General features: G+C 55.5%; 6 protein-coding genes and 1 long non-coding RNA gene across 11 annotated transcripts; 1 reads left to right on the forward strand and 6 right to left on the reverse strand.

Moving 5' to 3' along the window:
• Positions 1-2,452: 2,452 nt before the first annotated feature.
• Positions 2,453-5,824, reverse strand: LOC147358758 (uncharacterized). The gene is made up of 2 exons (XR_015141709.1): positions 5,704-5,824; positions 2,453-2,645 (listed from the first exon to the last, which is right to left on the reverse strand). It is a non-coding gene; the product is annotated as an uncharacterized LOC147358758 (long non-coding RNA).
• A 1,702-nt stretch (positions 5,825-7,526) lies between these two features.
• CNOT12 (CCR4-NOT transcription complex subunit 12) lies at positions 7,527-31,474 on the reverse strand. 5 transcript variants are annotated; one of them, XM_086338720.1, is made up of 13 exons: positions 31,340-31,474; positions 29,338-29,554; positions 28,231-28,338; positions 26,541-27,171; positions 25,047-25,116; positions 19,211-20,902; positions 15,051-17,068; positions 10,193-10,535; positions 9,864-10,014; positions 9,630-9,757; positions 8,846-9,000; positions 8,553-8,625; positions 7,527-7,928 (listed from the first exon to the last, which is right to left on the reverse strand). In XM_086338720.1, exons 3-12 carry the CDS (start codon positions 28,322-28,324, stop codon positions 8,565-8,567), a joined length of 5,343 nt encoding a protein of 1,780 aa, XP_086194846.1. In that variant the 5' UTR covers positions 28,325-28,338; positions 29,338-29,554; positions 31,340-31,474; the 3' UTR covers positions 7,527-7,928; positions 8,553-8,564. The 5 variants fall into 5 exon arrangements, with proteins under 5 accessions (XP_086194846.1, XP_086194845.1, XP_086194848.1 ...); XM_086338719.1 differs by lacking the exon at positions 29,338-29,554 and having other exon boundaries at positions 31,340-31,435; XM_086338722.1 differs by lacking the exon at positions 31,340-31,474 and having other exon boundaries at positions 29,338-29,700.
• A 1,218-nt stretch (positions 31,475-32,692) lies between these two features.
• On the reverse strand, positions 32,693-42,731 carry SSRP1 (structure specific recognition protein 1). Its single transcript, XM_086338725.1, has 17 exons — positions 42,591-42,731; positions 42,131-42,253; positions 41,516-41,701; positions 40,475-40,580; positions 40,008-40,198; positions 39,691-39,921; positions 39,464-39,567; positions 39,240-39,368; positions 38,814-39,035; positions 37,806-37,878; positions 37,276-37,414; positions 37,122-37,167; positions 35,163-35,292; positions 34,568-34,738; positions 34,318-34,406; positions 33,437-33,623; positions 32,693-33,187 (listed from the first exon to the last, which is right to left on the reverse strand). The coding sequence occupies exons 2-17, from the start codon at positions 42,182-42,184 to the stop codon at positions 33,116-33,118; spliced, it is 2,130 nt and encodes a 709-aa protein (XP_086194851.1). The 5' UTR covers positions 42,185-42,253; positions 42,591-42,731; the 3' UTR covers positions 32,693-33,115.
• Positions 42,732-44,629: 1,898 nt separating this feature from the next.
• P2RX3 (purinergic receptor P2X 3) lies at positions 44,630-78,732 on the forward strand. Its single transcript, XM_086338726.1, has 12 exons — positions 44,630-44,749; positions 52,664-52,799; positions 53,751-53,822; positions 53,983-54,046; positions 55,040-55,133; positions 55,363-55,440; positions 56,203-56,344; positions 57,168-57,304; positions 74,353-74,446; positions 74,710-74,775; positions 75,314-75,391; positions 75,800-78,732. Exons 1-12 carry the CDS (start codon positions 44,631-44,633, stop codon positions 75,911-75,913), a joined length of 1,194 nt encoding a protein of 397 aa, XP_086194852.1. The 5' UTR covers position 44,630; the 3' UTR covers positions 75,914-78,732.
• A 7,050-nt stretch (positions 78,733-85,782) lies between these two features.
• On the reverse strand, positions 85,783-94,316 carry LOC147358762 (proteoglycan 3-like). The gene is made up of 6 exons (XM_086338727.1): positions 94,131-94,316; positions 89,292-89,428; positions 88,563-88,855; positions 87,950-88,081; positions 86,707-86,818; positions 85,783-85,946 (listed from the first exon to the last, which is right to left on the reverse strand). The coding sequence occupies exons 2-6, from the start codon at positions 89,350-89,352 to the stop codon at positions 85,888-85,890; spliced, it is 657 nt and encodes a 218-aa protein (XP_086194853.1). The 5' UTR covers positions 89,353-89,428; positions 94,131-94,316; the 3' UTR covers positions 85,783-85,887.
• Positions 94,317-108,387: 14,071 nt separating this feature from the next.
• On the reverse strand, positions 108,388-116,878 carry LOC147358763 (proteoglycan 3-like). Its single transcript, XM_086338728.1, has 6 exons — positions 116,740-116,878; positions 111,896-112,032; positions 111,168-111,460; positions 110,555-110,686; positions 109,311-109,422; positions 108,388-108,551 (listed from the first exon to the last, which is right to left on the reverse strand). The coding sequence occupies exons 2-6, from the start codon at positions 111,954-111,956 to the stop codon at positions 108,493-108,495; spliced, it is 657 nt and encodes a 218-aa protein (XP_086194854.1). The 5' UTR covers positions 111,957-112,032; positions 116,740-116,878; the 3' UTR covers positions 108,388-108,492.
• Positions 116,879-133,759: 16,881 nt separating this feature from the next.
• On the reverse strand, positions 133,760-137,626 carry LOC147358764 (proteoglycan 3-like). The gene is made up of 6 exons (XM_086342143.1): positions 137,602-137,626; positions 137,250-137,386; positions 136,522-136,814; positions 135,909-136,040; positions 134,665-134,776; positions 133,760-133,903 (listed from the first exon to the last, which is right to left on the reverse strand). Exons 2-6 carry the CDS (start codon positions 137,308-137,310, stop codon positions 133,845-133,847), a joined length of 657 nt encoding a protein of 218 aa, XP_086198269.1. The 5' UTR covers positions 137,311-137,386; positions 137,602-137,626; the 3' UTR covers positions 133,760-133,844.
• Between the last annotated feature and the right edge of the window lie 313 nt (positions 137,627-137,939).

The raw sequence follows: 137,939 nt of genomic DNA on the forward strand, positions 1-137,939 counted from the left end.
CCCGATGAGCAGTCCTGCGGGGAGCAGTAGGCCTGTGAGATCGCACCCCGCCCAGAATTTCCAGGGCGCTGGGAACAGGAACAGATGAGCTACTTTCACTTTCCAGCTTAGGACCACCAAGTCCTGTAAGGTAGAGCTTAACACTGACAGCCAAGGCCTCTGCGGACCCAGGTCTGTCCACGCCCACCCCCAGCGGTCCTCCGAGTTCCACAAACAACTCCTGTTCCCACAGCCTGAACTGTGCCCTCCGCCCCGAAGTCACATGTAGAAACACCTGGGACTGGGACCGTGTTTGCAGACACCATCCTTAGAGAGGGCTTCTATGAAAACGAGGGTGTGTGGGTGGGGCCCCAAGCCAATATGATTAGTGTCCTTATAAGAAGAGGAAGAACTTCCCTGGCGGTCCTGTGGCTAAGACTCTGCACTCCCAACAGCAGGAGGCCCAGGTTCAATCCCCGGTCAGGGAACTAGATCCCGAATGCCACAAGGCTTGGTGCCGCCAAATAAATAAATACATATTTATAAAAAGAAGAAGAAGATTCTAGGACAGAGACACGCACAGAAGGAAGACCGTGTGGAAGACACAGGAGATGGTGGCACCTACGAGCCATGGACAGAGGCCTGCTGCTCACGCTGCCTGGCCGTGGTGTTTTCTTATAGCAGCCGGGGGCAGACTAAGACAGCTCCCATGGTCAGCGTCACAGGCGTTCACCCTGACTCTGCCCAGTCTGACCACCCTCGATCCACCCACCTGGGGTGCTGTTCCTTCGCTCTTCTCCCACTCACCACCTGCCCCCGACAAGCTCCACCTTGCGCACTTTGTTAAGTGGTTAACGATATTTCCCTTCAAGCTCCCCCAGGTCAGCACAGCACTCTGCCCTGTCTTGCACTGTACCTAGTCACCACAGCTATCTCTAAGACACCGGATTTCAGTTTATCTGCTGTAGTCATCTCTCTTGACTGAGATGCGGGCTATTCCTGACTCATCTCCACATCCCCAGCATGAGTAACAGACGGCCCGATAAACGTCTGTGGGATTGCACTGCATGGAGAAGTCTGTGGAGTGTCTCAGCATAGCCTTGGCTGGGTCCCGGGCCCTCGGAGCTCATGACTTCCCATTCTGTGCCTCTGCCCTGCCCCCTGCACAAACACTCAGGGAAGACTTTAAAGTCAGAGGAATTACAGTTCCTGAGGGGCTTCCCGGGAGACACTAGTGGTAAAGAACCCAACCGCCAGTGCAGGAGAGGTAAGAGACGTGGGTTCGATCCCTGGGTCGGGAAGATTCCCTGGAGGAGGGCGTGGCAACCCACTCCAGTATCCTTGCCTGGAGAAAACCGTGGACAGAGGAGCCTGGCAGGCTACAGCCCATGGGGTCGCATAGAGTCAGACACAACTGAAGTGACTAGCATGCACACAGGATCATACAGTGCATGTTCTAAACCAGGAGCCCCAGGGAGGACAGTGCTTGACTCAAAGATACGGATTGCTAGCGACAATCCTGGCTGCCAGCGGCTGGAAACAGCAGACTTGGGGGCGGAGGCTGCCTTCTCATCTTCCTAGAAGCCCAGAGCTCGAGTCAATGACTCTTCCCCTGCTGGGTACAGTCATTCCCAAACTGTGTTAGAGAGCGACAGGAAGGGGTGGCTATGTGTGTATCTTGAAGTTATGAAGACCCCAGACTCACCCGCGTGGCGAAGCATGGCTAAAAGCTTCTGGAACCCCGGAGAGAGCACAGCGTTTGAAGTTCGGGCAGACCCGGGGTCTGAAGTCTCGCTCCTACCCTGCCAGGAGATGAAAGGAGCCGACACTTGGATGAGACGGCCCCGCAGAGCGCCTGGCCTTTGGCGGGTGCATCTCCGATCTTCCCCTTCTCCTGACCTCTCTTGCCCTGGTGCCGGGTCCGGAGCACAGAAGGCATCCTGTTCGGAGCCAGGCCGGCAGGGGTTAACAGGAGAAAGGCAGGTTGCTTCTTGAAAACAAAGGGCTGGGTCAATAGATGCGCTGCAGCAGCCATTCATCAGTGAGGGCAAAGTCTCCGCAGGGAGCTGCCAGCGGCTTCTCTGAAACCTCTAGAACAGCGAGATCGGGAAAGCCAGGTTGAGGCTCCCAAGGCCCTGTGGTGCGCCTGGGCTGGGGTCGATACCCGCGGAACACAGGGCTCCTCCTCTCTCTCCACCCCCTCGATCCCCTGGGGACAGACTCCAATCATTTGTTGGAAGACCTGGATCTCCCCAGCATCCACCAGCTCCTTCTTAAGCTGGGGTCCTTGTTAGGAACTCAGCCATCTGTGAACTTGGAGTGAGGGGAAAAAATGTTCACTAAGCATTTAGTAATGCCAACCGAAGCGCAGCGTTTCTTTCTGCAGTGAACACAGACGTCAAACCACAGTAGAAACAGGAGGACCTAGGACTCTCACTAGGACATAGCAGTTATCAAAAGACTGAAAAACAGATTTGTGCCATGGTAATATATGTGTTTATTTGTTAATGCATTAAACAAGATCTGGAGGTGGGTCCAGGAAGTACCGAAATTTTGAGGCTGTGTATGAACAATGGTTTGAGGATTCTGCCATGACTGTCATGAGCCAAGAAGACACTTGACAGCGGAGAAGTCTTCCCTGGTGGCTCCGACAGTAAAGAATCCACCTGCAATGCGGGAGACGTGGGTTCAGTCCCTGGGTTAGGAAGATCCCCTGGAGAAGGGGGTGGCAACCCACTCCAGTATTCTTGCCAGGAGAATCCCATGGACAGGGGAGCCTGGTGGGCTACAGTCCCTGGGCTCACAGAGTCGGACGCTGTTGAGCAACTGACTTTCAGTTTCATACTGTAGAAATCTGATTAACACTGCCTCAGCTAGATGATCGGTGAATAGAGTGATAACTCATATGGATAGCAGGCACCTTCTTTTTTTTAATTTTCATTATTTATTTTTGACTGCGCTGGGTAGCAGGTATCTTTGATATGATATCATAGGCATGGTGCTTTACTTCTTTTTTCTTTTTTAATGTTTATTTATCTGGCTGCACCAGGCCTTGGTTGCAGCACGTGGGGGTCTAGTTCTCCGACCAGGGATCGAACTTGGGCCCCCTGCATTGGGAGCTCATTGGACCACCAGGGAAGCCCCCTGGCACTTTACCTCTACCTCCTAAAAACCTGTAACTGCTGTCTGATCAGGAGAAAAACATCACACTAACTCAAGTTTAAAGGACATTCTACAAGCACTCCTCAACACTGCCAGGTCATCCAAAATCAGGCAGCTCTCAGAATCAGTCACAGCCAAACAGAGCCTCAAGAAATGACAGCAAAATGTAATGTGGGGTCCTGAGCGCGTTCCTAGAACAGAAAAGGAGTCTCGGGCAAAGACTAAGGTTCATTGGTTATAATCCAAGCACCACGCTAATACCAGATATTAACATCAAGGAAAACTGGGTGTGGCTTGAGAGGAACTCTGTACTCCTTGTGCAATTTTAATCTACTCTAAAATAAAAAGGAGTCTTTTTTAAAAATGGTATAGCTGGGTGGTAAAGGGAAGGGCAATTTCTTCTTAATTGTATGGATACTTCTCTGTGTTTTCTAAGTGGTCTACCATGAATCTGTTTTGCTTTTTCTCGTCAGAAAAATCAAAAACCTTGAGTCTTCAAAAAAAAAAAAATGAATGAATGGGTGTTTGGCCCTTTGGAGACAGAGTGCCATATAAATGAAAGTAAAATTAGAGTCAGTCTTTGGGCAGCGGTTAAAACCCGCTTAATCTTTCTGCATGCGGGAGGCTGCAGCCTCGAGGGCCTGGCCCTGTCCCCGGGGTGGAGTGCTGCGTCTCTCCCCGTCCAAGACAGGCCCCCTCTGGCAGGGGAGGGGCGGGGAGGCAGGGCAGCTGCTCAGGGGCCAAAGGCTTGTCACAGATGACCCCACACGTCGGGCTCGGCGAGGCCCCCAAGGCAAACCAGCCCTTGGGAAACCCTGTCCCCCACCAGCTTCCAGGCCGGGACCAGCCTGCTCCAGGCATCCGAATCGAGATGGATCCAAAAAAGCTCCTCTGTTCCCCTCACCTAAATAAGCAAAAGGAAGAAGACAAAAGCAGCCAGGACCACGTTCTCTGTCTCGGGGACGTTCACTTGCCGCTATTTAGACCTTGAACAGCTCTGTAGGGCAGATCCTCTACTTTACAAAGCTGAGGCTCGGAGTTACTTTAAATACATTTAATTTGAAAGTGAAAGTGAAGTCACTCTTTTCAACCCCGTGGACTGTAGCCCACCAGGCTCCTCCATCCATGGAATTTTCCAGGCAAGGATACTGGAGTGGGTTCCCATTTCCTTCACCAGGGGATCTTCCTGACCCAGGGATCGAACCCAGGTCTCCCGCACTGCAGGCAGACACTTTACCATCTGAGCCACATATAGTAAAACTGAGGCTCAGGAAGGGTGCCTGAGGGTCAAACAGATAAAGTCTGACCTGCTTCACTCCACCACTGAGACTGCCAATCTCTAAGCGTCTCAGGGATGGGCTGTGTCCCCGGCAGACGGCTGGACCACTTTGGGGTGTGGGGGGTGGGGGCGGAAGGATGCAGGTGGAAGGACAGCAGACATCACTAGTGGACAGACGTCCCACAACACCCACCACCACCACCCAAGTACCAAGGGCACCACGGGCAGCCGTCAACTTGTTCTCAGACTCAGCCCAGCACGAATCTCAACCTCGGGCTGCAGGGAACGCGGGATAGTCCCCTACGCGCCACCGTGTTCAGTTCCCAAAGGGTTCTTCCTCCATCCTCTAGGATCCAGCTCGCATGTGGCCCAGGCTCTCGGTGAGGGCCGTGGAAGCAAGGAATCGGGGGAGAGAGTGCTGAGACATTTCTAATCATAACGAGACTGGGACCCGATTCTCTGGGGTTATCAACAAAAATCCCAGGACGGGACAGCTCCACTTTCGAACGTGTAGGAAAGGGTTTGATTCCTTTAGAAACACATTGACTTGTTGCCTTTAAAGGGGAGCCCTCGGGACTTTCCCTGGAGGTCAAGTGGCTAAGACTCAGGGCTCCCAGTGCAGGGGCCCTGGATTTGATCCCCGGTAGAGGAACTAGATCTTGCCTGCCGCAACTAAAAGACCTCGCACGCTCTAAGGAAGATCTCAGATCCTGCATGCCTGGTGGTGGTGGTTTAGTCGCTCAGTCGTGTCTGGCTCTTGCAACACGATGGACTGTAGTCCGCCAGGCTCCTCCGTCCATGGGATTCTCCAGGCAAGAGTACTGGAGTGGGTTGCCATTTCCTTCTCCAGGGGACCTTCCCGACCCAGGGATCGAACCAGCGTCTCTTATGGCTCCTGCATTGGCAGGCAGGTTCTTTACCAACAGAGCTACAAGGGAAACCCCGCATGCCTGGAGCAGCCAGATATAGAAATATTAATATTTTAAGATATCAGAGGACTAGCAATTAAAAAAAAAAAGTGATGCCCTCAAAAGTGATGCCATCTTTATTCTAATAACTCTTCTAAAGTTCACTCAACTCTTCAGAAATTGCCTTCAGGGTCACCTTTAACCAAAAACGATCAGCCTGCCTGACTGCCCAAGGAATTCCCCAATCCAGGCATCCAAGTGACTCTCAGTTTCCAAAACTCAAAGCCAGGTTCCACAGACCTGCCCCTCCGAGGCCCCTCCCAGGAACCCTTGCACGGCGTAGGAACAGTTTTCTGACTGTCCTCAGACACTTGCCGTTAGGCTCAGAGCTTGGGTACGCTGCTCTCCTCTCTCCGACTCCCAACGTGGGCCCGGAACAGGCGGTCCTCGGGTGGAGGGAGGCTGGGCTGCCCCGTCCCCCAGCCGTGGCTCCGCCTTCTCCGGAAGCAGGGCCGGGCGCTGGGGCCGCCCGGCTCCTACTCCCCACTAATGAGTCTTAAGTGTTTGCCCTGGGCCCCTGCCAGTTCTACTCCTGCGAGGAGGCGGGACGAGAGGTGGGAGAGAGGAGGACAGAGCTCGTGCCAACCCGGCTCCGCCGGCTCCCAGGAGAGCTGGCACGGGGCCGCGCGGCACAGACGCACCCCGGGCACGGCCAGGCACCCGCGGAAGGGCCCCTGTCTCTCCCCTCTGCTTCAGGGGGCTTCCCCAAACGTCGATTCCCGGGCACACCTACTAGATCGCAATCCTGGGAAGCGCGTGTTTAGCAAGCACGCTAGGAAGCTAAGGACCACGGCGCTAGGACGCCAGGGATGGGAATTCCGGGCTGGTTTGTGCATTTCTCTAGAGTCCACCGTGTTGGTCAAGACTCTCGAGTTACATTAAGACCCCCCATGCTCCCTAAAAATAAAAAAATAAAAACCAAAAGGCTAAGAAGCTCCGGTGGGTGGGAGGATTTCTAAGTTCAGCTTTATCTACAGTTCAAGTGATTCTGTTTGGTCTCTGTCTTCCCTGGTGGCTCAGCTGGTAAAGAATCCGCCTGCAATACAGGAGACCTGGGTTCGATCCCTGGGTCGGGAAGACCCCTGGAGGAGAGCACGGCAACCCACTCCAGTATTCTTGCCTGGAGAATCCCGTGGACAGAGGAGCCTGGTGACACGACCGAGTGACTAACACTGGCACTTTCAAGGTGAGTTCACACAAGTGTCTCCTTTCCCCAAAGCTCAGGGAGAGACGATCCCAGGCCTGAAACAGGCTGGTACCTCTCAGACAACAGAGAAGGCAGAGAAATAGGCTGAGGGGCAGCTGGATGCCGATGGTCAGGGGTTAAAGTGCGAAAGACCAGGGCCGGGGAGACATTCCTGAACATATGGGTTCAAAGACCCTTCGGGATCACAGGAACCAACACCCTCCTCCCGTGAGGATGAATTTTTACCAGTATCTGGTTCTCTCTCTCCCTCCCTACAAACATCTAGACTACATTTCCCAGTCTCCCTCGTAGGTAGCAGGGGGCGTGACTTGAATTTTGGCCAGCGGACCACGGGTCTCCCAAAGGATCGACCCGTCTCCACTGGATGCTACAGAGACTCTGGGGCCCCTGACCATGGCTGAGCCACAACAGGGAAGGGGCCTGGGTTCTGCATGACTGTGAGGTTCACAGCCCTCCTCCAGGGGATCTTCCCGACCCAGGGATGGAAGGAACCCAGGCCTCCTGCATTGCAGGCGGATTCTTTACCATCTGAGCCTCCAGGGAGGACGGAGGCCAAACAGAATTACCTGAACCAAAGCTGAACTGGGAAATCATCCCATCCACCGGAGGTTCTTAAACCTTTTGGTATTTATCTTTAGGGAGTGTGAGGGCTATTAATGTAATTTGACAGTTAACCCACCCCAGATGGGACTATGATTGGAAAAGAAACCTTTGTGTGTTAAGCTATGTAGATTTGGGGTTTGTCCGAATCAGGAATCAGCCTACGGTAACCAAGACATCCTCCTCCAGGTCCCTGAGCCCAGGGAGTGCTAGGGAAGAGACAGGCTGGGTGTCAGTGCAGGCTCCAAGCTGGGCAGGGCGAGAGCTGGCACCTCCCGGGTTTGGCCTCCAATGGGGACACACCACAACCACACACCACAACCGGGGCAGCACCAATTCCCAAAAAACTTTATTGTTTCAAGTGGCAAAACGTTATTGGTTTCTGTGGGGCCCCTGGCAGGGCGGAGGGAGACGTGGGGTGGGGCTGGGCTCCGCCCGTTACAAAAATCAAAGGCTTTTATAAAAAAGGCTATAAACTGGTATCAAAAGAAAACCCAAGGGGGGCTGCAAGAGGAAGCAGAGAGGGAGGCGGGACGAGGGACCAACGCCGTGGAAGACCGGCGGGGAGGGGCGGTGCAGGGGAGCTGGGACGCTGATACAAAGTGCATATCGGGGCCTCCCCCAACGCCCCAGAGGCGCACGGGCAGGGGCTGTGGCCGGGGAGGCTCAGCCGTCTCCCCGCCAGGGACCCCACAGGGACGGGCACTGCCTGAGACTGCCAGATGGGAAGGACCTGCAACAGAGGGAAGAGAAGAGGTTGGATGGGGACAGGGGGGCAGAGGGGACATTTCACCTCCCTGCCCAGGCGCCCCTCTGCGAGGCCCAGCATGAGGAAGGCCCTGCTGGGGACCTCCAGCCTAGTGAGTGCCCCCCAGGGGTGCCAGACCAGAAGGGCAGGCCAGCATCCTTGAGCCCTAGGAGGAAGGCGGGGTGGACGTCCCCAAGCCAAGGGACCCAGGACTCTGGAGCTTGGCCTTAGTGTCTGCTCCCAGCCTCGGAGTGTTAGTGGCTCAGTTGTATCCGACTCTTTGCGATCCTATGGACTGCAGCCCGCCAGGCTCCTCTGTCCACGGGATTCTCCAGGCAAGAATACTGGAGTGGGTAGCCATTTCCTTCCAGGAGGTCTTCCCAACCCAGGGATGGAACCCAGGTCTCCCAATTGCAGGCAATTCTTTATCAGCTAAGCCACCAGGGAAGCCTAAGAATACTGGAGTGGCTAGCCTATCCCTCCTCCAGCCTCGCAGATGAGGGCCATAAAAGCAGGTCTGGGGCCTCCGGAGGCCTCTGGGGAAGGGGCCCCAGCAGCCCTGAACCAGCCCCCAACCCTAGACAGGCCAAGCCTAGCTCCTGCCCGCACCTCAACGACTTCTTAGACCTTCTTCTTCTTCAATTTCAGGGCTTGCAGCCAGTTGGGTGATGATCCTTCTGACCTACAGGGCAGGGAGCAGAAGTCGGAAGGGAGTCAGAAACGCCCCCCGCCCCTGGCCAAGAGGGGTGGCGTCAGGCTTGGCCGCAGAGACCAGCACCCTGGCACCAGCTGAAGAGTGCCGACCCGCAGCATGATACCCTCTCCAAGCCTCTGTCTCCCTGTAAAGCAGGGTTTTCCTCTTAAGGCCGAGATGGGTAGTTCCTGGCACGTAGATCACCTACCCTGAGGACTTGTCTGGCTTGGGCGGGAGCGCGTGGGGCTTGCCCAGCCCGGGGACCTTGCAGGACTTGGAGCGCTGCATCGACTCCTTCTGGCCCGCCTTGCCCTCTGAGGGCTCCCCCTCGTCAGCCGAGCGGTTCCGCGAGCGCAGCTTGGCCTGAGAGGAAGCCGGAGCACAGACGGACGTCAGCGGGGCCGGCGTGGGCAGGGAGGGCCAGGCCTTCTCCCCAGGGCATGGCGTCCCTGGCCCAGGCCTGAATGCCCTCCACAGCCCTCTTACCCCGGGGAGGGGAAGTTGCTTAGCGATGACCTTCCCCGAGGGCAGGCTGTGCCTGCCACCCCACAGGCCCTCAGGGAGACACTGCTGACCTGAATCTAGCCCGAGTGGGCTGGACGGAGCCAGCAGGGACGCCCCCAGGGTCTGCACTCCCTGCGCCCTCTGCCTGCAACATCTCCCCACCGCAAACACTACACGCCTGCTAGTGCCTCGAAGCTGTGACCGGAGGCCTCCCCGAGTCCCGCACCCAGCCTCCCACCTCCCTCTGTGCGGCTCACCCCTGCCGTACCCCCAGGGACACCTGAACCTCCACCCCGCTGCACCACTGTAGCCCTGCCAGCCCGTGGGGTTCTGGGACCCAGACCCTCTGTGTTCTTCCCTCCATCCCGCCTCGCGCCCACCACGAGCACAGCAGGCACAGAGGACGGACAGGGTTTCGGGGCTTAGACGGACAGACAAACGGACGGAGGGCAGGCTGGACGCCAGGGGGCGGTACGGCCAGAGGGTACCTTCAGGGCCGACGGGCTCAGGCCAGGGAACAGGCTGACTTTCAGGCCCTTGGTCACCCGTGTCCGGCGGTTCTGAGGCTCCTCGACCACCTCCTCGTCCGAGGACGGCGTCTGTGAAGCCCGTGGCTCTGCAAGGGCCCGGGCAGGGGCTCAGCACGGGGCGGCAACCCCAGACCCCCCGCCCACTGCCCACAGGACAGCGACATGGAGGTCGTCAGGACAGCCCGGCCCTACCCGTGGAGTCTTGGAACAGCCTTGCGTCCGACGCTGCAGCCTCCGACAGGCCCAGCGTGCCCCCGGGCCGGATGGCCGGGGCGCGGTGCCCACGCTTGCGCCCCAGGTTGGCACGGCTCCGGTACATGGCGCTGTCGAGGATCTCAGTGTCCTGTGGGGGATGGGGGTACAGACCACTGCCATGACCTTCGCAGAGCTGCCTCATCCCAGCTTCCCGCCCCCTCGGGCTGAGACCGCCCCGCCAAGAGGGAGGTCCTGGGGTGAGACCCGAGCTACAGCACCTACACACCCCCTTCCACCCCCACCCCGACAGGAGCCCACCCACTGACCTCGATGAAGGAGAAATCCTGGCTGGGGGTGCTGGTCGGCGGCCCCTGCGGGGTCTGCTCGCCCTGACTGGCCCCTGTGGCATCCCGGGTGCTGTGGACCGCGTCTGTCCAGCTGGCCTCCCCGTCCGGCTGTGGCCTCCAGGAAGGCAGGGGGTCCTGGCCGGGCTCCCGGGGCTCCACTCGGTCCGCACCTGCTGCGGCCCCTTCCTCCTCCGACGGGGCCCTGGACCCCAGAAATGCCGACTCCCGCGGGGCCGTGGCCTCGGGGCTGTGGGCAGCCAGCCTCTCACCCGGCTGGCCTTGGGAGCCCGTGGGTGGGGAGCGGGCCGGGTGATCACCAGGGCTGCGGGGACAGAGCAGAGACTGAGGTCATGCGGGGCCGCGGGGCCCGCCCACACCCCTCCCCCCACCCCGCCCCCTACCCCCACCCACAGAGCGCCTTTCTCGGCCTGTTTTCCTGCGGCCCGTCCACGCCTCCCCATGGACTGCACGCAGGGAGCGAGCTGGGCCAGCCCGGCGTGTTCAAATGCCAGGCTCCCCGTTTCCTGAGACGATGGGGGAGTCCCTTCACCCCCAAGGGGTCTGCTAACTACGGGGTCACCGGTGGCAGAGAGTGAGGCTCTGAACACCTTGCACAGAGCCGCGCGTGGGGGACCCCAAGAGCCTTAGGGTCTTCTAAGTACAGAGTCTCTGCAGGCGCGGAGACTGAACATCTCGCACAGAGCAGCGCGGTGGGCGTGCCCACCAACGCGATCCTACCGCTGCCAATGCTGTGGATCCTCCCGGGATGCGGTCCGCCTGCCGAGCCGGCCTCTCAGCCCTGGCCCTCCAGCTCAGCCCTCTCTGCGCATGCCTCTGAACACACGGGCCTTGCGGACGGCCGCGTACCCGACGTGTACCCGATGGCGCGCCTGGACAAGCTGCTTCTGCCCGGCAGGCACCCCCGCGCTCTCAGTCAGCCTGGATTCCCCCTGGCGGGCCCCCGGGCCCACTCCCCCGCCCTGCACACCCTGGGCGCGAGCTGCCAGCCCCACTGCAAATCCAGGTGCTCTGTCCCCACAGCCCATCAGCAAGCAACTCGGGGACACAGCCACCTGCATCCCCACGGGGGCCAGGGCCTGGGACAGAGCTGACGTCTGCCGGTGGGCAGGGACGCCACCTTGTCCCTGAACTGCGTCTTCTGCCCGCTGCGCCCTCGAGACAGGACCCGTACCATCCGGCACGCAAGGCATGCTCAGCAGCTCACGCTCTGCACCGGGGAGCGGGTGTGTGGCCCAGCTGCCTGCCTGCCCCTGAGACAGACACACCTGCACACACACACGGCCCGTCTCCTGCGGGAGGTGGGCACCGTTCACCAGTCACTCCTTCCACACACCGGCACAAGCACCACAGAGCCACAGCCAACACACAGACACGCACACACACACACACAAGCACCGCAGAGCCACACCCGAGACACACACACACACACATACCCTGCACACAGTGTACACACACACTGCACACGGCGTGGGAGAGACAGAGAAGCACCACAGAGCCACACCTCAGACACACACAGACACACACAGCTCTCACACACACCCCATGCACATGGGCGTGGGGAAGGCGGGCAGGGCCTGGGAGCTAGGATCCCGGGCTGGAGGGGAAGAGCGTGAAGCAGGTGAGTCAGTGCCAGGCCAGAAGCAGGGAGAGCAGGGGAGCACGTGTCAGTCTGTCCTTCCCCAGGCTGCTGACACAGGAGGCCCCTGGAGGGAGGGAGGGAGGGGTAGCCTCCCCGGGCAGCTGCGCCCACCAGCCTTTCCAGGTGAGGTAGAGGGGAGGCTGGGGGCAGAGGGGAGGCTGGGGGCAGGCCGGGGCCAAGGGGCTGTGGACCCGCAGATGGGTGGGCGAAGACGGCCACGCCAGAGGGGACCCGGCACACCCGCAGCCCATGGGCCTTGGGGGAGGCCCTGCAGAGGGGTGGGGGGGAGCACACATCCCGCCCCACTGTCTGTACCAGGTGCCCGGAGTGAGGGCTCGTCTCAACTGACACCAGCTCTGCCCCTTGCCCGTCAGGACTCTGAGGATCCCGAGGGCCAGGACTTGATCCAACACCATCCCCAGGACCATTCCAGGGACAAACACGGAGGTCCACGTGTAACAGACTCGTTTCCTTGTGCTCAAGGCTCCAAGACCCAAAATGAGAGCGGTCGGGACTGAAGCTGGAAAGATGTGTATATACGAGCAGCAGCTGACCTTGACCCCAGAGAGACAGGAAGAGAATGCCAACCACATGCAGGGGCCCGAGGGAATGCCAAGGAGCAGCGTTCACAAGCTGTGGGCCCTTGAGAAAGCCGCGCTGCCTCTCTGGGGCTGCTTCCCCTGCTCACAGAACGAGGGGGCCAGCCCTCAGAAACCCATGAAGGTCCTCTCCCAGCCCACGAAGACCCCCCCAGGTGGCTGGGAGGCTGCTGTATCCCGGGGCCTGGGGGCTGGGGCAGGAGAGGGGGCAGTGCAGCAGCTCTCGGGGGGCCCAGGAGTGCTTCTCCCCTCAGGACAAGGAGCCCAAGACACGGGAGGGACACGCCGAACGCCCACGCCGCTCTCGCCCAACTGTTCGGACAGCAGTCCAGCCAATGGCCACCAGCCGGGGGGCCTCCGTCCCACGCAGGACGATGGCCAGAAACGTCCCCCAAGGCCCCACAACTGTCTACATCTGCCAAGCAGGTGTCAATACTGGCGGTGAGCACCTGGCCAGGGCTGACCACGCGTCTGCAGCTCTGACACTCCCTGCACACGGACCCCCAGCCCAAAGGCCCCCAGGGGTGCTGGGAGTCAATGATGCCCACTCGTCACAGGCGGGAAGCCAGAGCAGAGACGGGCCCTGCCCAGGCTCATGGAGGTGGTGGCAGAACCAGGCCCCAAACCTGGCGGACGGGCCCAAAGCCAGGGGCTCTGAGCTGTCCTCGAGGACTTTTCGTTACCGGGAGAACCTACAAAGCTTCCTCCAGAGAGCAACTTTCCCGAGTGTAGAATTTCCCCGAGTCAGAAGCTTAGAACGCCAGTCCTGTGGATATTAATCAAATAAGCTCGAGAAACACTGCCCTGGAGAAAGGTAAACAGGTCTCCATTACTGCTGTATTTTTGGTGCTGAGAGCCCTACTTTCTAAGTCCGCCGTATGTCCACTGAGTACACGGTGTTTGCCAAATGTACAACACGGCCCAAAAAGCTGGGCGTTTTCAAGGTGCGACGGAGGCCAGAGGTCACACAGCTGAGCTTCTCTGCCAGAACCCTGCCCCTTCCCCAACCCAGTCCCCCAGCCAGAACTTTTGGAAAGTTCTCTCTCCATCCTTAACAGGGGAGACTCTCTCCCCACTCCCCACCTTCAGAAACACGTGGAGGGCGGTGGGTCCCACTGCCTGCAAGTCCAAAAGCCTTGAAGGCATTTAAGACCCAGAAGTCGGAAAGTGGCACTGCTGACTCAGTGACCTTAAGTGGGTCATACCACTCGGCCTGCAAATTGGAGGTGATAAAAAAAAACCCTTTCCTGCTTCACAGGGCAGGTGTGAAGATCACAGAGGGGAGGTGTGCGGGATGGTGGAGTTCTGAGCATCCTGGGAAGAGGACTCGGGGGCAACCTCGGGCGGCCTACGCTCTCCCCGCACCCAGAAAGTGACAGCTCACAGAGGTCCGGTCACTTACGCCCGTCCCTGCAGGCTTTGCCCCAGCCAGTGCCCCTCCAGCTCCCCGCAGCAGCCGAGCCCAGAATGCCCCCCAGGGCCTCACCCTGGCCCCAGGCTCTGCCCACCTCCCCTTCCCCTCCCCCGCCCTGTCCTCAGCCCCCAATGCCTCTCCCGACACCTCAGACACCCAAGTCCCCTCTAGAGCCTTCCTGGTACCTCCAGCCCCCCAGCTACCAGCACCCCCTCCTCCACTGCGAACACAGCTTCCACCCAGCACCCCCTCCTGTCTCCTCTTCACAACACGTGAGACGCACCCCCCTCCACCCAGATCTGGCAAAGGTCAGACCTGCGACTCAAGTCAAGAGAATTAAACCTGATCTCAACAGAAGTGACGGCAAAATAAACATGCCTTTTAAGCAGCCTTAAGTGGGGTGAGACATCGCCCCAGTTGGTTTTACAACAGAAAAATTTCAGAGTCAGACTACGGTCGACTCATAAAACTGTGTGTTTTTTTTGGAAAGTTCTTTTTCAGCCACCCTGGGTGTGGAGGCCAAAAGGTCACCGGACCAGATACCAGGTCCCAGTGTCCTTCAGGTTCCCTTTTGAACCAGGGTTTATTCTCTGCTGGTGTGGCTGTTTTTTATTTATTGGCCGCGCTGCACGGTCCACGTGCAGGATCTCAGTCCCCCGACTGACCAGGGACTGAACTCGGGCCCACAAGCAGTCAAAGCGCAGAGTCCTAAACACAGGACCACCAGGGAAGCCTTGCCCTTGGGAGCCTTAAGACAGGGCAGGCAAGAAGCACGGAGGTCCTCCCCTCTGGCAGACATGAGCGCCGCCGCCCGCTCCACGCTGGACCTGCCCAGCCCAGGATCATGCCAGGCCTCGCCCCCCAAGCCGGCAGCATCCGAAGCCAGAAACCATCCCGCACAGGGTGCTTCCTCCAGCACACACACAGTCATGCTGCAAAAACCACACCTCAACCACCACAGTCATCGCTTCAAAAAAAGAAACTCACCTGTGTGTGTGTCAGTGCTCAATTTAAGAAGTAAATAAAGAAAAATTCACACTCCGAACCATCGCAGTTCTCTGAATACTAGACATTTTGGTGGAAGAGCAGCTTCCACCCCAGGCAGAAAGGGGGCCGCTTCCAGGGGCTGTCACGCCCTCCGACCCTGGGGTGTGGCTCCCTTACCTGGGTCCGAAGGCCGGGGACTCCTGAAGCCCGGATCCGTCCTCCTCCGGGCAGATGACAACGAGCGGCAGGAAGGGGTCTCCGTCCTCGGCATCCGGCCCACTCATCTCGCCGACCCCGAGCTCCCTGGCCTCCGAGGAGCCTCGGGCCTCCAAGCCGAGAGCTGAGAGGTCATCATTCCCCACACCTGGTTCCAGGGGCTGGCTGACGTCCCCCACGCCACACTCCCTGGCTTCAGCCGGGAGCTCCACGTTCCGGAGCTCCGAGTCCTGGGCCCAGTCCACCTGGTCCAGCCTGCGACCCCGCGGCCCCTGAGAAGTCTCTGAGTCTAGCTCACAGGGCACCTCCAGATGCCTCAGGCCTAGACTGTCGCCCCAGTCCACCCCACCAGGCCCGAGCTCTCGGTCTCTCGGCTCAGGCGTCCAGTCTGCCTGACCCACTCCGCGCTCCCTCGATTTAAGGAACTCTCCCGCCTCCGCGCCTGACCAGTCAGTCTGCCCCACGCCACCCTCTCTGGTCTGGCTGGGGCCTCCAACCTCAGAAGGCCAGTCCTGGTCCCCGACTCCGAGCCTCCCGGGGGCCTCCGCCCCTCCACTCTGCGAACGGCGGACTAGCCCTGCATCGGTCACGCCCGCGTGGTCTGCCCAGCCGGTCTGTCCCACGCCATCCTCCCTGGCTTCGCTCGAGCTGCCAGCACGCACACAGCTGGACACCTCCAGGTTCCAGAGGCCCAGCTGGTCAGTCCAGCCCACGGCCCCCTCAGGGGGCAGGAAGGGGCCGCCTCCCAGCTGGCCACAAGTGCTCAGGCTGGCCCCACCCGCCCTGTCGTCACCGATTATCCCAAACTGGGGGCTCTGCTCCGCGGCCTCCGCGCAGAAGCCACTGCCCCAACCCCGCTGCCCCGGGCCGAAGGCCAACTCTGGCTGGGCGCCCACACCGAGGCCGAAGTCTCCGGCCCAGCCCCGCTCTGCCCCCTCCCTGTCAGCTTCCCCTGGGCTCCGGGCGCCCCCCGCCTGCGGGCCCCCAACCTCCCGGGAGTCAGCGCCGCCTTGCCAGCCGCTGGGGTCCCTCTGCCCCGGATCCCCGTCCTGCAGCTGGGAGCCGCTGGCAGAGAACACGCTCCCCGCCTCAGTGGTCTCGGGCCAGCCCGCGTCCCTGCCAGCCACCCCGGGGCTCACTCGGCCCGGGGTCTTCTTCTCAAACTCCGTGTCCTGCCGCTGGGCCTCCTCGAGGCTGAACCCGGCGCTCAGGGCTCTGGCTCCGAAGTCCCGAGTGAGGCCGCCGCTGTAGTCCGGCACCCAGGCGCTCCTGCCGAAGTCGCTCCTTCTGAACCCCGGGTCCTGCTGCCCTGCGTCCTGGCTGCTGCTGTACCTACCGAGGGGGTCCTTCTGCCCTGATTCTGGACCCTGCCCTTCTTCATCCCGGCTCGCGTAGGCGCCCAAGGCATCTCTCTTCCCAAAGTCCCAGTCCTGAAGGCTTGCGTCCCGACCGCTGTAGGTTCCCAGAGAATCCCTCTTCCCGAACTCCTGGTCCTGGAGCTCTGCATCCCGGCTGGAGTAGGTGCCCTGGGAATCCCTCTTCCCAAACTCCTGGTCCTGGAGCTCTGCGTCCCGGCTGGAGTAGGTGCCCTGGGAATCCCTCTTCCCGAACTCCCAGTGCTGAAGGTCCACCTCGTGGCTTTGCGGAGCGCTAGGCTTCCCGATCGCCCGGTCCTGGGTGCCGAGGCCCCCTGGGGCCCCCGCTCCACGGCCGTCTTGGCCGCCGACCTCGCCCTCCTCGCAGTCGAGGGCACACCTGCCAGCCCATTCCCCAGGGCCCCCCTCCCCAACTCCATGCCCACACTCGCTGGCCCAGTCCCTCTCTCCGAGGCCTGGGTCCCCTCGAGGGCTTGCAACTCCCAGGCTGTAGTCCCGAGAAGCATCCTGGGACCAGGTGGAAGGCCGGAAACCGCCAGGATGTGGGCCTCCTGCAATTCCAAATTCACTCTGCAGGTCTTTCTGGGCCCAGCCGAGGAGTCCCTGGGAATAAGAGAGAGAGAGACACAAACGGGACTTAAAATTAGTCAGGGTGGCAATCGGTCCGGAGCGAGAGTCAGCGCTGCCTAGGGCCCAACTCTGGCTTCGGAGAGCCTGGGTTTGGATGCGGGCTGTGTGACCTTGGGCAAATCACTTAAGCACTCTGGGTCCCTGGGGTCCCCATCGTTCAGTGAGGTCAGTTACTACGGCAGGGGGTAGGACGAGAGAGTTAAATGGAATCACTGAAGCCGAAGGCTCAGCAGAGGTCCCAGCACCCCCTGGGGCCTCGGCGGTAAATCCCGAAGTCCTGTTTACTGCCCTTGGGCAACACCTGGCGAAACGCCAGGAGCAGGGCTGCCTGGCAGAGGGGTCTATCCAGGGTCGTGGGGGCGGGCATGCCCTCAGCGAGGAGCGCTCAAGACCCTGCGCCCCTCCACAGCCGCCCCTTTCCAAGGCAAGCTCCCCAGGACACCCTTCACCCTTCCAGCCCGCGTGAACCCCCAGCCCTGACCCCAAGGGAAGCTCCCTCCTGCCAGGGGCCGCCCTGCGAAGGTCTCTGGGTCCTCACCGCCAGCCCCAAAGGGACGGCCTCCTCTGGTTCAGGGAGAAGACCCAACCAGGGCTCCGGGCTCCCCACCCCGTCCGGAACTCCCTGACTCACTCGTGCGGCCGGGGGAGCCCTGGGCTCGGGGCTGCGGAGCCGGCCGGCCTCGTCCCGCAGCGCGGCGTTGGCCAGCAGCCTCTCCAGGACCGACACGCTGGGCTCCCGGTCCCCAGGCCCGGCCATGGTCCCGGCCTCCAGTCCCCGCCCGCCCCGGAGCCCACTGGGCGCGGCGAGTGCCGGGACGGGGCTGGGCCGCTCCCCTCGCCCGCCCGGACCTGTCCAACAGCCCTGGCCCCCCTCCCTGTACAGCAGCTGCAGTTCTCAGCGGCCCCGCCCGGGAGCCAGTTGAGTCACCGCATCCCGGGACGGACACACCTACCGCGGACGGACACACCTACCGCGCGAGCCCAGCGGCCTTAACTCCTTCCTGCTCGTCCCCCAGGCCCCGCCCAGAGGCCCCCGGCTCCTCCCTCCTCCCAGCCCCGCCCCTAAAAGTACGTTTCTATCGCCACCTGGATCCCATCCCTGAGACTACTGGGCAGCCCGGTAGGAGAAAGGGCACTGGCCCTGGAATCGGTGCTCTGGCCCTAGCCCGGCTGCCAGCTTACTGGGTAACCTTTGCACAAGGCTCCGCCTCCTCTGGGCCTCGACGAAAGCAAATCTGAACTTCACAGTAAGAACACTCGCAAGATCCAACACTCCCAAGCACTTGTGATGGGCGCTAGTCTGAGTAGTTCACAGGCACTGCAGCCATCACCCTGCGAGGTAGAGCCCAGCACCATTCTCCCCATTTTACAGACGCAGAAACTGAGGTGCGGGCAGGAAAGTCACGTGTTCAAGCTCACACTTGGGCCAGGAACAGGGCCAAGACAGCAACTCGGCCGTCTGGGTCCAGGACGCACGTCTAACTGGCTCTGTTGGTGCCCTTCATGAAACCACCAGTCCTCACGGACCGAACGCTCAAGGGTGCCAAGCCCTGCATCCAGCGCTTTCCACTTCTGTCTTGCCCACAACACAAGCCTAAGTGTCCTCGGTCGCTCAGTCCTGTCCGACTCTGCGGCCGCACGGACTGCAGCCTACCAGGCTCCTCCATCCATGGAATTTTCCAGACAAGAGTACTGGAGTGGGTTGCCATGCCCTCCTCCAGGGGATCTTCCCGACCCAGGGATTGAACCTCTGTCTCCCACACTGGCAGGCAGATTTTTAACTAGCAGTGCCACAAGGGAAGCCCCTAAGTCTATGAGGCAAATGTCATCGTTGTGAAAGGGCTCTGAAGCTTGGACGTCTGGGTACGTTACCGAGACCACTCAGCTGGTGGAAGCCGGGGTCAGATGCGGACTCAGACTAGACTCTAAGTAGCAGCCCACACTCTCTGCTCCGCCAGCGGAGCAGACGGTACGGACCTCCAGGGCAGGGGCGGGGGCAGAGGTGCCTGCTCACGGCTGGATCCCAAACTCTCAACACAAGGCATCCGTGTTGAAACAAGAGGCCCCCAAAAGCCCTTGACTTCCGTTCCAAACCCCGCCCAGGGCCCCCCTCACCTCGGAGCAGGCGCTGGGGGGCGGAGCGCCCTTCAGCTCAGACGGGGCGCTGCGCCGTGTGCTGGGCGGGGGCGAGGCCAGCAGGTCATCCAGCCACTGGGAGCCACTCTCGGGCCCCGCGGGCTCGGGGGATGCCCGGCAGGGATCTTGAACAGCTGTCCTGGATCGGGTGGTCTCGGCCAGGGCCAGGGCCACGGGGTCCTCCTCGGCAGACAGCACCTGCCCAGGCTCGGGGGCGTCGACGAACAGGACGCAGGGCTGGTCTGGGGGCGCTGGCTGCTCCTGCCCCAGGACCGGCTCCAGGACGCGCAGGGCGGCCTCCCGGGTGGGCGGAGGGGGCTCCCGTTCCCCGTGTGTCTCCACCTGCGGCAATGCTGGTGCAGGTGGGTGCCCTGCTGTTGGTGAGGACTCCAGAGGATAGTCCGCCCCACTGCCCATCCGGCTCGGGGAAGAGCTCGGGTTGTCCCCCGGCCCCCGAGAAGCAGGTCTTCCTGGTCCCTCTGCAGCCGACGGGGCCCCTGACCCTCGCTGAGACACGCCTTCCTCCCGGGTGGACGAGGGCCAGTCCCCAGCCTCCTCGTGGATGGACGTGGCCCCGCCTCCGGCCTCCTCCCTGGTGGACGCGGCCCTGTCTCTGACCTCCGCAGCCTCCACAGCCCCACTTCCGGCCTCCTCACAGGCTGACGCAGCCCAGTCTCCGGGGTCCTCGCAGGTGAACGCGGCCCCTCCTCCGGCCTCCTCGCGGGCATACGCGGCCCCATCTCCGGGCTCCTCCCTGGTGGATGTGGCCCAGCCTCCGGCCTCCTCCCGGGGGGATGCAGCCCCGCCTCCAGGCTCCTCCCGGGTGGAGGCGGCCCCATCTCTGGCCTCTGCAGCCTCACCTCCGGCCTCCTCGCAGGTGGACGCAGCCCAGTTTCCGGCCTCCTCACGGGCGGACACGGCCCCGTTTCCAGCCTCTGCGGCCTCTGCAGCCTCCGCGGCCTCGGTGATGGGGGAGGGCGGCGGGGAGTCCAGCCGCCACACCCCAAGGCCTGCAGGCCGCGTGGGGAAGGTCCATTCAAAGGACTGAGACAAGCTCCAGCTGGACTCAGTCCCGCTCCCCAAGGGGTGGTCCAGGGCGGACAGGCCCCCCGGGGCCTGGGGCAGGGTGGCCAGCGAGCCCCCCAGCTGCTCTCGGTCTGGGCCGGGAGGCCGCAGCACGCCTTCAGAAAACCGCCGCTGGGCCAGGCCGCCGGCAGGGCAGTCCTCATCCCCCGGGGCCGCCCCGTCCCCGGATGCAAACGTCCGAGGCACGTCTGGCAGCTCACCCGCTGCCATCAGGGGCTGGGGTGCTGTGGCTGGGGACCGCTCGGGGCTGGGGTGCACCGCGAGCTCCCGCACCGGGGGGCTGCCGGGTCTGGGGGCCTCCGAGGCTGCCACGGCTGAGCTCGCGGGTGGGTGGTGGGAGCCTTCCTCGGGGGGGCCCGCAGCCGGGGAGCCCAGAGTCTCAGCGGGCAGGGAGGGAGGCCCAGGAGCAGCAGTGCTCTGGGCCTCTGGACGGTGGGGTCGGGGGGGAGAGCCCCGCTCGAGGGAGTCAGAGCGAGGAGACTCGGGGCCCGAACCCAAGGCTTCAGCAGGGAGACCCGGGCCAGGGGCGCCTCCATTCTCCAAGGTGGGGCCTGGACCGGGGGTCACCCAGGGAACCTTGAGAACCTGCAAGACAAAGTCAGTAGCTGTCACTGCTCCGCCGGCTTGGGGAGGCCCCTGCCTACCCCCAAGAGACCCCAGGTCAGCGGCGGGCTGCCTGACACTCTCACTCCACGGGGGGAACCGGGGCTCTGGGGGACAGCCCCCCAGGACAACCGATAGAAGCTCCAGAATGACCTCAGGCGTCCGAGACTGCTAGGGTCCCAGACCCCTCCCGTGTGGCCCTCCCCCCACGAAATGCACAGCGCTCTATTCCCAGGGGATCACTCAGACCACGCCCACCCACATCCCCCAAGCCCAAAGCTCATGTGAGGAGTTCCTAAGGGTCCAAGGGTCACGAGTCAAGAACACTGGCTTTGTGCGCTTCCCTGGTGGCCCAGGGGCTAAGATTCCACGCTCCCAGTGTGGGGGGTCCCGGGTTCGATCCCTGGCCAGGGAACTAGATCCCAAGTGTGGAAACTAAAAGTGTGCATGCCACAACTGGAGATCACGTGAGCTACAGTAAAGATCAAAGATCCCGTGTGACCCAGTGCAACCGAATACATAAACAAATAAAATACACGTTTTTAAAACTGGCTTTGTAAAGGAAAGGCAAAAGGAAAACTAGAGAGTCTGGCTGTCTGGGTGTGCGGCCTCAGGGTGGGACTCCACCAGGCCCAGCGCAGCTTCAGACCAGTTTCCGGGAGCAACTCACACCCCCTGCTCTGAGCATCCATGGTCCCAGCTCCGCCTGAGGGGCAGCGGGATCCGGGATTCAGGCCAGAAGCCCCGGGGGCCATGAAAGCGCTGGTCGGAGACACTGGCACCTCCCCCGTCAGCTGGACACCTTCCCACGCAGGGTCTCCCCGACCCCCCGCGTCCCCACCTGCACCCCAGGGCCAGGTCAACAATGTCCACCTGGCGGTCAGGAGAAGATTGAGCAAGATCTGCACACCCGGCTGCTGTGAACAGCACAGGGGAAGAACGGACACTCTGGGGCCCTGGGACCCCCAGCATTTGGCCCCCCTTCACCCCTGCACTGGCCTGCCCCAGGCCGTGACCTGAGTCTTGCTCTATCTGACCTCTGCCCTCCCCAGAGGTCACGCCCCCCGCCTTCTCCCATGGGGGGTCGTCTGCCCCATCACCACCTGACCCCTGGGCCTGGGCAGGGGGGCGTCCTGCTTCCGCATCAAGGCCACCCTCCGATCCTTCCAGCCTGCACAGTCTCTGCAAACCAGGTTAATTTAGAGCCTGTGCCCTTAAACCACGCCCCCCAGGAACCCTCCTCCAAGAGCCCAGGACAGACCCCTCAAGACCCCTCTGCCCCCAGAGCAGAGCTCCAGGACCACCACCACTCTCCAGAGCGCTGCCCCTGGTAAAGAGCTCACAGGGGTTCCCGAAGCCCCACGACTGACCCATCCAGCGTCCTGGCTCCGCTCCCTGACCACCTCTCCTCGACTTCCCTGGAAGCCACCTCTCTGAGGGTCCACCCTAGACCTGGTCCTCAGCCAGAGCCTCCCAGAGCGTCACGTCTAGGTGACCTGCTGACCCGTGTCCATCCCCGTCCATCCAGTGCCCCCTCTCCCTCCCCTCTGCCCGTCTGAGAAGCGCGGTCACTCAGTCTCCTCCCTTCTCCCCATCCCGACTCGACTCCCCTCTCTCCTCCACCCCTGTGTTCACACAGCTCCCTGTATTCCCTCCCTCACCCCAGTTTAACCTGATACAATACAGCTCTGCCCCAGCTCCAGGCTGCACCGGGGCAGCTGGAGACAAGCCCGCCGCTGAGACGGTAGGTGCTGGGATGGTGGGTTCCCTGCAGCCGCAGCTGCCCTGGGCTCAGCTGGGCCCCGAACACCTAGCAATCCGACGACATCCCCCTTCCACGCACCCCCACCTCCCAGCTTTCCCACCCGGTCCAGTCCGTCCTCAAACCTCCCCGCCTCACCCAGGCTCTCCAGGCTGAGGGCCTTGCTATCCCTCCCCGAGGACTCAGAGACCCCCACCCAGGCACCCCACGGCCCGCCGCCAGCACGAGAGCCGTCCCTGCTCAGAGCTCAGGCCAAGCCTCCTTTCTGTGTCCAGCATCACAGATTTTCTTCCTTCTCCACTGGACCGTTTCCATCAGCACACAAACTGCTCTCATTTCTTCTGGCTTAAAAAACACACACACATGCTGCTGTCCACCCCTCCCATCCCTCCAGCTACACCCCTTCCTTAAACCCGGGCTCTGCGTTCAGCACCTCTTACCTCAACGCCTTGGGCCCAGCCTCCGCTGAGCCCCCCCAAAACGGGCTCCCTTCTTCACTTTGCCACCCTGCCACTCTAGCCAAGTGCAGCCAAGAACCCCCTTGCAACCCCCAATTCTCAGGGGCGCCCCTTGACCACCCGCTCCAGTGCCTCCCCCAGCCCGGGCAGCTCCTGTGCTCCACACCAGCAGGGTTCCCTCCCTCACCTCCGCTCCTTCCTGCGTCTCCTGGGCTCCTCTGCCAGGCCTCCGTCTCCCTCCCACACCTCACGTCCCTGCAGCTCCGGACTCAAACACCCCACTGACCCCCTCAGACCCCGTTGGACGAGGCATCTCCAACTCAACAGATCCAGAAGCAAGCTCCTCTGGTCCCCTTCTCTGTAAAGGGTAACCTCCCGACCACTTGGGCCACAGACCCCCAGCGGCGCCCTTCACTCTCCACTCACTCCCGGCAGATCAGCCTGCCTGCAAGTCCCGTTCCCTCCACCTTCACACCAGAGGCCCCCCCCCCCCCCGCCCACCGTCTCCCCCAGGGACTGCCTCCAGGATCCAAAGCACCATCGTCTCTCACCGGGGTGACCCCAAGAGCCCCGACTGGCCCCTGCCGCTGCCCTTGGCCCCTGGCCAAGATCTTGGGCAGGGAGACTCCTTGCAAATGGAGCAAGGTCATGCCTCTCCTCCAGCCCCTCAATAGCCTCTTTCCCTCCTGCAAGCCAGCGCTCCCCCGAGTGGCCCATCGCCACCCAGCTCTGCTGTCTCTGTGACCCAGACACCCCAGTCTCCTCGCTGGGTGGAGCCCACGTCCTTTGTAGCTGCAGCTCCCTCTGCCAAAAAGGCTGTTCCCCAAACATCCTAGAGCTCACCCCATCCCCCGTTTCCTGGCAAGAAATGCCCGTCACCCTCGCCCCAGGACCCGTGCAGGTAGGTATCCCGGGGGCCTGTCTGACGCTCTACCTGTCTGCCGGTTCACAGGGCTCCCGGTGTTGGAGTCTGCCTTCCTGCATTAGAAGGCGCGTTCAGCGGGAGCAAGGGCTTCCCTCCTGGCTCAGACAGTAAAGAATCTGCCTACAAGGCAGAAGACCTGGGTTCGATCCCTGGGTCAGGAAGCTCCCCGAGAGACGGGAACGGCTACCCGCTCCGATATGCCTGCCCAGAGAACTCCATGGACAGAAGAGCCTGGTGGGCTACAGTCCACGGGGTCGCAAAGAGTCAGACACGACTGAGCAACGGACACACGCTTCCCTGGGAGCAGGGGGACTGTGGATACTTTGCTCGTGGCTGTCTCCGCAGCACCGGGATCACAGTGGATGCTCGATAAATACGTTTGGACAAATGCACACACTCATGTCTCTCTCCCTGCCGGACGGGACAGCCTCCAGCTAGCAGGGGCTCTTGGAGCAAGACAGACCACCCTTCGCGTCATTTACTCAGGAACACAGACTGTCCGCCCCAAGCACACCGTGAGCAGAGGGGCTGTAACAGGAGACCCCTGTGAAACGTTACTTCCCCTCTTCTGCGAGAGAGCAGACCTGGCCAGGGACCGTGCTGGACTCAAATCCTGCCTTTAGCCCCTGGGCAAGTTATTTGGCACCTCAAGCCCTGGCATGCGCACCTCTTGCGTGGGACCTGAGGGGCCTACTGGGCCAGAGTTATGACCGGGGTTACGTCAGTCAATCCCCCCGCCCCCCCGAGGTTGCCCAGCAGACAATAGGCCGTCCAGGGCAGTCATCCTGGACACTGTAGGAGCCTCAGGGCCTCAGCCACACTTAGCCAGGGTGGCCTGGAAGTTGAGAAATATAAGTCCTGGGGCAAGTCACGTAAACCTCCTCCACAGCCTCTGTTTCCCCAGCTAAACTGAGGGCGGTGGGAGAGGCACAAACGAGACCCTTCCAGCTCAGAGACTGCGTCATCGGGTGGGGAACTCACGTCGGTCGTGGGCTCAGACACGGCCGGCTGGGCCAGGTCCCCGTTGAAGGTTAGGTCCGAGGGGGATTTCCTGTGAGGGAGAAAGAAGGGAGACGGAGGCACAGATCAGAGAAGCCTGAGGCTGGTGGAGAAGGAAGGTGATCAGGGGTCTACCCGATGACCAGAACAGAACCCGACATGCACCCCGCCAGGGCACGTCCTCCCAGGGGACAAAGACCCTGGTGGCTCCCAGAGAGAGCACCCCAGAGGCAGCGGGTGTGTCCCACCTGCATGTCACGGGGTAAGCTCCCCCCAACCCCTCTGGGAAGAGCCTGCGGGGCCCCAGAGCCCTCAGGGCTCCTAGTAAGACCACCAAGCCCCAGAGCCCTTGAGGGGTTAAGGTTCTCCGGGCCAGGGCAGCTGGCCCCTCCCCAGCCAACGCTTCTGGAGAACTGCAGGGGGAGGAAGACAACCAGAGGGATTTTGCAAGGTCGAGGTTGCTCCTTTCAAGCCAGGCTGGGAGCAAAAGAGAAGGCGAGCGGAACCCAGCCTGGACAGGGCGGGCCCCCTGGGAGCCCAGGGGGGACAGGAGGCCTCAGACGCCCACACTCCCAGGAGAGGCTGGCAGGCAACGCGAGCGAGGCTCTGGGCCTCCAGCTCGGCTCAGACCTCAGCAGGGCCTTCTCCGCAACAGGAGCGGTGTCAGCGGGGCCAGAGAGCTACGGGGCCTGGGGGGCAACCGGCCCAAGCTGGCACTCCCTGCCCTGAGGGTATTCCAGGCAGCTGGGACCCTCAAGCCTCCTCCCCAGGGCCCAGGGACACGTCCAGGTCAGGAGCCCCCAGGACACGCTGGCACCGGCTCTGGGAAAGGGGATGCCACACGCAACGGTCTCCAACCCAGCTGTGCGGCCTTTGCGCTCACACCCACTGGCCTGGCGTCAAGGGGCGTTCACTGCTTTCCTCTCCCGTCAGACTTCTCTTCACAGCCAGGCTGTGCCACACACATACACACACACCCACACACCCCCCAGCACCTGGCACACCGCTGCACCCACAGGACGGGCCAGCAGTTAAGAGCACACACTGGAATCAGAGAGACCCTAATTCTAACCCCAGCTCTGTCTGTCACTTGCTAAGGGACCAGGGGAAGTCACTTTTGAGCCTCAGTTTCCTCATCTCTAAAATGGGCCTAATATTCCCTTCACTACACAGGATGGCTGTGGATTAAGTGAGGCAGCGTTTGGCTCTCAGTATGAAAAAAGCACTGAAAATAAACTTCCACGCTATACATCTGAGTTCTCCTACAAACACATGGACTCTGTACAGAGGACGACGACAGAATAAAGCACATACTAACTCGGTCTGCGGGGGGGGATGGTCCGTGACTCTGTCCAGGGTTGGCCCGCACGCACGCAACACAGCTAACCTCCAAGGGAAGACCACCATCTCACAGGAGACCACCCACCCTGTCCTCCAGGCTGGCTGCAACCAGACACACAGCCCCCCACCCCTCACCTCTGCTCGGGGGTCTTGCTGGGCTCCTCAGGGCAGTCGGCAGGAGACCCCGCGGGCCCCTCCTGGGACCATTCCTTGGAGAGGGTCCCAGCGTCGTCCCTGGGGCCTGGGGCCACGCCGTAGCTCCTGGGACCGTATCTGGAGCTGCCGTCGTGGTTGAAGGTGAGGCGGGAGCCCCAGAGGCGGTCGGGGCTAGCCAGGCCCTCCTTCCTGGGCTGGTCCATCTTGGCCAGGATCTCCTCCACGGTGGGCGCAGCGAAGCGCTCCGAGGCTGGGCGGAAGGGAAGGGGTGCCTTGCGCACGCCCCCGGGGGCGGCGCATCGGGCCGGAGGGGTCAAGGGGGGCGTCTCTTCTTTCCCAGGCTCCTCTCTCCCAGGCTCCCGGGTGGCTTCTCCGCCAGCCAGGGCCTCGGCCGCAGACCTTGGCGCAAACGGAAGGGGCCGCTTGTTGCCGCCGTAGGGCTGGGGTCCCGCCAGCATGTTCATCTTCCGGGCAGAAGGCAATTCAGCCAGAGGACCCCGGGGAGGCCGAGGCCCAATGGGCACCAGCAGGCTGGGCTTGGCAGGCAGGGCTGGCTTGGCAGGCAGGGCTCGGGGTTTGGGCTTGACAGGGGGTTTGGCCCGAGGGTCACCTACCAAAAGGAAAGGGCTGGTTGAGCCAATGTCAGAAGAACAGGAGGCAGAACTTCACCTCCCACCCTATGGACTCAGAATGTTCCTACACCCTTCCAGGTACAAGTCAAATGTCACCACTTCCATGAAGGCTTCCTGGATTTTCCAAACACATCCCAGAAACATTTTCCCTCATCTCCAAATTCCCAAAATGTCTAGCCAGTCACCCTTACAAGTGAAAAGCCATTTAAGGGCCCAGCTGGCAGCTATTTCTCACTGTACCCACTTTACACCTAACACACATTCTTACCAAGTGAATGACCAGATGAGCAAACAAGCTAATAAATGAACACCTGCCTGCCCACACCAGGCAGTCAGCCCACCATCTCCCCCAGTCTGGTCCTTCCCTCGAGCATGCCACTCTGCTAAACTACATCCACAGCAAACTCGTTCTCCCAGCTCAGCTTCCCTACCCTGCCACCCTGCTGCCCCCCTCCTCCGGGGCACACCCAGGCCACCTCCCCACCACCATCCGCTGTGTGACCAGGAACGCAAACTCACTATTGACCTAAGCCAAACAGAAGGAAATCTGCTACAGAAGGGAAAAAAAAGACCAGAAACATACCTTCTATATAAGGCATTTCAATGCCAAATAAAAGACCTTGAATTACTCATGGCCACAGCCCTGCTAATAGGATATTTTATCACCCACTCATTCCACTCAGTGCAAGAAAGGCGTCTAAACAGGGAGCCAGGAGGCCTGGGTTCAAGCCCATAGGTGCACACCCTTCCCCATCCCCCACCCCCAGGCCTCAGTTTCCTCCTCTGTCAAACAAGTTGGTTGATCTACATCCTCTCCAAGGTTAGCATGTTCTCTGCTGGAGAGCTGTGATCTCAGACAGTTCCGAAGGGTCTCCACCAGAGTGCAGGACCTCTCAGGCTCATCCCGCTTGTCCTCAGACTCCTCCCTCCCTCCCCAACAGGGTCAGCCTTCACCCACTGGCCCCCAACACCGAACGGGGGTTCGGGCCTCTGGCCCCCTTTCCAGCCAGCCCGCTCCACCTCGCACCCACAGGTACCTCGCTCGGACCCAGTGGATACCAGCTCCTCGTCCGGCCCGCGGGGCGCTGGGGAGGCCATGGCTGCGCCTTCCCTGGGAGCAGACACTTGCATCACATGCGGCAGACCTGGGAGTGGGGGGCAGAGGGGTGAGCTGGGGGCGGCGGAAGACCCAGGAAAAGAGGGAGAGCAGAGAGATGGCCAGAGAGCTGGGCGCTGGCAGCGCGCTTGGAGAGGGAGTCTCCGACTTCTGGCGGCCGACGTCTGGCGGCCGGTGGGGGACAGGAAGCGGGCGCTTCAGGAGGGGGGCTGGGGGAGGTCACGGGAGGTCCCCGGCGGCCACGTCCTCCCCTCTGCCACCCCCCCACCCCGCGTCGGCTCTCCAAGTCCGTCTCCTAACCCTAAAGTCCTGCAGGTCCGAGGAGCCGCCCCCTGCTCCCTCCTCCAGCCAGCTGTCCAGGGCACCCCACTTACCACTCCCAAGGCACTCCCCCCGACACACACACTCCTTGGGTCAGGGGGCCCCCGCTCGCGGGATCGACTGAGGGCCGGGGAAAGAAGGCTGCCAAGCCTGAAGTCTCCCGGTGAATCACCTCGCGGGAGACGGGAAAAACCCGCTCCTCCCCAACCTGGGCCCCGCCCCGCCACCCGCCTGCCCCGCGGGCCTCCCCTTCCCGCTCCCCGGCCTGCCGCTGGGAGTGGTTCCCTCCCGGCTCCCCCCCCCCACCCAGTCCTCCTCCTCCCTGCACGTCCCTGCCCCGACTCCCGCCTCCTCCAGAGCCGTCTCATCCAAACACGGAAAAATAAGGAATAAAAAGTAAACATCTGGAATACATTTTTTTTTCCTTTAATTTCTCAATCGCTTTGGCTTCGGCTCGGAATTTGATGAGGTAAAGTCAGGGCCTAGTCCTGTTGCCATAGCAATGGCCTCCCACTGGATTTCCAGAGCCTCGCCAAGAGGAAGGAGGAGCCGGCCCAGGCCCGGGGCTGGGAGAATGAGACCAGGCTAGAGAACATCCGGGGGGCGGGGTGGCTTGGGGGGAAAACTCCCTAGGGCTCCCCTCCTGGGCCCATCACCATGGGAGGGTCCACAGCCCACCAGAAGCAGCTACCTGGGCATCACTCACCAGCCTGGGCCTGACCCGAGGGCTTTCGAGGGAGGCTGCGGAAGAGATTTTAACCCAGGTGACAGAAGCCTATGGCCGAGAGCAAACGGGTGCCCCTCCTCTCGGCCTGTAACTGGAGCTCCGGGTCTGCTCCACCAGGATTCAAATGCTGGGTGGATCTCCTGCCTTCCAGCTCTGTGACCTTAGGCACTTTCCTCACTGGTCTAAACCTGTTTCCCTGTATGAAGAACACAATGAGACTCAACACAGCGGTTAAGGCTCCTCGCTTCCACCGCACACTGCAGGCGGCACCCGTTCAATCCCTGGTCAGGGAACTGAGGTCCCACACGCTGGGAGGTGTGGCCAAAACTGAAAAAAAAAAGAGGCTCACATGAGATGATCCATGCAGCTGCTGACCTCAGTGCCCAGCACCCACTAAGTGGCCATTAAAGGATAGCTCCTATTAGGAGGCTTCCCTTGGAAACCATCTCGTCCTCTCCCCCAACCACAGGCTACCGCAGACCATGCCTTGTCTCCGGAAGAACCCAGTCTTGTCACCTGTTCTTCAGACACTTCACCACCTCCTCAGGTCCTATCCTGGATCCTGAAGCGCCATCCCACCCTCAAGAGCCCCCCGGAATGACCACTGCCCTGCCTCCTTGATAGACCCCGCGGCCCTCTGTTCCAAAGGAAAAGCGATGTTTCCTATCACCTGGCATGCATGGGGTCCCTGAGGACAACCCAACCCTCTCCAACCTGCAAGGAGCCCTGCCTTGCCCAGAGTCACCTACTCCAGCTGGTCTGGCAAGACAGCATCAGATCCAAAGAAGGGACCTCAGGTGCCCAACTTCCGGGAAAACCTCTCACTTCTGACCCTGCCCCAGCTTGTTCCCAGGATAGGAGGGACTAGGCAGGAGGGAAAGAGACATCCAGGCCCGTGCAAGTCCGGTCAGCCAAGTCCGGTGCAGCAGGCGCACTGTGGGTGGGTGAGTAACATTCACAGCCGGCCCGAGTGTGCGTGGAGGAGGGGCACGCGGCAGAAAACATAAAATTTAAAAAAAAAAACGCAAGACTGTTTCCTTGTCCTTGAACGTTATTACCAGGGATACGTGGTGTGGGTGGTTAGAAATGGAGACCAGCTGGTCCAGAACCGAAAAACCCTTTCACCTGGAGGCTCAGCCGGGCGGGGAGCTGTAGCACACAAGAGGGAGAGCTCGCCCTCCCCCGCCAACTGAGGACGGGGTCTCAGCAGCTCAGACGCCCAGCGGGAAACCCGGGTGACCAGGGCCGGAGAGCAGAGCTGTGAAAATCTCAGCGGCTCCGAGCATCCCCCATGCGTTAAGAGTCCAGAGACCGGCTGGACCCTGAGGGCACAGGGGAGACATCAGGCGGCTCCTGCCCCGGGGCGGAGGCCCAAAGAAGCCTCGCCGCAGGCAGGGCCGCCTCCGCCGACCCTGAGATCTCCCGCCAGCCGGGGCCGGGGCCGGAGAGGACACTGCAGCAGGAGGGAGGGCCAACTGCGAGACGAGAGAGCCCGGGGCGAGGGGCCGTCTGGAGGGGCCCGGCGGGGAGCTCCGGGCACAGGGGGCCGCGGCTGCCGGGGGGAGGGGACGGCAGGCTGGAGGAGGGGGCGGCGAAGGCCCCGCGCGCGGGATGGGGCGCAGCCGGCGGACGGACAGACGGGGGCCCGGGGACGCGCGCCGGGCGGGGGCGGGCTGCGGCGGCCGGGGGCGTGCCGGGGGCGGGGGCCCAGTCGGGGAGAAGGGGGCTAGGGTCCCTCCGCCGGCTCCGCCCGCCGCGGGCTCCGCCTGCAGCTTCGGCCCCCCTCCCGGGCTCGGCCGGCACGCGCTTCAGGCCCTGCGCCCTGCGCCCCCGCGCGCACGCCCCAGCCCCCCGGCCCCCGGGCCGTGCAAACTTTCCTCGTGACCGCCCCCCGCCCCCAATCTCGGCAGCGGTCTCGACGCAAGAGCGCCCACCGCCCCCGTACCTCGCCCCCGCCCTGGAGCCGCCCCCGCGCACTCACGCTCTCCTCCAAGGTCCGGCTCCGCCAGGCCCGCGCTCCGCACCCCGTCGTGAGTCTCAGCCGCCGCCGCCGCCGCCGCCGCCGCCGCCGCCGCCGCAGCCGCGGGACCGAGCCTGGAGGAGTCCGGGCGGGGCCGCCCTGGGCCCGCCCACGGCCCCGCCCACAGCCCGGCGGGCCCTGCCCTTATCCCCGCCCCTAGCCCGCCTCTATCCCCGCCCCAGGGGCGCTTGGCCCCGCCCCCGCCCCGCCCCGGGGGCCGCCGGGCCCCGCCCCTGCCCGCCCACATCCCGCCGGGCCCCGCCCCCGGGCGCCTCGAGAGTTTTGGGGCGCCTCGCCAGTGTCCGCGCGCCGCCTAGTTCGCCGGGGCGCATGCAAATAAAGCCGTCCCCGGCCCACGAGGGCCCGCCCCGGTTCGGACCCCCGCGAAGCTGACGCAACTCGGCGCTGGGGCGGAAGGCCACCGAGACGGCGGCCTAGAGAGGAGGCGGCCCGGGCCCGGGCGGTGGGCGGGCTGCCGCCCTGCGGGGCCCGCGCGGGAGAGGTTTCCCCACGGCCAGAGCCACAGGCCGGCCCCTGGGCTCTCCGCGCGCGCCGGCTCAGTCTGCAGCCCGCGGGGATGACCGCTGACCCTCGCGCGTCTCCTGTGGCGCCTGCCCCCGCGCTTCCCAGGTGGCACATCCCTGGTCAGGGAGGGCCCCTGGAGCGGGGCACGGCAGCCCTCTCCAGCATCCCTGCCTGGAGAGTCCCATGGACAGAGGAGCCTGGCGGGCTGCAGTCCACACAGGGTCGCAGAGGGTCGGACTCGACTGCAGCGGCTTAGCAGGCATGCCTGCCCCGCCCAACATAAATTCCTCCCCGCCTAACAATGCCGCATACCCCTTTTCTCCACAAGAAAGGCTTCACACATACTCCACCCCTTTCCCGAACCCCTATCAGGCTACACCCCCACCCCCACCCCAACACACAGCACTCTTCCCCCCCAATTCTGCGGGCTCAAGTTTCCATTCCTCCCCCCATTTGCGGGGAAGATTGGTCAATCCTGATTCCATTATCGAAAGACTTCCAAGACCCTGGACTCGCAGGTGATTAAGGCTGGAGCCGGAGCTGCCCTCTCAGCTTTGCTAATGGAGTGCCGCTGTGAGAGAGACTGCCTAATCAGATCAGCTGTCATTTCTAGACTCTCAGGTGGCCCATCCCACCAGAAGAGACTGAAAACCAATGCTTGTCCAGCCGGGAACAGAACAGGCTGTACCTGGAGACTCGTTTCCCAGCTGAAGGGTCAGATGAGTGCAGTAAACACCAAGAAGAGTGAGAGCCATACAGCGGGGTGAGAGAGGAGGCCTAAGGACGTGATTTCCAAAGTCAGTTCCCTTTATTAAATGTTCATTTTTCACAGACCGGAAATACAAAATAAAAGTAGAAATAGGCCCCAGTTAGGAGCTACAGACCTGCCCTCACAGGACCCCTGCCTGCGGCAACTTGTACAGGACAAGCAGCAGCTATACCCCAAAGGGCGGGAAGGCAGGGCGCGCGGTGGGATCCAGCCCTGCCCTGGCCCCCACCAGATGTCTCCCCGGATTATAAACAGCCATCTTCTGAAGCCGCAGGGTGAGACGCCTCCCCTGCGGCCCCAGGGAAGTGCAGACTAGCGGGAAAGCTTGTTCAGATGGCACAGAACCCAAGGACTGCATTTCATAGGAGAAAACAGGTACCAAAACACGGGTGGGGAGACTGGGGCTGGGACGGGGCAAGCCCCAGGAGACAAAATCTTCTTCTCTATTCATCAGATCCTGATGCTGAGTCTTCTGAGCTAGGGGGAGTACTGGCTAGTTCCTCTTCTTCGGAGTCCTGAAAGCCAAAGGTCTCTTACAGGGGAGAGGTACAGAGTCCAGGCCACCCTCCCCCCCAGCCACTTTTCAGAGAAGGACCCCCACTTGGCTACCCGCTCCCTGCACCCCAGTGTTAGCCTTCGAAGCACAGATTCCACCCACCCGCTCCCCTTCATTACCCCTCCGTCCAGGAGCGTCTGTCTGTCCCGCCACCAGCCCAGCGGCCCCCACCCTTCCATGCCCCGCAGCCCCCCAAGCCCCGCCACACCTCACTCCGCCTTCTCTTCTTTTTGCCCTTGTTTTCTCCGGAAGAGCTCTCGTCACTGGACACAAACTCTTTGCTCTTGAAGCTCTCGCTCAGCTGCCTTGATGAAGACTTCGATGATGAGCCCCGGGAGGGTGTGGATTTCTTCTCCATCTTCACTTTGACTTTCTTCTTCTTCTTGGACTTGTCCCTAGGTGAGCAAGAGGGAAGGGGGTGCTGGGCCCTCAGGTTCCCCACATCATCAGGGCCGAACCTCTCCTGGCTTTCACAGGGCCTTTCCCAATCCCAGCCACATTGCCCAGCTCACGCTAAACGTACACAGCCAGGCGTGTCAGCCCTGAGTGCCCCAGAGGAGCTCATCATAACTGAATCACAGGAAGGATCAGGGGCTACAGCCTGAAGCAGCCCCATATGCAAAACTTGCTCAACGTCTGTTGTTGGTGAGTCACTAAGTCGTGTCCCACTCTTTTGAGAGACCGCTGACTAGCCCGCCAGGCTCCTCTGTCCATGGCACTTTCCAGGCAAGAATACTGGAGCGCGCTGCCCTTTCCTTCTCTAAGGGATCTTCCTAACATCTGTTACTTTACCTTTAAAATTCATGTGACTTACGCTCCGTAATAGTAATTATTTTTAATCTCCCCCACCCCTTGAAATAAAATTGAAGGAAAATATGGCTCTTAGGAAAATGAGCCATATTTATCCAAGTTACTTTCAGAAATCCTCTAGCCCATTCCCCGTACCTGGGCAACTGCCTACCCCGATCTGAGCAGCACTGCCCTACTGCAGTCAGAAGCGTGTCTGTTAACACTCCAATTCTCAACCTGGAACTGCAAAAATATCTGCCAGAAAAGCAGCTCCTGGGTCATTTTGTTCCCAACTCTCACCTCTTGGAAGACTCTCCACGGCCGCCTTCGTATTCCTTCATGGCTTTTTCATATTCCCTCCTGGCATCCTCAGCCTTGCGATCCCACTCCTGAGTCACGCACACACAGGGAATGAAAAAATCAGGAAAATATATATATATATTAGACCCCTGCCCCGATGCAGGCAAAACCAGCACAGAACCATAGCCCTGGGCCCACCCGCCTCCATCAGATCCCAGGGTCCCGACGCTGCCTGTCCGCGGCTTCTCACCTCCTTCTTCTCCTTGGACATTCCCTTCCAGATCTCACCCGCCTTCTTGGAGAGGTCCGTGACGCTGATGCCCGGATGGTCTGACTTGATCTTCTCCCGGCTGGCATTCAGCCACAGCATGTAGGCAGACATGGGCCTCTTGGGGGCGTTGGGGTCCTTGCCCTTCTTCACCTGTGTAGGAACCCAGAGGCCGTCAGCCACCTACTGCCCACAAAGCTCCACATTCTCCCCAAGAGATGACCTGGAGCTCCTTCTTAGAGGGACACAATGGAGAAAAGACTGCGCAGCATCAGGCTAGACGGAGAGCCCCCCAGGGATGGAGACCATGACCTCCGCCGCTCTGCACCCCAGCCTAAGCTCACGCGGAACCCTCTCCTTGGGCTCCAGGACAGAAGCCTGCTCCCAATTTGGATCTCCCAGAAGCTAACTGTCTCAAGGGCCAGACTGAAAATTCTCCAGGCTCCTCCTCAAGGCCAGCGCCGGTGGTTACAAAACTCGACCAAGCAGCACCAGTCGGCAGGCCTTACCGGAGTGGGGGGAGCTGCAGAGAGACTGAAAGAGGACGGCCACCCCCACCACCCAGCAGAGTCTGCACCTCCAGGGGCTTCTTGCGGCTCTTGCGGTCCTTGGCCATCTTGGCCTTTTTAAGTTGCTTCCGTTTCTTCTCTTCCCGGTCGCTATCGCCCTCATTACTGGAGGAGCTGGCGGAGGCATTGCTGTCAAACCTGTCGAGGACAGCAGGGCTCAGAGAGAGAGGAGAGCCCCCCACCAGCTTAGGACAGGAGGATGAGCCCGAAGATCCCCGCCCAGGGAGCAGAGACAGAGCAGGGCTGCGGCGCGCGTCCTCCTCTCGCTGACGTGCCTTCGACCACCCGGTCCCCACCCAGCCGTGGAAGCGGCTTCCTCGTCAAATCCATCAGCAAGACGCAAATGACGCAGGGGGGCCTCTGCGGCTTTCTTGGGTCACGGCCTAACCCAGACCCCACGCCCCTGGAGACGAAGCCACGGTCTCATCTTGCCCAGAAAATGCCCCAGGTCCACTTCACCGCTTCCTCTGAGCTAACTGTTTTAACCCTGCAGTTTTCTCTGTTGAAGAGATAATCAGCTACCATGTAAAAAGTGGGGGGACCACCTTCAGTCCAACCCAGTACCCCTAAGCAGTCCCCTCCATCACATGTGCTCAGCTCCTCAGAAGGTGGAGCCCCCTTACACCTGCATCACGGTGAGGAGCCATTTCCAAGGCATTTTCACAAGCATTTGCTCACTGACCTTCCCAAGTATGTAGCAAGTAGAACTAGTGGACTCCAGCAGATTTTCCTTTTCTTTTTGCTGCCCAACCTTTGTTAATTCTTTTGGAACAAGAGAACCACCCAGCCCCATTCAGGGGGAGCACACCCCAACCACAGGCTCTAAGCAGGGTGTGGGGCGGCGGGGGGGTCCATGGCTTAATTCTGACCCATCAGAGCACATCTCAGAACTCAGACTCGGGAAGGGGAGGCAACCACACTATTCACCACTACTCTGAAAAAAGCAGCGCTTCTGAGAGTTAAACTGTAGGACTGAGCCTGCCCCATGCTGCTCAGGGTCATTTAGCAATGCATGCACCTATCTAAAAATAAGGAAATCAGAAGGAACAATTAATATTCCGCTCAACTTTTGAGCACCTGGATTCAGTCGTGGTGGTGGTGGTGGTTTAGTCGCTAAGTTGTGGCTCCTCTGTCCATGGGATTTTTCCAGGCAAGGATACTGGAGTGGGTTGCCATCCCCTTCTCCAGGAAATCGTCCCCACCCAGGGATGGAGCCCGTATCTCCCGCATTGCAGGTGCATTCTTCACTGTCTGAGCCACCAGGGAAGCCTCTGGATTCAGGTGCCTGAGCCCAATCCTATCACCAGACTCTCTGGTTACATGACCTAATAAAACTCACTCTTATGCGAAAGTCAGTTTGAGTCACATTTCTGAAACTGGCAATCAAGAAGTCTCCATAGAGAACTTCCCAGTGGGACACAGGTTTGATCCCTGCTCTGGGAAGATTCCAACACGCTGCAGAGCAGCTAAGCCCCATGAGTCACAATTCCTGAAGGCCCTTGCACCCTAGAGCCTGTGCTCCAAAACAAGACAGGCCACTGCAGTGAAAAGCCCGCACCCTGAGAGCGGAGAGCAGCCCCTGCTCCCCGCAACCAGAGAAAGCCTGCACCCAGCAACGAACACCCAGCCCAGCCAAAACTAATTTTTTTTTAAAAAGTCGTGATAGACACTACCATCTCATAGGGGAAGACAGAGATGCACCGCCTGACCCGAGGACCGCAGCTGGGAAGCGGGCAAGCTCTGCCCCTACCCCCGTTCTCTCCATTGTCCTTTTCTGGTTTCAGGAGGTGCTTCGCACTTACAAAGCATCTTGACAACTTTAAAACGTGTCCCTGTATCACTTCAGTAGCGGTCACTTTTCTACTCTCGGTCAGTAGGTAACTCCGGGACTTGGGAACACCCAGAGGTATTCCGGTTCCTGAAGCTTAAGGGCCACCCTCACCCCGCGGGGTAGACCCACGACTCACTCCTCTGCCACATCCTCCTCCTCTTCACCCGGGTTGAAGGACTCATCTGAAAAAGAGCACAGGCCCGTGAGCTCCGTCCCCAGGACCCCCGTCCCCCGGGGACCCCGTCCCCCGGAAGACCCCGCCCCGCTCCCCGACAGGCTGCCCAGCCCACCGGTCTCCTCTCCCGAGTCATCGCTGCTGTCGTTGGCGTTCTCCTCGCGGATCTTGCCCTCCTCCTTCATCCGTTCCAGGTAGGCGTCGTGCTGGTCTTCGTCCGAGTCGGCGTATTCATCGTAGCTGGGGTTCATGCCCTGCAGGGCGGGCATGGGGCTCAGGGCCAGCCCCCCGCCCCGTGCCCGCGGAAGCCGTCCCCATGCCTGTGAGCAGCTGGGAGCAACCACGCCTGGAGCCCCAGGACCGCGTGTCCACACACAGCTCAGCGCAGAGCGTCTGCCCGACTCCCTGGCGACCCGGTTAGTCCAAGCCCCTCCCGCGCCCGGCCCCCGGGGGGCCCCTGGGGGGCTGCGGAGCCTGCTCTAAGGTCATGCCAGGAAACCTGTACCCGGAGGGGGAGGGTCTCACGCACCTCTTTTTTCTACAAGGGCGAGAAGAGAAGAAAGAGTGAAAAAGAAGCCGCGCCAACCCCAGCCCCTTCCCCGACAGAGAGAGCAGGCGAGGTTCCTCCCGAGCATGCCCAGGTACCTCTTTCAGCCCTCGGTTTTTGATGTTGAGCTTCTTAGCGTTGACGAAGTCGAACAGCTTGCCATACTCCTCCCTGAGAGGAGAGGGGCCCGTTACCCAATGAGCAGGTCCGACGCGGGGTGGGCTGCGGGCTGTCCTGACACCCCCCAGGGGCCGCACGACAGCTTGATCACGCCCGGGATCTCAGAGACCCCTGGCGGACAGCAGGCAGAGAAGAGTCAGGTGCTGGTCTTGAAGAAAACTTACAGGATCTTAAGATTTCAGAGGAATAAAAGGCAGGAAGGAGTGTGTGCCTGTCCACCAACATGCACAAGCAGCGGGGAGGCAGGCTGGGCGTTTTGCTAGTCTGTAACCCAGCCTTCTGGAGAAGGCAATGGCACCCCACTCCAGTACTCTTGCCTGGAGAATCCCATGGGCGAAGGAGCCTGGTGGGCTGCAGTCCATGGGGTCGTTAGGAGTCGGACACGACTGAGCGACTTCACTTTCATGCACTGGGGAAGGAAATGGCACCCCACTCCAGTGTTCTTGCCTGGAGAATCCCAGGGACGGGGGAGCCTAGTGGGCTGCCGTCTATGGGGTCGCACAAAATCGGACACGACTGAAGTGACTTAGCAGCAGCAGCAACCCAGCCTTCTCAGGCTGTTATGAAGGCTGACTGTGAACGTGTCTGTGAAACATGTAGCCCCCAGCCAGCATTCAATGAACAGCTGCTGTGTTCTCAGGCACAGAGATCATTCAAGCAAAGAAGGAGACAGCATTTCCATCGTGCGGGAAGAGGAGGAGGACTAGTACCAAACACGTACGGCACTCGGATTTTTTTAAGTACAGAAAGCAAGCAATGCAGCGGCTGCCAAAGACTAAGCACCCCAAGGGAGAGGACCAAATTCCAGGCAGCAGAAGAGAAACTCTGCTCAGAGAAGAGTCACCGGCCTGGAGAGGCTGGGCCGCCCAGTGGAGGAGGCTGGGTCAGGGCCAGGGTGCCCGGGAGGGCTGGGCAGAGGCACTCACCTCTCAATGCTGCTGAAGGTATACTGGGTGCCCTGCTTGGTCTCAATTTCAAAGTCAAAGGAACGCGTGGTGGTGGTCCCGCGGGCGAAGTTGACAAAGGAGATCTCGTCGAAGCGGATGTGCACGGGCGGCTTGTGGACGTAGATGAAGCCCCGCTCCAGGGGGTACAGCAGCCCTGAGCTGGCCTTGTAGGAGCAGGTGATGCACTGGGCCCCCGAGTGCCTGGGGGGGGGGCACGGTCAGTGCCACCTGGGCAGCAGGCGCACAGCATGCCCCAGGCCCCCCAATGTGTAAGCCTCAAGGGGCTGCCCCCTCCAGCGACCGCCCACCCAGGGCCCCGCGGGGGCGGTGTTCCCAGCAGGGGGTCACCTGGGAGTGCACCCCCCGCCCCCCACAGCAGGCAGCAGCCCAGGCCGGCGTGCTCACCCTTGGAAATTGCCCGGGACCGTGATCTTGCGGTTCACCAGCGCTTTCATGACCCGGCTGACCATCTCGTAGAGGGATCCTGACATGTTCTTGGTGAGCCGCCCCTCAAAGCGCTTCTCCACCTCCTCCCTGAGGACAGCAAGAAGCAGGCGGGGGCACTGCAGCCTTCCGCCCGCCCACCCACGCACCCGCCCCCTGCCCAGGCCGGGGACAGCCTCACTCACTCGTTCATGTTGAGCGTCAGGGAGATGTCCTCGTCCTTGGAGAAGAGCAGGATGAGGAAGTGGTAGCGAGTCTGACCCTGCTTGATGGGGGGGTCCAGGCTGATCTGTGGGGGAAGGACCGACGGGGTTCAGCGCCAGCCAGGGCTTGGAGGACCAGTGGGTGAACTAGACAGACACGGGCGACGCCTTCCTCCCAGAGACCTGGCAGCCCTGGGGCTGCAGCTTACCACAAAGAACATCTGGCGCTGGTCCTTGTGGGGCAGCAGGAAGAGCCGCAGCACCGTGGTGTAGGGGATCTTGTAGTCGAAGGTCTTCCCGTGCAGGTGCAGGAAGGTGGGGTAGATGCGGATGTCGTAGCGGCCTCGGGGCGTCAGACACTGCAGCTCCCGGAAGATGCAGATGGCGTCTCCGGTGGCCTGGATCACGTCCGCCTTCGACAGCACGTTCTGGGCAAAGGCCTGACGAAGCACACGCGGGTCATCGAGCCGCTGGGACCCAGCCGCGGGGCTATCCAGGGCCCGCTCAGCACCGAAGAAAGCCTCACCTCGACGGGGTCCACGCCGTCCTCCTGGGTGGGCGGCACGTAGAAGCGCACCTCCATGAGGGAGACCTCTGCATCATCGTTCTGGTGGAATTCCAGCGTCACCTCATTCTTGCCCGTGGTGCACTGGGACACATTGCTGAGAGGGATCTCGAAGACCGGCTGGTCGCCAATGTCGAAGGAAAGCAGCTGCCCTGTGGGGAAAAGGCGGACGATCCATCCACAGGCCCTTCCCCTGGCTCAGCATAAACTGCGCTCCCACCCGACTGTAGGCTCCCTACGGAGAGGGCCGAGGGGCTGTCTGTTTATCCCAGACCCCCTAATACACCGTTGGTCCTCGATAAACACACGATCGTTTACAAACGGACAAGAGATCAGAGGCAGTAGCAGAGAGAGAGCAAGACAAGTTAAAGGGGGAAATCTTTCATCTTTCCTCCTCCCCCGAAACCTCAATCTCCCGCAGGACTCACCACCAAACTTCACGGTTCCCCAGTTCCAGCCCTTCACACACAAGTCCTTCTCCATTAGCTCCAGGCGATAGTGAGTTTTGAAGAAATCAGAGAGTTTCTCAAACTCCTGTAGGGAAAGGAAAGAGAACCAGGCCAGTAAACTCCTGATGGCCTGAACACAAACTTGAATGTTCTGGGATTATCTGTTTCTGAGAAGCTGTCCCAGTATACCTTGTATCAGAAATCCTTGCTGACTTAAGAGTCACAGCTATAAAACTGTTTAAAAGACTGTGGGAAGAAGTTATTTCTGGGTTATTTCTCAGCTTGGGGGAGGAATCAATAAGGGGCTGACATTCCCAGTCAGGGGTCTCGCAATGTTTTTTTCTGAGTTTGTACAGGTATGGCTTTAGCGAAAATGGAAACGAAAATGAAGTAAAGTCTTGAATGCACGCAGGTCACAATGGAAAAACAAAACCCAAACTAAAGCATCAGGTTAAGACCCAGAACCTGGATAAAGACAACAAGCAGAAGACACCAAAAAAAAAAACAAAATCAAAACAGTAGAAAAACTTCTGGAGTCAGGGCACAAAGAAACTCCTGCTACTGCTAAGTCGCTTCAGTCATGTCCGACTCTGTGTGACCCATAGACGGCAGCCCACCAGGCCCTGCCATCCCTGGGATTCTCCAGGTAAGAACACTGGAGTGGGCTGCCATTTCCTCCCCCAATGCATGAAAGTGAAAGTGAAGTCGCTCAGTCGTGTCCGACTCTTAGCACCCCATGGACTGCAGCCTACCAGGCTCCTCCGTCCATGGGATTTTCCAGGCAAGAATACTGGAGTGGGTTGCCATTGCCTTCTCCAGAAACTCCTGAGACTGACTCAAAACTGAACCTTGATTGCTTAACAGCTTCACTGGTCCTACTGTAAGGAGCCCAAACCAGCGATCGCACAGTTACCAGAAGAAGGGGTAACTGTCTGTCTAGAGGATTAAAACTAAAGGAGATACATAGTCAAGAGGGGGTGATGGCAGTCAAGAGGGGGCGATGGCAACAGCGTGTCTCACCGATTCCCGGAAGCCGTCATACTTATAGACATGGCCGTTCTTCGTGAGCAGTTTAAGCCCGTGGCCCAGAGCCACCCGGCGCCAGATGCCTTCGGTCAGCTCCCCGGCCTGGATGTTGTCCACCTTGCCCGTCTTACTGTTCTTAAAGATGATGCCCTGGCGGCTCAGCCTCAGCCGACCATCATTCTGTGGGGGAAACAGGCCCAAATGTGTGGGGACGCCGCAGCGCAGCAGACCAGGGTCAGTCCCACCTGGCGCCCCGTCTGGGCCCGCCTGACATCCACAGACTGGAGCAGCAGCAGCCGTGAGGAGCCCTGAGGGCCGGTAAAGGGAGACAAGCTCGCTAGGACCCTTGGGCTCTAATCCTGGCTCAAGCATCCACAACCCTTGCAGGGTCTCACTTTCCAGGCTCCAGGACTCGGTATAGCAGCTGTGAGGCCCTTCAAGCGGACCTAATTCTGGTCCTTTCCCTGGGCACCGCTTCTCAGTGGCCGGGAACCCTAAGCACACACGGGTACTCTGACTCCTTTTCCAAACCAGCATGCCCATGCAGAGCACGGGCATGATCAGTGGCCCTGCAGGTCCGCTCCCCTCCCTCCGCGGGGCCCTTCTCACCATGGAGCCCTTCACCTCCTGATACACGTCGTTGAACTCCAGGGTTTCTGCCATGCTGACCTAGCCCTGTTGGTACCCCCGAAACTCCTGGGTGGGCGCGCAGACGGAGGGCGCGCTGGGGATCTGGATTCGAGAGGGAGAGAGGTGGATAGGAAGGAGAGCCGCTCACGGTGCCCCCGGATGGGCCCGCTGCACCGGGCATGCGTCCTATCTCCTCCGCCCGGGGGCCCGGGCCCAGTCCTGGGGTGCCGCGGCACCGAGCAGCGCAGCCCCCCGGGCCCGGCCGACTCAGCGCGCAGGGCGTCCCCCCAGGCCTCCCAGCGCCCCCAGACCCGCAGGTCCCCCCGCCCCCCAAAATGGACTAGCCCGCAGCCGGCCGCCTCCAACGCGGGCCGGCCCACCGCGCGCACCCCGCGGGGGAGCCGGGGCCGCGCCCTGCACGCGGCCGGCGACCACCCACCTCCTCGGGCCGGAGCCTCGCGGCCGCCGGCGCCCAGGCCGTAAGCGCGCCGGGGCGGGGGGACGGCGCGGGCGGGGGCCGGGCAGGGGCGCTGAGCAGGCTCTTCCCGCGTGCGCGGCCCCGCGTCCCGCCACCGGAAGCGCTGGCCACAGAGACGGCGGCCGGCTAGAGGGGCGCCGCCCGCGAGGCGCCCGGCTAGAGCGCCGGCAGCGCCGGAGGACCCGCGGGGCGTACCCGGCCCCGCCCGCCCGCGCGACCGCTGACCCCGGCTCCGCCCGCCCGCCCGCGCTGCCCCCGACCCTCGGGCCCGGAAATCGGGAGCCCCTTAAACGCTAAAGATGCCTAGGCTTTTTAGAAGAGAATTTGCGTAGTGTTTTTTTTATCAGACTGGGCCCCGAAGCGCGTGGCCCTTGCAATGAGGGCGTGTATCTCCTGTACAATAGTGGTTTCCGTAAAGCCGAAAGGAGTCTGACCCCAGAAGGAAAAGATTGGAAGAGTTGTGCAGAGAAGTGCCCCCTCCTACTGGCTTCCAGGAGAATGCAGGCGTTGATGTCGCTGTGACTGCACCACACTCCCCTGTCCAGAGAGGACTGGGTCCTTTTGCAAATGAGCTCGCTGCACCCCCGAAACTTCCAGCAGCCCCTACAAGTTGTGAATTGCCTGGAAGGGGCTGGCCAGCGGCCATGCCAAGTTCAAGCGCTGGTGTCAGGTTCATCACGGAGCCACAACTGCTTTGAAAGCCTATCACCCTGGGACTGCGGAAGCCAGCCACCCCCACACCCCCACCTTCTAGAGTCCTGGGGTGCATCTTGCAAAATCAGAGGCGGCCGGACTTGGGAGAGATGTCTGGGTTTCTATGCTCCAACCTCTTTTTGCAGATGGGGAAAGCTGAGGCCCTTAGGGGAGGAGCCCTGGGGTCTCAGTTGGCGACAGAGCTGAAGACAGATCTACCTACCACGGTCGAGCTCTCCTCTGTCATCCTCACCGTGACTCTATTTCAGAATGACTGACGATATGTGTCGTGCATGGAGACATTAGGGCAGAATGTTGAAACTTGAACATTTCTCTGACAGTCTGACCTGTGGTTACACCAGTAGCTTTGATCCTGGGACAAGAGACAAAGTAAACGCACCGTTGTTCCCAAAACTCATGGCTTTACCCTCTGGGTGATGGCTGTTCCCACACTCTCTAGCAACATAAATTCAACTAAATTCAATAAATACGCATTGAGCTCCGACACAGTGGTAGGATTTGAGGAAACTAGCAAGCAAGATGGAAACAGCTCCAAGCTTCCAGGAGCATGTAATCAAACAGATGATTCAGATAAATACATTGACAGTAAAACAACCCCCCCCCCAAAAAAAAACACCCAGTGTTATAATGCAATGCTGGAAGTAGAACTTCAGCCACTGCCAGGATGAATAGGAAATAGAAACTAAGTGACTCTTTAGTTACCCTCTCCCCTGAGACCAGGAGAAAGGTTCAGGAGACCACCCCTCCCCCAACCCACGCTGTTGATGGCAGCTCTTGAAAAGAGCGGGGTGTCTGTAGAACTGAGCGCTATAGGAAGACAGGAATAAACTCAGCCCAAGCAGGCTGCTAGGTGGGTGGGGTGGGGTATTGCAAGGGGCTTTCAGGAGAGCGTGGAGCAGCTGGTGAGCTGGGATGGAGACGCAGCACAAGAGAACAGAACCGAAGCGGTAGACAGAGTGCAGATAAAGCATAAGTCCCAGAGGGCCCCAGCCAGCTGCATCCCAGGCAATCAGGAGCCTGGGATTGGAGACCCCACCCCTGCCGTGACATCATAGGGGAGTGGGGTGGAGACCAACAAAAAGGGGGTCCCCCACCCTGGCCTTGGACTCTTGGCAGCCCACAGGGTTGAGAGCAGAGAGAAGCTGAGCCCTGAGCTAGGGTTGCCTGACTTAAAGGAACAGGCTCCTCAAGCCCCCTCTAAGCCGCCCCCCCTCCCAGCCTCCATCCGGATGACCCCTCCCTCCTGAGTCCACCATCGGGTCTCTCCTGAGGGGTCATTCTCTCAGCATGAACTGCATCTCAGATTTCTTCACCTACGAGACCACCAAGTCGGTGGTCGTGAAGAGCTGGACCATTGGGATCATCAACCGAGCGGTTCAGCTTCTCATCATCTCCTACTTCGTGGGGTGAGTCTCTGGCCCCCAGGACCTAGAAACCTGAGGTCCTAGTGACCCCGAGGGCCACTCCCGGGTCCCATCCTCCCCCGCCTCCCTTCAGTGTTGCTGCCCAGCTGCCTAAGTGTCTCCCCTTTTGGGGGGCAGCAGCCTCATCTGTGGGGACCTGTCCCAGGCGCTGTCCTCCACTGCCGTCATCGGGGAGTTCTTTTCCCACTAAACCCTCCCGAGTTGGACCGTGGCCATCACCCCGAGGAGGGAAGCTCTTGCCCTTCCACCATCTCCCCTTCCCTCTCTCCTCTCCCCAGCCCCAGCCCCAGCCAGAGAACAGACCCCCCACACACACACACACACATCTTCCCATTGCCTTCAATCAACTCTTCAGGGGTCTCAGAAAGATGAGGGAGCCAGGGGAAGGGAGGGGAAGGCAATGAGACAAGGGAATCCGCGACAGGTTGACCAGGTGGATGGCAGAGAGGACACAGAGAAGGGGCGGGCTGGGCAAGATGCTGCGAGAATGCGGAAGGGGAGCCCTCGTTCTCTGAGCGCAGGACAGGGAGGGAGGGCGTTAGAGTTGGGGACCCTGCCCCTGTGGGGGGACTGGCGGCAGGCAGAAACGAGTGCAAACACCCCTCCAGGGAAGATATACTGCAGAGAAAGGAGGCTTTCCTGAGCATGACATAGGGGACCGCCCCCCTCAAGGACCAGAAATACTCCCCTTTGTCAGAGAGCATCAGTGCCCTACGTCTGCCTGAATTCATGCCCCAGAATCCATCCTGGGAGTTGCTTAAGAGCCAGGGAGGTCCAAACACCCGCTCTTGGCCCCCCACTCTTGCAGATGCACAATGTACACACGTACACACACGTATACATGTGTACACACAAAGTACACACAAAGGTTCATGAAACAGACAATGGCCGGAGGGAAACACAGGTTCTGTCCTTCTCATGGTCGTTCAAATTAGGAAAGCGGGACAGAAACCTCGGAGGTCTGTTTCTTTTTCCCTGTCATGTGGGTCTCTAGCCTCGTGCTGTTCCTTGAGACAACGGGTCTGTGTGTGGGAGACAGAAAGCCGCCGATGACCATCAGGAGTTTGTGCCGGGAGGTCAAAGGAGACCCGTGTGCGTGCGGGCTGGGGCTGCTGGAGGGGACCTGCTGGCCCGCCAGGCTGGAGTAGCGCGTGGAAAGACGGGTGGCCGTGGATGAAGAAAATTTTTAACAGCTCCACACGCGTGCTGAGAACCAGTGGGTTTCATTCATGCGGTGTGTAGACGAGGCTGCACATGCAGTCTCCTCGCGGAGACATGAGAGGAGGGATTCAAGCTTTGGGATGAGATTAAATGGCTTTAAATGAAGTTCTGTTCCCACACGGGGGTTTCACGAGATAGGATGTTTGCACGTGCTCTCCGTCGGCATCTCCAGTGCCTGGCTCAAAGTTGGTTCTTAAGGCTCCACGTTCGCCTGTGTGTGCACGGCTGTGGTTCGTTGCCGCTGAATGGTCTGTTGGTCCAGGTGAGCACAGAGCTACTTCAGCACCTTCCAGCCTGGCCTGGCTCCGTGGGCTCCAGGCCGGAGGCTGATGGAGGAGAGACCCAGCGGGCTCCATCGCCCACGCCCCCCACCGCCCTTGTCTCTCCCCCTCCCTGATCCAGTCCAGCGCCCCATTCTCAGTGCTGCAGGCCGGCCTGCTGGGCGGGTAGGAGAGGCACTTTGGCGTCTTGACATCCAGCCCCATCCGTCTCCCAGTCTGACAGCTCCCCACGGAGCAGCGCCTGGCAGTTCCATCAGCGCTCTCTTCAGCCCAGCCCCTGGTCTCAGCCGCATCTCTGTGCACCTGAGCCCGGACGCCCGTCTGTGGTCAGGAGGGTAGCAGGAGTGTATCGAGCGTGTTCTCCTGACACGGAGACGGGAACAGTGGGCCCAAGCGGGACGGGTCCTCACCCCCATGGAGCTGACCCGGCCAGAGATGGATGCTAATCAGACCGTCTCCACGAGCAGATGTAAAATGGCAGCTGTGGCTCGGGGTTGAAGAAGGGGCACCCAGTGCCCCAAGGGTCGCGGGTACCGAGAGGTTTGCCTTTGACCCAGCTGGGGAAGTAAGGGAAGGCTTTCTGGAGATGAGACTTTGAAGCCAAGAGCTGAAGGATGAGTCAGAGCCACCAGATGCGAGAAGGGGAGGAAGGAGGTTCAAGACAGAGAAGGCCGGCTCTGCCAGGTGGAAGAGCCTGGTGAATGTGGGACGAGAAGGGGTCTTGGTGGCTGGAGCAGAGGGAGCCAAGGAGAGGATGGTGGAGGACGGGGCTGCAGCCACAGGCGGAGGCTGGACCTCCGATCCTTCACTGCTGCAGAGGGGTGATGGACAGTGATGGAAGCTCCTGGTGCGTTTCAACCTGTGTGTGTGTGTGTGTGTGTGTGTAGGGGGAGAGGTGGGAAGCCCTGGCTGACACCCCAGGGATTGGCGTGGGCAGAAGTGGACACAGGAGAAACCGTTAAGAGGCCAGGCAGTCAGGCAAAGAAAGGTGACCGTGGCTCCAACTCAGGAGGATTTGAAAGGATTTTTAGTGCTTTGAGGTTAATGCTTGACTTGAATCGCTTCCATATTAGCCCTGCCAGGTAGACCAGATGCACAGCTTTACCTAGGGCGTGAGTGACAGGAGTCAATTACTCCTCTTGTGTACGTACAGCAACGCGCCGCCTGATCACCTGATCGACTCCACACACACCCGCGCACACACACACACATGCACGCACACACGTATTGGCCTGAGCCTCAGCTGCTTGCCTGTGGCTCCCGCCCCTCCATCCCTGGCTTCCTGACCCGCCCCAGGTGCACGGAGGTGTCTCAGTGAGGACTACTGGGCCTTTCTCGGGCCTTTTCTGGGCCCAGCTCGTAATGCGCAGTCTCCTCTGCGGTGGTGGGGGGGGGGAGGACTTCCTAAAAGCCGACCCCTTTTCTGGATCCCGCGGGCACCTAAGAAGGAAGGAGACAATCCCTGAGGCTTGAGTGCCCAGACGCACCAGCCAGTGCCCGGCCTGGGGTTGGTTCCCGGGGCCTTCGTGCAGGAAGCCCACAGCCTGGAAAGCAGGGGTGAGGGCCTCCCGCCTCTGGGGTGCCCCTTCCGCCCCGGGAAGGGCCTGCTGGGGTTGCAGGCGCCCCCAGCCCATCGCAGCCCTGCACTGGCTCTCCCACACCAAGACCCCCATCTGCACGGCCTCTCACTTTGGTTCATGACGTTCAGCCTCAGGTCAAAGCTTCCAAAGACGTCCATCATGTAAAGCCGTTAAAAGGGCGCGTGGGGTCAGAGGGGGGAATTGATCCAGTTTACAGAGAGGGGCGTGGGATCCCATGGCTTGCTTTCTGCCTGCCCCGCGCCCATCTCCCCAGATGGGGAGACCTGGTCAGAAGCCTGGCTCTGACCCCAACAGGAGTGGGGTTCAGACAGGTCAGTTTCCGTCTCCACATCTCAGCCCCCGTATCAGGACGATGCCACCTCTGAGGTTTCTGGAGGGAGGAGGTGACACATGGCAGTGCCTGGGCTGGGTGACTCGGGAAGCTGGTGACTGTTGCCATTTCTCAGGCTCCCGGCGTGCCCCCCTTTCCCTAGGCCCAGCTCACACCTTCCTGAGAGACTCATCTGATGCCTGCGGGCACGCGCGCGCACACACACACACACACCCTCATACCCTCCCGATCTCCTCCATGACTCCCGGGAGGTGGACAGGACAGGACACTGCCCGGACTTCCAACCTGCACATCCCACCTGCCAGGGAGCTGCCGCCCGCCTCCCGCTCTATAAATAATGAACCAGGAACGCGAGGGAAGAAGTCAGAGCAGCAGAGTCAGTGCCAAGAACTGGAGGCTCAGTGCCATCCCGTCTCCTCAGCCCTGGCCTCTGGAGACAGACTCGGCCCCTCTGTTCCGGAAATGAACACCCCCCCTTCTCCAGCTGCCTGCATGCCCCGAGGGGGCACTGGAATGCTTCCGCTTGTTCAACTCGGAGGGGGCACCCTGCCTGGGCATAGAAAGGAGCCGTGAGGCAGGAGGAGGAGAAGGAGAGAGGCCGGACAGTTGTCCCTTGGGCCCTGGGCTCTTCCTCCTGAGACGTCCCTGAGCCGAGGGCCACTCTCCCGGCTGATGGGGCGAGGCCAGCAGGACAAGGACCAGGGCCCCGGGGGGGCGGGACCCTGCCGGGGACTCCGCAGGGGTGATCCAGGGTCAGAGCATGCGCGCAGCTCAGCGAGTCGGTGCCCCACCCCTGGCCTGGGCTCCTCTGTGTGTAACGTGAGGATGATACCACAGCAGTCCCCTTGGGTGGTGAGTAAGGATTCTTGCCTCCTCAGCATGCTGTGCTGATCCTGCAGTGATGGTGACCATCTGAACTCCGCTTCTCACCCAAAGGTTCCCAGACTTTAAGGACAGGAGAGGCCGGTCATCTCACTGCTGGACACACAGAGGCGTGTCCGTTCCACGTCCAGGCACACGGAGGTCCAGGGGGTGTGTGGCCCCCGTGGCCCCAACCCGGGTGAGGGCACCACAGGCGCAGAGGTGCCCTGTCGGACCTCCCTCCCTACCTTGGCTCCAAGGGCCGCAGCCCGCTGATAAAGCTCTTCTGGACGATGTCCCCGCTCTTCTGGATGACGTCCCTGTTTTCCATAATCATTCCCTTCCCTTCTGCTGGGATACGAGATGGCAGGTGGGACGTCTCCATGAGCCGCCTTCTCTCCTGAGACCTCGATGATACCCCTCCCATTGCAAAACACAGAAGGCAGGGCGAGGGAAGTAAAGCTCACCCCGCTGCAGACTTCCACAGAGGCATGGTGTTCCAGGGAGCGGTTCGGAAGCACAGAGAGAACTCTTAATGGCTCGTTACTCAGGGCGCTGCCCGGAACAAGGCAGGAAGAGCAAGGTAGGTGAGGCGCCCTCAGCCAGCGCTGGTGGGCACCACCCTTTCCCTCCCACTCAAGACAGCGTTCAGAACTCGGGCGCCGGCGACGTCCCCGGTGGTCCAGTGGTTAAGAGCCTGCCTTCGAATGCAGAGGACCGTGGTTCACTGGTTCGATCCCTGGTCAGGGAACTAATATCCCAGGTGTCTTGAGGCAGCTACGGTGGAACACCGTAGCTAGAACCCCGTGTGCTGCAACTGGGGCCCTGCGTGTGTGCGTGCTCAGTCGCTTCGGTCGTGTCCGATTCTCTGCGACCCTAGGGACTGTAGCCCACCAGGCTCCTCTGCCCACGGGATTCTCCAGACAAGAATACTGGAGTCGGTTGCCATGCCCTCTTCCAGGGGATCTTCCCAACCCAGGGATCGAACCTACGTCTCCTGCATTGCAGGCGGATTCTTTACCCCCTGAGCCACCTGGGAAACCCAACTGAGACCCTATGCAGCCAAATAATTAATAGCATTTTTTAAAAAGAATTCAGGGGCCATAGGGAAGCCCCACTAGGGGATGACTGCAAACCCTCTCACTGAAAACTGAACGAGGAGCCGCTTGTAAAGTTCAGTCCCATAGGCAGGGCCCCACGAGTGACTACAACCCCAGCACGACCCATGAGCTGCTCCCCTCTGTGTCTCCCAACATCAGGGGACCCCAGAGGTTAGAAAGCTCCCAAGCTTGCAGTCCCAGCCCCTGCTTCTAAGCCCCTTGGCTCGGGCTGCAGCCGCCTCCCAGCCCTCAGCCTCCCCTGCCCAGCCTTGTCTTCTCTGCTCCACGGCTTCCATTCCTCCTGCCCGTCTTCATCTCACAGGGCTCCCCCGCCAGCCATCGCCCTGGTGAGCATCAGAGGCGACCCCAACACTATATTCCCCACGTGCGCCCCTAGATTCCCTGAGGGGTCACACTGTGTCTCCAGAGCGGGGCACACGCAGCGTTTTGCAAACATGTTGAAGGAAGTTCTATCATCTGCACAGCGGGAACAGTGAAGACGCCTCCTCGCATGCCATCAGGAGCAGATGTAACTTTCACGAGTGGCCTTGAGGCTGAGAGTGGCCTGAGGCCCGAGGGCAGGGCATTGACTCCCCGAAACCCAGGGGAAAGCAAGGGACCAGGGGCAGCCCCTCCTTGCTGCTGGAGAAGGCTGGGAGGCCCGTGAGGGAGGCAGGAAGGGAAGAAGCCCAGGGCATCCTCCCCGACCCACGTGGTCCCTGTCTGCCCTGACGCTGCGGTGGTGGGGGGCGGGGGGGAGCCGCGTGACTGACAGCAGCCTCAGCTGCTTGCCTCTCCGAAGCTGGTAAAGAGGCCAGGTCAGTGGAAGGGAAAGTTTGCTTTTGGGGGGATGCCAGATGCTCTCCAAAGGCAGACGCCCCACACCACCACCCCCACCCCGACAATCAGGGAGCTTCAGCTTTTATCGCCTGAAGCGGGCAAAGCTGCAGGCAGAAACAGCGCTGTCAGCTCTGACCGTCGTCTTGAGATTGGTCATCAGTGGTCTGACCGGCAGCATCTCGATTGCTTTCAGTTCATCTTCAGTTCCAGGGTTGGTTTGTTTTGATTTTTTTTTTTTTTTTTTTTTGAGGCCAGTTCTCAGAATTTTTGCAGCTCATGTCACGGCTATAGTCTGCTCACCACCTAATCAAATTCTTCCACCTGGTGGGGGGTTTCCATATCCACAAGACAGCTCGAAGATTAGGGCTCAGAGGGTTTTCTCTAGCCCCTGCGCAGGAACTGAAGCTCCTGGGCTTTGCTAAATTATTACTTGGTCTCCTTTGAGTATTTCCCCTTCGTGTCTGCGTTTTCTCACTTCTCTATTAAACTTACTCTTTGGCTCAGGTCTGGGGGACAAGGACCGTAGTTTCTTACTCCATCTCGACCGTACCGGTAAATGTCCACTGGGTGGCAGCACAACCCAAGAAATAAGCGGCCCCGCCTCCCTCCCCAGCCACCCCCGTCACGGGCCAGGCGCGAGCTGGCAGGTCCCTGCCGTCCTGCCCGGTCCTTCTCATCCAGCGCCCAGGGCCTGCGTTGGCTTGTCCGCTGAATCCCTGACGTGTGCCAGCTCTTAAGATATAGCCGTTAGCAAAGCCTGGGAGGCACCGGGGTCAGAGGCCCATGACCCTCTGCGTCCTCTCTCCGGAAGCCGCCAGAGAGAGAAAGACAGCACAGCTGAAAACTGGTTCTTGGAAAACTTAAAAAAAAAAAAATTACTCTTTTAAAAATGCTTTTTAAAAAAAATTGATTACTGTTTGTCCGCGCTTGGTCTTTGCTGCTGCACACGGGCTTCCTCTAGTTACGGAGAGCAGGGGCCCCTCTAGAGCTGCAAGGACTTCTCGTCGCTGGGTCTTCCTGTGCAGCGACAGGCCCCAGACCACCCAGGCTGCAGTAGTTGTGGTGCTCGGCTCAGCCGCCCCAGGGCCCGTGGGATCTTCCCGGACCGGGGATTGAACCCGCGTCCCCGGCACTGGCAGGCCGACGCTTAACCACTGGACCACGAGGGAAGTCCAAACAGCTCACTCTTTTTATGTAAAAGGCAGAAAACAACACACAGTGTACAAATGGCATCTGTAGTATTAAAATTTCAAGGAGGGGTTCCCTGAGGGGGAGAAAAGAAGTCTAAAAGGGCTCTTTAGTCGCAAAGAGTCGGACACGACTGCACGGCTTCCCTTTCACATTTCACTTTCATGCTTTGGAGAAGGAAATGGCAACCCACTCCAGTGCTCTTGCCTGGAGAATCCCAGGGACGGGGGAGCCTGGTGGGCTGCCGTCCCTGGGGTCGCACAGAGTCGGACACGACTGAAGTGACAGCAGTAGCAGTAGGGGGAAGTGCAGAAAGGGGGAGAACGTGACTCTAAGCCAACCCTGGGCTGGCGCAGGCCTGCAGCCCAGGCGCCCCATGCCCTCTGGAGGCGGACAGGAAGCGGCCTTTCCCGGCCTCCGTCTGAGGGCCTCGCCCCTCCTCTGTTGCTCTCCGCCCCCGCGCCCCCCACCAGGTGGGTTTTCCTGCACGAGAAGGCATACCAGGTGCGGGACACGGCCATCGAGTCCTCGGTGGTGACCAAGGTCAAGGGCTTCGGACGCTATGCCAACCGAGTCATGGACGTGTCTGACTACGTGACCCCACCCCAGGTGCGTCCCTCTGCCCAGCCCAGGACCCTGTGGGCGCCCCCATGCTGGGGAGGTTGGCGAGGAGGGGCCAAGGCGAGGAGTGCCAGTGGGATTCCCAGACCAGACGCGGTGGCATCAGGGATCTGGGGGACCCCTTCCCAGCAGCTGGGAGGTGCTGGGGGCTTGGGCCTGCCTTCCGACTTTGCTAGGCAGCACTGGGCATCAGGGAGCCGGGTTTCTCCCTAGCTCTGCAACAACCTGTCCTGAAATCAAGGACAGCACCCTGGGGGGAGCAAGAAGGGTCGGGAGGATGTCTGGAAAGAGCTTGGCGTGGACCCCACCTTTGCCTTTAGCCCCGTGACCTTGGCCAGATCTCCGGGTCCAAGCCTCAGTCTCCCCATCTGTACAGTGGGGATAACAGCCTCAGTCTCCCCATCTGTACAGTGGGGATAACAGCCTCAGTCTCCCCATCTCTACAGTGGGGATAACAGCCTCAGTCTCCCCATCTGTACAGTGGGGATAACAGCCTCAGTCTCCCCATCTGTACAGTGGGGATAACAGCCTCAGTCTCCCCATCTCTACAGTGGGGATAACAGCCTCAGTCTCCCCATCTCTACAGTGGGGATAACAGCCTCAGTCTCCCCATCTGTACAGTGGGGGTAACAGCCTCAGTTTCCCCATCTGTACAGTGGGGATAACAGCCTCGGAGTTCTCATCTGTACAGTGGGGGTAACAGCCTTGGAGTTCTCATCTGTACAGTGGGGATAACAGCCTCAGTCTCCCCATCTGTACAGTGGGGATAACAGCCTCGGAGTTCTCATCTGTACAATGGGGGTAACAGCCTCAGAGTTCTCATCTGTACAGTGGGGATAACAGCCTCAGTCTCCCCATCTGTACAGTGGGGGTAACAGCCGTACTCACCTCTCAAACTGGCACTGTTGCATCTTCCCTCTCCCTCCTCCTCCTCCCAAGGGCACCTCTGTCTTTGTCATCATCACCAAGATGATCGTCACGGAAAACCAGATGCAAGGCTTCTGCCCAGAGGTGAGGGCAGGGCAGTGTGGTTGAGGGAGGCGTGGGGTTGAGGATGCAAGCAGAGGCCCAGGGTCCAGCCCCTGGAGCTGCGTGGGACCCCTCCACCCTCCAGCGCCCCCCGCACTGCCCCCTGGGGTAATGGATCCTCCCCACACCTGTCTCCCCACAGAGCGAGGAGAAGTTCCGCTGTGTGTCGGACAGCCAGTGCGGACCAGAGCGCTTCCCGGGGGGAGGTGAGTGCGGCCCCCTACCCATCCGCTCCCAACCCCATGGAGTCAGCGGGACCCGGAGGGCAGCATGTCCCCGCCAGGGGAGAGGGTGGGAATCAGGGGTCTCGGGGGCTGCTGCCCACTCTGACGGAAGCCCACCATGTGCCAGCCCAGCGGGGGCTGCCCCCAGAGCTCCCAGTCCAGCGATGGGGTGCACACAGGTGCGCCCAAGGTGGGCAGGGCCGTCATGGACGCACAGTGGGACGCGGGGGCTGGGGGTAGAGAGATTGGCTCCTGGCGTGTGCGTGCTAAGTTGCTTCAGTCGTGTCCAGCTCTGCGACCCCACAAACTGTAGCCCACCATGCTCCTCTGTCCTTGGGATTCTCTAGGCAAGAACACTGGGGTGGGCCGCCGTGCCCTCTTCCAGGGGATCTTCCCATCCCAGGGATGGAACCCAGGTTTCCTGTGGCTCCTGCATCACAGGCAGATGCTTTACCGCTGAGCCACCAGGGGAGGCCCTGGTTCCTGGTGGGTACCCCAAGTGGCTTCCTAGAGGCAGGGACATTTGAGATGGGCCCTGAAGAACAGGCAGGATTTGGCAGGCGGCTTCGAGAAGGGCATTCTAGGCAAGAGGAGCAGAAGCAGCCAAGGCTCGGAGGCAGGAAAGAGCCTGCAGCGAAGGGGTCTCCACGTGAAGGGGTCTCTGCGGTGAAGGGGTCTCCGGGTGAAGGGGTCTCCACGTGAAGGGGTCTCCGCCGTGAAGGGGTCTCCACCGTGAAGGGGCCGGAACTCGGGAGGGATAGGTCGTCCCCTCCGTTCCGCCCGGTCCAGGGCTGGGGAGGCGAGGCAGGAGGAGCTCTGAGGAGCACGGGGCCCCCAGTCCACCTCCCTGGCCCAGCCTGCCCTTTCCCTCCACCTGCGGGATCCCTGTGTGTGTTGGGGGGCGTCCCCGACGGGGAGAGGGGAAGGGGTGAAGGGCTGGGCATGCACCCAGCGATCGCGGCTCCACTCTCACAGGGATCCTCACCGGCCGCTGCGTCAACTACAGCTCTGAGCTCCGGACCTGCGAGATCCAGGGCTGGTGCCCGGCAGAGGTGGACACAGTGGAGACGTAAGGATCCGGGCACAACCCGCGCCTCTGGGCCCCCCGGACCCGTCTTCCCCTGGGGCAGGGAAGGGGCCCTTGACAGAGTCTCCCCCAGCCCCGCTCTCCCTCAGACCTCGAGATACCACGGCTATGTGGCCGTCAGGAGGTGCTCCCAGGGAGGTAGGTGGTCCCTCCTCCTGGTTCCGCCTCCTTCCTCCCCAGCTCAGGGCTCCTGCTCTCGCCCCGCCCGCAGGCCTGTCATGATGGAAGCCGAGAACTTCACTATTTTCATCAAGAACAGCATCCGTTTCCCCCTCTTCAACTTCGAGAAGTGAGTCCTCAGTCCCGTTCGGTTCAGTCGCTCAGTCGTGTCGGACTCTGCGACCCCTTGGACTGCTGCACGCCAGGCCTCCCTGTCCATCACCAACTCCCAGAGTTCACCCAAACTCATGTCCACTGAGTCGGTGATGCTATCCAGCCATCTCATCCTCTGTCATCCCCTTCTCCTCCTGCCCTCAATCTTTCCCAGAATCAGGAGTCAGCGCTTCACATCAGGGGGCCAAAGGATTGAGTCCTAGTTCCTTCCTGAAGCCAAAAAGCATTGCAGCCACCTCCCCACCCCCGGGAAGGGGACACCCCTTCTTCCCCGCTCCCCAGGGGGAGACCTCCCCAGGGTGGACTCTGGGACCAGTTTCTCCACCAGCCTCCTGCACTGGGGCTGAGGACCCACACGGGGGCTTTGCTGGGCAGGGGGGCTGGGGGCAGGGACAGCGGACTCTGGGCCTGGAACGGAGGATGCCTCCGAAGAAGGCGGGGTCCTTTCCTCCCCACCTCAAGCCCACGTGTGGGTGGGGTGTCCCTTTTCCCTTGGGGCAGCCCCTCTCCAGTGGTGCCCCAGTTCAGCCCCTCCTGGGTGGGTGTCCACGTGCAGAGCACAGCAGAGGAGCCAAGGATAAGGCCACCCACCCTCATGTAGGAGGGCGGCGGTGTGGGCCATCGGGAAGGCGCCAGGGCGGAGGTGAGGGGGGCGGCGAGCATCCAGAGGGCTGACGCTGGAAGGAAACCCACACTTCAACCCCCCTCCACTCCCCAGGGGGAACCTCCTCCCTGACCTGACAGCCGCCGACGTGAAGACCTGCCGCTTCCACCCCGACAGAGCCCCCTTCTGCCCTATCCTGCGGGTGGGCGACGTGGTCAAGTTCGCGGGGCAGGATTTTGCCAAGCTGGCCCAAACGGTGAGGAGCCAGCCGCTCTTGCCTTGGGGGCCCAGGGGGCCCTTTGGCCGGTGGAGGGAGTCCTGGGGGCTGGGGAGGAGCTGCCGGGTGGCCGCACCCTGGGTGGGGGCACCCCAGACCTGTGCCCACCATGCTCCTGCCTCCCTAGCTCCTGCCCACCCCCAGCCCCCCTCCCCTGCCCCTGGCTTCATGCTCCACGTGCAGGCAGAGGCCTCCGATCTCCCAGGAGCACCCACACCACAGGAAGATGGATCAGTGGTCACTTCTCTGCATGGGAACTAAGGGACTAAAGATAACCAAAAGAAAAAACCCAGGGACGTCCCTGGTGGTCCGGCGGTTCAGAGGCCGCCTCGGAATGCCGGGACAGCAGGTCAATCCCTGCTCCGGGAACTCAGATCCCACCTGCTGTGGGGCAGCTAGGACCACATGCCGCAGCTAAAGGGCAGGGCTCGACAAGAGCCAGCGCCACGGGGAGAAAAAAGACACTGAAAGCAGGAATCAGAGAGGCTCAGGGGCTGTGACCCTCAGCTACAGCCCTTCTTTACTAAGCAACGCGTGACAAAGCCCTCTTCTTTCTCCCGACCTCTGCCCTCCACTTGGAGAATGGCAGGAAATCCCCCATCCGTTTGTCACCCCCCCCCCCACCCCGCTGGGACCCACCCCACTGCACCGGAGGGCACAGTCCGCCCCTTGCCCCCCCCCCCCACCCCGCTGGGACCCACCCCACTGCACCGGAGGGCTCAGTCCGCCCCTTGCCCCACCCCACCCCGCTGGGACCCACCCCACTGCACCGGAGGGCTCAGTCCGCCCCCTGTCCTTCCAGGGCGGCGTCCTGGGCATTAAGATCGGCTGGGCGTGCGACCTGGACAAGGCCTGGGACGAGTGCGTCCCCAGATACTCCTTTACCCGGCTGGACGGCGTTTCCGAGAAGAGCAGTGTCTCCCCGGGCTACAACTTCAGGTAACCCCGCCCCGTCCCCGGGACGTTGCGAGAAGGAGGCGGGCACCCTGACACGTCAGGCCGCAGTGCACCCCAGGAAGAGAAGGCACCACGTTACCCCCTCGGGGTTCAGCTCAAAATCAGGGAGGACTTTCCAGCCGTCAGCCCCTCGGAGACCCTGTGCCGTCCTCCGAGCTCACCGCCACGAGCAGGGACCCTGCGGAGGGGTCACACTGCCAGCTGGCGGTTAGGCCCCAAGATCAGGGCCTCCTGAAACGTTCCGTGATTCTGAACCCATTCTGAGCTCCTCCGGCTCGGAAGCTGTGGTCGTCCCATTTGTCTACTGCACCAGAATTTTCTGAGGTTTCTTGCTTCACCAAGCAATGGTGATAGCTGGTATCCTCTTCTCAAAAGGTGGAAATTTTGTATCTCTGTCCGTAACCAAGAGATTTCATCTGAGTGACAAGTAATGATTATACTGTTCCTGTTAGCTCTTCAGTGACTTTCCAAACAAGAACTCAGTCTTTAAATACCATCTCATTTACATTCCCAATGGCTTTGAAACATAAGGGATCCCTCTCCCCATTTTGAAGAAAGGGAGAAAAGAGAACTCTGGGCGAACTATTGGGAACCAGCTGAAAGCCCTTGAAAAGCCCGTGACCTTCCATCCCAATTTCCTTATCTATGAACCTTATTATCTTGAGGAGCTGATCAGACAATGTGTGGAAGACTTCAGCTCTCTGGGGGAGTTTTCCCTTAATTTTTTAAGGTCCTGAAGTTTCTGGCAGGGCCCGGGTTAAGCACACAGTGTTATATACTGTAAACAGGCTAAATTAGGTAAATAGGCAGGAATCAGGGGAAATATGATTAAGAATGTATTTCTATTATATTATATATATATTCAAATTTTCTCTATTATAATGGTATTATCCAACATAATGGCATCCATAAGCAAAAAAAAAATCATTTTGCCTTTTAAAATTTTTGTTTGTAGTTTAAAAAAAATAGTTATCCACTCCATTATGGACAGAGGAGCCTGGCAGGCTACAGTCCATGGGGTCGCAAAAAGTTGGACATGACTTAGAGGCTAAACACAACAACAAGCTTTACAATTAATAGTTTAAAATATGTGTGTATTCTCTGGAAAGAAGAATTTTTTTAAATTGAAAGTGCTTTTATAATCAACTCTAAACTTAAAAAAAAAAAAAAAAACCATAGGAAACAACACATAATTTAAAGTAGTTTAAAAATACTGTTTGGCTCCCTGGCAGAAATTGTCATATTTATTCAGTCAGTACATCACACTGAAATCAATACAAAGGATATTTGTATGGTGGCTTAAAATAGTAACATATTAATAAAAATTCTTGTGATCTAAAATGCAAGTCTTCATCTTCATAAATTCCCTCTGGCCACTGGATATTCCTCAGCCCTCCAGCTAATTCATCTGGCAGGAGAGCTTATGAAGAGTAGAACTAGGAAGAAGACCCCGACTATCGGTCTCATACAGCTTTAGAAGAAAGTCTTTCATTCAAAGAAGAACTGGTTTGGAGTTCTCATCTTCAGTTGGTCGTGGTGGGCTCACCCACACATACACTGCACCCCTACCCTCTGTCACCCTAGGCACAGCAGGACATGAGTTAGACCTGTTTCTAAATGAGTGAAGTGAAAGTCTCTCAGTCGTGTCCGACTCTTTGTGACCCCATGGACTATACTGGAGTAGATAGCCTTTCCCTTCTCCAAGGAATCTTCCCAATCCAGGGGTCGCACCCAGGTCTCCCGATTTCAGGCAGATTCTTTACCAGCTGAGCCACAAGGGAAGGCCAGTCCTAAATAAGCCTGGGTTAAATGTGGGGAGACAGGTCAGAGGGTCTTTAAGGACCCTGCGAGCATAATCCCTGAGAGCCTAAGGGAAACTAAGATGTGGGGGTCCCAGATAGCTGACCCCACCAAAGACCTCCAGGCTAGAGTGCTGTTTTTGTTCAGTCGCTCAGTCGTGTTCAACTCTTTGTGATCCCATGGACGGCAGCACGCCAGGCTTCCCTGTCCATCACCAACTCCTAGAGCTTACTCAAACTCGTGTCCATTGAATCGGTGATGTCATCCAACCATCTCATCCTCTGTCGTCCCCTTCTCCTCCCACCTTCCATCTTTTCCAGCATCAGGGTCTTTTCCAAGGAGTCAGTTCTTTGCATAAGGTGGCCAAAGTATTGGAGTTTCAGCTTCAGCATCAGTCCTTCCAAAGAATATTCAGGACTGATTTCCTTTAGGGTGGACTGGTTGGATCTCCTTGCAGTCCAAGGGACTCTCAAGAGTCTTCTCCAACACCACAGTTCAAAAGCATCAATTCTTCATTGCTCAGCCTTCTTTATGGTCCAATTCTCACATCTGTACATGACTTCTGGAAAAACCATAGCTTTGATGATATGGACCTTTGTCAGCCAATTAATGTCTCTGCCTTTTAACACACTGTCTAGGCTTGTCATAGCTTTTCTACCAAGGAGTAAGCGCCTTTTAATTTCACGGTTGCAGTCACTGTCCATGGTGATTTTGGCTCGAGTGTGAAGAGGCAAAGGTGCTCTATTTGACCCTTATGGTTTAAGAGTTTCTAGAGAGCCCAAAGAGTCGGACACGACTGAGTGACTTCACTTTCACTTTTCACTTTCATGCACTGGAGAAGGAAATGGCAACCCACTCCAGTGTTCTTGCCTGGAGAGTCCCAGGGATGGCGGAGCCTGGTGGGCTGCCGTCTATGGGGTCGCACAGAGTCAGCCACGACTGAAGCGACGCAGCAGCAGCAGCATCGAGCCCAAAAGGGTAAAGGCACAGGGAGCATCTCTGTGGCCCTGGCTCTGCCCCCTCAGAGCACCCCCCAACTTCACTCCCCACCCCGGGGGAGCCAGCCACTGCCCTCGTGTTGCCGAAAACTGCAGGCGCCACACGAACACCCAATGCTAAGCTGAGGTCACCTGTCGGGGAGGCTCCTGGCCACCGATCCAAAACCTCGGAGAAGAGAACAAGGGTTAGGCCAGCCGCGGTGCGGATCCTGTGTGTCTGCTCCATAGAGTCTCACCAGGCTCCTTGCCAGTGTGTGAAGGGTCCCATGTGCGTTTGCTCAAAGTTCCTCACCCCCTGCCTGGAGGACCTTCCCTCCCCCCACTTCACAGCTGAGAAAGCAGAGGCCTGCGAGTGAAATACTTCTCTCGAGGTCACAGAGCCGGTAAGCGTGGGCGCCTGGATGCAAACCTGTTTTCTTGGCTGCTTTCCAACCCAACCAGGAAGGTTAGACACGTTCTCCTTTAGGACGGTCAGGATGAATGCATTCATCCCCACTTTAAAGACAAGGAATCTGAGGTCCAGGGAGGCTGAAAGACTAGTTGCTGCTGCTGGAGGCACCATTCCTAGCCCAGTCTTTTGTCTCCCAGTCAAATTCATCGGCTTCCTCATCTCCAAAAGAGGCTAGATTTTTTTTTTTTCCCAACGTCCTGCTGTTGCCGTTTGCTCTGGAGGGAATGAAATCATTCAGGCAAGATTCAGCTTTCTCTTAATCTGCAAACTCAGACGTTCAGAGGCAGCTAGAGACTCGAGTTTCCATCCTTAATTACTTCTGCAGCTCCTTTCCAAATGCCAGCCCCCACCCCAAGGATCTTGAGGATCTTTGCCTGCAGAAGTCAGAGACTTAGAGAATTTATAGCTGTCCAAGGCACCTCGACTAACTCGGCCATTTAACGGATAAGGAAGTAGACCCTCCGAAGGGGGAGGTGATGAGGCCAAGGTCACAGGTGCATGTTAGAGGAGCCTTAGAGGTCATTAGCTCCCAGTTCCTATGGCAGTCTCTGGATGCAGCCCCAGACGGGATGTGTCCGTCACTGATGGCTCCAGTCATTGGAAAGGTGACCTCGTATTGAGCTAACACGCGTTTCCCTTCCACTCCCACCCAAAGCACCTGGTGCGGTCCATCTAAATTAATCTTTCTTTGTGTGATCTCCTGAAGGTTCCCATCTGTCCCTACCTGAAAGTGAGTGGAAAGATTTTATTTTTACTCCCAGGTCTCGTCAGCGTGGTGTAAGGTTCCAAAGGCCATTTTAACTTAGTGTTTTCGTGAAGCTCCTTTCCAAGTACCTTGAGAACGTGCAGTGGGTGGGTTCGTCCACATCAGTCCCAGACAGAGCTCAGCATTTCTGAAAATAGGAACTGGCACGACTTCCCTGGAGGTCTAGAGGTTAAGACTCCCCGCTGCCAATGCAGCCGACATGGATTTGATCCCTGGCTGGGGAACTAAGAGCCCACAGACCATGCAGCGTGGCCAAAGGATTTAAAAAATTTAAGAAATAAGAACTGGCGAGAGTTACCAATTCCAGGGTGCACAAGGTGACAGCCACCCCAGCAGAAGGGCTTCTGCGTGTTGGGCGCCCCCACAGCTTAGCGGGGCAGGATTTTAACCAGAGAACTGACTGCATCCCCCAGAGGGCTGGGGCAGGCAGTGTTGTGGGGGCACTGACTGTCCTGCTGCCCGGAACAGGTGTGTGCGTGCATTTGGGGATGAGTGCGTGAGAGTGAGTGCGTGCATCAGTTGTGTGAGTCGGTGAGGCTGAGTGAAAGTGTGTCAGGGAACACGTGTGAGTCTTTGAGTGGCTAGGCAGAGACAGTACAAAGATGAATTGAAAATCCTGTATCAGTCAGGGTCTCAGCAGGAAACGGATGGCACATGCCCACTGGGTAACTGGAGGAGAGCTGGGTAAAGGGAGAGGAGAGCCTCAATGGACAGTACATTGTCCACAAAGGGGGCAGCAACATAACGCTGGTGACGGTCCAGGTCTGAAGATAAGAGGGCAGGAAGTGGTTCCTGGCCCACAGAGCAGCCAGCAAGAGAAGCAAAGGCCGGGGCAGCCCAGGGCGGGGCCGGGCAAGGAGGAGGGGCGGGGCCAGGCCAGCAGAAGAGGCGGGGCCAGGCAGGGAGGTGGGGCGGGGCCAGGCAGGGAGGTGGGGCGGGGCCAGGCAGGGAGGTGGGGCGGGGCCAGGCAGGGAGGTGGGGCGGGGCCAGGCAGGGAGGTGGGGCGGGGCCAGGCAGGGAGGAGGGGCGGGGTCAGGCTGGGAGGAGCAGGTCAGTAGAGACACTCAGCACAAGCCTGACAGCTTTCCTCTGTGAGGTCCCAGCTCTGCCCTACCTCATGGAGGCCTCTGAGCCTTCCATGCCCGTAAGAAAACCTTGATTGCCCCAGAAAAATGCACGTATTCACACGTGTGAGCAACTTGGCAGGCGATTTCTTTCTGGACAGGATCCTCGATTTCTACGAATAAGGTGAAGTCCGCTCTCTGAATAGCAAATGCAAGCCAGAGGACTGCCAGGGAAGCACCCTCCCCTCCCCCAGTTCTGCTCCTTTTACGGGAAGTTAACCTCCTGGGCAGTTTGGCCATCTTTTTTCTTTCTTTCTTTCTTTCTCTGCATTTATATTCGTACAGCATAGAATTCCAGGGCTTTGAAGACCTTGAAAAGCTTATTCCTGGACCTCAGATTGGGAGCCCCTAGAGTTAAGTAGGAAGAGCCCTCTCAGACCTCTTTTTGAGAGGATTTAGAGCTCATCCTCTGCCTCTTACCCTCAAGGAAGGCTCAGGAAGATTTTGAGACTTGCCCAAGGTTACACGGCCCAGTGAAGAGAACATGAGTCTTCAAACCCAGGGGCCTGATCTGCGGCCACTCAGCAGCTGTCAGGGATATAGTCACCCACCCCCACCCTGATTGCTGGAACGACAGAATCAGAACCATGCATTTAGCACAATCGGATTTCTCGTTCCTCCCCTGAGAGCTCCCAAGACAGCTCTGCTATACTAAAAGGCAACGCAGTTTTGGATTTCCTCTCTCAGAGTCTGGGACAGAAAACACTTGTTCAGCTACGAGATGTTCCTCGTGCCGTAGGTGTTTCTAGCGATCGTTTGGTGTTGGAAACGTCCCCACCGCAGCTTTCATAAAACTCGGAAATCTGGCGTGTATTCCGCCTCCATGTTTCAGCTCAGCGAGCTCTCGGGCCGATTGACAGAGACAGAATCGAACGGCACCCTTGGCTTTGAGCGCGCTTTCTGCAATCTGGATTTTTTCTCCTTCCAAAAGCCGTAGAAAGTGTGATAAAATCAGTCATTTCCATCATTTCTGCAGAAACACGTGCAGGTCCTCTCGGCTCCGGGCTACGGGTTGGAATTCTCTGTCCTCCGATTTCGTCTCTGCTTCCTTTAGCTTACCGTGAGAGGCAAGGCAGTTAGAGGGACCCTGAATTCATCCAGCCCTTTCTCACTCCCGTGTCTATCCACCCGCGCAACAGCCAACAGGATGGGTAGAGGCTACTGGCTGGCACTCCTGGGTGCTCACTCATGAGCCTGGGACTTGGCAAGTGCCCTTTGGGGATTACCCCGTCGACTCTGAAGAGGGAGGATTTTATAACTGGAAATCTGAGGCTCAGAGGTTGCGTCTATCTGCCCCCCGACTACACAGCAAACAGTGCTGGAGCTGGAATCCGAACTCTGGCAGGCTGACCCCAGAGCTCATGTTCACGGCCCCAAGTACGCTGGCAGGACTGGTGTGGTCACCCCCATTTTACAGATGAGGAAACTGAGGCCAAAAAAAAAAAGATCACTCCCAGTATCAAACAGCTAGTAACTTGGCTGTCTGGTGTATTTTCCAGCTCTGTGTCCATTGACCTTTCCCTGCCTTGTTGAAGATAAATTAATAATAGTATTTTTTTAAAAAGAGATCCAATACACCATATTTTAAATGTCTGCCTTTGCTGTTGATTAGGTTCCTAGAACGTGAATCAATCGATGTAACCTGGGACTCTTCTCGCAGGGGAGGAGTCCCTGCCTGCTGGAAGGATGTTGCCTCAGCCCCATGCAAGGAGTCTGCCAGGAGATATTTTCCCGTCAGTATAAAAAATCAACTGTAAAAGTATATTTTGGCTGGCAAAATTACTTCCCACCAGGCAGAAGCTTTGCTGAGAATGCCACCTCCCTCACTCAGACACCCAAATTCCAGGCCCAGGTTTTCCCTCGCAGGTTCAACCGGATCCTGCACGTTCGTTGCTGTTTTTCCTGCTGTTGTAACAGTTACGAGTCCCTGCTTTGGGAAGGAGTTTCCACCACTCCTTGGGAGATGGATCATTTCTAAACAGATGTCTGAGAGCTTCCAAGGGATTTGTACATGATGATAAAAACCCTTCTCCATTCAGTTTAGTGACTGCAAATATCAGCTCAGCGTGGGAAAGCACCACTCAGGGTTGAAGTGAAGGGAAGTGAACGAAAGTTGCTCAGACATGTCCGACTCTTTGCGACTCTGTGGACTATACAGTCCATGGAATGCTCCAAGTCAGAACACTGGAGTGGGGAGCCTTTCCCTTCTCCAGGGGATCTTCCCAACATAGGGATCGAACCCAGGTCTCCCGCATTGTAGGCGGATTCTTTCCCATCTGAGCCACAAGGGAACCCATTCAGGGCTGGAGCTGTCCAAAGGTGAGCTGGGCAGCTCCCACCCGTGGGGCCTCCCCCTCACTGGAGGTGTTCAGGCAGCGGCAGGAGACCCGTCCAGGCTAAAGTGGGGAGGGCTTTGAGGCTTTCTTTTAACCTGCAGTTACAGCGTGTGCTGGGCTTTGTGGCTGACCTGGAGAGAGCAGGACCAGTTCCTAGGATCAAGGAACTTTTTTTTTAACTTTTTAAAAATTTTATTTATTTTTAATTGAAGGATAATTGCTTTACAGTATTAGGTTGGTTTCTGCCAAACATCAGCATGAATCAGCCATAGGTATACATACGTTCCCTCCCTCTTGAACCCCCCTCCCGCCTCCCTCCCCATCCAGCCCCTCTAGGTTGTCACAGAGCCCCGGTTTAAGATAACTTTATCTGTTTATTATTCTTGGCTGCACTGGTTCTTTGCTGCGGTGAGTGGGCTGCTTGCTGCAGTGGTCTCACGGGATGCAGGGCAGGTGGGCTCAGGGGTCGTGGAGCACAGGTTTACTGCCACGTGGGTTGTGTGATCCTCCCAGACCAGAGATCTGGTCTGGTCTGGTCTGCCCACACGTTCCCTGTGTGGGCAGGACAACTCCCAACCATGGGACGCCCAGGGAAGACCCAGTCAAGGAATCTTTAATCTAGTAGAGACAATAAACCTGCATTCAAATAACGAGAATGTTTACACACACACACACACACACACACACACACACACAGATCTGGTGCTGGGGCGAGCCAAGAATAGTAAAGGCAAAATAGAGGGCAAGCAGAAGGAAGGTCCAGGCGGTGGTTCAGGCCTTGCCACAAAAACTCAGTGTGATTTCTTGGCAAGCCCTCGTTCCCTCTGCGGGCCTCAGTGTCCCCCTCTGTAAAATGGGCTGGATACAGGTGACTGTCTCTAAGCCCGATTCAGTCTGTGTGGGGGTCTGGGGAAGGGCTTTGGAGACTCAGGCCGCTGAAGCATGCGCTCTTTATTTGTAGACCTGTGATGTGTACCCTCCCCACCCCGAGAATGAAGCTTCCACACTGCCCTGCAGCAGCACCTCTGACAAGTGATTTATTACGGTAGCTGACGCTCATAACTTACTCATTGTTGCTGCTGGAGAGGCAGGAGGAAGTACGCGTGTGCACATGTGTGCGTGCACACACACCCACACACACGCAAGCTTCTCAGTACTGTCAGGCCTCAGAAGTGTCTGATTCAGTCCTGTGCTGAGGGCATCCTATCTGGCCACAGAACAGGTGTCTCTGCGAGGGGCCTGGCGGGAAAGGCCCCTCTGAGCCCCCAGCTCAGCTGGGGTTTGTGAAGCACACGCAGGGCTCCCACCCCTGGCCCCCAAGTCAGTGCAGAGGATGGAGCCTGGAACGGGCCACAGCCGCACAGCGACCCAGCTCCAGGCGGGACCCCAGCGAAGCGGCAGCAGCGGGTGGAACTCACACCCCACCTTCTGCTTCCCGCCCGCCGGTCCCCCGCCGGTGCCTCCCACCCACCAGCCCCCCACTAGAACCCAGGGAGGAGTCGGGGCAGGAAGGCAGCCTGTGGAGGTCGGAGAGCAGAGACTGGGTGCTGGGGGGCTTCCCTGAAGTTCCAGTGATTAAGACTCCAAGCTCCCAGTGCAGTGGGCGTGGGTTGAATCCCACTTAGGGAACTAAGATCCCTCCTGCCTCACGGCGCAGTCATAACAGCAGAGAGAGAGGCTGGGTGTTAAGACAGGTGACCCTTCAAACAGCTGGGCTCCGGGGGCCCCCTGTACCCCGAGGCCCAGCCCTGCCAGTCGGTGCCCCTCTCCCAGGCTTCCCCCGGCTTCCCAGCTCAGCACAGGCAGGTGTTCGGGGTCTCTTCTCCCCCCGATAGTCCTGGCATCATCGTGTCGGAGCCGCACCGTGCTTTCCTCCTCGGCCGCCGTGTTTTTGCAGGCACCAGCTGAACGAGCTGCTGGCCTGCTCCGAGGCTGCAGCCAACCCTCCCTTCAAAGCCTCTTCTCGCAGGGAAGCGGCAGCGGGTGGGCAGGGAGCTGTGGATTCCAGAGGCACCATTTGGATCCCAGCTGTGTCCCCTTGCTGTATTTCCATGGTGCATCTGGGGAAACTGAGACCCAAGCCCTGAGCCCCAGGTTTTGTAGCTCATCCAAGTGGCAAAGCCAGAATCCCAGCCCAGGACAGTCTCATTCCAGGGTCCCTAAGCCACCAGCTGCTCCATGGAGCTGCTGTTGTGAGAGGCCTCGATGAAATGACGGGTGTGGAAGCCGCAGGCCTGGTGCTTAGCGGGAGAAAGTGCTGCACGTATATTACTTCCTACACTGTTCCCACCAATAGCATCTACTTCCCCACCCAGCCAGCTGTCAGATCTAAATGTTTCTGCTGGGGAGAGAAAGCCTTTGTTCCTGCCTTGTCCTAGCTCCACCTGACGAATGGGGAGAAGTCGGTAGGAGGAAACTCAGAGGCCAACCTTGCGAAGCTCCACTGTGAGATGTCAGGAATCTCAGAAATCCATTTACCCCTCTAGCAAGCTTTTTCCCGACTCCTTGCTGAACGGGGCAGCCCCTTGGGCAAAGAGACGGGGAGATCCGGCTTGTAGTTAATAGTCCCCGGTTAGTGTTTTAGAAACTATTTCTGTGTTATCTGGCCACAGTGGGTCTTTGTCACCACACGCGGGATCTTCATTGCGGCCCACGGGCTCTCTAGGTGTGACGTACGGGCCCAGGAGTTGCAATGTGGGCTTAGTGGCTCTGACCGGAGATCAGACCTACGTTCCCTGCATTGCAAAGCGGCTTCTTACCCACTGGACCACCAGGCAAGTCCCGATAGTCCTAATTATTGGCTACAGTCTGGGGTGGCAGGTACTGGAGCAGAGGCCTGGATCCCAGCAGAGACAGGAAAGGCAGCCCAAAGGGTGTTACAGCTTCAGTGCTGCACTTGTAAGCCAGCGTGTGCGCGTGCTAAGTTGCTTCTGTCGTGTCGGACTCTTTGCGACCGCGTGGACTGTAGCCCACCAGGCTCCTCTGTGCCTGGGATCTTCCAGGCAAGAATACTGGAGTGGGTTGCCATGCCCTCCTCCAGTGGATTGTCCCGACCCAGGGATCAAACCTGCATCTCTTAGGTCTCCTGCATCGGCAGGCGGGTTCTTTACCACTAGAGCCACCTGTGGAAGCCAGGGAAGCCAGCACGCTGGGCAGGGCGGGGGGAACAGAGCACTGATTTGTACTGCTTGCCGATTTCCGTGGTGTAAACACACCACCGTGGTCAATTTCGAGCCAAGGCACGCAGCCCCTGACCTCGGCAGTGGGAAGAGAGACACAGGCGGGCTCCCGGGGCGAGGTGCACCAGCCAGGGCTGCTTCCTCTCTGTCCTCCACCTGCCAAGTCGCTGAGCTTTTCAGGACGCAGCATCCTGCCCTCAAGAGGGCCTGCAGACCCCTCAACCAGGAAAGCTGCCCAGCTCCGGCCATCTTACCTCTCAGCCCCCCGCGCTTCAAGTCTCAGCATCCCCGTCGCTTTCGCAGGGCGCCTTCCTTGACCCGCCAGCCTCCATGCCGTGTGCTCGTGCGTCCAGCTTTCCCTGAGTGTGGGTCTGCGCGGCTCGTTCCTGTTTCCCTTCCTCACCTGAGAGCAGAGCTTGTCGTGCGTCAGCGGTGCCCAGCACCACGGCTGGCGCGGAGCAGGGTGCTGTGAAGAGCTGTGGGGAGTAGAAGTGCCGGCCGTGCAGCTGGGCCCCGCGGGATGAATAGGGGTCTGCGCGGTGGGGAACGGGAGGAGAAGGGGCATCAGGGACAGACGCACAGAAGTCGGCGTCCACGGAGCGTGTTCAGGGGGTCCAGAAAGCAGGCAGCGTGCTGTGCAGGCGATGAGGGGCCTCTGGGGGTGAGGCTGGGACGGCAGACCTGGGGCTTGGCGTTCCAGGCCGAGGAGTTGAATGCAGATACCGTCCTCACTGACTTCATTTCCTAGCCAAGAAGGCCGGAGCCAGAGAGGCAGGAATCAGAGGACTTGGGGAAAATCAGGGCTCAGCCATGGAGTGGGGTTTCCTGGGTGGCACTAGTGGTAAGGAATCTGCCTGCAATGCAGGAGACATGAGACGAAGGTTTGATCCCTGGGTTGGGGAAGATTCCCCGGGAGGAGGGCATGGCAACCCACTCCAGTATCCTTGTCTGGAGGATCCCATGGACAGAGGAGCCTGGCGGGCTACAGTCCGTAAGGTCACAGAGAGTCGGACACGACTGAAGTGACTAGGCCTGCACGCAGGTATGGGGTAGCTCAGCCCTTTCGTTTACTTCTCTGTTTATTTTTTTATCTGTTGGCCACATCACATGGCTTGTGGGGTCCTGATTGCCAAGCAGGAGTCAAACCCCAGGCCCGTGGCAATGAAAGCACCTAGTCTGAACCTCTGGACCGCCAGGGAATCCCATGCCCTTCTCCTTTTTCGGTGAGGTGGCTGGGGTCCTTCTTTGGACGCCTCATGGCTCACCAATGCTCTTTTTAAATGTTTGTTTTATTCGTTATTTACTCATTCAGCCGCTCCGAGTCTCAGCTGTGGCACGTGGGATCCTAGGGTGTGGCATGTGACCTCTTCGTTCGGCATGTGGGACCTAGTTCTCCCTCACCAGGGGTTGAATCCGGGCCCCCCGCAGTGGGGGCACGAAATCTTAGCCACTGGCGCACCAGGGAGTCCCCTCGATTCTGTGGTTTCACTTTGCCTCGTTCTCAGGATGAGGAAACAGACGTGCCTTGAGCACTCACGATGTCCATCTGGGCACCATCCCGTCTCCGCCCTTCCTGCGGCTCTTTTCAGTCTCACTTATCGACCAAAGCAAAAAGCTCAGAGAGGTTGAGAGACTTGCCCGGGGTCCAAAAGCTGGTTAACGACAGCCGTGGACCCACACGCCCATCTCCTGGACTTCCTAAGAGGGTTTGTTTCTGGCAATGTGGTGTCCTTGGAATTCGCCCTCTGTAATCTTGAATGACTCCCCAGTGTTAGCTCATTCTTTGTTCTTCTACAAATACTTCTTCCCTCTGAGCCTCAGTCTTCTGAGCTGTGACGTGATGGTGGTGGTTTAGTCGCTAAGTCGTGACCTACTCTTTCGACCCCGTGAACTGTCGCCCACCAGGCTCCTCTGTCCATGGGGTTCTCCAGGCAAGAATACTGGAGTGGGTTGCCATTTCCTTCTCCAGGGGACCTTCCCAAGCCAGGAACTGAACCCGGGTCTCCTGCACTGCAGGCAGATTCTTTCCCAGTGACTGAGCTATGAGGGAGGAGTTTGTAGTAGTCAGGGTAAGTACTGCTAGCTGCCTTAATAGGCCCTGCAGCTCAGTGGCTCAGCAGAGGCTTATGCCTTGCTCAAGGCCCCGTGCCCTGTGGGTCAGGGTGGGTGGAGAGCTGTGTCAAGTCCTCTGGGGGTCCTGCCACCCATGGGTCAGCCTCCTCTGGGGCCTGAGCTCTCCCCTGGCTCCTAAGCACCAGGCCATGAGGCTGGGAAGGATAAGGAAGGCACACGGCTCTCACAAACCCCAGCCCAGTGGTAACAGCCATCACTTCCCTTCACTTGTCTGTTGACAAGAACTGGTCCTGGGGGCCCAGGTAAAGGCGAGGGGGCTGGGAAACCCGGTCCAGCTGGATGCCAAGACAGAAGATAACCCCTAGCCTGGTGCGCAGGGAGCCTGTCTCTGCCGCAGGGTGGGGCCAGATTCCGTGATTTCCCCCCACAACTGCAGCCACACGGAGTGCAGAAGTCAGGACGCCTGGGTCGCTCCCACGTCTGCAGCTGGGGCCTCCCGTCTCCCCCCGGCCGAAAGCCGTTCCTCCTCCCGCCCTCCCGGGAGGAGAACCCATCCCTGCCAAGCCTCCTCCGAGGGCGTGTGGGCGGCGAGATAATGATCTGAGCGTGCTTATTGCCTCTTGGAAGGCAGGTGCTGGAGGGGAACCAAGTCCGCTTTGGTTCTTCTCTCTGTTCTCTTCACATTCCTTCCCAAGATAAATTTAGCCAGCCCCGCTCTGAGCGGCGGTACCCAGGATACCGACTTCTTGTTCTCCGAGCCCATGTCAGAGCGTTCCCCACGACTGCGGCCGTGAGCCAGGGACGCAGACCTCAGGAGCGCGGTCCCGGTTCCGGCCCTGAGCCCGCCCGCCCGCCCCATCCCCAGCCCTCAGCTGCCGCTCAGACAAGGGCCCTGAGTGCTCCAGTGACCTGAGACAGAACTCAGAGCACAGAAGGGCTTTCAGATCTGGTGCTCTGTCCTTCCCAAAGAAAGAAGGCAAGAACAAAAGAGTAATTACCGCCACTTAGCGCCCAGAGGCAAGATAGCTCCGGCTGAAAGCACAGACTGAGGAGTTGTAGACGTGCATCGGAATTCCAGTTCAGGCAAGCGACCTTGTCAACTGTCTCTCCATCTGCAAAATGGGCCAACACTGCCTTCTTCTTGAAATTTCCCTAGTAGCTCGAGAGACGTGTATTTTTCTGCTGCTCTGTGAATGTGGGTGGGGAGATGGAGCTGGTTCATACGTTGCCTTGGGCCAACCTGAGAAAGCCACAGCAAGGACTTTCTGGAGCCTTCTGCCCACGCCAGACCCTTCTTCTGCAAACTTCCTGAACTCTCCTGCGAGGTCTGCTGGCAGAATTAGGTTCTGGGGCCTCTTCATTTTTACATAGATGATTTCCTTTCTGGTGTTTGTCCTATTTTCTTACAGCTGGTGTGGTTCGAGTTTGGTGCTTTTTGCCTTGCTCTGTAAAGCTCTCTACCACCTCCACCCAGACCACACTGACCCTAATTTTCTTTTACATATTTCTTTATCTGACTGCACCAGGTCTAGTGGCAGCAGGCAGGATATAGTTCCCTGTCCAAGAATGGAGCCCCAGACCCCCTGCACTGGGAGCGCGGACTCATAGCCTCAGGACCACCAGGGAGGTTCTGATACTTACCATACTTTTGAGGATGAGGTAGCTGCTGCCATATTTCCTTGTCCTTGTCCTTTTCCTCCAAATCTTTTTTTTTTTTTTTTCCTTTTCGGCCACACTGCACATTTTGCAGGACCTTAGTTCCCTGACCAGGGATTGAACCTGGGTCCCAGCAGTGAAAGCACCAAGTCCTAACCACTGGCCAGCCAGGGAACGCCCCCACCAAGGCTTTGCCCTTGGGGTTAAGTGGCTGCCCTTCTCACAGCCTCCTTCCCAGGCCTGGGTTTGTTCTCCCTCTGGGTCTCAGTGTCAGGAGGACCCTTTTGTCTCCCCAGCCTCTCCCTCCAGCTGCAGAGCCCCTGCGGGAAACACACACCTGGCTAAGCCTCCCCAGAGGCTGTTTTCTCCCCGAACCCCTTCCAGCCTTTCCAAGGCCTCCGTCAGCAGACAGGTGCTTCCCTCGGGCACAGGCAGAAACCGAAGGTGGGTCCCCTCCAGCCACGTGCCCTCCTGACCCAGACAGAGCTCTCCAGGCCCGAGCTTCCTGCTTGTAAAGTGGGGAAGGGGAGGGCCGGAGTCCCAGGAGGGAGCAGTCAGGGCTCTCAAAAGGGGCGACTGCATGGAGGCACTCTTTGCAGAGGTAGGCAGGCTGCCCTGCGGGCTCTGGGCCTCAGGGGGGAGGCCAGCCTGGTTAGAGGCCCCGCAGAGGAGCTGGGAGACAAAAAGCACCCTGCCTGTCTTCCCTTCACCCTCTGGCCACGCGAGGGCACCTCCCACTGGCTGGACCAGCCTGACCCGAGGGCAGGGGGCTGGGCGGGAGTGGTCTCTGCAGAGAAGGACAGAGAGGACATCTGACACGGAGGTCAGGTCAGGAGCGCGCCCACCTCAGAGGGTGGGCTCAGGGTCACCACTCTCACTGACTGACCTGCAGAGGAGGCCTCAGCACACCCGGGTTATAGACGCCAGAAGTGAAACCTCAGGGGCTGAGTCCCAGGAAAGAGCCCACACCTGCAGCCTGTGGTGGTGGAACCAGGATTTAAGCTCCTTTCTGTCTGACCCCGGAGTTCCCAGAGCTGACGTGCGTGCTGGCTGCGTCCTTCAGTGGTGTCTGACTCTTTGCAATCATACAGACTGTACCCCGCCAGGCTCCTCTGTCCATGGAATTTCCCAGGCAAGAATACTGGAGCGGGTTGCTAGCTCTTCCTCCAGGGGATCTTCCCGACCCAGGGACTGAAGTCTCCTGCACTGGCAGGCGGATTCTTTACTGATGGGCCACAGGGGAAGCCACCCAGCCAGCAGTGGCAGTAGCCGGCATTTACAATTTAAAGTGGCTCTTCCCCACCCCACCCCCGCCACACGTGACCTTCTCCCCCGCCACCCCCACCCCCGCCCCACCCCATGATCCTTCCGTTATCTGTCCCCTTGGGCTCAGCACTTCATCCCCCGCCTCGCTGGACAGTTTGGAAAGCAAACATCCCTGGGAGGGGCGTCGTGTCAGTCGCTGGACACTTCCAGGGACTGAGCTTCTCAGCTGTCCTCTGTTCTGGGAGAGGCCCGGGAAACGCACTGGCTTTAGAAACCAAAAGATAAATGCAATTCAAGTCCTTGCTGACAGTGAGACGGCAAGTAGACCCCTTCACCACCACAGGTATCCCTAAATGGTATGATACCCACCTCACTGTGTTCAGTGAGAATGAAATGTGATCACTCTGATCAGTCTTCCGCGTGGTTCCGGGCACACAGCAGAGAAAGCTCAGAGAGCGAGTTCTTGAAAAGGAGTGGAGGAGGGGCAAATCCAGCATTAGGTCTCGGCCAGGTGAGTCACCCTGGACCAGTCATTTAACCCCTAGAGCCAGTCACACCCTTATCCCACTGGCTTATGAGATTCAGTGTCTAAAAGCATTTATTATCATCATCATCTCAGCCACCCCTGTGTCATGAGGGATCTTAGTTCCCTGACTAGGGTTCAAACCTGCATCCCCTGTATTGGAAGCACAAAGTCCCAACCAGTGGACCGCCAGAAAATTCCTAAAAGCACTTTTTTAAAGCCGCTCTACAGAGCACTTTCGGAATCAGTGTATTCCTTCACAGTGTCGGCACCAGGGAGCCTCTCCCCAGGCTTTCTTTGTTCCAGACCCTGTTCTCAGCCCCTGACAAGTGTGACTTCATTGTTTTCATAGAAGGACTTCTGTATTATGCTTACTCACAGATGAAGGAATCGACTCTCAGAGAGGTTAGTGACTGTCCCAAGTTGGGCGGCTGGCAAGTCGCAGAAGCAGGCTTTGAATCCAAGCGGGCCGAGACGCCCACGGCAAGGGGCACACCCGCCTGGGAGAGGACTCCCAGAGAAAGAGAACCGCGGAAGCCTGGAGTCCAGCGGGGCTCATTGGCCTCCACGTCACACTCACTTAGAGGAGTCTTTCAGAAGGCAGCTTCCCGGGACCTAGTCCTGAGCTGCTGGTTCTCTGGGTTCAGGGCCGGGCCTGGAATCTGCCTCCTTAACAAACCCTCCAGGTGATGGCTGTGCAGGCGGCCAGCTGACCACACGGGGAGGACCGCGGCCCGCCCCACCGTCGGGCAGGGCTGGGCTGTGAACGAGGGCTGCAGGGCTCCAGGGGACCCTGAGGGTTCAAGCAGGAGAGACGGGAGCCCGCAGCGAGCCTGCGCCTTCCCCTCTGGCCTCCAGGTTCGCCAAGTACTACAAGATGGACAACGGCAGTGAGTACCGCACCCTCCTCAAGGCTTTCGGCATCCGCTTCGACGTGCTGGTGTACGGAGACGTGAGTTCCGGGCCGGGGGCGGGGCGAGACCAAGGCCCTTTCCGGGCCCGCCGTCGGGGGCGGGTGCTGCGGCTGACCCGCCCAGCGACCCTCGCTGGTCACATTTCTGCGGCGGGGTGGGGGTGGGGGCGCCCGGGCGCTCACTGGTCCCCCTAGAGCATTCTGGCTCCACGGCCGCCCTGGCTGGGAGTCCAAGTTTAGCCTCAGGCCTCACCCGGCCCTGCCGGGCGCCCTGCGCGCTCACCTTGGTATTTGTGCACCAGGCTGGCAAGTTCAACATCATCCCCACCATCATCAGCTCCGTGGCGGCCTTCACCTCGGTGGGAGTGGTGAGTGCGGGCCCTCCAGGCTCGGTCTCGCCCGGGGCGCGGGGTGGGTGGGAAGCAGGCCAGCCTGGAGAAGGAGGGGGACGCCCTTTGCTGCCTGGAGCCATCCCCTCCGCGCTGGGCCAGCATCTCCTGTCCTGACCCCCACGTGGCCAGCGTCCCCCCTGTTACCAACTCCGAGTTCCCCATCACCGTGAAGGTGGCGGGGTTTGGGGTGGTTGGGGGAGACCCCAGGGTTCCCAGACCTGAGAGCCGAGCAGGCGCAGAGCCCGCTCCCCGGAGTCGGGAACAATGCCCCCGCCCCGCCCGTCCCCCGCATTCTCTCGGCTTCTCCCGGCGCATTTCAGGGTGGGCCCACCCCCCGGAGCTGTGGAGGTGGGTCCCAGAGACAGAGCAAAGCCCTCGGGCGTTTTCCTAAAGGATGGTCAGCCGGGCAGCTCTGGAGGTCGCGCCCCACCCCCAGGGCAGTCCTGCCCCCGCCCCAGCTTCCCCCCACCCTGCCCCCGCCCGCAGTGCTCAGGGCCGCCCGCTGTTCCACCAGGGCACCGTCCTCTGCGACATCATTCTGCTGAACTTCCTCAAGGGGGCCGACCAGTACAAGGCCAGGAAGTTCGAGGAGGTGAGTGGTGGGGGGGTGGGGGGGGGAGGGAGGTGTCCTCTAGAGGGAGAGGGAATGGGGCAGGGAGGGAGCTGGACCCTGGACTGTCCTGGGTCCACGAAGGGGAGTTCACTGGGCCTCAGTGCATGTCGAGTGTCCGACGGGCGTACCTTGGCCGAGCGCGGGGCGTAGTCATCGCTCTCAGCATCCCCACTCACTCGTCGTCCCTCGGGGGTGGGCAGACCCTGCTTGCCTTGGGATTCGCTTTGCCCTTTAGCTGCATGGGAAGAATCTTGGGGTCACATCCATCTGCCCTCGCTCCCCTCGGACCCGGCCGTGACCCGCGACGGCTGAGTCCGCCACACGGGGGCCCACGGGAGGACCCCACTCGCGGTCGGAACCCACTCACGCCAGCCTTTCTGCCTGCAGGTGAGCGAGACCACGCTGAGGGTCCCAGCCTCTGCCCATCCCGGGGACACCAGCGACCAGACCACGGAGGAGAAGCAGTCCACAGACTCAGGCGCTTACTCTATCGGCCACTAGGGCCTCTCCGTGGCCTCTCCCACCGGGCCGCACGCTCAGCCTGGGGCGCCCAGCCTCCAGCCGGGAGACCCAGCGGGGCGCGGTGGGGATGGGAGGGGAAACAGCTCTCATTTCTGCTGCCCACCCACAGGGGCCACAGCCGAGGCCTGGGTCTGACCGCCCCGCCACCCTGCAGACAGGTCCTGTTCCCACGAAAACCCCCGTCTCACCTGCACCCCCTGCCTCACCCCGCTCTGCTTCCCCAGACCCCCGAGGCGGTGGTACCTGGCCGTCCCCCTTCCAAAGAGTAAGAGATAAAAATAGGAATAACCATAGCCCACAGGAGCCCAAGTGCCAGGCACCTTCACACGTGTTAGCTCATTTACTCCTTAGAATAGTCCTGCGAGGTAGGTATTAGGTTCCCTTTTCTGAAGATAAGTGGAGGCTCAGAGAAGCTGAGTCGTTTGCCCCGGACACACAGCCAGAAACAGCCAGGAATCGAGAGAGCTGGGATTTGGACCCGGGTCTGACTCACTTCATCACTCCCACCCCACCAGGAGACAGGGCACACCAGAGGCATCTGTCTGCCCTTCCCCTTCAGCCTCCCGGACCTTGACCACGATCCCGTTTCCGCTTCCTCACGAGGGCGGCCCTTGCAGTCCCCAGCAACTCAGGCAGGCCCCGTGTCAGACGGGGGTGCAGGGTCCCTTTCTCTGACTTAGGTGGATCCCAGACGCAGAAGGAAACAGGAGACGTAACCGTCGGTGAATTTTTCCTTCCCTCACCTCAAGCCGGAGAAGGGAACCTTCTTGTTTTCTCTGGGACCCCCACAGGGTCATACACATGCAGGCCCCTCACTCAGGAGCCCAACTAGGCACCTACTCCCCTGCCCGGTGCAGAGTGGGCTTCCCCACCTGGCGCCCTGTGCCAGGAGGTCAGCGGGTCTTCTCCACATGGATGAAAAGGTCGGGTGAGACCCAGCACCCCGTGAGCAGCCAGTCAGCGGGCCTATCCCCGCGGGGCCCGAACGAGGTGGTCGGCCTTGTGACATCAGAAACTAAAGGGGCTTTAGGGACCCTCTTGTCTGATTCTCTTCCTTACAGATGAGCAAACCGAGGCCATGGGAATGGCTCGTCCGTGGTCCTGCAGTTAGCAAACCAGAGGTGTCCTGCCGCTCGGGGCCGGGCAGGGGGGAACCAGGAGCGGACTCGGGCAGCCTGGCTGCCTCCCTGTGCCCAGTCGCCCCCTTCCTTCTGTGTTAGGGGCCTAGAAAGGTCACCAGGGGCAGGTCCAGCTAAGCATTACGAAGCCTGTGCTAAGTTACTCAGTCGTGTCCGATTCTTTGAGACCCTGTGGACTGTATGTAGCCCACCAGGCTCCTCTGTCCACAGGATTCTCCAGGCAAGAATCCTGGAGTGGGTTGCCATGCCCTCCTCCATGGCATCTTCCCGACCCAGGGGTCGAACCACGGTCTCTTACTTCTCCCCCTTTGCTGAGTGGGTTCTTCACCACTAGCGCCCCCTGGGAAGCCCTTATGAAGCCTGAGGCATACGCTCTGTGAGTCATCTTTTGGAAAAGACTACAACATGAGGCATGGGAAGGGGCTCGTGCCACTGAACAGCTCTGGAGTGGGAGCGCCACCAGTTTCACAGGAGATGCTGCAGAAAGATGGGCACCCAGGCCAGACCATGAGGTCTTAGCAGAGCTTGATTATACGGGGAGGGCTGGTCCCTCCAGAGAAGGTGCAGGGAAATGGGGGTCAGGGCACCTGAGGGAGTCGTTTAGGAAGGCCCGACCCCTGTGATCCCCACCGCATGGGGAGAAGGGGTGAGATTTCCCCGCAGGGGGCCCGTCGCCCCTTCTCCTGCTCTGCCTCAGTCCAGCCCCTGTCCTCAGGATGCTGGGGTGACACTTCCCCAGGTACCAGCCAGAGGAGGAGGCAGCGTCCGGAGACCTGAACAGTAGAGGGATCAGTGAAGGCAGAGCTGACCTCCCCAGCCAGGAGCCCCACCCGCGTTCCCGGTGAACCCAGCTGGGCCAAGCCTGGGGTTACAGCGGTGTTTGTTCTCTGATGAGGGGATGGAGGTGGCTCCGTCCTGGGGGCACCCTCTCCTGCAGCCCCTCCCTTCCCTCCAGACTGCGACAGTCCTACAGCGCCTCTGCCCATCCCAGGCCAGCACGTGTGGACGTGTGACCCTGATGTTGTCTTCCCCACGGCCGATTAGGTCAGGATTCCCTGTGCAAGACTCAGGGCTGGCATCAAGAGCAGTCCCAGTACTGACTCACCTCGGCCTCATCACGTGTGCTCAGCACGGGGTCACTGACTCCGCCCCTAACCCGGATAAGCTTGCTGCCCCACCCACCCCTGCGCTGTGCTCATTCGTGTCCAACTCTCTGCGACCTCATGGACTGCAGCCCACCCACTTCCTCTGTCCACTGGAGTGGGTTGCCATTTCCTTCTCCAGGGGATCTTCCTGACCCAGGGATCAAACCCCCGTCTCCTGCATCTCCGACATTGGCAGGCAGATTCTTTACCACCAGTGCCACCTGGGAAGCCCAGGCTTGCTGTGAAGCAGTGAAGTTGCTCAGTCGTGTCCAGCTCTTTGCAACGCCATGGACTGTAGCCCACCAGGCTCCTCCATCCATGGGATTTTCCAGGCAAGAGTACCGGAGTGGGTCGCCATTTCCTTCTCCAGGGGATCTTCCTGACCTGGGGGTCGAACCCAGGTCTCTTGCATTGTGGGCAGACACTTTACCATCTGAGCTACCAGGGAAGAGCTTGCTGTGGTTTGTCATTAGCCCTGATAGAAAAATAAATTTGCAATATGTGGGCATTTGAACCAGAACCCATGCTCATTCCTAACAGCTCAGCAGCAAAGTTTACATTCCGTGATAACCGGCCATCGCCAAGCAGTGGGTTAAATGAGCAGTAGCCTTTGTCTAATTCAACTTTCATTCTGTTGAGGAAATTGAGGCTAAGATTTAGACTAAAATGGTAGATCTGGGACTCAAACCCAGACCTTTGTGAACCTGGAGTCTGGGGTCGCGACTTGCGTGCCACATCCATCTGGGGAAAGTGAAGAAATTTGTTGGCCCCTTCTTTTCTATATGTTAGGCAAAAACAGTTGCTGTTGCTGCAGGAACAAATCGTGAAATCTCAGAATGTTGTGCAATGAAGTAGGTCAGACAGCCCTTCCACTTGGTAGCTATGCCGTCTGAGACATGTGAACCCCCAGATCACTACAGCAAGGGAAGTAGAACTGGAAGGTCATGGGTGACCATAGAGGGTCATTTAAAGGCCAGGCCTGGGACGTCCCTGGTGGTCCAGTGGCTACGACTCCACGTCACCCAATGCAGGGGGGCTGGGTTCAATCCCCGGTCAGGGAACTACATCCCACACGCTACAACTAAGAGTTCGCGTGAGCAATGAAGACCGAACATCCAGCGTGCCACAACTGAGACCCAGTGCAGCCAAATAAATAAATGAATATTTAATAAGCAAACAAATAAATGCCAGGTCTGGCCTTTGTATCACTTCCAACGGCCTCTCACTGGTCAGACTCAGTGCTGTGCTGCAGAACCCAGCTTTACTTCAAAGAATACCGGGGAAATATAGGCTTCCCAGGTCCCCAGGAAAAGAAAACTGTGAACACAGTACTCTTGGCTTCGCTGGCTCCTTCTTAATAGCTCTTCTTCTCCACAACCCCTCCCCCCAACATGTGTTCTAACGGTTACACACATTTTTCCCTTCTGTGTTCCTTCTCACAAAACCTTTTTCTTGGCAAGTTATCAATCAATCTCCTGGAGGTATTAACAGACAACACACTCAGGAGTTTCTTCTCCTAAGAATATTTGCTTTTTAGTCAAGGATTTCAAAGGTGAAAGGCCTTAAACAGCCAAAGGAAAGAATATATAATGGTTGAACTTGAGGGTGAATAAGAGACAGGACTGGATACTTGAAGCACATCTTATCTACTACCCTGGCCTGCCTCAAGCAAGCTTCAGTCTGGAAGGATCTGAGCCCTCCTACCATCCCTTTCTCCTCCCCTCCTCCTTCTCTGACCTTGGCTGGTCATATATTGGGACACTGGGATTAGCTAGAGCCCATTCCCAGTCAAGGAGATAAGTGAAGGCTGAGAGGAGGGAATCTGGGTTCCCTGGTGGTTCAGACAGTAAAGCATCTTCCTGCAATGTGGGAGATCTGGGTTCAGTCTCTGTGTCAGGAAGATTCCCTGGAGAAGGGAATGGCAACCCACCCCAGTATTCTTGCCTGAGAATTCCCATGGAGAGAGCGGCCTGGTGGGCTACAGTCCATGGGGTCGCACAGAGTCGGACACGACTGGGCGAGTAGCACTTTCCCTTTCACTGCCATTCAGCAAGACCCAGGAATACCAGTCCCAGAGCCTCCTGTGCAGAGATTAGCCTTCCCTCCCTGCCATCCCGCCCCAGTGCTTCCGCTTCTTTTAGAAGGACAGTCTCAAGAACCAGCTTGTTGGACTTCCCTGACAAAGAATCAGGACCTCGCTGATAAAGATTCCCTGGTGGCACAGCAGATAAAGAATCTGCCTGCCAGTGCAGGGGACACAGGTTCAACCCCTGTGCCGGGAAGATGCCACATGCGGCGGAGCAACTCAAGCCCATGCGCCTAGATCCTGTGCTCTGCAGCAGGAGGAGCCCCCGCAGTGAGCAGCCCAAGCACCACAGTGAGGAGTGGCCCCTGCTCACTACAACCAGAGAAAGCCCGTGCACGGCAATGAGGCCCAGCGCAGCCAAAATGAGGTAAATCAATCCTAAAAAACAGAATGAGGCTGTTGCAGTTTGCAAAGCAGGGACATGGGTGTGACCTGACCCCAAAGCAGCTCCCCTTCCCTGCCCTTGGAGAGACTGAGATGCTGGATTAGGAGCCTCCTGACTCAATCTCCATGCAAGGCAGATGGACAGACCCCTCCGCTGAGGACAGGCCTCTTCACCCCGAGGCAGTCCCCAGGACCCAGCCCTGGTGCGGTTAAGGCAACACCAAGGCCCATTCTCCTACTTCCAGAGGCCTGCTCACGTCTGAAAGCCTCAACCCTGCAGCTTCAACACCAACCACTTCCCCTGCAGGTCTCCCATCCTGTCTCCTCCATCAACTCCAGCACCTTTGCAGGCAGGCACAGCCTGCAAAACTGGATTCTCTTAAACATTTGTCTTCTTTGTTTCTTTTGGCGGCCCTGGGTCTTAGTCGTGGCTCGTGGGGTATTCATCGCGGCACGCGAGCTCTAAGTTGCGGCAGGCGTGTGGGGTCAAGTTCCCCAGCCAGGGATGGAACCTGGGCTTCCTGAATTAGAGAGCATAGTCTTGCCCTCCGGACCACCAGGGAAGTCCCCAGACCGTGCAGTCCTAAGACTCCACGTCTCATCCGAGGCCTGTACAGATAGATACACACACAGATACTCACACAAGTAGACCTGTATGCAGATCTGTTCAGACACACACTGACGCGTACACACACTCCCAAACATGCTGCCCAAAGACACAGTGGTGCACATGGAGGTGTGCGACACGGATCAGGTGTCTAAGGTACAAAGTGACACAGATACACACACTCAGGGATGTACACGGACATACGAGCGTCTCCATAGAGATGTAGAAAATGTGCACACAAGCAACACACAAATACACGCTGACTCACACAGATTTGTGCATATTTACAAGCACAGATTCACATATACACAGACATATACAGGTGTCTAAAGACTACTCATGCACACACCAAGACACCCACACACCCGTGTAAACAGGTGCCCCAGACATCCTTGAGCACGCTCCCTGGGCCCCACGGAGATCCACACCCCCAGGAAGTCTCTCTCACTCTCTCTCTCACGACCCAGGGCTCTCTGCCCTCTGAACCCAGATTGCAGTCTCAGCTTCCCGCTTCTTCAAGCTCTGATCCTTCCTGGAGCCCAGCCTGGGATGAAGCTAAGAGCAGGAACACTGTTCTGTCTCAGTGATCCCCGGACCGAGAAGATGGAAGAAGCCGGGAGACCCGGGGCTGGAGAGCCAGCCCGGAAGCCACCTGGCTGCACACGGCCTGACTTGGGCCCCATGCCCCTCAGGGAGCGAGGCAGCTCCCTGCTGAGACCATGGCCCCTCCAGGGAGGGGAGGGAGGCTGGGGACAAGAGAGGGGATGCAGGATGGAGGGGAGCGAGGAGGACAGCCTCCCATGAGGATGTGGTCGGGGAGCCGTCTCGCAGAGAGCTGGGCCTTGGACTCAACTCCAGGTGGCTGAATTAAAATCTGAATCAAAGCCACCCATTCCAGTCCATTTTAGTTCAGGGATTCCTAAAATGTCAGTGTTCACTCTTAGCATCTCCTGCTTGACCACATCCAATTTACCTTGCTTCGTGGACCTAACATCCCAGGTTCCTGTGCAATATTGTCCTTTACGGCATCGGACTTTACCTCCACTACCAGGCTCATCCACAACTGAGCCGTGTTTCCATGTGGGCCCAGCCTCTTCATTCTTTCTGAACTATTCCCCAGTAACATATGGGGCACCTTCCAACCTGGGGGTCTGTTCTTCTGGTGTCCTATCCTTTTGCCTTTTCATACTGTTCATGGGGTTCTCAAGGCAGTAATACCGGAGTGGCTTGCCATCCCTTCTCCAGTGGACCACGTTTTGTCAGAACTCTCTGCCATGGCCCGTCCGTGTTGGGTGGCCCTACATGGCATGGCTCAGAGCTTCATTGAGTTAGACAAGGCTGTGGTCCATGTGATCATTTTGCTTAGCATTCTGTGATTGGAGTTTTCATTCTGGAATCTTTGGGTTTGTAGTTCTCCCTTCTTCTGTCTGCCTTCTGTCAGATAAGGATAAAAGGCTTGTGCAACCATCCTGACGGGAGAGACCGGCTGTGGCAAACACTTGGTCTTGCTCTGGAGGGCAGGGCCATGCTCAGTATATTTTTAATCCAATTGTTTTCTATGAAGTCCTACAAGAATTTCTAGGACTAACACGCAAAAAAAGACATCCTTTTTGTCATAAGGGATTGGAACGCAAAAGTAGGAAGTCAAGAGATACCTGGAGTAACAGGTAAATTTGGCCTTGGTGTACAGAATGAAGCAGGGCAAAGGCTAACAGAGTTTGCCAAGAGAACGCACTGGTCGTAGCAAACACCCTCTTCCAACAACACAAGAGAAGACTCTACACATGGACATCACCAGATGGTCAATACCAAAATCAGATTGATTGTATTCTCTGCAGCTGAAGATGGAGAAGCTCTATACAGTCAGCAAAAAGCAAGACTTGGAACTGACTGTGGCTCAGATCACGAGCTCCTTATTGCTAAATTCAGACTTAAATTGAGGAAAGTAGGGAAAGCAACTAGGCCATTCAGGTATGACCTAAATCAAATCCCTTATGATTATACAGTGGAGGTGACAAATAGATTCAAGGGATTCTGTCTGGCACACAGAGTGCCTGAAGAACTACAAACAGAAGTTTGTAACGTTGGACAGGAGGCAGTGACCAAAACCATCACAAGGAAACAGACGTTCACGACGGCAAAGTGGTTGCCTGAAGAGGCTTTACAAATAGCTATGGGAAGAAGAGAGCAGGAGGGAAAGGAGAAAGGGGAAGATCTCCCCCAATGAATGCAGAGTTCCAGAGAACAGCAAGGGGAGAGAAGAAGGCCTTCATCAAGGATGAGTGCAAAGAAAGAGAGGAAGACAACAGCATGGGAAAGACTAGAGTTCTCCTCAAGAAAATTGGAGATACCAGGCATCATTTCATGTAAAGATGGGCACAATAAAGGACAGAAACAGCAAGGACCTAGCAGAAGAGGATTATTAAGAGGTGGCAAGAATACACAGAACTGTACAAAAAGATCTTAATGGGCCGAATAATCACAACACTAGAGCCAGACATCCTGGAGTGTGAACTCAGGTGGGCCTTAGGAAGCATCACTACAGAGTTAGTGGAGGTGATAGAATTCCAGCTGAGCTGCGTAAAATTCTAAACGATGATGCTGTTAAAGTGCTTCACTCAATACACCAGCAAATTTGGAAAACTCAGCAGTGCCCACAGGACTGGAACAGGTCAGTTTTCATTCCAGTCCCAAAGGAAGGCAATGCCAAAGAATGTTCAAACCATACAATTACACTCATTTCATATACTGGCAAGGTAATGCACAAAAGCCTTCGAGATATGCTTCAGCAGTATGTGAACCGAGAACTTCCAGATGTATAAGCTGGACTCAGAAAAGGCAGAGGAACCAGAGATCACATTGCCAACATCCTTGGATCAGAGAGAAAGAAAGGGAATTTCAGGAAAATGTCTGCTTTATTGCTAAAGCCTTTGACTGCATGGATCACAATAAACTGTGAAATTCTTAAAGAGATGGGAATACCAGACCACCTGACCTGCCTCCTAAGAAATCTGTATGCAGGTCAGGAAGCAACAGTTAGAACTGGACATGGAACAATGGATTGGTTCAAAATAGGAAAAGCATTATGTCAAGGCTATATATTGTCACCCTGCTTATTTAACTTATATGCAGAGTACATCGTGAGAAATGCCAGGCTGGATGAATCACAAGCTGGAATAAAGATTGCCGGGAAAAATATCAATAGCCTCAGATATGCAGATGACACTACCCGTATGGCAGAAATTGAAGAAGAACTAAAGAGCCCCTTGATAAAAGTGAAAGAGGATAGAGAAAAGAGAGAGAAAAAAGTTGGCTTAAAGCTCAACATTCAGAAAACTAAGATCATGGCATCCAGTCCCATCACTTCCTGCAAAATAGAAGGGGAAAAGTGGAAACAGTGACAGATTTTCTTTTCCTGGGCTCCAAAATCACTGCAGATGGTGACTGCCGCCTCGAAATTAAAACACGCTTACTCCTTGGAAGAAAAGCTATGACCAACCTAGACAGCATAATAAAAAGCACTTTGTCACTTTGCTGACAAAGATTGGTATAATCAAAGCTATGGTTTTTCCTTTAGCCATGTTCAAATGTGAGCATTGGACTCTAAAGAAAGCTGAGCGCCAAAGCATTGATGCTTTTGAACTGTGGTGTTGGAGAAGACTCTTGAGAGTCCCTTGGACTGCAAGGAGATCCAACCAGTCCATTCTGAAGGAGATAGCCCTGGGATTTCTTTGGAAGGAATGATGCTAAAGCTGAAACTCCAGTACTTTGGCCACCTCATGTGAAGAGTTGACTCATTGGAAAAGACTCTGATGCTGGGAGGGGTTGGGGGCAGGAGGAGAAGGGGATGACAGAGGATGAGATGTTTGGATGGCATCACCGGCTCAATGGACATGGGTTTGGGTGGACTCCGGGACTTAGTAAAGGACAGAAAGTCTGGTGTGCTGCTGTCCATGGGGTCGCAAAGATGGGACATGACTGAGCACCTGAACAGCAGCAGGCAGGTGGGAGAATAGAAAACGGGCCAGTCTCCGAGGTGAAAACAGCTCAGGGCTGGAAGAGCCAGGCGCCCTGAGAGACCCTTTCTCCTTGCCCCATCATATGGGGGCCCCAGGCACGACCTCATGGCTCCTCCCAGTTCTCAAATCTGACACAACCCCTGCATTTTGGAAAGCCGCCACTCTGCCCCTAAACCACAGGCCTTATTGAATCCAAACAAATAGGGCTCCTCAACAGGGGCATCCTCCCCCAGACCCTGGGGGGGCCTTCAGGAGCAGGACCCCCGCCCAGTCGCTGCTGCCACCAGGGGCCACTGCAGAGAAACCCCCCAGTGCCACCCGCTCCCGCCCCACCGGCAGGAGTCCCGCTCCAGCTGTTACTTCTCAAAGTCCCCCTGCCCTGCCCGCAAAGCCAGAACAAGGGCTTCCAGGATTCTCCAACCAGAGGACTCCTCCAAAGTGCGCAGCAAAGAGACAACAGTCAGGAGATGCTGTGAGAATGTGGCTTTATGAACCGGGGAGGCTTTGGGGCAAGAGGGCCGAGGGTGAAGCGGGCAGGCAAGGGGGTGGGGGGCAGGGTCTCCCACCTCCAGCTTAGTAGGAGCAGACGAAGGGCAGCCGCCTTTTGCATGAAGCTCGTCGCCAGTGACCCCCTGCAGGCAGAGAGCACAGTGCTGTCAGTCCACGTGAGTGAGGCCTGTGTCCCCCAGTGCCCGGCCAGGCACCTCTCAGCTGACCTTTGCCGGCCAAGCCGAGGGCTGTGTGTCTCCCCATGTCCCAGCTAGCCACGATCACTGATCTCTTCTCTTGCAGAGACAGTGTGCTAAGGGCTTTCTATGGACTGTCCTTCCATCCTCACAGTGATGCCAGGAGGTCAGGGCTGCCAGCACTCCCACTTCACAGATGGGAAAACTGAGGCTCAGGGGAGTGATAACCTGCCCTGATCTCAGCAGACAAGCAGTGAATGGAGCCAGATGTGGACCTCGGCCATCTGAGCAGCCCGTGTGGTCTTCGCCCCTGTTCTAAACTCCCGCACGTCGGGCAGCCGTGCTGTTGGGAGCTGGGGAATCATCTGTCAGCTGGCCCTAGTTCCCACATCTTTCCCGTGTCCCTCGGCCACACTTCACATTATCGAGTGCCCCTCCTGTTTGTCCCACACTCTCTCCTTGTCACCGACCCATCAGAGGAAGGGAGGGAGCCTCGCTGAGTCTGGAGGACACAGAGCCCCCAGCCCGTCCAGGACCCCTCACTGTGGCTCTGAGGATCCCTGCACCTCAGCCCGGCTCACACACAGGGCGGGGTTCTCCAGTGGGGGAGGCTGTGTGAGGGGAGGCGTGTCTGTGCAGCTCACAGGGGCCTGTGTGTGGGTCCACCCCCCCACCACCACCTTGCCCAGGCGCCTGGCCCCCTCACCTCTGGTGCACAGGGCCACACAACAGCCTCTCCCAAACCTAGGTTGTCCTGCAGCCCAGAATGCAAAATTCCAGTAACTCCCATCAGTCCAGAAAAATCTCCTGCACCGTAACTACAGAAGAGAGAGGCTGGGTCAGAGGGCGGAGGTCCAGGAAGACAGGTGCTGGGGCTCCTGAAAGTCCCCTGAGCATCCCTCCTGGACGTCTATAATCTCCTCTCACTGTGTCACCTGGATAGGACCCCACCGTACAGACCCACCCCTGAGCATTTTCAGGCAGTGACACGGAAGAGCAAACATCGCTTCCAGCTCTCACGCAGAGCAGGCTTCTCAAACTTCACTGAGCAGACACATCTCCTGGCGATCTGGTGGAAATGTGGATTCTGATCCAGGACGTCTGGGGTGCGGCCCAGGATCCTGTATTTCAACAAGCTACCGGGTGATGCTGATACTCTGGTCCCGGGACCACAGCTGAGAGCACTTACTCAGGCACAGCCCCCAGGGTCACTCTGAGAGAAGGACCCCCTCAGAGATGAGGACACCGAAATACGGAGGCAGGCATTCAGCCACTAAGGGACTAAGCTGGGTGTGAACTCTTGTCTCCTGACTCCAGTGACGGACTGGTAGACATTTCACAGCCAGCTCTGGTAGAGAGTGTGAGGCAGACGAAAGAAAGAACCCTGTTTATGATAACTGTCCATTTCTCTGTGCAAACGCACCCACCAGGGCAGATTTCAAGCTGCAAGCGTGAAGCCACTGAACACGGGTGAGGAGGAGAAGCGCTCAGTCATCACGTCTCCTACGTCAGCACAAGCCGGCTTCTGGGGCCAGGATGAGGCTCGGTGGGGCAGGTGGTGCCTTGAGGCACTCAGAAACGCCCGAGCCCCGGGCCTTCCCTGGTGGTCCAGTGGTGAAGAAGCTGCCTGCCCTTGCAGGGGCCGTGGGTTCGATCCCTGGTCCTGGAAGACCCCACGTGCCGCAGAGCACCCACTTGCGCTCCCACTGCTGAGTGGGGCTCTCGATTCTGTGCGCCCCAACAAGCAAAGCCACCTCAATAAGAAACCCATGCCCCACAGCCAGAGGGTGCCCCAACCACACCTAGAGAAAGCCCGTGTGCGGGCAAATATGAATACAAGAAAAAGGCTTTTAAAAGATAGGGGATTGACTTCCCAGTATTAAACCAACCTTTTTATAAAGGACAGAAAGAAAGAGCTTTCTCTCCCTGGACACGGGCCCCTCACTTACCCGACCTCTGATGAAGCCTCCGATCCAGACCTGTCCGTAGTTGGTCGTTGTGCTCAAGCGATGGATGATAAGGTTGACATTAAAGTTGTGGATGGAGGCGAGGTTGCCTCGGTAGCACTTCCTGCAGACTCTCTGCAGAGAGAACAGGCGGGAGAGAAAATTCACTGTTTTCATGTTAAGTTCCTGAGTCTCCAGGACAGACCCCACATCCATTTGCAAATCAGAAATCAGGTATCTACTGCTCCCCCTGAATCCCATCTCTTGTGCCTTTCTTTGGGCTTCCCTGGCGGCTCAGCTGGTAAAGAATCCGCCTGCAATGCGGGAGACTTGGGTTTGATCCCTGGGTTGGGAAGATCCCCTGCAGAAGGAAATGGCAACCCACTCCAGTACTCTTGCCTGGAAAATTCCATGCACAGAAGACCCTGGTTGGCTACAGTCCATCGGGTCGCAAGTGTCAGACACAACTGAGCAACTTTACTTTCTTTCTTTCACTTTCTTTTCTGATGCATATTAGGCTAAGAGAACCACTAGTCTAAAGAACAAGAAACAGAACATTGAATCCAATCCCGTCTCTCCATCCCAGGTCCCCCGTAGCAGCCTCGCTGCCATATACCTGAGCTTTCTTAAACCTCCTTGGGGTCCCCACCAGCCTGTAGCGGCAGGTCTTGCACTCAGGACTGCCCGGAAGTTGCACTGTCTCCTCTTCCTTGGGGCACTGCACGTCCTCATCTAAGTCATCTGGGTCTGAGGCCCCCTCATCATCGTGGGTGTCCTCGGCCTCCTCTCTTCCCAACTCAAGCACCTCACCACTCAGGGCCAGCTCTCCTTCCTGCCCCCCTGAGCCTTCAGAGTCCTGGCTCAGGTCTGCCTGTGTCTCCAGATCACCCAGATGGGGGACATCCTTCTCTGGAAAAAAGAAATACCCCAGCATCAGACCAGGTACCACCTTCCTCCAGGACCACGGACAGCTCTGATAGCTCCACCCAGTCTTACTACGGACGCCATCTGGAACCAAAGACGGGAAGGATCCCTTGGGGGTTGGATGAGCCAGAATTCTTGCATCACACACACAGTTGCATGAGAACCTGATCCCAGCTGACACCACGTGCGGGTAATTTGGGAGTGAGAGATGTGGGAAGCCCTCATCTTCACAGAGGGGTGTTTTTCCTTGCAAAGGAGCCCTGGGGGAATGTTCAGGTCACAGCTCTGGGTCCAGGAGAAATCTAACTAGAGAGGGGCTGGGGCAACTGAACAGTGGGCTGTGGCCCTGGACCTACCAGAACAAAAAATGATGCAAGAAAGATGAGCGGAAGATGGATGAGAAGGGAAGGGGAGCACTCACCCAGATAGAGAGCAGAAACTGTCCCCAGCAGCAGAAGGAGCAGGAGCAGGCAGCCTTTCATGTTCCTACAGTCGTCTTATGACAGACACACAGCTCCACGATCCCTCCTGGGGTCTTCCCTTGTGTCTGCACGGCCCCTGGAACACAGTGGAGAGGCAGGGTCTGCTCAACTGGTAGATTAAAGGGCAAAGTAGAGAGCTTCCTTGTCTCCCAGCGAACAGACCCCGAGCTGGAGAATCAGGGGAAGAGCAGGGGGTTGTCAGCCCAAGTCCCTTTTCCTGAGAGAACATCACTGCTCCCTGGGACAGAGCTCAGCTCAGACCAGCATTCCTGCAAGAACAAGCGTGCTCACCTTCAGGGCCAGAGTCAGACACACTGGGGAAGAAGGGGGAGGACAGGGGTCATTATGGTGCACAGGACCGGAGTCCCCGCTGGTTCCCATACAGAGCACGGGTTCTTCCCAGCCCTGGACCTGTCCTCCCGGGGAAGCCGAGGGAGTCTTACCTCCTGAGAGTCTGAAGCCTCTGCTCTCAGCCTCTGGCTGTTGGCACACAGAAGCTGCCCTTATACCAGGCTTTGGGGAAGTGGGAAGAGGCCAGGAGGATTGCCCCAGGCTCGGGGGTTGGACAGTGGGGCTGATAAGAGGTTGGCTCAGTCCTCCCACCCTTGGGCCCTGCACTCTGTTGGGACGTCAGGGACCTGCCTCCTGTTTGGCCATAGATGCCCCAACACCCTAGTAGGCTCCAGAAGCCCCCGTGACTACTGTCCAGACTGAATTTTTATCAGTGCCCCTAAAGGGTGCAGGTCTGTAGAATCCTCCTCAGTCCCAGAAGCAGCCTTCCCTGGGTCAGTTTTCCAGCAAATGCCATGGAGGATCCGGGGGCAGGGAGACCAGGGGGAGGAGGGGGAGGTAAGGGAGGCTCGGCCCTCCTGAGCTCTTGTTAGGCCGTGTGTGCACGCTTCCTGTGCGTCACATCCCTGGATCCTCACCTTCCTCACCTCAGTCCCACGAGGACGTGTGATCAGCCCGACTTCACTGATGTGAAGAGTGAGATTCAGAGAGGGCAGGTGACTTGCCAAGGTTGTGTGGGAAGTGGGGGAGCTGGGATTACTAAGCCTTTGAGGCTCAAAACCTTCTCTCCCTCTCTGTGTCTGTCTCTCCCCCTCTTTCCCTTCTTCACTCTCTTCCTGTTTCTCCCTCTCCTCTCTCTCCATCTCTTTCTCATCTTTAAGATGAAAAACGCATGCTCTTTCCTTTATACCGTGGCTCTCGATCAAGGCTCTCAGCCTTTGCACAATTATTGTTGGGAGTCAAATCATTCTTTGATGGGGGTCGGTGGAGGGGTTCTCCTATGTTTTGTAGAAAGTTCAGCACCGTTAAGTCACTCTGATACGTCTCCACACATTTCCAAATGTCCTCAAGAAAGCAAAACTGCCTCTCTCAAGTTCACTGACCTAGTTCAGGCCTTGTTGTCCAGCCTAGAGGCAGATCTTCTCATAAGGAAGCAACAGCTGGAGTGGAGACCTTCATACTGAGTCTTCCCATTCTCTGTGGGCCAGGCTTCCCTTCCAATCCACCAGCCCCCACGGTCTGCACAAGAGGCAGCAAATGAGGCACTCAGCTCAGTTGCAGAGTTCAAGGGGACACTAAAGAATTCAGTAGTCAAGATAAGTAAACATTTCATGCAATCTTTCTTAAAAGTCAGAATCACTGCGAAAGTACCGTGATGAACAAACGTCAAGATATTCATCAGTCAAGTTCCAGCCACATCCACTGCAATCCAAGGAGAGGCCAGCAAGGGCTGAGGCTGGATTTTGCCGGACATCATGGCCCAGAGCCCATGGACCTGTCAGGGTGTTGCCTCCACTCTGGGGTAGCCTAGCTGGGCAGTATTTTTGTACCTTGGATTCCAGCCCAGCGCTCAGGGCACCAGTGACAGGTCACCTAGGCTTTCTTGCCTGGCCTCTGCTCTCCCCCGGGCCCTGCAAATGAAGAAGTGTCTGAGAGGCCACTTCTGGGCTGATTACAGAGTAACGGTCTCAGCCGTTATCTCCCGGGGCCAACGGACACGACCCTCAGCTTATCTACCTGACTTGCAGCTTGGGGGGAATTGGTCAATTCCAGAGAGGGAAAACCTGGTCTTCAGATGTCAAGCTGGAGACTTCCCTTGGAGGAGGAGTGGAGGCCTAGGCACCCCTCCATTATTCTCCCAGTCCTGGGCCCAGGCCAGGGACACCATTCCACACAGCAGCTGGGATGACCAATAACATCGGCTGGTGTTGCAGACCAACGCCATGATACGCTTCTCAAGCGCTGTTTCGTGTAAACGTCCCCATTTCACACATTAGGAAACAGCCTCTCAGAGAGCTGAAATAAGTTGCCCAAGACCACACGACAAGTCAGAGACAGGCCTTCTGGCTCCTTATCCGCCTGCCTACCCTTGGCCTCCTGTCCCTGGAATCCCATCCCTCTCGCCGGCCTCTCCCCTAGGCTGACCGTGGGCAAAGACATCCCAGTGACTTCAGGGGCCCCCTCGACATCATGATGATGTGGCCCAGTGTGAAACTGGAAACAGCTCTCTAGGCCTTGCCACGAGGCAGGCGGAGTCTTACTTCCCAACCAAGGATCGGTCCCACACACCCTGCAGGGGAAGCTCAGAGTCTTAACCATGGGGCTGGAAGTCTGGACATAACATTTCTGGAGCTCCACACCATCCCAACGCTGTGCTTCAGTAAGGCTTTTGTATCCTTATCCTACCCTCTTAGTCTTTACGTTCACCTGAGGGCCTTAGGCACCGCCGTTCTAGTCGACAGATCCATCAGAGAGGGGAAGTGACTTGCCCAAGGCCACACGGCGAGGTCGAAGACGCATGTCTGAGCCTAGTGAGTGACTCCCATGACCTTGCTGTCTTTGATTCGCTCAACTGTTACCCATTAGGTGATGGCGCCTACCTTTTCAGCATCCGTGAAACCCCACCTCTCTAGCTTACCGCGTGCATCTCTGTTCGTAGGGGTTTCAGCTCTGCCCCTTGTGTGAGGTCCGTCAGCCCCACATCTCGCAGAGGGCAGTGTGCTGTGTTGTAAAATGCAATCGCCACTCCAGAGTCAGCCACTCGGGTCTCAATATTCCCATCCACAAACTAAGGCTGATGACAGCGCCTACCTCTAACGAGATCCGCTCCAGTAACGCTCTGAGGATAGTGCCAGGCATGTGGGCTCGGGGTAGCCTTTGTAAGGAAACCAGGACCCAACTGTCCCCCTGGTCAACTACTACGCATCGAGAGTTGGCTGAGTGCTGGGGTCCAGCCCCAGTGGATCCAGGGAATTCGAAGCAGGGACGGGGTCAGCGAACTGGATACAATAGCTTTAATTAAATATTAATTAGAGATATAAAGAGTAATAGAATAAGGAATGCTCAGTAGGAAAATTCAGCGGAGAAAAGAGGCTGAATAACTTGGTTTACATGGAAAGCTAATAAAGTTCCAAGACAAGGAATTTCATCACCTACATAGGCCGCAGGCATCCTCCCATTCTCCCGAAGGAGAGGAGACACTAAGGCCTCCCCGGTCAGATCTTAGAAGCCCAGGCACAATTAGTAGGCTTGACGAGCCTCCACGGTCCAGATGGGAATTCAGCCAGAAGGTGAGAGAAAGAACGACATGGGGAGACCAAGCTTCGGTGAACAAGGCCTGCACTTTATATTCCAAAGTAGTTTTTATACCTTAAGTTGTGCATAGAGGATAATGGGGGAAGGGGTAGAGTCATGCAAGGACAGCAGTCCTTGATCCTAATCGAAGCCAGGCTTTCAAACTTATCATATGCAAAAGTTTAGGTGATTTACATCATCTTCTGGCCAGGAGGCCTGTTAACATTTTATGACCCTTTCTTCAGAAAACTTATTTTTCTCAAAAGGTGATTATTCTAAAGTCAGGCGCACCCTCCGAAAGCATTAGATAAAGTTGCATTCCTATAGGGCAAAGGTGTGGTGGGCTATAACAAGAAGAGAATTAACTCAAGGGTCCAAGGTTACAAACATTAAAGCTCCTCCTTACATTCCTATACACCAATTATATTAATCAATACACTCCCAGGGACACAGTAGGTAAGGCATATGGAAACTTAGCAGCAAACATTGGCCCAACAAGTGAAAAACCCTTCACCAATACAATTTCTAATCAATCTTTTAACTGCTCAAAGGAATCTGTATTTAGATAGTTTAGAACATCTCATGCCTCTCATGGTTGGGAGGCTGTGAACAATCAAATGTGGCTAGAAGAACCTGTTCAGGCAGGCTAGAGGACTTCCAAAGGAGTCTGTAGGTTGAAACACTCTTGTCACGCCCAGGAACATTACCAACTGGAGCTGTAAGTTAACTCTTTTTCAGAGAGAGGTGGTGGGGGACAGCCCCCTGTAAAGTCAGAGGTGTAGGTGAGAGCACAAAGCAGTAAAGTAGGCAGACTCTGGTTTTGGGGGTGGGTGCTTGAGAATTTCCAAGGGGACTCCTAAGGCTCGATACCACCTTTGCGTGTGCCGAGCCTCCTTCCTCATGACCTTTGCCACAGGCAGAGTTCCTCACTCTGGCTCGTGGCAGCTGAGGGCCCGCTCTGTGTTCAGGATGATGTAAGGAACTCCAGGGACTCTGCTGTAAAGACGCCAGCTGAACTGCCCAGGGCTTAGTTAGTATCGTTTTGCAGGGGAAGGTGACAGGAAGCCCACATGTGGGGATATCAGTCCAGGGCTCCTACTGTATTTAAAATGTATCTAAGGATGTGTAAGATGCGGCCTGTCGCCTGCACTGTATCGTAGACTGCGCGCGGAATTGTCCCAGAGGAGACTCACCCTGTGATGGAGCCACGTCAAGACACAGACTCTTTCCAGGAGCCCAAATGCCTCCTTGTTGATTTAACCCCCAAAGATAGAAGTCACACCTCTGCCTCTAACACACCGCCAACAGAAGAGATTTGTGAGGAACGAGATGAAGTCTCCCTGAGCACAAAGTCAGAGCCCAGCACATATTTAATGCTTCATAAACGAGGGACTTTGTTGCTCTTTATGATTAATTCTGGAACAAAGAGAAGCAACGCCTCCCCGCACCAGAGCACAAAATCCCCGAGGACAGGAGCGAAAGCTCTGCACCGGCACAGGCCTGAACCCGTAAGTTGTGTCGGAAAACCGCCGTCATGGAAATCTAGACAACAGCAGGTACAGCGGACCTCGGTTTGATTTCTTTCTTTTTCACCTCACTCTGCAAACTTGCGTAAGTAGCCTCTCCTATCGGGGCCACACTCAAAACATTAAGCTTCTTGATTTGCTTAAGGCCCTGAGGTGGGACTTCCCTGGTGATCCATTGGCTGAGACTCCAAGCTCCCAAATCAGGGCCCGGGGTTCCATCCCTGGTCAGGGAATTAGATCCCACTTGCTGCCACGAACAGAGCCTGTGAGACAGAGCTCCTGAGCGCCTGAGTTCTACAGTTCAGGGCCACAGCTAGAGAAGCCTTTGAGCTCCAAGGAAGACCCAACACAGCCAAATCAAATACATAAAAAATGAAATTATTTTTAAGTGAGGTTTTTCCTTTGCCTCTAAGACCGTTGGACCTTCTATACTTCTGTGAATTTCAGCAATTCTGGAGAAAAGGGCTTCACGGCATTGACGCCTTACTTTCTCACCACACCCCCAGCAGAGGGTTCAGGACGCCCTCCTTCCTCACCTCGGGCTGGGACTCCCTCGGCCTCAGCGACGTTGGAATCCTGTGCCCCAAGGGGAACACAAGAGTAGAGGACTCCAGGCTTCCCTGATGGTCCAGTGGTTACGAGTCCACCTTGCAAGGCAAGGAACACTGGTTCAGTCCCTGGTCTGGGAGGATGTCAGGTGTCTCGGGGCAACTGACCCCTGAGCTGCAACTAGAGGGTAGTCCTCACTGTTGCAACCAGAGAGAGCCTGCGCGCAGTGATGAAGACCAGCACAGCCACACGCAAATGACTCTTTTAAAAGGTAGTGCACGGTCTCCTGCCTCCCCTCCATGTGTATCCCATGTGATCATGTCCAGGAAGCAGCCAACACTTCCAGCCATGAAATCCTGCTGACTGAAAGGCCACGCTCTGGAGATCCTTGCATCCCTCCATGGGTCACATTCTGATGGTCAGCCTGGGGCACAAACCAGGTCACCACTTCTCTAAGCCTGGTTCTGTCAAAGGGACAATAGTTACTGATCACACAAGGCCATCCTCGAAGGTGCCTGCCACAGCTAGGGGCTTCCCAGGGAGCACGAGTGGTAACTAAGCCGCCTGAAAAGGCAGGTGACATAAGAGACATGAGTTCAATCACTGGGTTGGGAAGATCCCCTGGAGAAGCGCACGTCAACCCAGACCAGTATTCCTGCCTAGAGAATCCCATGGATGGAGGAGCCTGACCGGCTGCAGTCCATGGGGTCACAGAGAGTTGGGTATGACGGAAGTGCCTTAGCACACGTGCCTGCACTCGCAACGGCTGGGGTGCTTTACAGATGCACAATAAGCAGAAACAAGTAGCAGATTCTTTTGTGTTCCCTGGAGAAGGAATGACAACCCGCTCCAGTATTCGTGCCTGGAGAATTCTATGGACAGAAGAGCCTGGCAGGCTTCAGTCCATAGGCTCGAAAATAGTTGAACACAACTGAGCAAATTTCACTTGGTGCTTGTATGGCAATCATCCTTATGTTCCTGAAGCTGTGTCTTATCATATTCTGAGATCTCACACAGAGTTGTACATATTTTAATAGCAGTTTGACTTATGCTAAGTCCCCAGATACAGACCCTGAAACAGAATTTGAGCAAGTAGAGTATTTGGGAGGTGCTGGAACTCAGAGGAGGGTTCACACGGGGAAGAGAAGTCAGCCAATACACTGTGTGTGATAAAGCCAGCTTCCTCAGTGGATAACTGCAAGTTGATCCTGCTGGGAAACCCTGGGAAGTGGTGCCCAATACACGCCCCAGAATTATTCCACTCGAGGGGGCAAAGGACTGCAATTCTCACACACTCACTCCTGGGAGCTGTGGACTGTTCCCAGGGACTTGTTACTATCCAGGCACACTAAGGCAATAGCCGTTTGTGGGAGAAAACGCCCTCAGACATGGAGATGCAAGTACAGTGCGTTGAGAGTCCAACTTGAAGACCGGAGACGGGACCAGGGAAGTCCTGCCAAACATTTAGGATCAGGATATGTGTGTGGAAGTCCCGCTCGGTCTCCGACTGTCCAACCTGGGCAGGAAGACGAGCCTGACTCCTCATCCATAGGATGGGGTGGCCACGCCTGCCTTCCTCTTGTTAGAGCCTGAGGGATGCATATGTCCCTGGGACACAGAGAATGTGAGGGTGACCATCGATGTGGGTCTCCATTTGAGCTGGCCAGCCGGTGTCCAGCATGGTCCAGCCCCCCTTTAAGGGGGATGCCGGGCAGGCAGCAGCAGCAGCAGGCACAGACAGGCCAGCGCTGCCCACCTGCTTCCCTTCCCAGGCCGCAGCCCCTCTCCTTCCCTCTCGCCTCCTCAGGGGTCGTTGGATACCCTTCACTAGCTTGCCATCAGTGCCTGGAATTTGCGTCCCGGGCAGCCGGCCATCCCTGGGGCAGCGGCTGCATGTGTGACCCTGGGCACCTGAGGGGAGGTGGGAGAGGGGTGACCAACAGCAAGCCTAGAGGGGAGAGGCTAGGAAGAGCCAGACCTCCGGAGAGGGGCCTCCTGGGTCTCTAGACTCATCTCCACCTCGGTGTGGGGTGGGGAGGGAAAGACCCTCCTGGGGCTGAGTCAGGGGAACAAGAGGCTGAGAGCCCTTCCTGCTGTGTCTTCACAGGACACCCTGCAGTCACTCACTGAGGCTCAGCCCCCTGTTCCACTCTTTCTACTGAGGTGGATCATATGGGCAGCCTCCACCTGGGCCCTCCCACCCCCAGCAATAAAAGTGCTTTCCTGAAACGGATTTCTTTTCCTTCCAGACACTGATCTTCTCTGCTTAGCCCCACCCAAGAGCTTTCTGCCTTGTAAAGATCATGTCTCCCCACCCTACTGTGTTCCATAAAAAGGACTAGAAGTTATCACTCTGAAGGAGACTGTAGTGTGGGGTCCATGGAGCCTTCTTAGAGAGAGAGGAAGGGGCCCACATATTGTTTCCATAGGACACCCCATTACTGGGCATGTGCTTTGCAGGTGCTACCAGTGGCAGATGTGACTGCTGATGGAAGGAAGGTCCGATGCTATAAAGAGCAATATTGCATAGGAACCTGGAATGTTAGGTCCATGAATCAAGGCAAATTGGAAGTGGTCAAACAGAAGATGGCAAGAGTGAACATTGACATTTTAGGAATCAGTGAACTAAAATGGACTGGAATGGGTGAATTTACTCAGATGACCATTATATCTGCTACTGTGGGCGAGAATCCATTAGAAGAAATGGAGTACCCATCATAGTCAACAAAAGAGTCCCAAATGCAGTACTTGGATGCAATCTCAAAAACGACAGAATGATCTCTGTTCCTTTCCAAGTCAAACCATTCAATATCACGGTGATCCAAGCCTATGTCCCGATCAGTAATGCTGAAGAAGCTGAAGTTGAATGGTTCTATGAACACCTTCAAGACCTTCTAGAACTAACACCCCAAACACATGTCGTTTTCATTATAGGCGACTGGAATGCAAAAGTAAGAAGTCAAGAAACACCTGGAGTAACAGGCAAATTTGGCCTTGGAGTACAGAATGAAGCAGGACAAAGGCTAATAGAGTTTTGCCAAAAACTATGTTCTTTGCAGCCAAAGATGGAGAAGCTCTGTACACTCAGCAAAAACAAGACTGGGAGCTGACTGTGGTTCAGTTCATGAACTCCTTATTGCCAAATTCAGATTTAAATTGAAGAAAGTAGGGAAAACCACTACACCATTCAGGTATGACCTAAATCAAATCCCTAACGATTATACAGTGGAAGTGGGAAATAGAATCAAAGGATTGGATCTGATAAATAGAGTGCCTGAAGAACTATGGACGGAGGTTTGTGACATTGTACAGGAGACAGGGATCAAGACCACCTCCAAGAAAAAGAAATGCAAAAAGGCAAAATGTCTGTCTGAGGAGGCCTTACAAATAGCTGTGAAAAGAAGGGAAGTGAAAAGCAAAGGAGAAAAGGAAAGATATACTTATTTGAATGCAGAGTTCCAGTGAATAGCAACTAGAGCTAAGAAGGCTTTCCTCAGTGATCATTGCAAAGAAATAGAGGAAAACAACAGAATGGGAAAGACTAGAGATCTCTTCAAGAAAATTGGAGATACCGAGGGAACATTTCATGCAAAGATGGGCTCGATAAAGAACAGAAATGGTATGGACCTAACAGAGGCAGAAGATATTAAGAAGAGATGGCAAGAATACACAGAAGAACTGTACAAAAAAGTTCTTCATGACCCAGATAATCACGATGGTGCGATCACTCACCTAGAGCCAGACATCCTGGAATGTGAAGTCAAGTGGGCCTTAGAAAACATCACTACGAACAAAGCTAGTGGAGGTGATAGAATTCCAGTTGAGCTCTTAAAAATCCTAAAAAATGATGCTGGGAAAGTGCTTCACTCAATATTCCAGCAAGTTTGGAAAACTCAGCAGGGGCCACAGGACCAGAAAAGGTCAGTTTTCATTCCAATCCCAAAGACAGGCAATGCCAAAGAATGCTCAAACTACCGCACAATTGCACTCATGTCACACGCTAGTAAAGTAATGCTCAAAATTCTCCAAGAACCGTGAACTTCCAAATGTTCAAGCTGGATCTAGAAAAGGCAGAGGAACCAGAGATCACATTGCCAACATCCTCTGGATCATCAAAAAAGCAAGAGAGTTCCAGAAAAACATCTACTTCTGCTTTATTAACTATGCCAAAGCCTTTGACTGTGTGGGTCACAACAAACTGTGGAAGATTCTTCAAGAGATGGGAATACCAGACCACCTGACCTGCCTCTTGAGAAATTTGTATGCAGGTCAGGAAGCAACAGTTAGAACTGGACATGGAACAACAGACGTGTTCCAAATAGGAAAAGGAGTACGTCAAGGCTGTATATTGTCACCCTGCTTACTTAACTTATATGCAGAGTACATCATGAGAAACGGTGGGCTGGAAGAAACACAAGCTGGAATCAAGATTGCCAGGAGAAATATCAATAATCTCAGATATGAGTTGACACCATCTTTATGGCAGAAAACGAAGAAGAACTAAATAGCCTCTTGATGAAAGTGAAAGAGGAGAGTGAAAAAGTTGGCTTAAAGCTCAACATTCAGAAAATGAAGATCATGGCATCTGGTCCCATCACGTCATGGCAAATAGATGGGGAAACAGTGACAGACTTTATTTGGGGGGGGCTCCAAAATCACTGCTTTGTCTAACTCAGTAAAACTAAGCCATGCCCGTGGGTCAACCCAAGATGGGTGGGTCATGGTGGAGAGATCTGACAGAATGTGGTCCGCTGGAGAAGGGAATGGCAAACCACTTCAGTATTCTTGCCTTGAGAACCCCATGAACAGTATGAAAAGGCAAAATAATAGGATACTGAAAGAGGAACTCCCCAGGTCAGTAGGTGCCCAATATGCTACTGGAGATCAGTGGAGAAATAACTCCAGAAAGAATGAAGGGATGGAGCCAAAGCAAAAAGAATACCCAGCTGTGGATGTGACTGGTGATAGAAGCAAGGTCCGATGCTGTAAAGAGCAATATTGCATAGGAACCTGGAATGTCAGGTCCATGAATCAAGGCAAATTGGAAGTGGTCAAACAAGAGATGGCAAGAGTGAGTGTTGACATTCTAGGAATCAGCGAACTGAAATGGACTGGAATGGGTGAATTTAACTCAGATGACCATTATATCTACTGCTGCAGGCAGGAATCCCTTAGAAGAAATGGAGTAGCCATCATGGTCAACAAAAGAGTCTGAAATGCAGTACTTGGATGCAATCTCAAAAACGACAGAATGATCTCTGTTCATTTCCAAGGCAAACCATTCAATATCACAGTAATCCAAGTCTATGCCCCAACCAGTAACGCTGAAGAAGCTGAAGTTGAACGGTTCTATGAAGACCTACAAGACCTTTTAGAACTAACACCCAAAAAAGATGTCCTTTTCATTATAGGGGACTGGAATGCAAAAGTAAGAAGTCAAGAAACACCTGGAGTAACAGGCAAATTTGGCCTTGGAGTACAGAATGAAGCAGGGCAAAGACTAATAGAGTTTTGCCAAGAAAATGCACTGATCATAACAAACACCCTCTTCCAACAACACAAGAGAAGACTCTACACATGGACATCACCAGATGGTCAACACCGAAGTCAGACTGATTAAATTCTTTGCAGCCAAAGATGGAGAAGCTCTATACAGTCAGCAAAAACAAGACCAGGAGCTGACTGTGGCTCAGATCATGAACTCCTTATTGCCAAATTCAGACTTAAATTTAAGAAAGTAGGGAAAACCACTAGACCATTCAGGTATGACCTAAATCAAATCCCTTATGATTATACAGTGGAAGTGAGAAATAGATTTAAGGGCCTAGATCTGATAGAGTGCCTGATGAACTATGGAATGAGGTTTGTGACATTGTACAGGAGACAGGGATCAAGACCATCCCTGTGGAAAAGAAATGCAAAAAAGCAAAATGGCTGTCTGGGGAGGCCTTACAAATAGCTGTGAAAAGAAGAGAAGCGAAAAGCAAAGGAGAAAAGGAAAGATATAAACATCTGAATGCAGAGTTCCAAAGAATAGCAAGAAGAGATAAGAAAGCCTTCTTAAGCGATCAATGCAAAGAAATAGAGGAAAACAACAGAATGGGAAAGACTAGAGATCTCTTCAAGAAAATTAGAGATACCAAGGGAACATTTCATGCAAAAATGGGCACAATAAAGGACAGAAATGGTATGGACCTAACAGAGGCAGAAGATATTAAGAAGAGATGGCAAGAATACACAGAAGAACTGTACAAAAAAGTTCTTCATGACCCAGATAATCACGATGGTGCGATCACTCACCTAGAGCCAGACATCCTGGAATGTGAAGTCAAGTGGGCCTTAGAAAGCATCACTACGAACAAAGCTAGTGGAGGTGATAGAATTCCAGTTGAGCTATTTCAAATCCTGAAAGATGTTGCTGTGAAAGTGCTGCACTCAATATGCCATCAAATTTGGAAAACTCAGCAGTGGCCACAGGACTGGAAAAGGTCAGTTTTCATTCCAATCCCAAAGACAGGCAATGCCAAAGAATGCTCAAACTACCACACAATTGCACTCATCTCACATACTAGTAAAGTAATGCTCAAAATTCTCCAAGCCAGGCTTCAGCAATATGTGAACCGTGAACTTCCTGATGTTCAAGCTGGTTTTAGAAAAGGCAGAGGAACCAGAGATCAAATTGCCAACATCTGCTGGATCATGGAAAAAGCAAGAGGGTTCCAGAAAAACATCTATTTCTGCTTTATGGACTATGCCAAAGCCTTTGACTGTGTGGATCACAATAAACTGTGGAAAATTCTGAAAGAGATGGGAATACCAGGCCACCTGATCTGCCTCTTGAGAAATCTGTATGCAGGTCAGGAAGCAACAGTTAGAACTAGACATGGAACAACAGACTGGTTCCAAATAGGAAAAGGAGTATGTCAAGGCTGTATATTGTCACCCTGTTTATTTAACTTATATGCAGAGTACATCATGAGAAACGGTGGACTGGAAGAAACACAAGCTGGAATCAAGATTGCTGGGGGAAATATCAATGACCTCAGATATGCAGATGACACCACCCTTATGGCAGAAAGTGAAGAGGAACTCAAAAGCCTCTTGATGAAAGTGAAAGTGGAGAGTGAAAAAGTTGGCTTAAAGCTCAACATTCAGAAAATGAAGATCATGGCATCTGGTCCCATCACTTCATGGGAAATAGATGGGGAAACAATGGAAACAGTGTCAGACTTTATTTTTTGGGGCTCCAAAATCACTTCAGATGGTGACTGCAGCCATGAAATTAAAAGACGCTTACTCCTTGGAAGGAAAGTTATGACCAACCTAGATAGCATATTCAAAAGCAGAGACATTACTTAGCCAACAAAGGTTCATCTAGTCAAGGCTATGGCTTTTCCTGTGGTCATGTATGGATGTGAGAGTTGGACTGTGAAGAAGGCTGAGCGCCGAAGAATTGATGCTTTTGAAGTGTGGTGTTGGAGAAGACTCTTGAGAGTCCCTTGGACTGCAAGGAGATCCAACCAGTCCATTCTAAAGGAGATCAGCCCTGGGATTTCTTTGGAAGGAATGATGCTAAAGCTGAAACTCCAGTACTTTGGCCACCTCATGCGAAGAGTTGACTCACTGGAAAAGACTCTGATGCTGGGAGGGATTGGGGGCAGGAGGAGAAGGGGACGACAGAGGATGAGATGGCTGGATGGCATCACTGACTTGATGGATGTGAGTCTGGGTGAACTCTGGGAGTTGGTGCTGGACAGGGAGGCCTGGCGTGGTGTGATTCATGGGGTCGCAAAGAGTCAGACACGACTGAGCGACTGAACTGAACTGAAAAATCACTGCAGATGGTGACTGCAGCCATGAAATTAAAAGATGCTTGCTCCTTGGAAGAAAAGTTATGACCAACCTAGACAGCTTATTAAAAAGCAGAGACATTACTTTTCCAACAAAGGTCCATCTAGTCAAGACTATGTTTTTTCCAATAGTCATGTATGGATGCGCGAGTTGGACTATAAAGAAAGCTGAATGCCGAAGAATTGATGCCTTTGAACTGTGTTGTTGGAGAAGACTCTTCAGAGTCTTTTGGACTGCAAGGAGATCCAACCAGTCCATCCGAAAGGAGATCAGCCCTGGGTGTTCATTGGAAGGACTGATGATGAAGCTGAAACTCCAATACTTTGGCCACCTGATGCGAAGAGATGACTCACTTGAAAAGATCCTGATGCTGGGAAAGATTGAGGCAGGAAGAGAAGGGGACTAGAGGATGAGATGGTTGGATGGCGTCATCGACTCAATGGGCATGAGTTTGAGCAAGCTCTGGGAGTTGGTGATGGACAGGGAAGCGTAGTGTGCTGCAGTCCAGGAGGTTGCAAAGTGTCAGACACGACTGAGCGACTGATCTGACTGAATGGAGCTCACCACCCCCACTGCACACACTCAGCCTAGAGGAACCCAGGCTCCCGCATGAGGTCCTGGTGGTTAAGAGCATGAACTTAGGGTCAGGCAGTTGAGGGGTTGGTACTGGTTCCATCATCTACTAACTTTCTTCATTTGAGATACAGATGCACCACACACATAACTCATGGGGTCGTTATGAGGATTAAAGGACATAATGCACAGAAAATGCCTAGCCCAGAACACTCAGTGAGCTCACGGCAAAAGAAGCAACCCTTCGATCATCATTTGCATCTTGCAGAAAGGACAGCATTGAGAATGTCACAGTAGGGCACGACTGCAGGCTCGCAGGAGCCTGAGGCGTCCATGCAAGTCCCGCTCTAGAGTCCCTGCTCCTTTACGAGCAGAGATCCTGAAATGGGGTGGCCAGGGAGGAAGGTGGCTCTGCGACTCTGATCCCAGAAACTGTAGAAAGGAGTCAAGACAGAAAGGCTAAAGGCCAAGGAGACTGACTCAGATGAAAAGCTGAAGTTGTCCCAAGTAGAAGACCCAGAAGTAGAGAGAATTTCACCTGGGATTTGCCCTGCAATGGAGAACGCAGCTGGACACACACACACACGAGCCACACCATTCGGTGACCTTGAGAGTGAGGTGGAGAAAGAGAAAGCATGAGTAGATACACACACTCAGGGATGTACACGGACATACGAGCGTCTCCATAGAGATGTAGAAAATGTGCACACAAGCAACACACAAATACACGCTGACTCACACAGATTTGTGCATATTACAAGCACAGATTCACATATACACAGACATATACAGGTGTATGAAGACTACTCATGCACACACCAAGACACCCACACATCCGTGTAAACAGGTGCCCCAGACATCCTTGAGCACGCTCCCTGGCCCCCACGGAGAGCCACACCCCCAGGAAGTCTCTCTCTCTCTCTCACGACCCAGGGCTCTCTGCCCTCTGAACCCAGTTTGCAGTCTTAGCTTCCCGCTTCTTCAAGCTCGGATCCTTCCTGGAGCCCAGCCAGGGATGAATTAAGAGCAGGAACACTGTTCTGTCTCAGTGATCCCCGGACCGAGAAGATGGAAGAAGCCAGGAGACCCGGGGCTGGAGAGCCAGTCCTGGAGCCACCTGGCTGCACACGGCCTGACTTGGGCCCCGAGCCCCTCGGGGAACGAGGCAGCTCCCTGCTGAGACCATGGCCCCTCCAGGGAGGGGAGGGAGGCTGGGGACAAGAGAGGGGACGCAGGATGGAGGGCAGCGAGGAGGACAGCCTCCCATGAGGATGTGGTCGGGGAGCCGTCTCGCAGAGAGCTGGGCCTTGGACTCAACTCCAGGTGGCTGAATTAAAATCTGAATCAAAGCCACCCATTCCAGTCCATTTTAGTTCAGGGATTCCTAAAATGTCAGTGTTCACTCTTAGCATCTCCTCTTGACCACATCCAATTTACCTTGCTTCGTGGACCTAACATCCCAGGTTCCTGTGCAATATTGTCCTTTACGGCACCGGACTTTACCTCCACTGCCAGGCTCATCCACAACTGAGCCGTGTTTCCATGTGGGCCCAGCCTCTTCATTCTTTCTGAACTATTCCCCAGTAACATATGGGGCACCTTCCAACCTGGGGGTCTGTTCTTCTGGTGTCCTATCCTTTTGCCTTTTCATACTGTTCATGGGGTTCTCAAGGCAGTAATACCGGAGTGGCTTGCCATCCCTTCTCCAGTGGACCACGTTTTGTCAGAACTCTCCGCCATAGCCTGTCCATGTTGGGTGGCCCTACACGGCATGGCTCAGAGCTTCATTGAGTTAGACAAGGCTATGGTCCATGTGATCATTTTGCTTAGCATTCTGTTTTTGGAGTTTTCATTCTGGAGTCCTTGGGTTTGTAGTTCTCCCTTCTTTTGTCTGCCTTCTGTCAGATAAGGATAAGAGGCTTGTGCAACCATCCTGACGGGAGAGACCGGCCGTGGCAAACACTCGGTCTTGCTCTGGAGGGCAGGGCCATGCTCAGTATATTTTTAATCCAATTGTTTTCTATGAAGTCCTACAAGAATTTCTAGGACTAACACACAAAAAAAGACATCCTTTTGGCATAAGGGATAGGAACGCAAAAGTCGGAAGTCAAGAGATACCTGGAGTAACAGGTAAATTTGGCCTTGGTGTACAGAATGAAGCAGGGCAAAGGCTAACAGAGTTTGCCAAGAGAACGCACTGGTCGTAGCAAACACCCTCTTCCAACAACACAAGAGAAGACTCTACACATGGACATCACCAGATGGTCAATACCGAAATCAGATTGATTGTATTCTCTGCAGCTGAAGATGGAGAAGCTCTATACAGTCAGCAAAAAGCAAGACTTGGAACTGACTGTGGCTCAGATCACGAGCTCCTTATTGCTAAATTCAGACTTAAATTGAGGAAAGTAGGGAAAGCAACTAGGCCATTCAGGTATGACCTAAATCAAATCCCTTATGATTATACAGTGGAGGTGACAAATAGATTCAAGGGATTCTGTCTGGCACACAGAGTGCCTGAAGAACTACAAACAGAAGTTTGTAACGTTGGACAGGAGGCAGTGACCAAAACCATCACAAGGAAACAGACGTTCACGACAGCAAAGTGGTTGCCTGAAGAGGCTTTACAAATAGCTGTGGGAAGAAGAGAGCAGGAGGGAAAGGAGAAAGGGGAAGATCTCCCCAATGAATGCAGAGTTCCAGAGAACAGCAAGGGGAGAGAAGAAGGCCTTCCTCGAGGATGAGTGCAAAGAAAGAGAGGAAGACAACAGCATGGGAAAGACTAGAGTTCTCCTCAAGAAAATTGGAGATACCAGGCATCATTTCATGTAAAGATGGGCACAATAAAGGACAGAAACAGCAAGGACCTAGCAGAAGAGGATTATTAAGAGGTGGCAAGAATACACAGAACTGTACAAAAAGATCTTAATGGGCCGAATAATCACAACAGTAGAGCCAGACATCCTGGAGTGTGAAGTCAAGTGGGCCTTAGGAAGCATCACTACAGAGTTAGTGGAGGTGATAGAATTCCAGCTGAGCTGCGTAAAATTCTAAACGATGATGCTGTTAAAGTGCTTCACTCAATACACCAGCAAATTTGGAAAACTCAGCAGTGCCCACAGGACTGGAAAAGGTCAGTTTTCATTCCAGTCCCAAAGGAAGGCAATGCCAAAGAATGTTCAAACCATACAATTACACTCATTTCATATACTGGCAAGGTAATGCACAAAAGCCTTCGAGATATGCTTCAGCAGTATGTGAACCGAGAACTTCCAGATGTATAAGCTGGACTCAGAAAAGGCAGAGGAACCAGAGATCACATTGCCAACATCCTTGGATCAGAGAGAAAGAAAGGGAATTCCAGGAAAATGTCTGCTTTATTGCTAAAGCCTTTGACTGCATGGATCACAATAAACTGTGAAATTCTTAAAGAGATGGGAATACCAGACCACCTGACCTGCCTCCTAAGAAATCTGTATGCAGGTCAGGAAGCAACAGTTAGAACTGGTCATGGAACAATGGATTGGTTCAAAATAGGAAAAGCATTATGTCAAGGCTATATATTGTCACCCTGCTTATTTAACTTATATGCAGAGTACATCGTGAGAAATGCCAGGCTGGATGAATCACAAGCTGGAATAAAGATTGCCGGGAAAAATATCAATAGCCTCAGATATGCAGATGACACTACCCGTATGGCAGAAATTGAAGAAGAACTAAAGAGCCTCTTGATAAAAGTGAAAGAGGATAGAGAAAGGAGAGAGAAAAAAGTTGGCTTAAAGCTCAACATTCAGAAAACTAAGATCATGGCATCCAGTCCCATCACTTCCTGCAAAATAGAAGGGGAAAAGTGGAAACAGTGACAGATTTTCTTTTCCTGGGCTCCAAAATCACTGCAGATGGTGACTGCCGCCTCGAAATTAAAACACGCTTACTCCTTGGAAGAAAAGCTATGACCAACCTAGACAGCATAACAAAAAGCACTTTGTCACTTTGCTGACAAAGATTGGTATAATCAAAGCTATGGTTTTTCCTTTAGCCATGTTCAAATGTGAGCATTGGACTCTAAAGAAAGCTGAGCGCCAAAGCATTGATGCTTTTGAACTGTGGTGTTGGAGAAGACTCTTGGGAGAATCCCTGGGACTGCAAGCAGATCCAACCAGTCCATCCTAAAGGAACTCAGTCCTGAATATCCATTGGAAGGACTGATGTTGAAGCTGAAACTGCAATACTTTGGCCACCTGATGCAAAGAGCTGACTCATTTGAAAAGACCCTGATGCTGGGAAAGATGGAAGGTGGGAGGAGAAGGGGACGACAGAGGATGAGATGGTTGGATGGCATCACCGGCTCAATGGACATGGGTTTGGGTGGACTCCGGGACTTAGTAAAGGACAGAAAGTCTGGTGTGCTGCTGTCCATGGGGTCGCAAAGATGGGACATGACTGAGCACCTGAACAGCAGCAGGCAGGTGGGAGAATAGAAAACGGGCCAGTCTCCGAGGTGAAAACAGCTCAGGGCTGGAAGAGCCAGGCCCCTGAGAGACCCTTTCTTCTTGCCCCATCATATGGGGGCCCCAGGCACGACCTCATGGCTCCTCCCAGTTCTCAAATCTGACACAACCCCTGCATTTTGGAAAGCCGCCACTCTGCCCCTAAACCACAGGCCTTATTGAATCCAAACAAATAGGGCTCCTCAACAGGGGCATCCTCCCCCAGACCCTGGGGGGTCCTTCAGGAGCAGGACCCCCGCCCAGTCGCTGCTGCCACCAGGGGCCACTGCAGTGAAACCCCCCAGTGCCACCCGCTCCCGCCCCGCCGGCAGGAGTCCCGCTCCAGCTGTTACTTCTCAAAGTCCCCCTGCCCTGCCCACAAAGCCAGAACAAGGGCTTCCAGGATTCTCCAACCAGAGGACTCCTCCAAAGTGCGCAGCAAAGAGACAACAGTCAGGAGATGCTGTGAGAATGTGGCTTTATGAACCGGGGAGGCTTCGGGGCAAGAGGGCCGAGGGTGAAGCAGGCAGGCAAGGGGGTGGGGGGCAGGGTCTCCCACCTCCAGCTTAGTAGGAGCAGACGAAGGGCAGCCTCCTTTTGCATGAAGCTCGTCGCCAGTGACCCCCTGCAGGCAGAGAGCACAGTGCTGTCACCACCTGAGTGTGGCCTGTGTCCCCCAGTGCCCGGCCAGGCACCTCTCAGCTGATCTTTGCCGGCCAAGCCGAGGGCCGTGTGTCTCCCCATGTCCCAGCTAGCCACGATCACTGATCTCTTCTCTTGCAGAGACAGTGTGCTAAGGGCTTCCTATGGACTGTCCTTCCATCCTCACAGTGATGCCAGGAGGTCAGGGCTGCCAGCACTCCCACTTCACAGATGGGGAAAACTGAGGCTCAGGGGAGTGATAACCTGCCCTGATCTCAGCAGACAAGCAGTGAATGGAGCCAGATGTGGACCTCGGCCATCTGAGCAGCCCGTGTGGTCTTCGCCCCTGTTCTAAACTCCCGCACGTCGGGCAGCCGTGCTGTTGGGAGCTGGGGAATCATCTGTCAGCTGGCCCTAGTTCCCACATCTTTCCCGTGTCCCTCGGCCACACTTCACATTATCGAGTGCCCCTCCTGTTTGTCCCACACTCTCTCCTTGTCACCATCCCGTCGGAGGAAGGGAGGGAGCCTCGCTGAGTCTGGAGGACACAGAGCCCCCAGCCCGTCCAGGACCCCTCACTGTGGCTCTGAGGATCCCTGCACCTCAGCCCGGCTCACACACAGGGCGGGGTTCTCCAGTGGGGGAGGCTGTGTGAGGGGAGGCATGTCTGTGCAGCTCACAGGGGCCTGTGTGTGGGTCCACCCCCCCACCACCACCTTGCCCAGGCGCCTGGCCCCCTCACCTCTGGTGCACAGGGCCACACAACAGCCTCTCCCAAACCTAGGTTGTCCTGCAGCCCAGAATGCAAAATTCCAGTAACTCCCATCAGTCCAGAAAAATCTCCTGCACCGTAACTACAGAAGAGAGAGGCTGGGTCAGAGGGCGGAGGTCCAGGAAGACAGGTGCTGGGGCTCCTGAAAGTCCCCTGAGCATCCCTCCTGGACGTCTATAATCTCCTCTCACTGTGTCACCTGGATAGGACCCCACCGTACAGACCCACCCCTGAGCGTTTTCAGGCAGTGACACGGAAGAGCAAACATCGCTTCCAGCTCTCACGCAGAGCAGGCTTCTCAAACTTCACTGAGCAGACACATCTCCTGACGATCTGGTGGAAATGTGGATTCTGATCCAGGACGTCTGGGGTGCGGCCCAGGATCCTGTATTTCAACAAGCTACCGGGTGATGCTGATACTCTGGTCCCGGGACCACAGCTGAGAGCACTTACTCAGGCACAGCCCCCAGGGTCACTCTGAGAGAAGGACCCCCTCAGAGATGAGGACACCGAAATACGGAGGCAGGCATTCAGCCACTAAGGGACCAAGCTGGGTGTGAACTCTTGTCTCCTGACTCCAGTGACGGACTGGTAGATATTTCACAGCCAGCTCTGGTGGAGAGTGTGAGGCAGACGAAAGAAAGAACCCTGTTTATGATAACTGTCCATTTCTCTGTGCAAACGCACCCACCAGGGCAGATTTCAAGCTGCAAGCGTGAAGCCACTGAACACGGGTGAGGAGGAGAAGCGCTCAGTCATCACGTCTCCTACGTCAGCACAAGCCGGCTTCCGGGGCCAGGATGAGGCTCAGTGGGGGCAGGTGGTGCCTTGAGGCGCTCAGAAACGCCCGAGCCCCGGGCCTTCCCTGGTGGTCCAGTGGTGAAGAAGCTGCCTGCCCTTGCAGGGGCCGTGGGTTCGATCCCTGGTCCTGGAAGACCCCACGTGCCGCAGAGCACCCACTTGCGCTCCCACTGCTGAGTGGGGCTCTCGATTCTGTGTGCCCCAACAAGCAAAGCCACCTCAATAAGAAACCCATGCCCCACAGCCAGAGGGTGCCCCAACCACACCTAGAGAAAGCCCGTGTGTGGGCAAATATGAATACAAGAAAAAGGCTTTTAAAAGATAGGGGATTGACTTCCCAGTATTAAACCAACCTTTTTATAAAGGACAGAAAGAAAGAGCTTCCTCTCCCTGGACACGGGCCCCTCACTTACCCGACCTCTGATGAAGCCTCCGATCCAGACCTGTCCGTAGTTGGTCGTTGTGCTCAAGCGATGGATGATAAGGTTGACATTAAAGTTGTGGATGGAGGCGAGGTTGCCTCGGTAGCACTTCCTGCAGACTCTCTGCAGAGAGAACAGGCGGGAGAGAAAATTCACTGTTTTCATGTTAAGTTCCTGAGTCTCCAGGACAGACCCCACATCCATTTGCAAATCAGAAATCAGGTATCTACTGCTCCCCCTGAATCCCATCTCTTGTGCCTTTCTTTGGGCTTCCCTGGCGGCTCAGCTGGTAAAGAATCCGCCTGCAATGCGGGAGACTTGGGTTTGATCCCTGGGTTGGGAAGATCCCCTGCAGAAGGAAATGGCAACCCACTCCAGTACTCTTGCCTGGAAAATTCCATGCACAGAAGACCCTGGTTGGCTACAGTCCATCGGGTCGCAAGGGTCGGACACAACTGAGCAACTTTACTTTCTTTCTTTCACTTTCTTTTCTGATGCATATTAGGCTAAGAGAACCACTAGTCTAAAGAACAAGAAACAGAACATTGAATCCAATCCCGTCTCTCCATCCCAGGTCCCCCGTAGCAGCCTCGCTGCCATATACCTGAGCTTTCTTAAACCTCCTTGGGGTCCCCACCAGCCTGTAGCGGCAGGTCTTGCACTCAGGACTGCCCGGAAGTTGCACTGTCTCCTCTTCCTTGGGGCACTGCACGTCCTCATCTAAGTCATCTGGGTCTGAGGCCCCCTCATCATCGTGGGTGTCCTCGGCCTCCTCTCTTCCCGACTCAAGCACCTCACCACTCAGGGCCAGCTCTCCTTCCTGCCCCGCTGAGCCTTCAGAGTCCTGGCTCAGGTCTGCCTGTGTCTCCAGATCACCCAGATGGGGGACATCCTTCTCTGGAAAAAAGAAATACCCCAGCATCAGACCAGGTACCACCTTCCTCCAGGACCACGGACAGCTCTGATAGCTCCACCCAGTCTTACTACGGACGCCATCTGGAACCAAAGACGGGAAGGATCCCTTGGGGGTTGGATGAGCCAGAATTCTTGCATCACACACACAGTTGCATGAGAACCTGATCCCAGCTGACACCACGTGCGGGTAATTTGGGAGTGAGAGATGTGAGAAGCCCTCATCTTCACAGGGGGTGTTTTTCCTTGCAAAGGAGCCCTGGGGGAATGTTCAGGTCACAGCTCTGGGTCCAGGAGAAATCTAACTAGAGAGGGGCTGGGGCAACTGAACAGTGGGCTGTGGCCCTGGACCTACCAGAACAAAAAATGATGCAAGAAAGATGAGCGGAAGATGGATGAGAAGGGAAGGGGAGCACTCACCCAGATAGAGAGCAGAAACTGTCCCCAGCAGCAGAAGGAGCAGGAGCAGGCAGCCTTTCATGTTCCTACAGTCGTCTTATGACAGACACACAGCTCCACGTTCCCTCCTGGGGTCTTCCCTTGTGTCTGCACGGCCCCTGGAACACAGTGGAGAGGCAGGGTCTGCTCAACTGGTAGATTAAAGGGCAAAGTAGAGAGCTTCCTTGTCTCCCAGCGAACAGACCCCGAGCTGGAGGATCAGGGGAAGAGCAGGGGGTTGTCAGCCCAAGTCCCTTTTCCTGAGAGAACATCACTGCTCCCTGGGACAGAGCTCAGCTCAGACCAGCATTCCTGCAAGAACAAGCGTGCTCACCTTCAGGGCCAGAGTCAGACACACTGGGGAAGAAGGGGGAGGACAGGGGTCATTATGGTGCACAGGACCGGAGTCCCTGCTGGTTCCCATACAGAGCACGGGTTCTTCCCAGCCCTGGACCTGTCCTCCCGGGGAAGCCGAGGGAGTCTTACCTCCTGAGAGTCTGAAGCCTCTGCTCTCAGCCTCTGGCTGTTGGCACACAGAAGCTGCCCTTATACCAGGCTTTGGGGAAGTGGGAAGAGGCCAGGAGGATTGCCCCAGGCTCGGGGGTTGGACAGTGGGGCTGATAAGAGGTTGGCTCAGTCCTCCCACCCTTGGGCCCTGCACTCTGTTGGGACGTCAGGGACCTGCCTCCTGTTTGGCCATAGATGCCCCAACACCCTAGTAGGCTCCAGAAGCCCCCGTGACTACTGTCCAGACTGAATTTTTATCAGTGCCCCTAAAGGGTGCAGGTCTGTAGAATCCTCCTCAGTCCCAGAAGCAGCCTTCCCTGGGTCAGTTTTCCAGCAAATGCCATGGAGGATCCGGGGGCAGGGAGACCAGGGGGAGGAGGGGGAGGTAAGGGAGGCTCGGCCCTCCTGAGCTCTTGTTAGGCCGTGTGTGCACGCTTCCTGTGCGTCACATCCCTGGATCCTCACCTTCCTCACCTCAGTCCCACGAGGACGTGTGATCAGCCCGACTTCACTGATGTGAAGAGTGAGATTCAGAGAGGGCAGGTGACTTGCCAAGGTTGTGTGGGAAGTGGGGGAGCTGGGATTACTAAGCCTTTGAGGCTCAAAACCTTCTCTCCCTCTCTGTGTCTGTCTCTCCCCCTCTTTCCCTTCTTCACTCTCTTCCTGTTTCTCCCTCTCCTCTCTCTCCATCTCTTTCTCATCTTTAAGATGAAAAACGCATGCTCTTTCCTTTATACCGTGGCTCTCGATCAAGGCTCTCAGCCTTTGCACAATTATTGTTGGGAGTCAAATCATTCTTTGACGGGGGTCGGTGGAGGGGTTCTCCTATGTTTTGTAGAAAGTTCAGCACCGTTAAGTCACTCTGATACGTCTCCACACATTTCCAAATGTCCTCAAGAAAGCAAAACTGCCTCTCTCAAGTTCACTGACCTAGTTCAGGCCTTGTTGTCCAGCCTAGAGGCAGATCTTCTCATAAGGAAGCAACAGCTGGAGTGGAGACCTTCATACTGAGTCTTCCCATTCTCTGTGGGCCAGGCTTCCCTTCCAATCCACCAGCCCCCACGGTCTGCACAAGAGGCAGCAAATGAGGCACTCAGCTCAGTTGCAGAGTTCAAGGGGACACTAAAGAATTCAGTAGTCAAGATAAGTAAACATTTCATGCAATCTTTCTTAAAAGTCAGAATCACTGCGAAAGTACCGTGATGAACAAACGTCAAGATATTCATCAGTCAAGTTCCAGCCACATTCACTGCAATCCAAGGAGAGGCCAGCAAGGGCTGAGGCTGGATTTTGCCGGACATCATGGCCCAGAGCCCATGGACCTGTCAGGGTGTTGCCTCCACTCTGGGGTAGCCTAGCTGGGCAGTATTTTTGTACCTTGGATTCCAGCCCAGCGCTCAGGGCACCAGTGACAGGTCACCTAGGCTTTCTTGCCTGGCCTCTGCTCTCCCCCGGGCCCTGCAAATGAAGAAGTGTCTGAGAGGCCACTTCTGGGCTGATTACAGAGTAACGGTCTCAGCCGTTATCTCCCGGGGCCAACGGACACGACCCTCAGCTTATCTACCTGACTTGCAGCTTGGGGGGAATTGGTCAATTCCAGAGAGGGAAAACCTGGTCTTCAGATGTCAAGCTGGAGACTTCCCTTGGAGGAGGAGTGGAGGCCTAGGCACCCCTCCATTATTCTCCCAGTCCTGGGCCCAGGCCAGGGACACCATTCCACACAGCAGCTGGGATGACCAATAACATCGGCTGGTGTTGCAGACCAACGCCATGATACGCTTCTCAAGCGCTGTTTCATGTAAACGTCCCCATTTCACACATTAGGAAACAGCCTCTCAGAGAGCTGAAATAAGTTGCCCAAGACCACACGACAAGTCAGAGACAGGCCTTCTGGCTCCTTATCCGCCTGCCTACCCTTGGCCTCCTGTCCCTGGAATCCCATCCCTCTCTCCGGCCTCTCCCCTAGGCTGACCGTGGGCAAAGACATCCCAGTGACTTCAGGGGCCCCCTCGACATCATGATGATGTGGCCCAGTGTGAAACTGGAAACAGCTCTCTAGGCCTTGCCACGAGGCAGGCGGAGTCTTACTTCCCAACCAAGGATCGGTCCCACACGCCCTGCAGGGGAAGCTCAGAGTCTTAACCATGGGGCTGGAAGTCTGGACATAACATTTCTGGAGCTCCACACCATCCCAACGCTGTGCTTCAGTAAGGCTTTTGTATCCTTATCCTACCCTCTTAGTCTTTACGTTCACCTGAGGGCCTTAGGCACCGCCATTCTAGTCGACAGATCCATCAGAGAGGGGAAGTGACTTGCCCAAGGCCACACGGCGAGGTCGAAGACGCATGTCTGAGCCTAGTGAGTGACTCCCATGACCTTGCTGTCTTTGATTCGCTCAACTGTTACCCATTAGGTAATGGCGCCTACCTTTTCAGCATCCGTGAAACCCCACCTCTCTAGCTTACCGCGTGCATCTCTGTTCGTAGGGGTTTCAGCTCTGCCCCTTGTGTGAGGTCCGTCAGCCCCACATCTCGCAGAGGGCAGTGTGCTGTGTTGTAAAATGCAATCGCCACTCCAGAGTCAGCCACTCGGGTCTCAATATTCCCATCCACAAACCAAGGCTGATGACAGCGCCTACCTCTAACGAGATCCGCTCCAGTAACGCTCTGAGGATAGTGCCAGGCATGTGGGCTCGGGGTAGCCTTTGTAAGGAAACCAGGACCCAACTGTCCCCCTGGTCAACTACTACGCACCGAGAGTTGGCTGAGTGCTGGGGTCCAGCCCCAGTGGATCCAGGGAATTCGAAGCAGGGACAGGGTCAGCGAACTGGATACAATAGCTTTAATTAAATATTAATTAGAGATATAAAGAGTAATAGAATAAGGAATGCTCAGTAGGAAAATTCAGCGGAGAAAAGAGGCTGAATAACTTGGTTTACATGGAAAGCTAATAAAGTTCCAAGACAAGGAATTTCATCACCTACATAGGCCGCAGGCGTCCTCCCTCCCATTCTCCCGAAGGAGAGGAGACACTAAGGCCTCCCCGGTCAGATCTTAGAAGCCCAGGCACAATTAGTAGGCTTGACGAGCCTCCACGGTCCAGATGGGAATTCAGCCAGAAGGTGAGAGAAAGAACGACATGGGGAGACCAAGCTTCGGTGAACAAGGCCTGCACTTTATATTCCAAAGTAGTTTTTATACCTTAAGTTGTGCATAGAGGATAATGGGGGAAGGGGTAGAGTCATGCAAGGACAGCAGTCCTTGATCCTAATCGAAGCCAGGCTTTCAAACTTATCATATGCAAAAGTTTAGGTGATTTACATCATCTTCTGGCCAGGAGGCCTGTTAACATTTTATGACCCTTTCTTCAGAAAACTTATTTTTCTCAAAAGGTGATTATTCTAAAGTCAGGCGCCACCCTCCGAAAGCATTAGATAAAGTTGCATTCCTATAGGGCAAAGGTGTGGTGGGCTATAACAAGAAGAGAATTAACTCAAGGGTCCAAGGTTACAAACATTAAAGCTCCTCCTTACATTCCTATACACCAATTATATTAATCAATACACTCCCAGGGACACAGTAGGTAAGGCATATGGAAACTTAGCAGCAAACATTGGCCCAACAAGTGAAAAACCCTTCACCAATACAATTTCTAATCAATCTTTTAACTGCTCAAAGGGATCTGTATTTAGATAGTTTAGAACATCTCATGCCTCTCATGGTTGGGAGGCTGTGAACAATCAAATGTGGCTAGAAGAACCTGTTCAGGCAGGCTAGAGGACTTCCAAAGGAGTCTGTAGGTTGAAACACTCTTGTCACGCCCAGGAACATTACCAACTGGAGCTGTAAGTTAACTCTTTTTCAGAGAGAGGTGGTGGGGGACAGCCCCGTGTAAAGTCAGAGGTGTAGGTGAGAGCACAAAGCAGTAAAGTAGGCAGACTCTGGTTTTGGGGGTGGGTGCTTGAGAATTTCCAAGGGGACTCCTAAGGCTCGATACCACCTTTCCGTGTGCCGAGCCTCCTTCCTCATGACCTTTGCCACAGGCAGAGTTCCTCACTCTGGCTCGTGGCAGCTGAGGGCCCGCTCTGTGTTCAGGATGATGTAAGGAACTCCAGGGACTCTGCTGTAAAGACGCCAGCTGAACTGCCCAGGGCTTAGTTAGTATCGTTTTGCAGGGGAAGGTGACAGGAAGCCCACATGTGGGGATATCAGTCCAGGGCTCCTACTGTATTTAAAATGTATCTAAGGATGTGTAAGATGCGGCCTGTCGCCTGCACTGTATCGTAGACTGCGCGCGGAATTGTCCCAGAGGAGACTCACCCTGTGATGGAGCCACGTCAAGACACAGACTCTTTCCAGGAGCCCAAATGCCTCCTTGTTGATTTAACCCCCAAAGATAGAAGTCACACCTCTGCCTCTAACACACCGCCAACAGAAGAGATTTGTGAGGAACGAGATGAAGTCTCCCTGAGCACAAAGTCAGAGCCCAGCACATATTTAATGCTTCATAAACGAGGGACTTTGTTGCTCTTTATGATTAATTCTGGAACAAAGAGAAGCAACGCCTCCCCGCACCAGAGCACAAAATCCCCGAGGACAGGAGCGAAAGCTCTGCACCGGCACAGGCCTGAACCCGTAAGTTGTGTCGGAAAACCGCCGTCATGGAAATCTAGACAACAGCAGGTACAGCGGACCTCGGTTTGATTTCTTTCTTTTTCACCTCACTCTGCAAACTTGCGTAAGTAGCCTCTCCTATCGGGGCCACACTCAAAACATTAAGCTTCTTGATTTGCTTAAGGCCCTGAGGTGGGACTTCCCTGGTGATCCATTGGCTGAGACTCCAAGCTCCCAAATCAGGGCCCGGGGTTCCATCCCTGGTCAGGGAATTAGATCCCACTTGCTGCCACGAACAGAGCCTGTGAGACAGAGCTCCTGAGCGCCTGAGTTCTACAGTTCAGGGCCACAGCTAGAGAAGCCTTTGAGCTCCAAGGAAGACCCAACACAGCCAAATCAAATACATAAAAAATGAAATTATTTTTAAGTGAGGTTTTTCCTTTGCCTCTAAGACCGTTGGACCTTCTATACTTCTGTGAATTTCAGCAATTCTGGAGAAAAGGGCTTCACGGCATTGACGCCTTACTTTCTCACCACACCCCCAGCAGAGGGTTCAGGACGCCCTCCTTCCTCACCTCGGACTGGGACTCCCTCGGCCCCAGCGAGGTTGGAATCCTGTGCCCCAAGGGGAACACAAGAGTAGAGGACTCCAGGCTTCCCTGATGGTCCAGTGGTTACGAGTCCACCTTGCAAGGCAAGGAACACTGGTTCAGTCCCTGGTCTGGGAAGATGTCAGGTGTCTCGGGGCAACTGACCCCTGAGCTGCAACTAGAGGGTAGTCCTCACTGTTGCAACCAGAGAGAGCCTGCGCGCAGTGATGAAGACCAGCACAGCCACACGCAAATGACTCTTTTAAAAGGTAGTGCACGGTCTCCTGCCTCCCCTCCATGTGTATCCCATGTGATCATGTCCAGGAAGCAGCCAACACTTCCAGCCATGAAATCCTGCTGACTGAAAGGCCACGCTCTGGAGATCCTTGCATCCCTCCATGGGTCACATTCTGATGGTCAGCCTGGGGCACAAACCAGGTCACCACTTCTCTAAGCCTGGTTCTGTCAAAGGGACAATAGTTACTGATCACACAAGGCCATCCTCGAAGGTGCCTGCCACAGCTAGGGGCTTCCCAGGGAGCACGAGTGGTAACTAAGCCGCCTGAAAAGGCAGGTGACATAAGAGACATGAGTTCAATCACTGGGTTGGGAAGATCCCCTGGAGAAGCGCACGTCAACCCAGACCAGTATTCCTGCCTAGAGAATCCCATGGATGGAGGAGCCTGACCGGCTGCAGTCCATGGGGTCACAGAGAGTTGGGTATGACGGAAGTGCCTTAGCACACGTGCCTGCACTCGCAACGGCTGGGGTGCTTTACAGATGCACAATAAGCAGAAACAAGTAGCAGATTCTTTTGTGTTCCCTGGAGAAGGAATGACAACCCGCTCCAGTATTCGTGCCTGGAGAATTCTATGGACAGAAGAGCCTGGCAGGCTTCAGTCCATAGGCTCGAAAATAGTTGAACACAACTGAGCAAATTTCACTTGGTGCTTGTATGGCAATCATCCTTATGTTCCTGAAGCTGTGTCTTATCATATTCTGAGATCTCACACAGAGTTGTACATATTTTAATAGCAGTTTGACTTATGCTAAGTCCCCAGATACAGACCCTGAAACAGAATTTGAGCAAGTAGAGTATTTGGGAGGTGCTGGAACTCAGAGGAGGGTTCACACGGGGAAGAGAAGTCAGCCAATACACTGTGTGTGATAAAGCCAGCTTCCTCAGTGGATAACTGCAAGTTGATCCTGCTGGGAAACCCTGGGAAGTGGTGCCCAATACATGCCCCAGAATTATTCCACTCGAGGGGGCAAAGGACTGCAATTCTCACACACTCACTCCTGGGAGCTGTGGACTGTTCCCAGGGACTTGTTACTATCCAGGCACACTAAGGCAATAGCCGTTTGTGGGAGAAAACGCCCTCAGACATGGAGATGCAAGTACAGTGCGTTGAGAGTCCAACTTGAAGACCGGAGACGGGACCAGGGAAGTCCTGCCAAACATTTAGGATCAGGATATGTGTGTGGAAGTCCCGCTCGGTCTCCGACTGTCCAACCTGGGCAGGAAGACGAGCCTGACTCCTCATCCGTAGGATGGGGTGGCCACGCCTGCCTTCCTCTTGTTAGAGCCTGAGGGATGCATATGTCCCTGGGACACAGAGAATGTGAGGGTGACCATCGATGTGGGTCTCCATTTGAGCTGGCCAGCCGGTGTCCAGCATGGTCCAGCCCCCCTTTAAGGGGGATGCCGGGCAGGCAGCAGCAGCAGCAGGCACGGACAGGCCAGCGCTGCCCACCTGCTTCCCTTCCCAGGCCGCAGCCCCTCTCCTTCCCTCTCGCCTCCTCAGGGGTCGTTGGATACCCTTCACTAGCTTGCCATCAGTGCCTGGAATTTGCGTCCCGGGCAGCCGGCCATCCCTGGGGCAGCGGCTGCATGTGTGACCCTGGGCACCTGAGGGGAGGTGGGAGAGGGGTGACCAACAGCAAGCCTAGAGGGGAGGGGCTAGGAAGAGCCAGACCTCCGGAGAGGGGCCTCCTGGGTCTCTAGACTCATCTCCACCTCGGTGTGGGGTGGGGAGGGAAAGACCCTCCTGGGGCTGAGTCAGGGGAACAAGAGGCTGAGAGCCCTTCCTGCTGTGTCTTCACAGGACACCCTGCAGTCACTCACTGAGGCTCAGCCCCCTGTTCCACTCTTTCTACTGAGGTGGATCATATGGGCAGCCTCCACCTGGGCCCTCCCACCCCCAGCAATAAAAGTGCTTTCCTGAAACGGATTTCTTTTCCTTCTAGACACTGATCTTCTCTGCTTAGCCCCACCCAAGAGCTTTCTGCCTTGTAAAGATCATGTCTCCCCACCCTACTGTGTTCCATAAAAAGGACTAGAAGTTATCACTCTGAAGGAGACTGTAGTGTGGGGTCCATGGAGCCTTCTTAGAGAGAGAGGAAGGGGCCCACATATTGTTTCCATAGGACACCCCATTACTGGGCATGTGCTTTGCAGGTGCTACCAGTGGCAGATGTGACTGCTGATGGAAGGAAGGTCCGATGCTATAAAGAGCAATATTGCATAGGAACCTGGAATGTTAGGTCCATGAATCAAGGCAAATTGGAAGTGGTCAAACAGAAGATGGCAAGAGTGAACATTGACATTTTAGGAATCAGTGAACTAAAATGGACTGGAATGGGTGAATTTACTCAGATGACCATTATATCTGCTACTGTGGGCGAGAATCCATTAGAAGAAATGGAGTACCCATCATAGTCAACAAAAGAGTCCCAAATGCAGTACTTGGATGCAATCTCAAAAACGACAGAATGATCTCTGTTCCTTTCCAAGTCAAACCATTCAATATCACGGTGATCCAAGCCTATGTCCCGATCAGTAATGCTGAAGAAGCTGAAGTTGAATGGTTCTATGAACACCTTCAAGACCTTCTAGAACTAACACCCCAAACACATGTCGTTTTCATTATAGGCGACTGGAATGCAAAAGTAAGAAGTCAAGAAACACCTGGAGTAACAGGCAAATTTGGCCTTGGAGTACAGAATGAAGCAGGACAAAGGCCAATAGAGTTTTGCCAAAAACTATGTTCTTTGCAGCCAAAGATGGAGAAGCTCTGTACACTCAGCAAAAACAAGACTGGGAGCTGACTGTGGTTCAGTTCATGAACTCCTTATTGCCAAATTCAGATTTAAATTGAAGAAAGTAGGGAAAACCACTACACCATTCAGGTATGACCTAAATCAAATCCCTAACGATTATACAGTGGAAGTGGGAAATAGAATCAAGGGATTGGATCTGATAAATAGAGTGCCTGAAGAACTATGGACGGAGGTTTGTGACATTGTACAGGAGACAGGGATCAAGACCATCTCCAAGAAAAAGAAATGCAAAAAGGCAAAATGTCTGTCTGAGGAGGCCTTACAAATAGCTGTGAAAAGAAGGGAAGTGAAAAGCAAAGGAGAAAAGGAAAGATATACTTATTTGAATGCAGAGTTCCAGTGAATAGCAACTAGAGCTAAGAAGGCTTTCCTCAGTGATCATTGCAAAGAAATAGAGGAAAACAACAGAATGGGAAAGACTAGAGATCTCTTCAAGAAAATTGGAGATACCGAGGGAACATTTCATGCAAAGATGGGCTCGATAAAGAACAGAAATGGTATGGACCTAACAGAGGCAGAAGATATTAAGAAGAGATGGCAAGAATACACAGAAGAACTGTACAAAAAAGTTCTTCATGACCCAGATAATCACGATGGTGCGATCACTCACCTAGAGCCAGACATCCTGGAATGTGAAGTCAAGTGGGCCTTAGAAAACATCACTACGAACAAAGCTAGTGGAGGTGATAGAATTCCAGTTGAGCTCTTAAAAATCCTAAAAAATGATGCTGGGAAAGTGCTTCACTCAATATTCCAGCAAGTTTGGAAAACTCAGCAGGGGCCACAGGACCAGAAAAGGTCAGTTTTCATTCCAATCCCAAAGACAGGCAATGCCAAAGAATGCTCAAACTACCGCACAATTGCACTCATGTCACACGCTAGTAAAGTAATGCTCAAAATTCTCCAAGAACCGTGAACTTCCCAATGTTCAAGCTGGATCTAGAAAAGGCAGAGGAACCAGAGATCACATTGCCAACATCCTCTGGATCATCAAAAAAGCAAGAGAGTTCCAGAAAAACATCTACTTCTGCTTTATTAACTATGCCAAAGCCTTTGACTGTGTGGGTCACAACAAACTGTGGAAGATTCTTCAAGAGATGGGAATACCAGACCACCTGACCTGCCTCTTGAGAAATTTGTATGCAGGTCAGGAAGCAACAGTTAGAACTGGACATGGAACAACAGACGTGTTCCAAATAGGAAAAGGAGTACGTCAAGGCTGTATATTGTCACCCTGCTTACTTAACTTATATGCAGAGTACATCACGAGAAACGGTGGGCTGGAAGAAACACAAGCTGGAATCAAGATTGCCAGGAGAAATATCAATAATCTCAGATATGAGTTGACACCATCTTTATGGCAGAAAACGAAGAAGAACTAAATAGCCTCTTGATGAAAGTGAAAGAGGAGAGTGAAAAAGTTGGCTTAAAGCTCAACATTCAGAAAATGAAGATCATGGCATCTGGTCCCATCACGTCATGGCAAATAGATGGGGAAACAGTGACAGACTTTATTTGGGGGGGGCTCCAAAATCACTGCCTTGTCTAACTCAGTAAAACTAAGCCATGCCCGTGGGTCAACCCAAGATGGGTGGGTCATGGTGGAGAGATCTGACAGAATGTGGTCCGCTGGAGAAGGGAATGGCAAACCACTTCAGTATTCTTGCCTTGAGAACCCCATGAACAGTATGAAAAGGCAAAATAATAGGATACTGAAAGAGGAACTCCCCAGGTCAGTAGGTGCCCAATATGCTACTGGAGATCAGTGGAGAAATAACTCCAGAAAGAATGAAGGGATGGAGCCAAAGCAAAAAGAATACCCAGCTGTGGATGTGACTGGTGATAGAAGCAAGGTCCGATGCTGTAAAGAGCAATATTGCATAGGAACCTGGAATGTCAGGTCCATGAATCAAGGCAAATTGGAAGTGGTCAAACAAGAGATGGCAAGAGTGAGTGTTGACATTCTAGGAATCAGCGAACTGAAATGGACTGGAATGGGTGAATTTAACTCAGATGACCATTATATCTACTGCTGCGGGCAGGAATCCCTTAGAAGAAATGGAGTAGCCATCATGGTCAACAAAAGAGTCTGAAATGCAGTACTTGGATGCAATCTCAAAAACGACAGAATGATCTCTGTTCGTTTCCAAGGCAAACCATTCAATATCACAGTAATCCAAGTCTATGCCCCAACCAGTAACGCTGAAGAAGCTGAAGTTGAACGGTTCTATGAAGACCTACAAGACCTTTTAGAACTAACACCCAAAAAAGATGTCCTTTTCATTATAGGGGACTGGAATGCAAAAGTAAGAAGTCAAGAAACACCTGGAGTAACAGGCAAATTTGGCCTTGGAGTACAGAATGAAGCAGGGCAAAGACTAATAGAGTTTTGCCAAGAAAATGCACTGATCATAACAAACACCCTCTTCCAACAACACAAGAGAAGACTCTACACATGGACATCACCAGATGGTCAACACCGAAGTCAGACTGATTAAATTCTTTGCAGCCAAAGATGGAGAAGCTCTATACAGTCAGCAAAAACAAGACCAGGAGCTGACTGTGGCTCAGATCATGAACTCCTTATTGCCAAATTCAGACTTAAATTTAAGAAAGTAGGGAAAACCACTAGACCATTCAGGTATGACCTAAATCAAATCCCTTATGATTATACAGTGGAAGTGAGAAATAGATTTAAGGGCCTAGATCTGATAGAGTGCCTGATGAACTATGGAATGAGGTTTGTGACATTGTACAGGAGACAGGGATCAAGACCATCCCTGTGGAAAAGAAATGCAAAAAAGCAAAATGGCTGTCTGGGGAGGCCTTACAAATAGCTGTGAAAAGAAGAGAAGCGAAAAGCAAAGGAGAAAAGGAAAGATATAAACATCTGAATGCAGAGTTCCAAAGAATAGCAAGAAGAGATAAGAAAGCCTTCTTAAGCGATCAATGCAAAGAAATAGAGGAAAACAACAGAATGGGAAAGACTAGAGATCTCTTCAAGAAAATTAGAGATACCAAGGGAACATTTCATGCAAAAATGGGCACAATAAAGGACAGAAATGGTATGGACCTAACAGAGGCAGAAGATATTAAGAAGAGATGGCAAGAATACACAGAAGAACTGTACAAAAAAGATCTTCATGACCCAGATAATCACGATGGTGCGATCACTCACCTAGAGCCAGACATCCTGGAATGTGAAGTCAAGTGGGCCTTAGAAAACATCACTACGAACAAAGCTAGTGGAGGTGATAGAATTCCAGTTGAGCTCTTAAAAATCCTAAAAAATGATGCTGGGAAAGTGCTTCACTCAATATTCCAGCAAGTTTGGAAAACTCAGCAGGGGCCACAGGACCAGAAAAGGTCAGTTTTCATTCCAATCCCAAAGACAGGCAATGCCAAAGAATGCTCAAACTACCGCACAATTGCACTCATGTCACACGCTAGTAAAGTAATGCTCAAAATTCTCCAAGAACCGTGAACTTCCCAATGTTCAAGCTGGATCTAGAAAAGGCAGAGGAACCAGAGATCACATTGCCAACATCCTCTGGATCATCAAAAAAGCAAGAGAGTTCCAGAAAAACATCTACTTCTGCTTTATTAACTATGCCAAAGCCTTTGACTGTGTGGGTCACAACAAACTGTGGAAGATTCTTCAAGAGATGGGAATACCAGACCACCTGACCTGCCTCTTGAGAAATTTGTATGCAGGTCAGGAAGCAACAGTTAGAACTGGACATGGAACAACAGACGTGTTCCAAATAGGAAAAGGAGTACGTCAAGGCTGTATATTGTCACCCTGCTTACTTAACTTATATGCAGAGTACATCACGAGAAACGCTGGGCTGGAAGAAACACAAGCTGGAATCAAGATTGCCGGGAGAAGTATCAATAATCTCAGATATGAGTTGACACCACCTTTATGGCAGAAAACGAAGAAGAACTAAATAGCCTCTTGATGAAAGTGAAAGAGGAGAGTGAAAAAGTTGGCTTAAAGCTCAACATTCAGAAAATGAAGATCATGGCATCTGGTCCCATCACGTCATGGCAAATAGATGGGGAAACAGTGACAGACTTTATTTGGGGGGGGCTCCAAAATCACTGCCTTGTCTAACTCAGTGAAACTAAGCCATGCCCGTGGGTCAACCCAAGATGAGTGGGTCATGGTGGAGAGATCTGACAGAATGTGGTCCGCTGGAGAAGGGAATGCCAAACCACTTCAGTATTCTTGCCTTGAGAACCCCATGAACAGTATGAAAAGGCAAAATAATAGGATACTGAAAGAGAAACTCCCCAGGTCAGTAGGTGCCCAATATGCTACTGGAGATCAGTGGAGAAATAACTCCAGAAAGAATGAAGGGATGGAGCCAAAGCAAAAAGAATACCCAGCTGTGGATGTGACTGGTGATAGAAGCAAGGTCCGATGCTGTAAAGAGCAATATTGCATAGGAACCTGGAATGTCAGGTCCATGAATCAAGGCAAATTGGAAGTGGTCAAACAAGAGATGGCAAGAGTGAGTGTTGACATTCTAGGAATCAGCGAACCGAAATGGACCGGAATGGGTGAATTTAACTCAGGTGACCATTATATCTACTGCTGCGGGCAGGAATCCCTTAGAAGAAATGGAGTAGCCATCATGGTCAACAAAAGAGTCCGAAATGCAGTACTCGGATGCAATCTCAAAAACGACAGAATGATCTCTGTTCGTTTCCAAGGCAAACCATTCAATATCACAGTAATCCAAGTCTATGCCCCAACCAGTAACGCTGAAGAAGCTGAAGTTGAACGGTTCTATGAAGACCTACAAGACCTTTTAGAACTAACACCCAAAAAAGATGTCCTTTTCATTATAGGGGACTGGAATGCAAAAGTAAGAAGTCAAGAAACACCTGGAGTAACAGGCAAATTTGGCCTTGGAGTACAGAATGAAGCAGGACAAAGACTAATAGAGTTTTGCCAAGAAAATGCACTGATCATAACAAACACCCTCTTCCAACAACACAAGAGAAGACTCTACACATGGACATCACCAGATGGTCAACACCAAAGTCAGATTGATTAAATTCTTTGCAGCCAAAGATGGAGAAGCTCTATACAGTCAGCAAAAACAAGACCAGGAGCTGACTGTGGCTCAGATCATGAACTCCTTATTGCCAAATTCAGACTTAAATTTAAGAAAGTAGGGAAAACCACTAGACCATTCAGGTATGACCTAAATCAAATCCCTTATGATTATACAGTGGAAGTGAGAAATAGATTTAAGGGCCTAGATCTGATAGAGTGCCTGATGAACTATGGAATGAGGTTTGTGACATTGTACAGGAGACAGGGATCAAGACCATCCCTGTGGAAAAGAAATGCAAAAAAGCAAAATGGCTGTCTGGGGAGGCCTTACAAATAGCTGTGAAAAGAAGAGAAGCGAAAAGCAAAGGAGAAAAGGAAAGATATAAACATCTGAATGCAGAGTTCCAAAGAATAGCAAGAAGAGATACGAAAGCCTTCTTAAGCAATCAATACAAAGAAATAGAGGAAAACAACAGAATGGGAAAGACTAGAGATCTCTTCAAGAAAATTAGAGATACCAAGGGAACATTTCATGCAAAAATGGGCACAATAAAGGACAGAAATGGTATGGACCTAACAGAGGCAGAAGATATTCAGAAGAGATGGCAAGAATACACAGAAGAACTGTACAAAAAAGATCTTCATGACCCAGATAATCACGATGGTGCGATCACTCACCTAGAGCCAGACATCCTGGAATGTGAAGTCAAGTGGGCCTTAGAAAGCATCACTACGAACAAAGCTAGTGGAGGTGATAGAATTCCAGTTGAGCTATTTCAAATCCTGAAAGATGATGCTGTGAAAGTGCTGCACTCAATATGCCATCAAATTTGGAAAACTCAGCAGTGGCCACAGGACTGGAAAAGGTCAGTTTTCATTCCAATCCCAAAGACAGGCAATGCCAAAGAATGCTCAAACTACCACACAATTGCACTCATCTCACATACTAGTAAAGTAATGCTCAAAATTCTCCAAGCCAGGCTTCAGCAATATGTGAACCGTGAACTTCCTGATGTTCAAGCTGGTTTTAGAAAAGGCAGAGGAACCAGAGATCAAATTGCCAACATCTGCTGGATCATGGAAAAAGCAAGAGGGTTCCAGAAAAACATCTATTTCTGCTTTATGGACTATGCCAAAGCCTTTGACTGTGTGGATCACAATAAACTGTGGAAAATTCTGAAAGAGATGGGAATACCAGGCCACCTGATCTGCCTCTTGAGAAATCTGTATGCAGGTCAGGAAGCAACAGTTAGAACTAGACATGGAACAACAGACTGGTTCCAAATAGGAAAAGGAGTATGTCAAGGCTGTATATTGTCACCCTGTTTATTTAACTTATATGCAGAGTACATCATGAGAAACGGTGGACTGGAAGAAACACAAGCTGGAATCAAGATTGCTGGGGGAAATATCAATGACCTCAGATATGCAGATGACACCACCCTTATGGCAGAAAGTGAAGAGGAACTCAAAAGCCTCTTGATGAAAGTGAAAGTGGAGAGTGAAAAAGTTGGCTTAAAGCTCAACATTCAGAAAATGAAGATCATGGCATCTGGTCCCATCACTTCATGGGAAATAGATGGGGAAACAATGGAAACAGCGTCAGACTTTATTTTTTGGGGCTCCAAAATCACTTCAGATGGTGACTGCAGCCATGAAATTAAAAGACGCTTACTCCTTGGAAGGAAAGTTATGACCAACCTAGATAGCATATTCAAAAGCAGAGACATTACTTAGCCAACAAAGGTTCATCTAGTCAAGGCTATGGTTTTTCCTGTGGTCATGTATGGATGTGAGAGTTGGACTGTGAAGAGAGCTGAGCGCCGAAGAATTGATGCTTTTGAAGTGTGGTGTTGGAGAAGACTCTTGAGAGTCCCTTGGACTGCAAGGAGATCCAACCAATCCATTCTGAAGGAGATCAGCCCTGGGATTTCTTTGGAAGGAATGATGCTAAAGCTGAAACTCCAGTACTTTGGCCACCTCATGCGAAGAGTTGACTCACTGGAAAAGACTCTGATGCTGGGAGGGATTGGGGGCAGGAGGAGAAGGGCACGACAGAGGATGAGATGGCTGGATGGCATCACTGACTTGATGGATGTGAGTCTGGGTGAACTCTGGGAGTTGGTGCTGGACAGGGAGGCCTGGCGTGGTGTGATTCATGGGGTCACAAAGAGTCAGACACGACTGAGCGACTGAACTGAACTGAAAAATCACTGCAGATGGTGACTGCAGCCATGAAATTAAAAGATGCTTGCTCCTTGGAAGAAAAGTTATGACCAACCTAGACAGCTTATTAAAAAGCAGAGACATTACTTTTCCAACAAAGGTCCATCTAGTCAAGACTATGTTTTTTCCAATAGTCATGTATGGATGCGCGAGTTGGACTATAAAGAAAGCTGAATGCCGAAGAATTGATGCCTTTGAACTGTGTTGTTGGAGAAGACTCTTCAGAGTCTTTTGGACTGCAAGGAGATCCAACCAGTCCATCCGAATGGAGATCAGCCCTGGGTGTTCATTGGAAGGACTGATGATGAAGCTGAAACTCCAATACTTTGGCCACCTGATGCGAAGAGATGACTCACTTGAAAAGATCCTGATGCTGGGAAAGATTGAGGCAGGAAGAGAAGGGGACTAGAGGATGAGATGGTTGGATGGCGTCATCGACTCAATGGGCATGAGTTTGAGCAAGCTCTGGGAGTTGGTGATGGACAGGGAAGCGTAGTGTGCTGCAGTCCAGGAGGTCGCAAAGTGTCAGACACGACTGAGCGACTGATCTGACTGAATGGAGCTCACCACCCCCACTGCACACACTCAGCCTAGAGGAACCCAGGCTCCCGCATGAGGTCCTGGTGGTTAAGAGCATGAACTTAGGGTCAGGCAGTTGAGGGGTTGGTACTGGTTCCATCATCTACTAACTTTCTTCGTTTGAGATACAGATGCACCACACACATAACTCATGGGGTCGTTATGAGGATTAAAGGACATAATGCACAGAAAATGCCGAGCCCAGAACACTCAGTGAGCTCACGGCAAAAGAAGCAACCCTTCGATCATCATTTGCATCTTGCAGAAAGGACAGCATTGAGAATGTCACAGTAGGGCACGACTGCAGGCTCGCAGGAGCCTGAGGCGTCCATGCAAGTCCCGCTCTAGACTCCCTGCTCCTTTACGAGCAGAGATCCTGAAACAGGGGGTGGCCAGGGAGGAAGGTGGCTCTGCGACTCTGATCCCAGAAACTGTAGAAAGGAGTCAAGACAGAAAGGCTAAAGGCCAAGGAGACTGACTCAGATGAAAAGCTGAAGTTGTCCCAAGTAGAAGACCCGGAAGTAGAGAGAATTTCACCTGGGATTTGTCCTGCAATGGAGAACGCAGCTGGACACACACACACACGAGCCACACCATTCGGTGACCTTGAGAGTGAGGTGGAGAAAGAGAAAGCATGAGTAGATACACACACTCAGGGATGTACACGGACATACGAGCATCTCCATAGAGATGTAGAAAATGTGCACACAAGCAACACACAAATACACGCTGACTCACACAGATTTGTGCATATTACAAGCACAGATTCACATATACACAGACATATACAGGTGTATGAAGACTACTCATGCACACACCAAGACACCCACACACCCGTGTAAACAGGTGCCCCAGACATCCTTGAGCACGCTCCCTGGGCCCCACGGAGAGCCACACCCCCAGGAAGTCTCTCTCACTCTCTCTCTCACGACCCAGGGCTCTCTGCCCTCTGAACCCAGTTTGCAGTCTCAGCTTCCCGCTTCTTCAAGCTTGGATCCTTCCTGGAGCCCAGCCTGGGATGAATTAAGAGCAGGAACACTGTTCTGTCTCAGTGATCCCCGGACCGAGAAGATGGAAGAAGCCTGGAGACCCGGGGCTGGAGAGCCAGCCCTGGAGCCACCTGGCTGCACACGGCCTGACTTGGGCCCCGAGCCCCTCGGGGAGCGAGGCAGCTCCCTGCTGAGACCATGGCCCCTCCAGGGAGGGGAGGGAGGCTGGGGACAAGAGAGGGGATGCAGGATGGAGGGGAGCGAGGAGGACAGCCTCCCATGAGGATGTGGTCGGGGAGCCGTCTCGCAGAGAGCTGGGCCTTGGACTCAACTCCAGGTGGCTGAATTAAAATCTGAATCAAAGCCACCCATTCCAGTCCATTTTAGTTCAGGGATTCCTAAAATGTCAGTGTTCACTCTTAGCATCTCCTGCTTGACCACATCCAATTTACCTTGCTTCGTGGACCTAACATCCCAGGTTCCTGTGCAATATTGTCCTTTACGGCACCGGACTTTACCTCCACTGCCAGGCTCATCCACAACTGAGCCGTGTTTCCATGTGGGCCCAGCCTCTTCATTCTTTCTGAACTATTCCCCAGTAACATATGGGGCACCTTCCAACCTGGGGGTCTGTTCTTCCGGTGTCCTATCCTTTTGCCTTTTCATACTGTTCATGGGGTTCTCAAGGCAGTAATACCGGAGTGGCCTGCTATCCCTTCTCCAGTGGACCACGTTTTGTCAGAACTCTCTGCCATGGCCCGTCCGTGTTGGGTGGCCCTACATGGCATGGCTCAGAGCTTCATTGAGTTAGACAAGGCTGTGGTCCATGTGATCATTTTGCTTAGCATTCTGTGATTGGAGTTTTCATTCTGGAATCTTTGGGTTTGTAGTTCTCCCTTCTTCTGTCTGCCTTCTGTCAGATAAGGATAAAAGGCTTGTGCAACCATCCTGACGGGAGAGACCGGCTGTGGCAAACACTCGGTCTTGCTCTGGAGGGCAGGGCCATGCTCAGTATATTTTTAATCCAATTGTTTTCTATGAAGTCCTACAAGAATTTCTAGGACTAACACACAAAAAAAGACATCCTTTTGGCATAAGGGATTGGAACGCAAAAGTCGGAAGTCAAGAGATACCTGGAGTAACAGGTAAATTTGGCCTTGGTGTACAGAATGAAGCAGGGCAAAGGCTAACAGAGTTTGCCAAGAGAACGCACTGGTCGTAGCAAACACCCTCTTCCAACAACACAAGAGAAGACTCTACACATGGACATCACCAGATGGTCAATACCGAAATCAGATTGATTGTATTCTCTGCAGCTGAAGATGGAGAAGCTCTATACAGTCAGCAAAAAGCAAGACTTGGAACTGACTGTGGCTCAGATCATGAGCTCCTTATTGCTAAATTCAGACTTAAATTGAGGAAAGTAGGGAAAGCAACTAGGCCATTCAGGTATGACCTAAATTATATCCCTTATGATTATACAGTGGAGGTGACAAATAGATTCAAGGGATTCTGTCTGGCACACAGAGTGCCTGAAGAACTACAAACAGAAGTTTGTAACGTTGGACAGGAGGCAGTGACCAAAACCATCACAAGGAAACAGACGTTCACGACAGCAAAGTGGTTGCCTGAAGAGGCTTTACAAATAGCTGTGGGAAGAAGAGAGCAGGAGGGAAAGGAGAAAGGGGAAGATCTCCCCAATGAATGCAGAGTTCCAGAGAACAGCAAGGGGAGAGAAGAAGGCCTTCCTCGAGGATGAGTGCAAAGAAAGAGAGGAAGACAACAGCATGGGAAAGACTAGAGTTCTCCTCAAGAAAATTGGAGATACCAGGCATCATTTCATGTAAAGATGGGCACAATAAAGGACAGAAACAGCAAGGACCTAGCAGAAGAGGATTATTAAGAGGTGGCAAGAATACACAGAACTGTACAAAAAGATCTTAATGGGCCGAATAATCACAACAGTAGAGCCAGACATCCTGGAGTGTGAAGTCAAGTGGGCCTTAGGAAGCATCACTACAGAGTTAGTGGAGGTGATACAATTCCAGCTGAGCTGCGTAAAATTCTAAACGATGATGCTGTTAAAGTGCTTCACTCAATACACCAGCAAATTTGGAAAACTCAGCAGTGCCCACAGGACTGGAAAAGGTCAGTTTTCATTCCAGTCCCAAAGGAAGGCAATGCCAAAGAATGTTCAAACCATACAATTACACTCATTTCATATACTGGCAAGGTAATGCACAAAAGCCTTCGAGATATGCTTCAGCAGTATGTGAACCGAGAACTTCCAGATGTATAAGCTGGACTCAGAAAAGGCAGAGGAACCAGAGATCACATTGCCAACATCCTTGGATCAGAGAGAAAGAAAGGGAATTCCAGGAAAATGTCTGCTTTATTGCTAAAGCCTTTGACTGCATGGATCACAATAAACTGTGAAATTCTTAAAGAGATGGGAATACCAGACCACCTGACCTGCCTCCTAAGAAATCTGTATGCAGGTCAGGAAGCAACAGTTAGAACTGGTCATGGAACAATGGATTGGTTCAAAATAGGAAAAGCATTATGTCAAGGCTATATATTGTCACCCTGCTTATTTAACTTATATGCAGAGTACATCATGAGAAATGCCAGGCTGGATGAATCACAAACTGGAATAAAGATTGCCGGGAAAAATATCAATAGCCTCAGATATGCAGATGACACTACCCGTATGGCAGAAATTGAAGAAGAACTAAAGAGCCTCTTGATAAAAGTGAAAGAGGAGGCTCAGCTCCGCGGTAATGGAGGCTGAGGATGAGTGCTGATGGGACTGGCCTCTGCTTGTAGCTTTGGCTCTGGCTCTGACTCTGGTACTGACTCAGGGTCTGGGTCTGGCAGCCCGAAGCCGGGACAATTATTTTTTTTTTTTTTTTAAAAAAAAGTGAAAGAGGATAGAGAAAGGAGAGAGAAAAAAGTTGGCTTAAAGCTCAACATTCAGAAAACTAAGATCATGGCATCCAGTCCCATCACTTCCTGCAAAATAGAAGGGGAAAAGTGGAAACAGTGACAGATTTTCTTTTCCTGGGCTCCAAAATCACTGCAGATGGTGACTGCCGCCTCGAAATTAAAACACGCTTACTCCTTGGAAGAAAAGCTATGACCAACCTAGACAGCATAACAAAAAGCACTTTGTCACTTTGCTGACAAAGATTGGTATAATCAAAGCTATGGTTTTTCCTTTAGCCATGTTCAAATGTGAGCATTGGACTCTAAAGAAAGCTGAGCGCCAAAGCATTGATGCTTTTGAACTGTGGTGTTGGAGAAGACTCTTGGGAGAATCCCTGGGACTGCAAGCAGATCCAACCAGTCCATCCTAAAGGAACTCAGTCCTGAATATCCATTGGAAGGACTGATGTTGAAGCTGAAACTGCAATACTTTGGCCACCTGATGCAAAGAGCTGACTCATTTGAAAAGACCCTGATGCTGGGAAAGATGGAAGGTGGGAGGAGAAGGGGACGACAGAGGATGAGATGGTTGGATGGCATCACCGGCTCAATGGACATGGGTTTGGGTGGACTCCGGGACTTAGTAAAGGACAGAAAGTCTGGTGTGCTGCTGTCCATGGGGTCGCAAAGATGGGACATGACTGAGCACCTGAACAGCAGCAGGCAGGTGGGAGAATAGAAAACGGGCCAGTCTCCGAGGTGAAAACAGCTCAGGGCTGGAAGAGCCAGGCCCCTGAGAGACCCTTTCTTCTTGCCCCATCATATGGGGGCCCCAGGCACGACCTCATGGCTCCTCCCAGTTCTCAAATCTGACACAACCCCTGCATTTTGGAAAGCCGCCACTCTGCCCCTAAACCACAGGCCTTATTGAATCCAAACAAATAGGGCTCCTCAACAGGGGCATCCTCCCCCAGACCCTGGGGGGTCCTTCAGGAGCAGGACCCCCACCCAGTCGCTGCTGCCACCAGGGGCCACTGCAGTGAAACCCCCCAGTGCCACCCGCTCCCGCCCCGCCGGCAGGAGTCCCGCTCCAGCTGTTACTTCTCAAAGTCCCCCTGCCCTGCCCACAAAGCCAGAACAAGGGCTTCCAGGATTCTCCAACCAGAGGACTCCTCCAAAGTGCGCAGCAAAGAGACAACAGTCAGGAGATGCTGTGAGAACGTGGCTTTATGAACCGGGGAGGCTTCGGGGCAAGAGGGCCGAGGGTGAAGCAGGCAGGCAAGGGGGTGGGGGGCAGGGTCTCCCACCTCCAGCTTAGTAGGAGCAGACGAAGGGCAGCCTCCTTTTGCATGAAGCTCGTCGCCAGTGACCCCCTGCAGGCAGAGAGCACAGTGCTGTCAGTCCACCTGAGTGTGGCCTGTGTCCCCCAGTGACCGGCCAGGCACCTCTCAGCTGACCTTTGCCGGCCAAGCCGAGGGCCGTGTGTCTCCCCATGTCCCAGCTAGCCACGATCACTGATCTCTTCTCTTGCAGAGACAGTGTGCTAAGGGCTTCCTATGGACTGTCCTTCCATCCTCACAGTGATGCCAGGAGGTCAGGGCTGCCAGCACTCCCACTTCACAGATGGGGAAAACTGAGGCTCAGGGGAGTGATAACCTGCCCTGATCTCAGCAGACAAGCAGTGAATGGAGCCAGATGTGGACCTCGGCCATCTGAGCAGCCCGTGTGGTCTTCGCCCCTGTTCTAAACTCCCGCACGTCGGGCAGCCGTGCTGTTGGGAGCTGGGGAATCATCTGTCAGCTGGCCCTAGTTCCCACATCTTTCCCGTGTCCCTCGGCCACACTTCACATTATCGAGTGCCCCTCCTGTTTGTCCCACACTCTCTCCTTGTCACCATCCCGTCGGAGGAAGGGAGGGAGCCTCGCTGAGTCTGGAGGACACAGAGCCCCCAGCCCGTCCAGGACCCCTCACTGTGGCTCTGAGGATCCCTGCACCTCAGCCCGGCTCACACACAGGGCGGGGTTCTCCAGTGGGGGAGGCTGTGTGAGGGGAGGCGTGTCTGTGCAGCTCACAGGGGCCTGTGTGTGGGTCCACCCCCCCACCACCACCTTGCCCAGGCGCCTGGCCCCCTCACCTCTGGTGCACAGGGCCACACAACAGCCTCTCCCAAACCTAGGTTGTCCTGCAGCCCAGAATGCAAAATTCCAGTAACTCCCATCAGTCCAGAAAAATCTCCTGCACCGTAACTACAGAAGAGAGAGGCTGGGTCAGAGGGCGGAGGTCCAGGAAGACAGGTGCTGGGGCTCCTGAAAGTCCCCTGAGCATTCCTCCTGGACGTCTATAATCTCCTCTCACTGTGTCACCTGGATAGGACCCCACCGTACAGACCCACCCCTGAGCGTTTTCAGGCAGTGACACGGAAGAGCAAACATCGCTTCCAGCTCTCACGCAGAGCAGGCTTCTCAAACTTCACTGAGCAGACACATCTCCTGGCGATCTGGTGGAAATGTGGATTCTGATCCAGGACGTCTGGGGTGCGGCCCAGGATCCTGTATTTCAACAAGCTACCGGGTGATGCTGATACTCTGGTCCCGGGACCACAGCTGAGAGCACTTACTCAGGCACAGCCCCCAGGGTCACTCTGAGAGAAGGACCCCCTCAGAGATGAGGACACCGAAATACGGAGGCAGGCATTCAGCCACTAAGGGACCAAGCTGGGTGTGAACTCTTGTCTCCTGACTCCAGTGACGGACTGGTAGATATTTCACAGCCAGCTCTGGTGGAGAGTGTGAGGCAGACGAAAGAAAGAACCCTGTTTATGATAACTGTCCATTTCTCTGTGCAAACGCACCCACCAGGGCAGATTTCAAGCTGCAAGCGTGAAGCCACTGAACACGGGTGAGGAGGAGAAGCGCTCAGTCATCACGTCTCCTACGTCAGCACAAGCCGGCTTCTGGGGCCAGGATGAGGCTCAGTGGGGGCAGGTGGTGCCTTGAGGCGCTCAGAAACGCCCGAGCCCCGGGCCTTCCCTGGTGGTCCAGTGGTGAAGAAGCTGCCTGCCCTTGCAGGGGCCGTGGGTTCGATCCCTGGTCCTGGAAGACCCCACGTGCCGCAGAGCACCCACTTGCGCTCCCACTGCTGAGTGGGGCTCTCGATTCTGTGTGCCCCAACAAGCAAAGCCACCTCAATAAGAAACCCATGCCCCACAGCCAGAGGGTGCCCCAACCACACCTAGAGAAAGCCCGTGTGTGGGCAAATATGAATACAAGAAAAAGGCTTTTAAAAGATAGGGGATTGACTTCCCAGTATTAAACCAACCTTTTTATAAAGGACAGAAAGAAAGAGCTTCCTCTCCCTGGACACGGGCCCCTCACTTACCCGACCTCTGATGAAGCCTCCGATCCAGACCTGTCCGTAGTTGGTCGTTGTGCTCAAGCGATGGATGATAAGGTTGACATTAAAGTTGTGGATGGAGGCGAGGTTGCCTCGGTAGCACTTCCTGCAGACTCTCTGCAGAGAGAACAGGCGGGAGAGAAAATTCACTGTTTTCATGTTAAGTTCCTGAGTCTCCAGGACAGACCCCACATCCATTTGCAAATCAGAAATCAGGTATCTACTGCTCCCCCTGAATCCCATCTCTTGTGCCTTTCTTTGGGCTTCCCTGGCGGCTCAGCTGGTAAAGAATCCGCCTGCAATGCGGGAGACTTGGGTTTGATCCCTGGGTTGGGAAGATCCCCTGCAGAAGGAAATGGCAACCCACTCCAGTACTCTTGCCTGGAAAATTCCATGCACAGAAGACCCTGGTTGGCTACAGTCCATCGGGTCGCAAGGGTCGGACACAACTGAGCAACTTTACTTTCTTTCTTTCACTTTCTTTTCTGATGCATATTAGGCTAAGAGAACCACTAGTCTAAAGAACAAGAAACAGAACATTGAATCCAATCCCGTCTCTCCATCCCAGGGCCCCCGTAGCAGCCTCGCTGCCATATACCTGAGCTTTCTTAAACCTCCTTGGGGTCCCCACCAGCCTGTAGCGGCAGGTCTTGCACTCAGGACTGCCCGGAAGTTGCACTGTCTCCTCTTCCTTGGGGCACTGCACGTCCTCATCTAAGTCATCTGGGTCTGAGGCCCCCTCATCATCGTGGGTGTCCTCGGCCTCCTCTCTTCCCGACTCAAGCACCTCACCACTCAGGGCCAGCTCTCCTTCCTGCCCCCCTGAGCCTTCAGAGTCCTGGCTCAGGTCTGTCTGTGTCTCCAGATCACCCAGATGGGGGACATCCTTCTCTGGAAAAAAGAAATACCCCAGCATCAGACCAGGTACCACCTTCCTCCAGGACCACGGACAGCTCTGATAGCTCCACCCAGTCTTACTACGGACGCCATCTGGAACCAAAGACGGGAAGGATCCCTTGGGGGTTGGATGAGCCAGAATTCTTGCATCACACACACAGTTGCATGAGAACCTGATCCCAGCTGACACCACGTGCGGGTAATTTGGGAGTGAGAGATGTGAGAAGCCCTCATCTTCACAGGGGGTGTTTTTCCTTGCAAAGGAGCCCTGGGGGAATGTTCAGGTCACAGCTCTGGGTCCAGGAGAAATCTAACTAGAGAGGGGCTGGGGCAACTGAACAGTGGGCTGTGGCCCTGGACCTACCAGAACAAAAAATGATGCAAGAAAGATGAGCGGAAGATGGATGAGAAGGGAAGGGGAGCACTCACCCAGATAGAGAGCAGAAACTGTCCCCAGCAGCAGAAGGAGCAGGAGCAGGCAGCCTTTCATGTTCCTACAGTCGTCTTATGACAGACACACAGCTCCACGTTCCCTCCTGGGGTCTTCCCTTGTGTCTGCACGGCCCCTGGAACACAGTGGAGAGGCAGGGTCTGCTCAACTGGTAGATTAAAGGGCAAAGTAGAGAGCTTCCTTGTCTCCCAGCGAACAGACCCCGAGCTGGAGGATCAGGGGAAGAGCAGGGGGTTGTCAGCCCAAGTCCCTTTTCCTGAGAGAACATCACTGCTCCCTGGGACAGAGCTCAGCTCAGACCAGCATTCCTGCAAGAACAAGCGTGCTCACCTTCAGGGCCAGAGTCAGACACACTGGGGAAGAAGGGGGAGGACAGGGGTCATTATGGTGCACAGGACCGGAGTCCCCGCTGGTTCCCATACAGAGCCCGGTTCTTCCCAGCCCTGGACCTGTCCTCCCGGGGAACCTGAGGGAGTCTTACCTCCTGAGAGTCTGAAGCCTCCGCTCTCAGCCTCTGGCTGTTGGCACACAGAAGCTGCCCTTATACCGGGCTTTGGGGAAGTGGGAAGAGGCCAGGAGGATTGCCCCAGGCTCGGGGGTTGGACAGTGGGGCTGATAAGAGGTTGGCTCAGTCCTCCCACCCTTGGGCCCTGCACTCTGTTGGGACG

The sequence above is a fragment of the Bos grunniens genome, chromosome 15, assembly GCF_055505025.1.
Source record: "Bos grunniens cultivar Pamir isolate PY7600 chromosome 15, Bosgru_T2T1.0, whole genome shotgun sequence".
NCBI classification, from domain to species: domain Eukaryota; kingdom Metazoa; phylum Chordata; class Mammalia; order Artiodactyla; family Bovidae; genus Bos; species Bos grunniens.

Coding starts and splice junctions, on each gene's coding strand:
- CNOT12 (XM_086338720.1), bottom strand. CDS start 28,324: ATGCAAGTGTCTGCTCCCAGGGAAGGCGCAGCCATGGCCTCCCCAGCG. Junction 20,903..25,046: donor TGTCTGAGCCCACGACCGAC/GTGAGTTCCCCA, acceptor TTTGTCTTGCAG/GTTCTCAAGGTTCCCTGGGT. Junction 17,069..19,210: donor CCCCCAGCGCCTGCTCCGAG/GTGAGGGGGGCC, acceptor TCTTATTCCCAG/GGACTCCTCGGCTGGGCCCA.
- SSRP1 (XM_086338725.1), bottom strand. CDS start 42,184: ATGGCAGAAACCCTGGAGTTCAACGACGTGTATCAGGAGGTGAAGGGC. Junction 37,879..38,813: donor ACCTTCAGCAGCATTGAGAG/GTGAGTGCCTCT, acceptor CTCTCCTCTCAG/GGAGGAGTATGGCAAGCTGT. Junction 33,624..34,317: donor CGTGGAGAGTCTTCCAAGAG/GTGAGAGTTGGG, acceptor TTGCTCACCTAG/GGACAAGTCCAAGAAGAAGA.
- P2RX3 (XM_086338726.1), top strand. CDS start 44,631: ATGAACTGCATCTCAGATTTCTTCACCTACGAGACCACCAAGTCGGTG. Junction 74,447..74,709: donor ACGTGCTGGTGTACGGAGAC/GTGAGTTCCGGG, acceptor TTTGTGCACCAG/GCTGGCAAGTTCAACATCAT. Junction 75,392..75,799: donor AGGCCAGGAAGTTCGAGGAG/GTGAGTGGTGGG, acceptor TTCTGCCTGCAG/GTGAGCGAGACCACGCTGAG.
- LOC147358762 (XM_086338727.1), bottom strand. CDS start 89,352: ATGAAAGGCTGCCTGCTCCTGCTCCTTCTGCTGCTGGGGACAGTTTCT. Junction 88,856..89,291: donor AGTTTCTGCTCTCTATCTGG/GTGAGTGCTCCC, acceptor TCTTTTTTCCAG/AGAAGGATGTCCCCCATCTG. Junction 85,947..86,706: donor TGTGGCCCTGTGCACCAGAG/GTGAGGGGGCCA, acceptor CTCTGCCTGCAG/GGGGTCACTGGCGACGAGCT.
- LOC147358763 (XM_086338728.1), bottom strand. CDS start 111,956: ATGAAAGGCTGCCTGCTCCTGCTCCTTCTGCTGCTGGGGACAGTTTCT. Junction 109,423..110,554: donor GAGGCTTCATCAGAGGTCGG/GTAAGTGAGGGG, acceptor TCTCTTCTGTAG/TTACGGTGCAGGAGATTTTT. Junction 108,552..109,310: donor TGTGGCCCTGTGCACCAGAG/GTGAGGGGGCCA, acceptor CTCTGCCTGCAG/GGGGTCACTGGCGACGAGCT.
- LOC147358764 (XM_086342143.1), bottom strand. CDS start 137,310: ATGAAAGGCTGCCTGCTCCTGCTCCTTCTGCTGCTGGGGACAGTTTCT. Junction 136,041..136,521: donor GGAGGTTTAAGAAAGCTCAG/GTATATGGCAGC, acceptor TTCTCTCTGCAG/AGAGTCTGCAGGAAGTGCTA. Junction 134,777..135,908: donor GAGGCTTCATCAGAGGTCGG/GTAAGTGAGGGG, acceptor TCTCTTCTGTAG/TTACGGTGCAGGAGATTTTT.